Genomic DNA, 144,179 nt, shown 5'->3' with positions numbered 1-144,179 from the left:
GGTACCGGGGCATAGCGGGGTAACACTCCTGCTGCTCAAATCAAACGCCGTGAAAAAAGTCGAATAGCGTGTTTTGATTGGTTGTTAGTTGACAGTTAACCACGTGTGTTTTATAAAACAAAATGTGAAAACCTATATGTTTTATAAAACAAAATGTGAAATTCTGTGTTTTCGTTAAAAAAATCGCGAAGTTAGGGAGCAAGTTTTTTTCAAATCTAGTCATACAAATGTAGTGGCTAAATATGATGAACCTGCTCATTTATGTGCAATATGCATTGATGCCTAAGTAATTTTAAAATGTTACTTTTTCCAAGTAGGTACACAGTTACTCAAAAATTTGATTTCCCCATAGGGTACCCCACTTTACCCCTATGTGCGGGGCAAAGCGGGGCAAATCCCATTTTTTAAAATAATGCTCACATGTCGTAAGTTTTTTATGGTAATCAAAAAAAGTACAACAAAAATCATCCGCAATACATTAGTCTATGATATTTAGTAAAAAAAAATTGTTAATTTCTATTATTTTAACGTGCGTGGCAAATTGAATGTTAAGTACCCCACTATGCCCCCCTCTCCCCTATCTAAAAAAGAACTCAAAGTAGGAAATTTTCTTTTTTAAGAATTGGTAGAACTAATTAGTCTGACTGTCACCTGTTTCCTGGCAAGTTCTTGGTCAATTGTACCTAAATATAATAGATGTGAATACTGGCTGTGGCTGAAACTCAATAAATGTCAAATTTTAAATTGAATTTGAAAATCAAGTGGCAAGTCGTGGTTACAAAACCATTACCAATCGTGTAAAAAGAAAAGTCTTAGAATTGGAAAATTTAAATTTTTTATTAAAAAAAGGTTGCCAGAAAAAATAGCATAAAGGACTTGTTTTATAATGGCATTGGTTTTGTACACCGGGAACTCGTGCACCAAATTGGCCATTATAAAACACGTTCTTTAATATACTATTTTAGACGTTAAGACGCAAAACGCAAAATAAATTTTTGCCACAAATTCTAAAGATTAGTCAATTGTGTACATACATACAGCGTGTTTTTGAAATACACTATCAAACAAAATACGGTAATTGGGAAAGACAAGTAGAATCAATTGCCAAAAAATGTTTTTATGTAAAAATCTTTTCGTTTTCGAGATAAAAATAATCGACTATTTGGTCAAAATTTCATCAGTGGTGTTCCAAGTAAGTGGTAAAAGGTGCTTTATTTTATCGTTAGAAAAAAATTAAAAACTAGTCAATCCAATCGCTAAAACTGCCAAAAATCGTGTTTAATTTTTGGTAGAGTATTTTAAAAACACTCTGTATAAGCGTATAAAACTTGCAAATTTTTATCTTTAAAGTCATAGACGATTTAAAGTGTGTTAAAAATTACAACTTACTAGCTACTAATAATAGTTATTTAACATACAAGTTTAAAAAGTCATTCTTGATTACATGAGTGGCTGGTTTAAAATACGAGTTAATGAGTGCTTTTTTTTAAGGCCACAAATGCCATGAAGAGACTTGTTCTACATCTGTAATTTATAACAAAAGTTAAATAGAAATCATCTGTTATCAAATGTCAAAATAAATTAATTTTGACTGCTGATTTGTCGTATTTATGCAAAAAGCGTGCAACATTCATAATTCACTTAATGGCTACTTTTTGAATTCAAATTAGTTCAAAAATACCTATTTTTGCACGATCTAAAATAAAATAAAGTTTTTTTTTTAAATAATCTAGCGAATTATCATCAAGAACTCATGTATTAGGGAAATAAAATTTGGGCTCTAAAGATCTGAAACTATACAGGGTGATGAATAAAAGGCGTCCATGACTGGAATTAGGTGTACCATGTCTTTTTTGTTAAATCATATCAAAAATAAATCAAAGCAAAATGAATTTAAACCTATTTTTGTTTACAAAACGGATTTTTTTCAAAGGAAAAAATTGGCAATGCTGCTTAATACTTTCTAATAAAATTTTACATTTGGCGGTTTTCGTAAATAAGCAACTAATGGGTAGGTATCTACAAACTAATTGTAATTTACAATGTTGCAAGATTAAAAAATTTTTAACAAAACCAGGAAATGTAACTTTTAAAAGTTTTAAAAAGTTGGTCTAAAGCTTTTTTTTTCCTTTTTTGATCATTGACTGTAAAAAATCTAATCTCTAACAATGAAATTTTTATAAAAATTTTAGCCAAGTAGAGTTTGATCATTTAAAAATAACCTTCTACATTTTTAGTTAAAAATGCACATATTTCGTTTTGGTTTCAAATTTTGGGCCCAAATAAAAATTAGCTGATGGGTAGTATGGGCGCTTTTTTTAAACACCCTGTATACATAGTTCAAGGTGTTTATAAATGTTTCTAGCTTCAAGGGGGGCTTTGGAATTCCTGTCATGCGCTATTTTGCCGCTTTGTTTTCATAGTGAATATAACTATGTTCACAATTATTTAAATGTCACTTACGTCTACGACTTCAATTACGGTTTTGTGTTAAAATTTTAAATTTTCAGGCTTCAACACAACTTGAACAGTTTGTTTTCAAAACTAACTTTGTTCAATGATTGAGGTTAACCACAAATGTCAGTTGAAAAATCTAAACCCACATTTGTAACGAGCGGCAAATTTGTTTGACATTTGATAGCCACCCTTGGTGCTAGAAACATTTATAAACACCTTGTAAGCTTTAGGAGTCTACAATTGTGAAAAACCGGCCTCTGAAGTATGAAGACCGTAAAATTTTTCACTTTCTACGTCTTTTTATGGAAAGAAAAATTTGCGTGGAATTGCAAAACTGCAGTTTATAAAAACATAAAGATTTACGCTTAATTTATTTTTAAAGTCAACAAATTTGACTATTTGACAGTTTAAAGCACAGAAACCAGATTTTGTTGTTATCAAAGAGATAAGAAGATTTTTTTGTTTTATTTATTTTCGCTCATTTTTATCTTTCATTATTTTTATCTGGTATTTTTGAAACCTGTGGCCAAACTTTTTTTGGTGAAAAAAGAGACAATATTCTACAGCACATTGAAATTGTCAATTAAAAATGATAAACTGCTGTTAGTTTGTGAATATAACAATATAACAACAATAAATGGTGACAGAAAACAGATTGTCAGGATAATTACATGGTTTTACCAAAGATTAAGTAACTATTTAGTTAGTTCCATGCTCTTTGATTTTACTGTTACTAAAAGCGACTCATCTCCTCAATAAAAAGATCTGTTTGCTAAAAGTGATTTTAATTGCGGCAAGGTGTATTTGATGGTTTTGGGTAATAAGGTGTCTCATAATTATTATAATTCTCGGGTTTGTGATGCCATTAAATACGGCACCTATAGAAGAAACATTTCAATCTAAAAGCTTCTAAAGGCGTCCACTTATGCCTAAACATATGCTTATTATAGGTACTCGTATCTTTATTATAACCACTTCGACGGTCTCATTAGTCATTAACAAGCTCAGTTAGTCATTTTGCGATTTACTGGTGTCGTATTTTCGGAATGATGACCAATAATTGCTTTGCTGCCTTCAGTTATGTTATGACAACCCCAATAAAAATATAAGCAGAATAATTATAATGGAACCCATAAATATCAATAAAATTTTACCACTCTTCGCCAACCTCCGAAAAGAAAATAAATGCCAGGTACAGTTATGTCTTTTATTGCAGACTCATGTTTGCAAAAGAACTGTAACCAAAGAAAGTAAACTTCAAGGGTGTTTTTTTTGTAGAGTTTGTTACCTAGCTCGGTTAAAAAGCAAACGCTGGAAGGACATTGCACCTTGAAAATCGTTGAAGCAAATCTCGGTATTTTTGCAATTTGAAACTCGACAATGGTCAACGTCATTGAGAAGTCAATAACTATACAAATTTGCAATATTTACCAGACCGAAGAAAGGGTTTTATAGTGTCGTAAATTTACGTCAGAAGAAGACGTTATTTATTGCGAATACTTGCGTGCGAAACGGCCTTGCACATTTTGAGGGGAGCCGTGACTAAATGATTGCAAATCATAACAAGAGCAATTTATGTAATGGTTTTATGGCGGTCGATGGCCGGTTAAAATTTTGATTTTAAGCTCAACGAAATGAAACGGAGTCGTTTTTGTTGGTTTTGAAATTAACGATTAAATCAGTGGAAAAAACTTCACTGTTTAAGTTTCTCATCAAATTACAGTTATGACGATATTTTTAAATTACAAACATTAACATACCTATCTTAGCTCTCAGGTTACCTACGTTTTGACGCAATAATAGTGGGCCCTCATTTCCTGTTTTATACCTAACGGGATTTGAAGGACAAGGGTGATATTTATCAAATCACTGCACAAGGTGCATCCTAGAAACCAGATGGTTCTATAATCATTCACCCAAATGACCTACATTCGATACTAACGGCAACCAGATTACTAATGGGCCATGGGCTAACCCTTTCGGCAGCCTCTCATTAGTGGTAGATACCAGAAAACGACAGGTGGAGAACAGCAGGAATGAATCTTAACCTTATTAAAACTGATTTAATTTGAAAAGGTGCTTCTTTTGGCATGTGTTTTAAGACCATTAAGTTTATATTAACATGATTTAACAAAATGTTTTATGCGCCACATTTTCTCGCCTTTCATTTGCTTATCAAAAATTAATATTGAAAAGTTTTTCCCTCAATTAATGGGCGCTCACTCCATTCTAGATAAAAAAAATACTTCCAACGGCATGCCGAGGGTCTATCGCATTTTACTTCTAAACAATCAGAGCAATTAAAAAATAGCAAGAGATCAAAAACATTCTTCATGATATTCTGCGTACGGCAATCAGGCATTATCTGTCTAGTTATAATACAATTTGCATTATATTTAGTAATTCAAAGTTAAATTTTATTTTGAAATGAAGTAAAAATTAAACATCAGTTTTTTATTTTTCGATGTTTTATCTAAATTGCATGAATTTTTAACTTAATCTCATTCTGTCTATAAGTAAAAAGAATTTTTACTCCGTTTAAGCCCAAGAATGAATGAAAAAATTATGTACATACAGGTGTCCGGAAAGTCGCGCACCACCGTAAAACTGTATCATCGGACAATGCCATAAATTACCGAAAAAATGTTAAAAAACATCCATGTCTTCAATTTTTTGAGATATGAGGGATTGAAGAGTAAAAGTTTAATGCCAAAATTAACGATTTCTGAGCAATAATTTTAGGTTCAAAAGAATTTGTTACCTAAAGGACATTTTGCGCAAAGGCATGGTGCAAAAAAAATCGGAAAAATGCCTGAAAACTGTTATCAAGATTTTTGAATCAACAATCTCGATCAGTGTGGCATCGTTCACATGAAACCATAGTTGTTACATAGCAACGTTACTATGGCTTTGAATTACTAGAAATTTAAATTATTGGGAGAACAGTTCAGCAATTTTGCCATTTTCCTAATTTTCTTTTGGTCCTCCTGCGAAAACAGAGATACTGGATTTTTTTTTAACATTTTTGGTACTCTGGAGGATCACCCAATTACCCCCTTCAAGGTGGTGCGCCACTTTCCGGACACCTGTATGTACAAAGATTCCAATTGCTCAAGCCAAGTCAGTAAAGTTGTTTTAATCTTCGTCAATTCCGTTCTGCAAGCTACAAATAATAATTTTAAGCGTTATAATGATAAAATGAAGGCCTCAGGTGTTTTGAACGAATGCCAAAATGAAAAATAAAAATGACCATACATTGTGCACTTTATTTATTAAATCTTTCAATGTAAAATTCGAATGTAAAAATATAAACTAGCGTTATTGACATTTTTTTTGTTTATTTACATGACAGTATTACTTTCCCTGGTATGTTACTAAAATAAAACTCCTAAAACAAAATTCTTAATTCAGAATTGGAGACTGTTATGTAATTTCTTGAACCAAATAAAAAAAATTAGAGAATTTAAAAATTTAAAAATTTAAATCTCAACTATATTGTCAGTTTTTTTATACATGACCAAATCCAAATTTGTTAATAGTTATTTACAGTCGCGTGTGGAAACTTATATTTTACAGCGCGAAATCAGTTTGAAGCACGACGGCGTTTCTTGCAATTCAGCCGTTGAAACTTGATAAAAAGTGATGGTTTTGTAGATTTCGAGCCCTTCTTTGCGAATTCAAACCAGAAAACAGCGAAAATTAGCAAGAAATCGTCGTTTTGCATCGAAATAAGCAGATTTGTCTAAGAATTTTGATGATTTCGTGCAGATTTCAGCAGATTTTCATGATTCAGCGCTGTAAAATGGTTAACGCACAAGTGTTGTATTAAACTTTTTAGCCGAAAAACTTTTAATTGAAATAATCAGTTTTTTTCAAAATTCATGGAATCTGTCACATCTGACATTTATGAATTTCGTCATTTGTCAATTCTGTCAATTCTGTAGTTGGTGCACAAAAAGTACACAAAATGGCGCTGCACAAAAAAAATTTTTAATATGGCTTTAAAAATAGAAATATTGTCTTAATTAATAATTTAGATAATAATTTAGGTAGTTACCACTCTGGTGATCAATCTGCATTATGGTAAAGTGATTTTAATTGATAAAAATCTATTTTAAAATAAAGTGCAGCGCATTGCTATCAGTCCACTCTCCTGTGTAAATTTTCAAAAATTTTTGGGTGTAAATCAGGCTTTCAATTCTTTAGGGAGAAAATTGGAGGAAAATTGAATGTAGCGATTTTGAGGTTAACACGTTGTTACAGTTGTGTATTAATCAATAAATTCATAAAAAAATTGTAGCAAAAAAAGATTTCAATGGAGATTTAACAAGTTTTGGCAATCTTACATAAGGTGATTAGCTTCTACGCATGCCACAGTTGTGTCAAGGTCAAACGCTTTTAAGTATATGAACCTCTTAACAACTTCATAGAAGAAGTAGAAACAAACTCATAATCTCATACCAGCACATCACACTATCCGTGGAAATTATTTAAGATTGATTAAATTACGAGTCGGACAAGGACAAGGTCGGCTGACAAAGGCGTCTGACAAAGCCATCATAAGATGCAGTTGAAAAGTATAAAGTTTCATCATAAATTGAGACGTTTTTGAAATAATCTTTTCGTTTTTGTTGGGTTTTGAAGATATCGTAGGAAAATTTTTAACCTATTTTTATCTATTTTGGTAGTTTCAAAATGTTGTAATGAAATTTGGAAAGGTTACCACTATTGACCTTTTTATTTGAAATTTAGTGAAATGACTACTTTGGTTCTTCTCATTAATTGAACGAAATCACAAAGTTATAAGACAGAAACTACAAAATTTAGATATTTTCGTTTTTACAATGAGCAAAATCGCAGCATAAAGACTATAGACTTTAGTTTTGGTAGTTTTCACGATATAACAACAATAACAAACAACAAAGATACAACAATGAGGAAGCTACTGTTTGGGTCATTTTTCCACTATTCTTGAACGACAAAATTATTGAGTTGGAAAGGTTAATTTTGTAGTTTCCAATTTTAAGACGATTAAAAAATTCTGACGTTTTCTGTCATTCGGTACCTCAGAAGCATAAGAGTCTATTTTCAATTTTTGTGAAAAATGAGTTAAATAATGTTTTTTATTACTTTTTAAGTAATCTTCTTTAAGTCAGAGATAATAATCCCCATTAGATGAAAAACAAACGATTTTAGGTTTCTCAAAGGAACTAAGTACCACATCATGTTAGAAGCATAAAGAATCAACTCTTTACAGGTCTACAGTTTCTTTATTTTTTTATGCGATTTTAACGACATTTGTGGAGATTATCACTCTTGACTGCCTTATTAAGAGTGTCGATTTAAAAAAATTTAGACCAAAAAAAATTTCGAGAAGCAAATAACAATTTTTAAATATTTTTAACGACCTGTAAGTTCTTTATTTTTAATGCCACTATAACCAAATTTGCGGAGTTTATAAGTCTTGACTCTCTTATTAAGAGTACGGATTTAGAAAACTTTAGACCAAAAAGGAGAATATTTAGAAATTTTTTTTTGGACAACTGTGAAAATGTCTTTTTCAGCACTGTAATTTTGTTATTTTTAGTGCGACAGAAACAAAATTTAAGCATGTTTTTTTTGTTTGTTTTAGTAATACCACTAATTTGCAAAAATTTAGATTAAAAAGTCGAATTTTTAGAAATTTTCGTTTTAAGACCGAAAAAATGCTACCAATTTTTTTTTAAGATCTTGTAATTTCTTTATTTTTATGTGATTTTAACGAAATTTGTGGAAATTATCACTCTAGACTATCTTATTTGCATTGTCGATTTACAAAAATTTAGAGCGAAAAGGAGAATTTGTAGAAATTTTTATTTCGAGTAGCTAAAAAAAATTAAAAAAAAATTGAACGCACTTTAATTTCGACATTTTTGGTGTCACAAGAACGAAATTTGTGGGAGTTTTTTTAAAGTAAATAGTCCATACAAGTTGCTGAATTTGGGTTAATTTAAATATATCTTTGTTAGCCATTATTTCTAATGACCTTTTTTTCGTAAAAACATTATTAATTTTTTTTTAAATTTTTTATTTACAAAGTGGGACTTCAGCCCAGATAATCTAATTTTTCTTAGGCTGGGTTTTTTCCATTTTTAGTTAACCTACAGTTTTCATTAACTAATAGTAGACTACCATATAAGTGTTTTTCCATTGTCCTAAACTAATAGTTCTGAGTTAACTCACAATTTAATTTGACTAGTACATGAATTTCGAGTTAACTTGTAGTTATACAGAATTAAGAATTTACAAATTTTACTACAAGTGTCACAATATATAATTTATATTATATAAATGTATACAGGAATGGTGAGGATTATTTGCCAATGAGAAGACGTCCTCTTTTAGAACAACGAGTAAAATTTTCCCAATGCTTTCGCTTGTCGGCTACATAGAGGGTCCGGCCCTAAAATTGTCTTTAATTTTAAGGATCAAATTTTAAAAATCTGCATACGCTTATAGTTGACAAAGCTCTAGAAACTGACCCAAAAATTTGTTTTTTATCTCCGATAGTTGTGGCGTCGCGACGCCTAAAAAGTACTCCCCTATAACTTTTTACGATTTTTAAGTTTTTGCAAAAATACTTGCGAATTCAAATGGGCATAACAATTTTTTTGTTTAACTATCAGTTTACTAACTCTCAGCTGAAATATTGTGGAAAAACACTTAAATTTTTACTTAGAAGTAAACTTCTAGCTATTTTTAACTGTTAGTTGCGTAACTATAAGTTAACTAAAAGTTGGAAAAACCCACCCTAAGAAGCATAAGGAACCAAGTGTAAAAATATGCCCAAAAAATATTTTTGCATCAAAGGTTACCACTACGCACGATTTAAAATAAATAGTTATAATATAATAATAACTCGCAATTCGCTCTTAAATTGCATATTTGAAAAGAGATTAATGACACCACTGTGATTTTTTAGAATACCTGTTTTGTTAATTTTCTCAAAACTATAATTTATGAAAATAAACCCTTATGCTTCTGAGGTACCAAATTCCAGTAGCATAAATTATAGAAACACAGGTGTCCCAGAACTCGCGCCCAAGTAAGAAAGGGCGCGGGCGTATGTATGTAGGCAAAAATTATAAACCAAAATTTCGAAACTAAAATTTTTTTACTCAAAAAATAATCGAGATAAGACGAAAAAACGGTAGCCAATCCTGAAGTTGAACAGAATTTGAAAATCGGTAACTGTATAAAGAAACTAAGAGGACCTTTTTCTGGAAATATATTTAAGTTTTGATAGTTGCCATATTTTTTACTTTCAATAAATTATTGGTCCATTGTTTCAAAATTCATTAATAGGCGCCAAGAAACTGCATGACGCACAAGAGACTCAATTAAAGATGCAACTGAATAACAACAAAAAAGATCGATTTTATTGACGCAAAGTCCGCGGAAATCGTCCTTTCACTGCTCGCGGGCTATAAAAATTCATCACAAAACAATATAATTCACAATGAGACATAAGCCAAAATAACATTGGAATCCTAAAATTTGCTCGAGTCTGGTTTTAACCACAGGTCATTTTACTCAAATCATGGTGATTAGCAGGGAGTCAATTTATCAGTTCTTCGAATTGGTCCCCAGTGCCTGTGCGTTGACCAAAAACAATAATTAACTAGTTCTCTTTTTATCATTTTTTACCTTTAGTTCATAGTAGAAAAGTACTTTTTTCATTCACCTCCTTAATTACTTTTAACTTCCAGGCCAAAGACCTCTTCATTCCCCATCCATCTTATCAATTATCCATGGTTTCGCTGAATGACGAATGGTCTCGGCTCGTCCCAGATTGCCAAAGGGCCTGGATAATTTCCTGTCTGGCGGATTTGGTCGGGTCACTTCAGCTAGTGCATCTCGTTTTCAAGAACATAGAAGAGTTCGTCGACCTATGTTGTCTAATGTAGGTAACATGAGAGTGACGTCAGGCGCGTCACCTCCATGTTCCAGTGGTCTAGTTACACTCCGACAGTCTAGTTGGTCGAGCTTCCATCTTCTATGTGTGCAAGTCGACGGGTCGACGAACTCTTATGCATGTCCTCGATGGACATGGTTACGAACAGAAGAAATGAGTTCATCTTCATCGCGTTGTGTCGACGGCGAATTTGAGTTTCTATTGGGTTAGTGCGGTCGACAATGGAAAACTTAATAGGTTGAGAGGCAACCAAGAAGAATGACGGAAATTTGTTCAAACCAACTCAATTTAGATGCCTCTTGCTTTATAGTTTCTCAAAGGTTTTTCCATTTTTTGATGAAAAAGCCTCTAAATCATAATTGAATTTTTGGACATACTTTGCTACTTTCGCTCCTGTTGAAAAAAAGTACTCTGCTAAAGAGGTTTTGGAAAAGCAAACGTTAAACCTTCTTTTACAGTTTTGAGCGTCGTAATTTTTTTGTAATCAATAATTCTATTAAATTAAGGGCCTTGTCATTTTTAATAATAAAAATAAGTGATATGTAATGTAAATAATAAAGATGTGTAATATCTAAGTGTTACATTCCTTTTACAGTATATTATTCAATGAGAATTTAAATCAATTAAAATTAAGTCTTTAGAGACCTTGGTTGGACTTGAGAGAGGTCAGAAGAGATACCTTTCAGTTATTAGCCATGCTATTATTAGTACTAAGTAGTATCTATGTACTACGCGCTAATCCCTGAAGGCAAAGCGGGTTTTTGTCGTTGAAACTCTTTTTTGTTTATAAATATTCAATTCACGAAGATAAAAAATATTTAAATTCTTAAGACAGCAAAACATTGTTACTAAATAATTCGGTTCAGGTTGCATATGTCCACCCAAAGACGCTAATTTTAAAATTGTTGACGTTAAATTGGAGCTTGGGGTACAAAAGACGATCATATAGTTCTGTCAATGTGATATGTCAAAATTCAATTTTGTTGAAACCGTTTTTAGGCAGCAGTGGCAGCAGAGAGAAATTTCTCTACACATGTCTATCTAATAGTTGAGGAGTTATTTTTCAAAACTCAATAAATCCATTTCATAAATTTTGACAAAGATTAGAAAAAACGATAATTTGTTTAATTTTCTTCAAATTTACTTGAACTATTTTGGCATAAGAGGGTAACACAATGTTTGTTTTTTTACAGAATAAAAAATACACATTGTTAAATTTACTCATAATAATTCCAATTTCACATCAAATCCAATGTCAGTCAAAATTGGATTTATTGAGTTTTGAAAAATAACTCACTCAATTTATGCAACTACCATATTACCATCTAGAGATATAAAGTAATATCAACTCACATTTTCCATGACAACACAGCAAGATGGCCTTCTTAATGCTGGTAAATTTGTCATTGCTATGAGTTCTATCAATTCACTTAATATTTTAATTGACACTAGATAAAATCTTGTTTTATAATCGAGTATAATGGCATTTTGTACAAAAAAATCTAATTTTTTGCGTGGATATAATGTATCATTATTCATTATATTCTTATTACCTATAGTAGGTATAATAAAAAGTTCTTTTAAGATTCAAGTTTCAAAAACAATAATTTTTGTTACTAGTGGCTAGTTGATTTTAGAAATCATGAACGGCTAAAGTCAAAAATAAATACAAATTTGACAGCTGATTTGACGTATTTGTGTGCAATATGCAGTTTTTTGCCTAAGACTTGACTTGCATTGAAAGACTTTAAAATATTAATTACATCCAGTAAAACCACGAAAGCTCAGCGTCATCTTTCGTTTAAGAAACTTAGTCTAACTTCATCGCGTACAACTACAAAAGCTCTGCATTTGGTAAAGCTTTCTCTTAAAAGACTAAGTCGAACTACAGCTAGAACAACTACGAAAGCTCAGCCTTAGCTTTCGTTCAAAATACTCAGTCGAATTCATATAGTGTAACTAAGAAAGCTCAGCCTCAGCTTTCGTTTAACTACATCTAATTATTTCAACTAAGAAAAATCAATTTTTGGCTGCGCTTTTGTTTAAAAAACTTAGACTAGTTAGATCCAGTACAATTACGAAAGCTTAGCGCCTACTTTCGTTTAAACTCTCAGTCTAACTACATCTAGTTCAACTAGCTCAATTTTTGACTGAGTTTTCGTTTAAAAACGCTATATAACTACACCCAAAAGCTTAGTTTCTGCTTTCGTTTAAAAGGCTAAGTTGAACTACACCTAAACAACTACGAAAACTCAGCCTCAGTTTTCGTTTGCAAAGCCCAGTCTTACTACATCTAGTACAACCAAGAAAGCTCAGCCTTTGACTGAGTTTTCGTTAAAAGAATCAATGTAACTACACCCAATACAACTACGAAAGCTCAACCTTAGCTTTCGTTCAAAATACTCAGTCGAATTCATATAGTGCAACTACAAAAGCTCTGCGTCAGTTTTCGCTTAACTACATCTACTTAGTTCAACTAAGAAAACTCAGTCTTTGGCTTGCTTTTGTTTAAAAACCGTAGGCTAGCTACATTAAGTACAATTACGAAAGCTCAGCGTTTGCTTTCGTTTAAACACTCAGTCTAACTACATCTAGTTCAACTAGCACAATTTTTGACTGAGTTTTCGTTTAAAAAACGCAATCTAATTACTCCCAAAAGCTCAATTTCTGCTTTCGTTTAAAAGACTAAGTCGAACTACACCTAAACAACTATGAAAGCTCAGCCTCAGTTTTCGTTTGCAAAGCCCAGTTTTACTACATCTAGTACAACCAAGAAAGCTCAGCCTTTGACTGAGTTTTCGTTAAAAGAATCAATGTAACTACACCCAATACAACTACGAAAGCTCAGCCTAGCTTTCGTTCAAAATACTCAGTCGAATTCATATAGTGAAACTACGAAAGCTCTGCGTCAGCTTTTGTTTAACTACATCTACTTAGTTCAACTAAGAAAACTCAGTCTTTGGCTTGCTTTTGTTTAAAAACCGTAGGCTAGCTACATTAAGTACAATTACGAAAGCTCAGCGTTTGCTTTCGTTTAAACACTCAGTCTAACTACATCTAGTTCAACTAGCACAATTTTTGACTGAGTTTTCGTTTAAAAAACGCAATCTAATTACTCCCAAAAGCTCAATTTCTGCTTTCGTTTAAAAGACTGAGTCGAACTACACCTAAACAACTACGAAAGCTCAGCCTCAGTTTTCGTTTGCAAAGCACAGTCTTACTACATCTAGTACAACCAAGAAAGCTCAGCCTTTGACTAAGTTTTCGTTAAAAGAATCAATGTAACTACACCCAATACAACTACAAAAGCTCAACCTTAGCTTTCGTTCAAAATATTCAGTCGAATTCATATAGTGTAACTACAAAAGCTCTGCGTCAGTTTTCGCTTAACTACATCTACTTAGTTCAACTAAGAAAACTCAGTCTTTGGCTTGCTTTTGTTTAAAAACCGTAGGCTAGCTACATTAAGTACAATTACGAAAGCTCAGCGTTTGCTTTCGTTTAAACACTCAGTCTAACTACATCTAGTTCAACTAGCACAATTTTTGACTGAGTTTTCGTTTAAAAAACGCAATCTAATTACTCCCAAAAGCTCAATTTCTGCTTTCGTTTAAAAGACTGAGTCGAACTACACCTAAACAACTACGAAAGCTCAGCCTCAGTTTTCGTTTGCAAAGCACAGTCTTACTACATCTAGTACAACCAAGAAAGCTCAGCCTTTGACTAAGTTTTCGTTAAAAGAATCAATGTAACTACACCCAATACAACTACAAAAGCTCAACCTTAGCTTTCGTTCAAAATATTCAGTCGAATTCATATAGTGTAACTACAAAAGCTCTGCGTCAGTTTTCGCTTAACTACATCTACTTAGTTCAACTAAGAAAACTCAGTCTTTGGCTTGCTTTTGTTTAAAAACCGTAGGCTAGCTACATTAAGTACAATTACGAAAGCTCAGCGTTTGCTTTCGTTTAAACACTCAGTCTAACTACATCTAGTTTAACTAGCACAATTTTTGACTGAGTTTTCGTTTAAAAAACGCAACCTAATTACTCCCAAAAGCTCAATTTCTGCTTTCGTTTAAAAGACTGAGTCGAACTACACCTAAACAACTACGAAAGCTCAGCCTCAGTTTTCGTTTGCAAAGCCCAGTCTTACTACATCTAGTACAACCAAGAAAGCTCAGCCTTTGACTGAGTTTTCGTTAAAAGAATCAATGTAACTACACCCAATACAACTACAAAAGCTCAGCCTAGCTTTCGTTCAAAATACTCAGTCGAATTCATATAGTGTAACTACAAAAGCTCTGCGTCAGTTTTCGCTTAACTACATTTACTTAGTTCAACTAAGAAAACTCAGTCTTTGGCTTGCTTTTGTTTAAAAACCGTAGGCTAGCTACATTAAGTACAATTACGAAAGCTCAGCGTTTGCTTTCGTTTAAACACTCAGTCTAACTACATCTAGTTCAACTAGCACAATTTTTGACTGAGTTTTCGTTTAAAAAACGCAATCTAATTACTCCCAAAAGCTCAATTTCTGCTTTCGTTTAAAAGACTAAGTCGAACTACACCTAAACAACTATGAAAGCTCAGCCTCAGTTTTCGTTTGCAAAGCCCAGTCTTACTACATCTAGTACAACCAAGAAAGCTCAGCCTTTGACTAAGTTTTCGTTAAAAGAATCAATGTAACTACACCCAATACAACTACGAAAGCTCAACCTTAGCTTTCGTTCAAAATACTCAGTCGAATTCATATAGTGTAACTACAAAAGCTCTGCGTCAGTTTTCGCTTAACTACATCTACTTAGTTCAACTAAGAAAACTCAGTCTTTGGCTTGCTTTTGTTTAAAAACCGTAGGCTAGCTACATTAAGTACAATTACGAAAACGCAGCGTTTGCTTTCGTTTAAACACTCAGTCTAACTACATCTAGTTCAACTAGCACAATTTTTGACTGAGTTTTCGTTTAAAAAACGCAATCTAATTACTCCCAAAAGCTCAATTTCTGCTTTCGTTTAAAAGACTAAGTCGAACTACACCTAAACAACTATGAAAGCTCAACCTCAGTTTTCGTTTGCAAAGCCCAGTCTTACTACATCTAGTACAACCAAGAAAGCTCAGCCTTTGACTGAGTTTTCGTTAAAAGAATCAATGTAACTACACCCAATACAACTACGAAAGCTCAACCTTAGCTTTCGTTCAAAATACTCAGTCGAATTCATATAGTGTAACTACAAAAGCTCTGCGTCAGTTTTCGCTTAACTACATCTACTTAGTTCAACTAAGAAAACTCAGTCTTTGGCTTGCTTTTGTTTAAAAACCGTAGGCTAGCTACATTAAGTACAATTACGAAAGCTCAGCGTTTGCTTTCGTTTAAACACTCAGTCTAACTACATCTAGTTCAACTAGCACAATTTTTGACTGAGTTTTCGTTTAAAAAACGCAATCTAATTACTCCCAAAAGCTCAATTTCTGCTTTCGTTTAAAAGACTGAGTCGAACTACACCTAAACAACTACGAAAGCTCAGCCTCAGTTTTCGTTTGCAAAGCACAGTCTTACTACATCTAGTACAACCAAGAAAGCTCAGCCTTTGACTAAGTTTTCGTTAAAAGAATCAATGTAACTACACCCAATACAACTACAAAAGCTCAACCTTAGCTTTCGTTCAAAATATTCAGTCGAATTCATATAGTGTAACTACAAAAGCTCTGCGTCAGTTTTCGCTTAACTACATCTACTTAGTTCAACTAAGAAAACTCAGTCTTTGGCTTGCTTTTGTTTAAAAACCGTAGGCTAGCTACATTAAGTACAATTACGAAAGCTCAGCGTTTGCTTTCGTTTAAACACTCAGTCTAACTACATCTAGTTTAACTAGCACAATTTTTGACTGAGTTTTCGTTTAAAAAACGCAACCTAATTACTCCCAAAAGCTCAATTTCTGCTTTCGTTTAAAAGACTGAGTCGAACTACACCTAAACAACTACGAAAGCTCAGCCTCAGTTTTCGTTTGCAAAGCCCAGTCTTACTACATCTAGTACAACCAAGAAAGCTCAGCCTTTGACTGAGTTTTCGTTAAAAGAATCAATGTAACTACACCCAATACAACTACAAAAGCTCAGCCTAGCTTTCGTTCAAAATACTCAGTCGAATTCATATAGTGTAACTACAAAAGCTCTGCGTCAGTTTTCGCTTAACTACATTTACTTAGTTCAACTAAGAAAACTCAGTCTTTGGCTTGCTTTTGTTTAAAAACCGTAGGCTAGCTACATTAAGTACAATTACTAAAACTCAGCGTTTGCTTTCGTTTAAACACTCAGTCTAACTACATCTAGTTTAACTAGCACAATTTTTGACTGAGTTTTCGTTTAAAAAACGCAATCTAATTACTCCCAAAAGCTCAATTTCTGCTTTCGTTTAAAAGACTAAGTCGAACTACACCTAAACAACTATGAAAGCTCAGCCTCAGTTTTCGTTTGCAAAGCCCAGTCTTACTACATCTAGTACAACCAAGAAAGCTCAGCCTTTGACTGAGTTTTCGTTTAAAAGAATCAATGTAACTACACCCAATACAACTACGAAAGCTCAGCCTAGCTTTCGTTCAAAATACTCAGTCGAATTCATATAGTGAAACTACGAAAGCTCTGCGTCAGCTTTTGTTTAACTACATCTACTTAGTTCAACTAAGAAAACTCAGTCTTTGGCTGGGCTTTTGTTTAAAAACCGTAGGCTAGCTACATTAAGCACAATTACGAAAGCTCAGCGTTTGCTTTCGTTTAAACACTCAGTCAAACTACATCAAGTTCAACTAGCTCAATTTTTGACTGAGTTTTCGTTTAAAAAACGCAATCTAACAACACTCAAAAGCTCAGTTTCTGCTTTCGTTTAAAAGAGTCAGTCGAACTACATTTAGTACAACTAAAGAAGCTCATCTTTTGGCTTCGCTTTTTGTATGAGCTTTCACTTTGAGCCACATTTCAGTTACAGCAACTTTGAGTCCCAAATGGACAAAATGACAATAATGCCAATCTTGGCATCATTAAAGTTAAATTAATCAGGTATCAACCCTCAAATTAATAAGGCCGCTACCGATTACCGTCCGCTAAAGTATCTTTTTGCGGACCAGTACCAAAAAAATTTGACTTCATCTGAAGTTTGGCTGAAACCAACAAGGACAAGTGAATGGAAAAGCTTTCGTATTTATTGATAAATAAGTTATAATTACTCATCTTTTATTTTAGTACTTTTTGTAATCCTGAAGTCAACACTGAAAATTAATTGCTAATTATGTTTAGAAGGCCAAAAATAATACGGAAGATGGTCTTCATGGTCGACTAACAAAAAGCACCCAAGAGATGGTTGTCTGGAGAATCATCATCGCTGCTTAAAATTTCGATTATGTTGATTCTTTTCACTGATGACTGGTAGCCTTGCCATCACTAACAAGCTGTCGTACAGTAAAAAATTTCGATTTTCTTCAGTGTCTTCGTCTTCATGATCGCTCAATCAAAACTTTTGAAGATTTTCTCAACTATATTGTTGGTGCACCTACTATAAACGGTTACTAACCTTTGGTAATAATCACTATAGTTCTGAGTGAAGGCCAAGCTGGAGGAAGTAACTGAATAACAATGACACGGACGCGTAGCCATGAATGGGGACATTTTCAGCACTTCATTACTAAAAGTAAATTCTTTGCTATCCACCGGAAAAGGAAGCATTTTACAACAACATAGTAACAGTGATCCAGATTTTCACACTCACGTGGGCGACATATGACTAGCAAAAAAAAATAAACAAAAATCTATTCCACTGCCTTATTTCCTCATCGGCGTCAAAATTGGCCAAGACAACCCACAAGATCTCTTGTGCGAAAACACGGTCATCAACCTCTCTTCGTAATGTGTTACGCTATCCTCCGCAATATGAGAGAAATCACGGACGTCCGTGTATCCTTTCAAAAAGCACAACGAAGAAGAATCAGCGGGAATGTCGTTGCTTGGACGCGCCAGTAGGTGTAAAAATGCCGTGAATTGAGGGCGAAAGGTAAACCGTAAGGTGTGTTGAAGTAAAATCGGAACGAAACGGAATTGAATTTACTCATGGAAAAGCCGAGAAGAAATGAAAACGTTTGTGCGAAAAACACTTTTCTCCTTGATTTTCAGGCATTTTTCACTTTGATCTGCGTCGTAGGAAATAAATAGAATGTTGGGTCATAAATAGTTTGTTGCACCAGAAGCTTTTCAGCAAGAGCTCGTTTTGACTTTGGAAGGTAAAATCGAAATTCCAACACCATGATGGAGTCATTAAAAACACAAGTTTGGAGTTTAATTTCTAACCACAATAAGCAATCATCCATTGTATAGACATCATTAGATTCTTTTATCAATGAAGTTAGCCAAAGAATATCTGAAGAAAAGAAAAATTATCGTCTATCATTACACCATACGGTGTTCAAGTGCGATCGCCTCCTTTACCGCGACTTTGGCACTTATCCGAAGAATGACTTAGCTCTCTTTTCGCCTAAAACAAAGCCAGGTATCAAGTTCATTGACTTGTGACGTCAGCGGACCTAACCTAACGTAAGTGAAGACTGCGTTCCAACAGCAACTTTCAAATCTTTGTAGGTGTTGCATTCCACCCTACATTGTGCGACAGAAAGAAATGGATTACATCATTTAAGGACCTTCCGAAAAATTCATCCATTTGGGTCAACCACAAAGTTCAGTAGCGACTTTGCTTCACATCGCTGAATTTTAGTCCTCTTTCTGTGCAAAAGACTTGTGAGGTGCTAAACAGAATGTGTTACGACCCAAGTTTATTGAACTCTTTACGATGTAGAACAGAGCAAACTCAATTAAATTTTCGTTTCGTTCATTACAACAACAATCTGATTCTATGAAAACGATATCTTTCTCAAAAAAACGAATCTTGAGCATGAAGAAAAGGGTTAACGGAACATCCAATTTTTTTCAGGAGAAAGAGCAATTAGGCAAATTTTCGGAACCGTACTTTCTACCCCCCGTAGGTGTTGTAAATCGTAAGCCATAAATCCTGAAGTATTGTTGTGGTTTATGGCAAACCACCCTCTGACTTCGCGTTATTTACAAGTCCCGGAATGTTGAAAAGAACTGTCACAAATTTAAAATACAATACAAATTACCGGTTGACCCACAGAAATGTAAGGGACAAGCAAATTTAATTGTTCCGGTGGCGTGTTTAAGTCATAAAATTTGTCTCGGGGTGATTCGGATTGAAATAGAAAATTTATAATCCCACCGAGATAAGTACTTAAGTCAAATCCTGTTTGTATAGGTAGCAAAATGGTCATATTTTGTGGGGAAAGTAAGACGGTAGTGAAATTAGTCACCAGCGGGGTGTTATCTTCGAGAATTCAGTGGAAACTTCAATAGTGGGTTAGACGCGAAACCCAACTGGGAATTCTCGGATCGCATTAACACGTCTAAAAGTTGAATCATTTTGTGCCCAGAAAAACACAATTGTAAAGAGAAAGGCTTTTCACTGAATACCTAAATTTGAGCCGAACTTGCGTGAAATAAGGTTATATCATTTACTATAAACAAAATGACGCGGATGAGTCAAAGACCTTCTTAAAAGTAGAACTTTTACTCTGAGAAACCCGCGTTAATCACTCAAATTTGAGTTGGATGCTGGAGAACGGTGGTCCATGAACCCTTAAACAACGACAAAAAAACTTCCTTAAACGTGAGCTGCAGCATTGAAGTTCTTGAAGCCACTCAGAATTTGGAGGTTGTTGACCGAAGTTCCCGTTAGCTTGAGCTTCCAACTATCACCACTTGGCGCTGCGTGAAAACCATCACGGTCAAGTTTAACGCGGATCGGTGTTTAGTTTCTAAAAGACTGCGAAGGTTGAAGAACGTAGTGGTGTGTTTGACATTGCCCTAGACATGCGGCTTTGACAAGCGTTGACACTCTTCAGCCTCACCTGGATTAAGTGAGCGGAAGAAGACCGTTCGTCAAAATTTTTCGTTGGACATGCTTTTGCAAAATTCGGTTCGGGAGGATTTTGAGTGTTCTTAAAGACTGATTCAAAGATCTCATCTGAACTGATAGTGTTGTGTGTTTGCATTCAGTGACTTTTTCTGGATATACGTTCAGTGACATCGCCAAAATTTTCTGGATACCGTGGATTTTATATATTCCTCCAAAAGATTGCCACGAAGGTAAGAAGATCTCAGCAGTGAGGAAGGAGTTTTTTGACGCGCTTGATCAATCATTCTGGGAACATACAAAAAAAAGTTATTAAGCACCTGTACGAGGCCTAAACATTCTTAGCTCATAAACATACACGAATAATTTATTGATGATTAATACAATTATGTAATAATGGGGGAAGGCGTAAAAATTTTGGCAGTCATGGTACCATGGCGATGTTATTGACCTTAAGACAAGACATTCACATTGATATTATACGTTTCGTAATTCCGTTCTTACTCGATGTTTATTTAACAACTAAGTTTTTCCAACACGCGCAAATTTCCTGTGGGTGTTCATTTTGAAGGTGGTGACACCAACAAACAAACACGTCGGTGGATAGTAGGAGGATCTTCTTCATCTCCAAACTTCCTAGTTGAACTAAAGAAAAATCAAAATGTACTTTTGTCAAGTTCATCGAACTTGAAAATTTTGATAACCTCGACCTTCTATAAGGCTGAAAACTGCATAATAAGGAACCAGTTCCTTTAATGTTGATAACTCGTTCTTTATTTTGCAATCTGTTTTCGTACAAATTTAGAATGCATTTTATGTAATTTCACTGATTATGAGGGGCCCAAAAAACTCAACCCACACCGTCCAGGTATATTAATTAGACGCCAAGTCTGTAGAATTTATAATTGCGCGCTAGTTAGAACAATATGATTGAATTAATTAAATTGTCCTAGCACTTTTTGGGAACTCAGTTTTGAAAATTTTACTCATCCGGTCATCCGGAAATAAAACTTTACACTTTGTACCGCCATATTGTTTCGAAAAAACAGTAATAAGGTTGTCGTGACTACTTAGGCCCTTCTGTCAAAATACGGTTGTTGGTATTATTAATTGATGGTTGGGGCCGACATGTAAAGATCTTTCTCGATTTTTCTAGGCTCATCTTACTTTCGGATTAGTAGGACACTAGGGCAGTTCAACGAACTCCTTCCTTTACATGCTTATCATGGCGACAGCAACTTATTATTAAATTAATAAAGCAAAGGTTTTGTTTTAAATACTACCAAATTACAAATGGTTTTATTAAAACTTGGACTCATTTATTATTTTGAATCTAAATAAAATTTTTACTCAAGACATTGAAAGCTACAACAAACTATTGATTTAAGTATATTTTTTTATATTAACTTCTTGACATTGACTAACCCAAGTGGCCGCCAAGGCCAAGGTTAAATGGGTTTGAGTCATTATTTTAAAGATACTTAAAATAATAATTACTTATTCAGAGAGCTTTCATGGTCATGGCGACATTTGTTTATTGTTGTGCCGGTTCGAAAAAGAAGGGAATTTGATAGGAAATCCGAACTTTTAGAAGACTATTTTTTAGACTATTTTTATCTTCGCTTTTGGAGGACAAAGTTAGGCTTCTTCAGTTTTTAGCATCCTGTTGTCGCCCATGCATAAGTGGGTAAATAATCTCAATTTGAATGTCTCTTGAGTCCTAGAAACTAAAGCATTCAAAGCCGGTGCCGCCTTTATTTTTTCACCACCACCTGCATGTTTTTTGCTCCTGCCTCTGATAGTATAATGCGTAAGTTCTTTATTAAAATGGGCGAGATAACCGAAGCTTTTAAAAAGGAGGTTAACTAGCGGTGCTTACAATCCTGAAATTGATGAAGGTCTAGCGCTCTGACACTCCTCAGACCCTTATAGCCTTGAGAAATCAAGTCCCGTTGAAATGGTATCACCTGCCCACACATAACAAGTTGTTAAATGCACCTCTAGATAAACACCGTTTTACCGTTATGATGATGCATGCGTTTGGAACGTCGTTACCTAAAACAAAATTAAAAGTTATCGACTTGGACAGTTGTAAGAAAAACTAATTATGGGAAAAAGTATTCTTTGTGGTTCGAGAACCGATTCTAAGCCTTTTGTCAATAATGGTTTTCTTGAGAATTGGTAATCTTTACCTAACGGATTTATTTTTCTTTGACCGGCGGTCCCTGATGTCCATTTTGTGTATTGAAAATTTGCACAGACGACAGCTGTCTGGCAGAGGAAAAATTACTTTTTGCGACCGCAAAAGTGACCGCCTTTCTAAGTGCGGCTGTTGTTTGTTGCCAGAACCGACTTTTGCTTTGACAAATTCAATGTTAAATAAATTGGTTGCTAGTGCCACAGCGGCGGAATTTTCAATATAATTTATTATGTGGTACGAGCATGAAATTATTCGGTTTGAATAGTTCACGTTTGACCTGAATGCTACCAATGCAGAAGAAAGACCGTTCTGAAGTTTGGATCGGAAATAAACCGCTCAGATGATTCATTATAAATTAGCAATCATTATAATATGAACTCAAAAAGGCAGAATTTAGGTTTAAAAATTGGTTTTGCTATATCAGTTTTTTTTCTTTCTTCTAATTAATTTTCTCAATTTTTCATAGTTACTAGACCTCAAAGTTTAATCAAAATTCTGAGAAAACCATAATTCAGGCTCATTTTTAATTGTGAGTTCATCAATGGCTTGTCAAAACTATAAACGATTCAGGTTGCAGATGTCCCATTCGAGGTCAAATTTAAGTATTTTCTCGGTGGGTGTGTTATGTAAATTCGGATTTAGGGTACAAAAAACGTTTGTGTATGTTTGGTAAAACTTACAACTGAAGAGAAGGAACAATTAACTTTTCATAAACATGGTAAATGGCAAATTTGGGGAGGCAATGATGCCAATATTGTCATCTTAAAATACCAAAGTTTGCGTTTGACTGGTTCAGCTGAAACTACATTTTCTACAACAACAAAGCTCAATCATAGGTTGAGTTTTTGTTTAAAAGCGTCAGCAAACTAACCTCAGCCTTGATAGAAAGTTTATGTTAAATTCCAGAAGACAATAATATCATTTTATTAAATTTCAACCTTTAACCCTTTAACTGTTATTTACGTTTTGACATTTTTCTCATAAACTACGAAAGATGAAAAATTGAAATTTTCGGAACAAAAATAAGCGAATAAAACAAATCGAATGAGAATATTCACATATTTGTAACATTTCCGGTTATGCCGGAAGTAGTAGTCAACTTGCTTATTTAAAATGGAACACCCCATATATTCTTGCACTTTCAGATTCTACATCCAAATTAAGGGTGACTTTATGTAAAACGTGCTATAAATGTGCTATACTTAAATTAAACCATTTCAGAAATATTTTGATTTTTGTAGAAAAAATTGCACAACAGAAGTGAAATTTTCTTTCCAAAATAAGAACCCTATAATCAATTTCAAAGTCGCCACGTTAATTGAAAAATAAGCACAATACAAACGTACAATAAAATTTTGCATTAACTTTATGTATTGAACAGCTACTTCCTACTAAAAATACGCAAAAAAAAAGTATTTTTACTCTTTTATATCCAATTTTTTTTAAAAATGCTTTGGAATGGAAAATTTTATGTGGATCTTTTATAAGCAAATTTGGTGGTCTAATAAAAATAAAAAAAATTCAAAAATGTTTGTGGAATTATTTATTTTTTGTAATGCAAATTTAATTTATTTTTTTTTTAAAATGGAGATATTTCAGAAATGATATAATTTAGGTATAGCCCGCTATACAGAAAGTGATTTTTACTTTGCATATACAGGGTGATTTTTTAAAATCGGCAGGCGTTGATTTCAAAAATTAAAAAAACAAATTAAATGGTTTTTAATTTACTATAAACTGATGATTTTAGAATTTTTTTAAATGTCTTAGTATCTTTTGGGCGATATTCAACTTTTTTATTTTAAATTGGCACCCATTTTTTTATAATTTGGAAGATATTAATTTTCTTGATTCAGAAATGTGTAGTATTATTCTATGTTACTTTCACAAAAAATGTTTTAAAAAAAATTATCAAAAATGAAAACATTTAGGCAATAAAAGTTAATAAAATCTAGGTGCGTGCTGTCAAATAACACAATACCGTTATTGTAATGTCAAAAAGCAGCAGATAACAGGAAGGATTGGCAATCTTTTTTATTATTATTGATAACAAAAGACAATAATAAATACAAATCAGAAAAAACATCTACCTAATTTAATTGAAATACTGTTGAAACGCCATTCCGTTTTTTCATTGCACAATATTTTTTTCAATTTTAAAAATTTTTTAAAAATTTTTTTTAAAATATTTATTTGTAAAATTAGAACATATTACACATTTCTGAATCAAGAAAATTAATATCTTCCAAATTATGCAAAAAAATATGAGTGTCAATTTAAAATAAGATAGTTGAATATCGCCCAAAAAATACTAAGCCATTTAAAAAAATTCTAAAATTAGCAGTTTATAGTAATTTAATTTGTTTTTTTTTAATTTAATTAATTTTTGAAATCGGATCATAAATAAAAATTCTACAACGCCTGCGGTTTTTTAAAAATCACCCTGTAGAGTTCAAAAATGCAATAAAATATAGGGTGTTCTATTTAAAATAAGCAAGTTGATTGTCACTTTTAGCAAAACCGGAAGTGTCACGTAAATACTTTTGTCCCCAAAATTTCAAATTCTTATCATTTGCATTTTCTGAGAAAAATGGCAAAACGTACATAAACATTTACAACAGTTAAAGGATTATTTAACTGTCAAAGTGAACATATCCAACCTGAATCGACTGTATGCAGATTTAATAGCGACTAGACGTCATTTATTTATTGATACTTGACACTTGACTGACGTTCTACCAACTTTACCGCTCTAGCAAAATATCTCTAAACGTGTTTTCAAAAAACAGCCTCTTATAAAACTTAGTTTTTTAATACACAGAATACTTCATAGGCAAAATATAAAATAAAAATTAAGAAAACGAGACAATTTTGATCGAATGAAAATCCAGCAGGTCTTGGATTTTTTCACTCCTTGGTAAATAAACTTAAAACTGCCAAACAGACAGAGCTACCAACCGCACCCCGGAAAATTCCAAAAAATGTAAAATCTGAAATTAATTTGACATAACGCAGCGTTCCATCAAGTTGTTTACCAACCTCCGGATTCACTGCTTAAAATTCCTAATGCAACCGCCTGAAAGTCTCTAGAAATGGCAAGAGACCTGCTGATTCAGTCTGATTCAGTTTGGAGCTTCCGATCAGGATCTCGCCTTTTTAAAATTCGCTCTAAATCTAGGTTAATTGCCGAGCAATCACATCTTGTGTTAGAGCCCCACAAGTTAAACAGCCATAAAAAGCTCTGCTTACTTTCAAGTGTCGCTCTTCCCGACCCACCCCAAGTGATCTCCTGGAAAGCCTCCAGTTAGAGGAAGTTGGCGCTCACCACACTGTCTTTTTCAGAATTTTCTCTCTTATTAAGCGTTTTGTGTATGAGCTCGCAGTGGTCTTTTTGCGTGGAAGGAGAACGTGCTAGTGGAACCAGACAGGTGGGAGAAGTAGGGGAAGTCGGAGTGTGTCGGCCGTTGAACTCGTGGTCTCAATGTTGACATCCCGGTTAAGGCTGCGCTTCCTTGTCGACTTCCACCCTTGGAGCGCCCGCTGAAATTCACAAAGTCTCTAAGTTTCCTACACTGACGACAAAAAACTGATTTAATTCGACCTAATTGTACCACTATGTGAAACTTGACCTAATTATCGGTTGGTTAGTTCTTCTAATTTGTGGTTTTAGTAAGAATTCGCATGTGGAGAAGTACTGGAGGCTGCGGCGGTCGTTGGACTCGCAGAGCGGCGCGGGGTTTGTTAGTAAACAAAGGGGATTCCCGGGGGTTGATTGAACTCTGATTCGGGAGATTGTAAATGCGGAAGGTCCGGGTTTGACCCCTCATGACCTGGGCCAACACTTTCCATGGTAACCGACACGCAAGTCGGGGATTTCGATCGATTCCAGGCGATGTCCCTCCCTCTCAGACAACACGCTACTTTGACAGAAATTACGATATTTATTTGTCATCTTATCGACAAGAATGTTTTATCTCTAGACCCAAGAACAAAGGATTCTTTTAATTTCCACCAGCGGCTCTGGAGAGGAAACTTATTTATTGACTTTCAATCAAAAAAAGCCTGAAAATTGTACGGAAATCATTACTGTAATTAAGAACCATGATTTACCTCAACGGCGCAAATTCTCAGTTAGGCATTTCCGGGAGTTCCGGGATTCTCCGGGTGTAGAACGCAGCAGGAGGACGTTGAACTCTTATTGATTTTGTGCAATTTCACTTTTATTTTGTTTTGATAGAAGTACAGCAAAAGTTGATTCGTCCTGCAATTCAAATCAAGATCAAATTTCCATGAGACAAACGAGGCAAATTCATGACCCACAACCGCACAGAAAAATTCTTAAATAATAAATAAGCTATAATTTTGATTTTCTTACAAGGATCGATCGCCGTAATTATAAAAATATCTTTTTATCATATAGATTATTGATAAATCAATTATTCCGAGAATCATGATGTCACATCTTGGAAACTTCCGGTTCAATTAAAATAGAGATAATTTCATATAAAAAGTTCGTTAAAATCGGAGATATTCAGAGAAATTCATCATTTTGGGTATCTTCGCACCACAAATTAATTAGCCTTGGCACTTGACATAAACGCATAAAGCAAAGCCTACTTGGTTTACTGAGATTACAAAATATCAAACATCTAGAAGGCTGCAAAATCTTAAAATTAGTCATGAAATTGAAGTAATAATAGTATTTATAATTATTTTGTCACGACGCAGTTTGGTAATCTATAAATATATGTTGGTAAGTGTATTTAATGAACTAGTTTGACTATCATGCGACTGTTTTTTGCATGCGTAGAGAATATTTTTGGTTTATCCTCCAGACACCCATTAAAACCCGACTTCCAAAATATTAGTTAACCAATGTAAATTCTAATCGCTGCTGCTTATTTTTACCAAATTTTCATGTCCTGACCTGCGCAACTAAAAACAGCGTAGATTGCAGGACTATATTTGTTAATTTATGCAGTTTATCGTTATCTCGTTTTAACGATTTAGAGTGTTTACAAGAGATTGTTAAAAATAAAGACTGCACATGCGTTTTTCCTAAGGTCAAACTATTTCGCTGCGAAATTCCCAGAAAATGTTCAGTAAGTTACAAAAATACCCATAAAACCCAAGCAATGTTTATTCTTCACTATAGAAAAATTCGTAATCGAATTTGTTTATCAGCGTTGCCTTATCACGCCGATGTGCACATGGACAAGAGAGTTTGAACGAGATAGCTGCAACGCTGCAGAACCTCACGGCAGAGAGTGTTGAGCTAGGTCGGCGTCGCGACGCATAATAGCTCGCTGCATATCCGCGTCGCGAGTGCTCCGTCAAAACACACCAATAAGGTGCGTAGCGTACTTGGGTATGCGTAAGAATGCGTGAAGAGGCGATCCTGGATAACCAGAGTGACTGTCACCACAAACGGGGAATTTTTTTTGAATTTCCCGCGTGAAGGATCCGAAACGCGCTCTTTTTAAACCACAGCCGTCCAAGATTTCTGCAGGAACCCCACGGTAGGAATCACAAGCTAAATTCGACGTTTCGTTTGAAGACTCGTTCAATCACGAAAAAGTGTTTTTGTAATTAATTAATTATAAAAGATTTGATCAAAATTTTTAGTGTTGTAAAAAATAAGGGAAATCCAAAAAGGCGTAAACGAAAGATTAAAATAGAGACGTATTCACTTGCGGCGAGAGTGTATTAATCGGCCAAGTGCTTAAACTTGAATCAAAATGCACGAAATGCAAAGTGAAAAATTTTAAAAAGACCAAAGTGATAATGAAACTTCTATTGATTGGTCTATTTTTAGCCCGGAAAAATAATTTCACTATCAAACAAGGACTACTTTTAAACGCAGGTACTTACAGCACAACTTTTCGTCTAAATCGGTCAGCAGCTTGCACCTCAAGTGTCATTTTACCAAATCGCAAGAAAAATGCAACGAAATTAACATTTTCAACGTTCAATACAATCAAAAGTGAAAATTCAAAATGGCTGCCTCCTTGTTTCCTTTACTGAAACGTAGATATTTTCTGTCTTCAAAGAAGCTATTTTAAACTACTTTTCAATACTCAAGGTAACCTTAGTTGTTAACTTCTTTTCGAAAATTTGTAAACAATTCATCTCTCGCCACGATTTCCTCAAACAGAATTTTCGGCGACGCATCAACTTTGACCTTTAAAAATTTTTGATTTTAATTTCGTGTTTTTGGCAAAAATAAGAAGTCTTATCGGATTTTACAGCTCGCATTTGTTTTTGTGGAGGTTCTTTCGATGTTTCCGATAGTATTCGAGACATGACATTACCATTTTTAGGTTTCTTCTAGAAAAGTGAATTTCAAGTGCACGCCAAGGATATTTAATCCATCAGTAAATAACATAATTGTTAAATACAGTGCTATTATTAAAATTATCAATATAATAACGCAGTGCTCGTTGCATAGGTTATGTTAAGTTCTTTAACAATTAATGCGAGAATCATTAATGATTGATGAATTGTGACATTAATTCCCGAAGAATGAACAAAAAGGAGCAAGCCATGGTGAAAAGTATCCCAGAAATCTTTATTTTATATGATTTAAGACGCAGTGGAATTTTCCATCAGTATATTGCAGGTAGTGCATGCTTTATCAAAAAATAAATTAATATCAGACATTATGTAAGCTTAAAACCAGACAAAGTAGTTGGATTCTTTCAACTGAAAATGTTGAGGCGCTGCCCTCTCATCTTTGGTAATTTTTAGTTTGACTTTTATAATTGCAATAACATTGAATGTTTAAAGATCAGTCATGGCCTCGTGTTGTGCCAAATGCTCACAAGGTTTCTTTAAAAAGAGAAAGATAGAGGAAATGCATTCGTTGAATAGAGATCAGAACTAAAATTGACGTCAGGAACATGCAACTCAACCTTGCACTAATATTAGTGCAGAATTAAATAACTTAAAATTGGTGGGGAAGAATTCGGGATAAAATTACTACAGCAGGTAATCCTTTTCTTTACTACTAGCACATCCCCACTTTGATCATTCGTTTTTTCGAGTTTCTAGATTTACAAAGTCATGATAGAATTGCACTTCAAGGAGGTTATGTCGTATGTTATGTAAAACTCGTGTTTACATAACAGCTACGTAAAAAAATGACTTAATGACTCTATGACATTGAGTTTGCAATGCAATGATAGCAGAATTGACTGCGTATGTTATATACTTACATGAGAAAACAATGTTACCAGCGATAAAGATCTTCTTATTTTGATGTTTGAAAATAGACTAATGATTGTTTTTTGTGTTTCAGGACTTAAATGCCTTGAAGAACAGCTGCAGTCCTCAAAAAAGGCCAAAATGAGAGAGGTAATAATCAGATTAAAGCCGATTTTACGATGGTATTTAACGTTCAACCTTTGCTAGTTTAATTTTGTATCAAACGATAAGCTAATCCTATGCGATTTTAAATATTTGGGAATTGGTGGAAGAGCTTGCAGCATTCTTCATTCTAAACGTTTCTTGTTCTTTTTTGATTTCTATTTCCAGTCTGTTTTTTGGGCATTTCAACGACATTTTCCGCCAAGATTAATAGTGTTTCTGATCAAAGAGTTTCAATAGTTCTAATTCGATATTTTGATATAAACATATAAATTGACAGTAGCTCATTTAATATTTTACTTGATCGTATATTACTAACCACTAGCAATGAATACATGAAAATATTCATAGAGATGTAATGTACATAGATGGATTTGTAACTTCGTATTTAATCTTTTGGTGGTGACTTTAACGCGATTGGATGATGCAGTTTTTGGTGGTGGCTTCAACTTGAGATTTGATTACGCTAAAAGTCCTTGGTTACGGTTTTAGCTGAGTAAAATGTTTATTTTTAAGTTATTTTCTTGCTTGCTTTTAAACAAAGAAGTAAGACAGCCATTAAGCCGAAGGCTGCGCTTTCGAAAGAAGTTATACTAGTCATTTTAACTACTTTCCGAAAGTTGGTCTTAAAAATAATTTGAATAAATTTAATTATTTGGGGTTGGATCACCATATCATAGCTTTTTGCTCCGAAAGTATGATGAGTATGAATTTATTCAACTTTCAGAGTAATATTTTATTATACAGAGTGTCCCAGAACTCACGCCAAGGAACTAAACCCAAATCCTAGAAGCTCAACTGCACGTGGCTTGATGTACATTTTACGTTGCTAGGCTTCAAAAATTAGTTCTAAAGACCATGAATTATTTGTTCAACTACTGATATTTGAATAGTGTTATGCAACAAAGATTCAACCCTCAAAACTTTTCACCAACTGTTAAGCTTCTTCGGACCTAAAATTCATCAACCTAGTTGTCTAACTAAGGTGCTAGATTAGTGTGACTGCAATAAAATTATAGTTTGAATGGCATTTCCGTTTGTAGACGACATGCTTGGATCTTTGTTGCATAACACTATTCATTGTGCAAATGTGACAAATGAAAACCACATAATGACTGTTCTAAAAAGAACCCTTGAAAACTATTTTTGCTAAATTTGACTCTTTGCGATGATGATGAGCGCGAGTTCTGGAACACCTGTATTTTACAAAAAAATTACAAAAAATCTAGTTTTACAGGTATTGTGATTCAATTGTCAATGTAAATCAATCAAATTATTTGCATATTTAAACTCTTTTTCAAAATTACTGGTTTGATTAATAAAATTAATTTTACTTTATAAATAATTTAACACAATAATTACCATTACAGTACTTTTTTGTCCATTTTAAATAAATATAAATAGAAGCAAAAATAACGATAACGAACCTGTTGGAATAATTTTCCAGCTAGGTACGTTCTATCTATGCAATTTACACGAACAAACTAAATGCATTTTTAAAGTTATTTACACACAAAAGATTTAAAAAATCTGGTTTCATAAAATTGCAGTTATGTTTTTCTTGGGCGTATGTATTCTACTTCTTTTTTTAATATTTATTTGTGCAGGTTTCTAAAATTTATTATCAGATTTAGAGAAGATAATGCGTGTAGAACTAAATCAAAAGATTTAAAAGGCTTTTTTTTTAACTTTTATAAACAGTTGTTAGCTTTTTATAAATTTATTATTAGCAAAGGGAAGAATGTTTGGATTTTACATGTTTATTAGGCTGCTAGTGTATTTGAATCCAAATTTAAAGAGTATACTTGATAATAAAAATATGCGAATTTTAGCTATTTAAAACCGGCCATATGTCGAAATAGCTATTTATGGAACTAGAGGTAGAAATTATTCAGTTAATTACTAGACGTTCGAATGTGATAAAAAACACTTCTGGATGGTGTTTCATACCACATTTTTCCTAACCAATAAAAATACATTTAAAAAGATTTGACAATTTCCTTTTTGTCATTGGCATTTTTTGATTATTTAATTTTTAAAACATTTTAAAATGACAATAATTCATATTCAGCTACGAAAGAAAAATAATGGACATCAAATCTTGTTTAGACAACCCCTTAACGTCACATTTTAAAAATTTTGTTTGCTTAAATATAAAAAAAAGTGTTTCACATTAGCGCATAAGAGTAATATGACTTTGACGTGCATTATTGTACTCACGTGGCTGTAGGTATATTTTTTTGGTAGAATTTTGGACAATGTCAACCCATTAAATGTGAAATAACCCATGAAAACTCAACTTTAAAGTTTTCAAACTTCAGTCAGAATGACATTAACATTAACGTAAAAGTGTTGTTCAAAATTCTATGACTAAAAACGGGGCTCGAAATGACGATAAAAATCTGATGGACTTAAGAAATATTGACGCTGTAAACTGATTTGAAATAAGTTTTAAATTTTTGAACGGCAATTAAATTAGAAAAAAAGTTGAATCTATGTAGGTTTCAAAATGTTTCTTTGACAGTTTAAAGTCAACCATTAATTGACTCCATTCTCCTCATTTTTATCAAATGTATCACAGTTCTTAAGCGTGATTTTTTTTTAGTTTAATTTTACTCATTTTTAGCTGCAAGTCTCCTTCATTTTAAATCATTTTATTTTTATTTAAAACTTGTCAAAATGGCAGTAATTTATAGAAGCACATTTAAATTTTCAAAATGTCAAAATTCAATAATTTATCGCCAAAATCTTTAATTTGGTTGCGGTTACAAAAATGTCAACGTCTTACACTATGGAAAATTATTTCTACTAATATCAACGAAAACTCTTTTGATTTAAATAACAATTTTAAATTCAAATATGTTTATATGGATAGGAAAGTTAGAAAAGTTTCAGTTTGAAAAAAAGCAATCACGGTTAGACACACTAAATTCTGAGTAAAATTGGCATTTTGTTTCTAATTTCTAAACTAGACCTTACAAACCAAACATTTGATTTTTAACATATTTATCATTTTGCCCAGAATTTCGTGTTTTCAATCATACTTCCCCAGTTTGTATTTTTTCCCTATTAATGCTTTTGAAACTGCAATGACTATAAACTGATTGTTTGAAATTTTAAGCCACTTTTTTGTAGTATTTTCTTGATAAAAGTACACGAATCACGAATCACGAATACACGATAAAAATCGAGCATTTCTGAATTTATTTATAATGCTATAATAAAATTCACAAAGGATTGCATGCTAAATTTTTTAACCATCAAATCATCATCTTCGTCTTTAGTCTTTCATCGAATTACATGGTTTCTAGGACACTTGCGGTCATGAAGTTTTGGGCAATGTCAACTACCAAATACTTATGTTAAATGATTTTTATATTTCTCTTGAAAAACCAAATTTAAAGTTTGAAACATCAAATGACTGTAGAGTATGATATACCGTACCCCAAATTCCATGATCCCAAATGTATATTTTTTTTACAAAAGGAACCACAAATAGAACTCGAGTATTGCGTATTTCGATCTGCAATCCAAACTTCACAAATTTTTCAACTAATTTTTTATAATCAAATTTGTCAAAATGAGACGTGGTTTATATATAAATATGTGTTTTATTTTGGAGATTAAAAGCAAAATTTTAGAAAAGTTGCTACTGGTTCTAAACATAAACTGATTTATTCAATGTGATATTGTTAAAACTCAATAAAAAATATTTCGAATTTGTGAGTGAATTTTGAGTTGGAGACAAAGAGACGTTAAATCAGATACTATAATATTAATCAAATTAATTGGAAATTAGAAAATTTATTAGACCGAAACCTATTTTTATTAGAAAATGCAAATTTTTATCGTATGTATAGCCTTCCTGAAATATGCATGGTAATGTAAATTGATTAGCTGATTACTAATATGAGGAAATTTGATAAGCTTTTGTTAAACATTTTTGGTCACCTGCATGCGATAATATATACACAGGTGAACATTTTCTACAAAACTAGTAGACTTTGATTTTAACCACCACCATCGCAATTTTATGCCTTTTCATGATTGTCAGATTGCTACAAAAGAGCATTATTTAACGTCTAGGAATCTAGTTGCCACGTTAACTAGCAATACAGCCAAACTATGTCTTCAAAGTTTAAAGTTTGAAAAAAAAACCTGATTAAATCAGTAATTTAACTGGACATGAACTTAACATTGCGTGACAAAGATATGAAAAATTACTTTGCAATATGTTTTTGTGCAAAATATATTTCAACGTTTTAATAGTTATTAGATCTTTTATTGTTCTTTTACGAAAATGATCACCTCTAGAGCATTTTATTCGCATGTTTAGCAGAAGGTCAAGGGGTTGAACTGTTGACATTTTCCGAGGTTCCTCAGTGCATGTTCGGCTTGAATTTATCCAACCCTACGAGTGCATTCTGACTCATAGATCCATTTCCTAATTTTCCTAGATGATAATCTGTTAGAAATATGGCAGACGAAATCAAATAAAGTGGGTTTGCGTGTTGCTTCACACTTCAATAAACACATCGAAAATGTATGCAGTCGAGTAATGAGTGCAATAATTATCGCTCAGGAATTAATATAAATATTTAAATGTAACCTTGACTTAGAAACGGCATTGAAGATGGCTAATGAAAATAATTACAAAACAGTTTGTTCAAACAAACATGAGATTTTAACTAGAAATTTCTGGAAGTGTAATTTTAGATATAAAAAATTGTAGGACGCTCCAGCCATTTTGAAGCGACTCGCAATGACGTCATTAAAGTGATGACGTCAAGTCGGACGCGATGCATCCCGACGCTGCAGAGAGCGCCGATCGATACACGTACACACTGACCCATATATCCTTTCACTTAATGTTTGCATTTGCACATCCCTCCAGATATTATCAACTGAATGCAAATGACCACCGTTGCAACACGCACACGATGCGTAAAAAATTATAGCAACGCGTATTTTATATAATTAATGAATAAATTCAGTTGTTAATTGTTCAGTATGTTGACGAAGACGGATGCAAGTTGACATGGAAAAAAATCCAACTTAATTGCCATCATTATAATATTGACATTCGCGTGGTGAATTGAATGGTCACAATTCAGGAAAATGCAAGCCTTTGATGTCTTTGTAACGTGTTAATTGGCTGCGAAGTGCATTTTCTCCCCTAGTCATTGATTACACCCCATATGAGCGCAGAGGTCACTACTGTTGCTTTCATTAAATCGACCTTGTCTGCGGCCTGCATTTTCATATCACTTTTCAATCGAAATTATTTCATTTTAATGAAGTAATTTAACTGCTCCACCACTAAAAAATTAATTGGCAGGAAGTGTCTTGAAATTTTACTTACAAATGAGGCCGCCCTGTGCACGGACAAAATTCAAGATCTTTGACCTAACTAAATGCTTCAGTTACGTCAATCATGCTCACCTTCACGCTTTAACTTTTTAGACATGTAATTTGTTATAAGTGGATGATTTCTTGGAGAGTATTGCACTTGGAGTTATTAATTACTATTCTTCATTCCAGGACATGATGGATGAAGTAGCAGTAACATCCGCCAGCGAGTTTGATCTGGCCAACATCCGTGAAGAAGACTTCGAACTACATACGACTTATATAGTTCCGGATCTTCCGGTTGAACCAGGAACACCCAACAGAGCGGAAGCTACTCTCCCTAGGAACCTCGTCCTCAAGTCATCGCAATCGTTATCAGATGTGAGTTATTTTCACCAACCGGAAAATTTGATTAAAAGTCTTTTTTTCCAGGCACAAGGTGTTTGGAGTACTGGATATATCCCACGAGGGACTCGATTTGGGCCTCTCGTGGGGGAAATTTATGCCAAAGATGCTGTACCAAGTTCGGCGAATCGGAAATACTTTTGGAGGGTAAGTGGTCACACTCTACTCTCTTTTTTTCTTTTATGGCTGTGGTCGTGGTTCTAACGCTTATTTCCTGGTTCAGGTTCAAATGAGGGAAGGCTTTTATAGAAACAGTTCTAACGACAACAAGGTACTTGTTATCTTTAATTCGGTACGTCAGAAGCATAAGGGTCTATCTCCAAATTTTGGGAAAAATGAGTTTTTTTATTACTATTTGCATCTTTTTTGAGACAGAGAAAAATAATCCCCATTATATGAAAAACAAACGATTTTAGGTTTTTCTTAGGAACTAAATACCAATCATTGTTAGAAGCATAAAGAACAAACTCCTTACAGGTCTACATTTTCAGGTGAATTTGTTACTCAACTGATCCTAACTTACTCAAATTGATGACAAACGCAACTATATTATTTAGGGATACTAAAGAAAACAATCCGTGTTTTGGAACATTCCATTAAAATTTTCGTTGTAAGATTAAAAAAATGCCACCATTTTTTGACCAAAACAAATGTGACACAAAATTTTTATGTTTAATGCCACTATTACCAAATTTGTGGAGTTTATAAGTCTTGACTGTCTTATTAAGAGTACCGATTTAGAAAAATTTAGACCACAAAGGAGAATATTTGGAAATTTCTATTTAGACAACAGTGAAAATATCAATTTTTTTCGACACTGTAATTTCATAAATTTTAGTGTGACAGGAACGAAATTTATGCATGTTTTTTCTTTTGTTTGTTTTAGTAATATCACTTATTTGCAAAAATTTAGATCAAAAAGTCGAATTTTTAGAAATTTCCGTTTTAAGGCCAAAAAAATGCCACCAATTTTTTTTAAGATCCTGTAATTTCTTTATTTTTTTATGTGATTTTAACGAAATTTGTGGAGATTATCGCTCTTGACTGTCTTATTTACAGTGCCGATTTACCAAAATTCATAGCGAAAAGGAGAATTTGTAGAAATTTTTATTTCGAGTAGCTAAAAAAAATACAAAAAGAACTTGATCGCGCTTTAATTTCGACATTTTTGGTGTCACAAGAACGAAATGTATGCCACTTTGTTTCTTTTATTTGTTTTAGTAATATCACTAATTTGCAAAAATTTAGATCAAAAAGTCGAATTTTTAGACATTTTCGTTTTAAGACGAAAAAAATGCCACCAATTTTTAAGATTCTTTAACTTCCTTATTCTTTTACGTGATTTTATCGAAATTTGTAGAGATTATCACTCTTGACTGTCTTATTAAGAGTACCGATTTTGAAAAATTTTGACCAAAAAGGAGAATATTTAGAAATTTTTATTTGGACAACTGTGAAAATGTCGATTTTTTTTCAACACTGTAATTTCATTAATTTTAGTGCGATAGGAACGAAATTTATGCCATGTTGGTTCTTTTGTTTGTTTTAGTAATATCACTAATTTGCAAAAATTTAGATCAAAAGGTCGAATTTTTAGAAATTTTTGTTTTAAGGCTAAAAAAATGCCACCAATTTTTAAGATTCTTTAACTTCCTTATTTTTTTATGTGATTTTATCGAAATTTGTGGAGATTATCACTCTTGACTGTCTTATTAAGAGTACCGATTTTGAAAAATTTTGACCAAAAAGGAGAATATTTAGAAATTTTTATTTGGACAACTGTGAAAATGTCGATTTTTTTTCAACACTGTAATTTCATTAATTTTAGTGCGATAGGAACGAAATTTATGCCATGTTGGTTCTTTTGTTTGTTTTAGTAATATCACTAATTTGCAAAAATTTACATCAAAAAGTCGAATTTTTAGAAATTTTCGTTTTAAGACGAAAAAAATGCCACCAATTTTTAAGATTCTTTAACTTCTTTATTTTTTTATGTGATTTTATCGAAATTTGTAGAGATTATCACTCTTGACTGTCTTATTAAGAGTACCGATTTTGAAAAATTTTGACCAAAAAGGAGAATATTTAGAAATTTTTATTTGGACAACTGTGAAAATGTCGATTTTTTTTCAACACTGTAATTTCATTAATTTTAGTGCGATAGGAACGAAATTTATGCCATGTTGGTTCTTTTGTTTGTTTTAGTAATATCACTAATTTGCAAAAATTTACATCAAAAAGTCGAATTTTTAGAAATTTTCGTTTTAAGACGAAAAAAATGCCACCAATTTTTAAGATTCTTTAACTTCTTTATTTTTTTATGTGATTTTATCGAAATTTGTAGAGATTATCACTCTTGACTGTCTTATTAAGAGTACCGATTTTGAAAAATTTTGACCAAAAAGGAGAATATTTAGAAATTTTTATTTGGACAACTGTGAAAATGTCGATTTTTTTTCAACACTGTAATTTCATTAATTTTAGTGCGATAGGAACGAAATTTATGCCATGTTGGTTCTTTTGTTTGTTTTAGTAATATCACTAATTTGCAAAAATTTAGATCAAAAAGTCGAATTTTTAGAAATTTTCGTTTTAAGACGAAAAAAATGCCACCAATTTTTAAGATTCTTTAACTTCTTTATTTTTTTATGTGATTTTATCGAAATTTGTAGAGATTATCACTCTTGACTGTCTTATTAAGAGTACCGATTTTGAAAAATTTTGACCAAAAAGGAGAATATTTAGAAATTTTTATTTGGACAACTGTGAAAATGTCGATTTTTTTTCAACACTGTAATTTCATTAATTTTAGTGCGATAGGAACGAAATTTATGCCATGTTGGTTCTTTTGTTTGTTTTAGTAATATCACTAATTTGCAAAAATTTAGATCAAAAGGTCGAATTTTTAGAAATTTTTGTTTTAAGGCCAAAAAAATGCCACTAATTTTTTTTAAGATCCTGTAATTTCTTTATTTTTTTATGTGATTTTAACGAAATTTGTGGAGATTATGACTATTGACTGTCTTATTTACAGTGCCGATTTACCAAAATTTATAGCGAAAAGGAGAATTTGTAGAAATTTTTATTTCGAGTAGCTAAAAAAAATACAAAAAGAACTTGATCGCGCTTTAATTTAGACCTTTTTGGTGTCACAAGAACGCAATGTATGCCACGTTGTTTCTTTTGTTTGTTTTAGTAATATCACTAATTTGCAAAAATTTAGATCAAAAAGTCGAATTTTTAGAAATTTTCGTTTTAAGACGAAAAAAATGCCACCAATTTTTAAGATTCTTTAACTTCTTTATTTTTTTATGTGATTTTATCGAAATTTGTAGAGATTATCACTCTTGACTGTCTTATTAAGAGTACCGATTTTGAAAAATTTTGACCAAAAAGGAGAATATTTAGAAATTTTTATTTGGACAACTGTGAAAATGTCGATTTTTTTTCAACACTGTAATTTCATTAATTTTAGTGCGATAGGAACGAAATTTATGCCATGTTGGTTCTTTTGTTTGTTTTAGTAATATCACTAATTTGCAAAAATTTAGATCAAAAAGTCGAATTTTTAGAAATTTCCGTTTTAAGGCCAAAAAAATGCCACCAATTTTTTTTAAGATCCTGTAATTTCTTTATTTTTTTATGTGATTTTAACGAAATTTGTGGAGATTATCGCTCTTGACTGTCTTATTTACAGTGCCGATTTACCAAAATTTATAGCGAAAAGGAGAATTTGTAGAAATTTTTATTTCGAGTAGCAAAAAAAAAAATACAAAAAGAACTTGATCGCGCTTTAATTTCGACATTTTTGGTGTCACAAGAACGCAATGTATGCCATGTTGTTTCTTTTGTTTGTTTTAGTAATATCACTAATTTGCAAAAATTTAGATCAAAAAGTCGAATTTTTAGAAATTTTCATTTTAAGACCAAAAAATGCCACCAATTTTTTTAAGATTCTGTATTTCCTTTTTTTATGTGATTTTAACGAAATTTGTGGAGATTATCACTCTCGTCTGCCTTATTAAGAGTGTCTGTTTAGAAAAATTTAGACCGAAAAAGAGAATTTTTAGAAATTTTTATTTCGAGGAGCAAAGAAAAATTTTTGTTTTTTGACCAAAAAAAAAGTGACCTGTTCTTCTCTTTAAGACCTGTTCTTCTTCTTTTAATGCTACTTTAACCAAATTTGTGGAGTTTATAAAACTTGACTGTCTTATTAAGAGTACCGATTTATAAAAATTTTGACCAAAAAAGACAATATTTAGAAATTTTTATTTGGACAACTGTAAATATGTCAATTTTTTTCAACACTGTAATTTCATTAATTTTAGTGCGACAGGAACGAAATTTATGCCATGTTGGTTCTTTTGTTTGTTTAAGTAATATTACTAATTTGCAAATATTTAGATCAAAAAGTCGAATTTTTAGAAATTTTCATTTTAAGACCAAAAATTGCCACCATTTTTTTTAAGATACTGTATTTCCTTTTTTTATGTGATTTTAACAAAATTTGGGGAGATTATCACTCTTGACTGTCTTATTTACTTACAAAAATTTTGAGCGAAAAGGAGAATTTGTAGACATTTTTAGTTCCAGCAGCTAAAAACCAATACAAAAAATTTGAACGCGGTTTTAAGGTTAAATAGTCTGTAGAAGTTGCTGATTTTGGATTAATTTTAATATATCTTTGTTAGCAAACCCCTATGCTTCTGAGGTACCGAATTATGTTTACAAAAATAACTTGTAATAAGACATTTGTTGGGCGAAATCCTTGGCAAAACTTCAGATTTTACAATTTGCTCACACATTTACCTTCGTATTGAGGATTTTTTTCTTAAAATTGGCCACGCTTTTAGATTATGCTGCTGCTATTTTGGTGGTTGGTTGTAAAATACCGGACACATAAATTATTTTGAAACTGAAAGCTGTGCTTTATTTAGGTGGACAAGGAGAGCTTATCAAATGTCTTCCACTTTTTACGTGTAGATCTCGTTCTTCACCAACTTATTTCTTTCAGATATATAAAGATAACGAACTATACTATTATATAGACGGATTCGACACTTCTAAAGCAAACTGGATGAGATATGTCAACCCTGCTTATTCCAGTGAATCTCAAAATTTGATCGCCTGCCAATATAAGATGAATATCTATTTTTACACCATCAAACCTATTCTTCCCAATCAGGAACTTCTAGTTTGGTATTGCAAAGAATTTGCAGAGAGGCTCAACTATCCTTTAACAGGAGAACAAATGTTACAAAGAATAAGTAAATCTCTTCGAAAAATCACTTGAACAACGTCTAACACTTGTGTTTTAGGACAACAAGTCCAACAATCTTCTGAAGTAATAACAGTTAGTACCACAGAACCACCAGTGAAAGACGGACCTTATGAACACCAATTAACTCCAACCGATGGAAGTGTGCGGTCAGACGAAGGCTACCATAGCAATGGGTACCACGATGACGCTTTTACACCTCCGGAGGACTCGAGTGATTCAGACAGTGAAAATAATTACGTGCTTGACTTTAGGTAAGTTTGTGCGGGTTTCAACATGTCAACTAACGCGATTTTTGCAGCAAAAAACCACACTCGAAGGAGACGGCGGTCATCAAACCGGTGTCTCCGGAGACTCAGAAGAACGAGTATCGGAAAGTGAAGATAAAAATTTCAAAGGCTTACCACTACAAATCGAAGGGAGTGGAAAGTGACCACGAGATGGAAAAAGAAACTCCCGCTGATGCTGCAGTACCTGAAGTAACAACACTAACCCCGAGAATAATCACTCCACCGAGTACAGTGATCGTAATTGATTCTCCTCCTCCTGAAGTTCCTAACACTAAATCTTTTTACGAGCCCGAAGTGAAAGCACAGAATGTTATTTCTCGATACACGCCTCCGTCGTCGAGCATCTTAGAGAACATTCTGTTGAGAAATAGGATTGATACCAACAACAATGATAATAATCAGAGGCAGCCGAACGCTACGCCTCCACCAAGCTCGCCGACGGAGATGGCGTATTCGTACAAGAAGAGTCATAGATATGGCACTGTTCCCTGCAGTCCTGATTCAAGTTCAAACGTCCAAGTTCAAAACATGCTTCCTCCTAGTCCTGCAATGATTAAGAATCATCCGCCGAGTCCGGTGCAACCGGCGACCATCTATGTGCCCCATTCGAACGAAAATTACAACCACATCCAAGCGAATAACTATTACAACATCTATCCAGGGAATGGAATCGTCCACAGCACGATAACTTCAACTCCTTCGACAAACTACTCGCCTCCAATTACGACAGGATTCACCAACAACCACCACAATGGTTCGAGTTTGATGATCCCAGCATCCCATATAATCAACTCGAATTTAACCCACCACCTTCTGACACCATTGAACCCGATTCAAACCAACGGCCGCGCGTCCCCTTGCTCACGCAGTCCCGATGGTGGTAACCCTAACAGTAGCCCTTCGAGTCCCAATTCCGGCCAGTCGAGGGGCTACAGAAGCCTACCTTACCCTCTGAAAAAGAAAGACGGTAAAATGCACTACGAATGCAACGTGTGTTGCAAAACGTTCGGCCAGCTCTCAAACCTAAAAGTCCACTTGCGAACCCACAGTGGCGAACGCCCGTTCAAATGCAACGTCTGCACCAAGTCTTTCACCCAGTTGGCTCACTTACAGAAACACCATTTGGTACACACCGGCGAAAGACCTCACGAGTGCGGTATTTGCAAGAAGAGGTTCTCTTCCACGTCTAATCTCAAGACTCATCTAAGGCTGCACAGTGGACAGAAGCCATACGCATGCGACTTCTGTCCAGCTAAATTCACTCAATTCGTACATCTTAAGTTACACAAGAGGTTGCACACGAATGAGCGACCTTACATCTGCCAGGAATGCGGTAAGAACTATATTAGTGCTTCCGGTTTGCGGACGCACTGGAAGACGACGAGTTGTCGGCCAAACAACATCGACGAAGAACTCAACGGTGAAGCCTCACCGAACGGTTACTACGAATACGCGGGATCTGACGGTAGTTTAGGTAAGGCAAGCCAAAGAAATAAGCGTGTTTCTATGGTTGTTCCCGCAGGGTCCGTAGACATGAACAAGGAAATGCACGAGGACTCGAAAGACTTTCTAGACATCCACCCCCAGCAGTCGCAAGTGACACATTCGGTGTTGCACCCAGGCTTGTCAAGGCCGCTGCCTCCAGGACTGCAAAGACAGCCAGGGAAGGAAACGCGACCTAGTGTGATCGAGTCGTCGCAACCACACATAATTGAATGTACCTAAGATGTATTCCTGCTCATGTAGTGTAGTTTTGTTAAGTTTTTTAAGATTTATTTATTACTAGGATAGTACTGAGGTAAACGTGTGTTCACAATGGGACTGGACACTGTTTTGTAAGCGTTCGAATGAATAAATATTTAGTTTTTCTAAAGATACTCATTACATTTTGTTGAAATAATTTATTCTATTTATTGATAGTTGTTTAATGAAAAGTATTTTATGGAATTAACCGAATTTGACTTTAGACTGATCACGATAAAGCAATACTATTTATGACTTGCACGAAATTGTCTACACTGTGTGTTTATTTGTATTTGAATGTTTTAGAAGACATAGCGAGTTTTTACGTTGTAGATTTTATATTAAATGTGTTCTGCAGTTTATATACATTAATATAACTGACATGTATTGATGGTACTCGATTGGATACGTCTTTAACTCCATATTGAGAAACTACATAATATTTCGATCACTCATGCCTAAATTAAAGAGTATTTTGAATTTGTTGCAAGCGTAGTTGCTTGATATGCTGTTAAATCCATAATTTACTTATGTTAAAATATTCCCAAATAAGTATAAACCAAATGAGATCATCTTCTTCATGTATTGCTACTATTTATACATGTAAAGTTCAATGTATGTAATTGTATAAAACTAAATGGTGCTTGTGACTTGTTTAATTTAAGTATGTATGAAATTTCTGAAGCTTAGCGGTGGAAAATTTTTGTCTGCTTGCACTAAAACAAAATCAGTATTAATTTGAGTTCGAATCGTAAATACTGTACATCATCATCATTTTATTGGTATGTAAAAAACATTATTTTGTATATTTTGTCAATTGTAAATATTTTTCATTTTTAGGTACCTACTTGAAATTAATGTAAATTTATGTAAATTTAACCTGTGAATATTTTTAAATTAGCAATCACTTGCCGTGTACATAAAATTATTTATTTCACCTTTTTTGATTTTTTACAAACTTACTATATTTTTCGTATTTTGTTTTTAATTTAGTTATTCCAGATAACACACAATAGTATAATACGATTATTATTAAATGTAGTATGTACTGTGTACAATACGATTTGTTTTTATTGTTATTTAGTTGTACTTAATTTTTCTTTACAAACTGCAAAATTGATTGTTATTAAAATTTTCATCGAATTAGCGGTGTTTGCACGTTTTACATTTTAAATTAAAATTAGTTTAGGTGGGTACCTTTTTGTTGTCTATTACAAAGATATGATTTTATGACGTTTCATCATTTCGATCCCTTCTCATTTCTCCCATACCTAATTTAAGCCGTACCGTGTTAGTGTTAGAAATGTTCGATATTTGTTTGTCGTAGTTGTTATTTATTCATTTGGAACTGTTACATTCAAAATATTTTGGTATATCTCGTGCATGTAAAAATGTTAATAAGAATATTAAAATTTGAAAATTTAAGCGCTTTTTATTACCGTGCATTTTTGAGCAATTCAAATCAAATTTTATCGTATTTTTGGAAAACACAATCACTGGTCAATACTTTTACTTTCTTTATTTATTTGTTCGATTATAGTTTTAAAGTAAATTTTATTCAAATCCAAATGCAAGGCTAAAGTATTTTTTTTTCAAATAAATTGCAGAGATGGATGCCCGGCTGCTGAAATCTTATCCAAAATTATCTCACTAATTATTTTAGGGATACAAGAATAAAATTTAGAGGAATTACTACGTTTAGCATTGTTTATTACCTTTTTTTTCGAAAATTTTAATTTTATTATAAACTAAAAATTTTCAATTTTCTGTATTAAATTCCTTATTTTTGCCAATGTTACGAATATAAAATGATTTTTAAATATTAATACCTTTAACCCGCTTATAACTTTGCCAAATTCGAAAATTTAAGAACCAGAAACTCACTTTCTAAAAATTTTTAATTTTGGAATAATCCAAAAATTTAATGTTCTATATTAAATTAAGTTTTTTGGCTAATTTTAGGACTACAAGAATGAAAGTTGTAGGAACTACATTTGAAACGCTTATTAACTAACTCTGACACATTTCAAAATTTTAAAATCAAAAATAGATTTCTTAGAAATATTTTATTTTAGAACGAACTAATTTTTTTTATTATTTTATATGTATTTACTTCCATAATTTTGGAAATTTTGAGAATAAAGAATGAAATTTGGATGCAGTATTACTTTTGACACACTTATTAACCCTGCCAAATTCCAAAATATTGAAACTAGAAACAATAGTTTTACTCTCTTTGAAAATAATAAAAAATTTCCAACTTTTCATATTAAATCCAGTATTTTTGCTAATATTATAGATTCAAATAAGAATGAAAGTTGCATAAAGTGGTATTTTTGTCCACGCTTATTAAATCTGACACATTTCAAAATTTTAAAACCAAAAATAGATATCTTAGGAATATTTTATTTCAGAACGAACTAAAAATTTTTATTATTTTATATTTACATCCATATTTTTGGAAATTTTAAGAATACAAGAATGAAATTTGAATGCAGTATTACTTTTGACACGCTTATTAACCCTGCCAAATTCCAAAGTATTGAAACCAGGAACAATATTTTTACTCTATTTGAAAATAATAAAAAAATTAAAACTTTTTATTTTAAATTCAGTATTTTTGCAAATATTATAGATACATACAAGAATAAAAGATGCATGAAGTGGTATTTTTGACCACGCTTATTAAATCTGACACATTTCAAAATTTTAAAATCAAAAATAGATTTCTTAGAAATATTTTATTTTAGAACAAACTAAAAATTTTTATTATTTTATATGTATTTACTTCCATATTTTTAGAAATTTTAAGAATACAAGAAGGAAATTTGTATGCAGTATTACTTTTGACACGCTTATTAACCCTGCCAAATTCCAAAATATTGAAACCAGGAACAATATTTTTACTCTATTTGAAAATAATAAAAATTTCCAATTTTTGATATTAAATCCAGTATTTTTGCTAATATTATAGATACAAACAAGAATGAAAGTTGCATGACGTGGTATTTTTGACACGCTTATTAGCTCAAACAAATTCCAAAATTTTAGAACCAGAAATAAATTTTTGAAAATTTCCATTTTTGGATATTAACTTTAATATTTTCGGAAATTGTAGGAATTTTACAATACCATTTGAACAGAGTATTTTATATTAAATTCAATATTTTCGCTAATTTTAGAAAATAGATTAATTTGAAGGAACCACTACCTTTGAATATTAATTTTGCCACATATCAAAATATTTAGAAGCTAAAATGAGTTTTTAAGAAATTTTTAATTTTAGGACGAAACGAGGGGAATTTAAAAAGATACTATAGACAGTTTAGACAAAGACTAAAATTTCCATAAAGAATCGTAGAATCTGAAAAGAATCAAAAAGAAAACCAAACATATACAGTAAATTTAGAAAATGTGGAGAAAACCAAAGAATTTAGACAGAATTTAGACAGAATTTAATGCCCATTTTACTTTTATCCTATTAATCAACGATATAAGATATAATACAGGGTGTTTTTGAAATGCATGTACAAAACAGTTCTGCGCTATTCCGGGCGGAGTATAAAGTATGAAAAACCAATTTATAAATCAAAAACTGACAAACTAAAATCAACCACAATCCACATACTTTCTACACCACTGGCAAAAGGCGCACCTGGAATGATTTGTTTCCAAAGCAACCATCAACTCGATTTTTTGTTCACTTTTAAATCAGTGGCGTACAAGCAAATTCAATGAAATTTTTGTGTAATATTATCTCGAAAACAAAAACACTTTTTCTAAGACTTTTTCTCTTAATAGGCTCAACTTGTGACAAAGAATTACCCCGCTCTTTTGTACATGCATTTCAAAAACACCCTGTATATGCATAAAAGTTTTGATCATCGAGAGAAATAAAGACAAGCTTCCAAAATTAAAATCAAAAAAACCTATCTGTACATATCAGAAAGTAGAAAAAATTGAAAGAAAGATATAAAATGAATTTAACGACTCTAAAAATAAAATTTCAATAAATCATAAGAAGCTAGAGAAAATAGAAACAATTGTCTCATGCGTCCGGGGCCTCAACCGACTTTAATCCGCCTCTGTGTACAGCAGTGGCGTAACAAGTTTGTATTATTATTTTCATTCTAATAATAAAATTGTTTTTACAGTTTTCTACTGCAGTATTGCGGCGCCATCTAGCAGAAGTTATTTTGTTTAACCTCTTAAAACTAACAAGACCTACAGGACTAAACACAAAATCAATTTTTTTAATCCAAATTTTTCATGACTGTTACATGTTTAAAAATGTCAATTATTTATGAAAGTATAGTATAAAAAAAATATAAATTATAAATAAATAATTATTTTGCTGTACAGAGTTCAACGGAAAGTTCATTGTACGGCCAGCAGGTGTCGCCACAAATGTTTAAATGTATTGATGTTTTCCAAGAGGTGAAAGAACGTAGGTAATCATAATGGCGTCACATTCCTGAATTCCTGACCGAAACATCTTTTGCTTGCTTTTGCTTGAATTCACACTTACTTATGGACAAGCCGAAATTATTTTACTAATCATAGCAGTATCTTCTAACTCTGTTATGTTTCCTAAGAAGTTGTCGTATTTTAAGGACACATTTTCTTCTTATCATTTCATTATTTTGCAAGTTTTTATTAATTTTGCAAGTCTGTTTAATCGTAAAGTAGATAAATACCTATCACAGCTAAAAATATAGAATTTGGCCATTCTAGAAGGAATAAAATAGACCTAATAAAATTCATAAACACCAACTTTCATCGAATTTAATCAATTTTAATATGTCAAATTTATGTAAAAATATTTGACTGTACGTCAGTAATTAAGTCAAAAAATTTAAAAATATTCTAATAAAAAATGCAATTAACTCAAAAATGTTTCTTATATTTTGTTTTTGTAGAAGAGTCACTCTGTCAAAAGCTCCCCTTTTTTAAACCAATCAATTGAAAATAAATTCATGATGAAGGACCGTCATCGTCATCGTTTTTAATCGAACTGTCCGCACCCACCTAGAACAGTCAGAGAAAACGGGAGAAAAGTTTCCAGAGAATGGCATTGGTCAACTAAAACAGTTAAAAAACAGGGGGAAACTTTTCACCCTCTTTTTACGAACCAATAGCGATTTTCAAAAGAGGGGGAATTTTAACCAATAGAATCGACTTTCAAGTGATGACTCAGAAGAAATTATTATTTGATATTGATTGCTACAAAGTCTCATGATAGATAGCATTTCTTGCCACACAACATTACTTCTAGAATTCGGAAATAGTTAATAACAACTAATCAGTAGTTATTTATTCCTCACTTCTAATTTTATAACGAGCAGATGGTTAATTATTTTTTATACTAGTTAGAGGATCGCACGTTCCAGGAAGGACCATCAGCCGGCCCAGCTTTGATGGACACGGTCAATATTTGGTGCACATTGGCTCGTGCCCACTTTTTTGCCAGATTAAGGGAAAAAAAAGTATAAAAAATGTATCGGGGGCAACGGTCAAATCCATTCGTACACAATGCGTTTTTTGTTGCGTATAATAGGAGGGATCAAAATATTTTTTGTGGACATGCAAATCCTAATCTCGTGCCATTCAACTAATTTTATGGATGTTATCTGGTGCGATGAGGATTTGCGCACAATGAAAAAAAAGCAGAAAAAATAAATAATGAGCTTCGGTTTTGGGGTGCAAAATAAATTAGAATTTTTACAGTTGCTGAATTATCCCAATGTTGTATCAATAAATTTTAGGATAGAGATTAGAGGTATAAATATTTAAGATGGCAAATCTGTTTATATTCTATATTAATTTAAAAATTTATAAGAAGACCAAATCTGCCGTCTATAAGTTTTCTTCTAGAAGAAAACAAAAAATTCATTTCAGGAACAAACTCAAATTAAAAGTTTTTATTAAATTATCTAGGTCGTCCATTTTTAAAATTGAAGCTATAAAATTAAGTGAATTTTAGTCATGCAATCTTTGTTCTAAATTGCAAAATTTTAGAACAAAAATAGGAATTCTAGAATTTTTTACTAGGAAGATAAACTGAAAAATTCCTTCTATTAAGTTAAATACATATACAATTTTAAAGTTAAAGCCATGAGATTTGATGGATTTTTTGCTTTCCCCAATATATGTTCTACATTACACAAAAAATAAGAATTCTAAAATTTTTCATTTGCAACACGAACTGAAAATGCGAAATTTTCTATTTAATTATGTAACTCGTACACTTTTATAGTTAAAGTAAAAATTTGATAAATTTTGTCTTTTAATATACAGTATGATCCCAGATTGAGTTCACAAGAGAAAAAAAAACGTTATTTTTCATTTTACAAAAAAATTACAAAGGATTAATTTTTTTTGCTTAATTTAAAATAAATAAAACTTTAATTAAAACTTTAATATTATCAAGCTGTGTTCTTAAAATCGAAAAAAACAAAAAATAACGAAAAACTATTTAATTTTTAATTTTGCAAAAAATGTCAAAAAAATGAAATTTGTTCCTCAACCAATTTCCACTATTTGATTGTCCCATTACCTGTTTTAGCACATAGTTCAATTCTAACTCGTAATTCTTTAAAATTGTTTCGAATTTTTTCAATTATTGTTAAGGAAGCAATTGCATTTCTTTTCCAATTTTTGAATACTTACACATTATTTGGTAAATTTTCCTTTATTCTTTAACGCGCTATTTGATATTGTGAATCCACAGCCTGCTATTATTCAAATACGATTACAAAATTTAAAAAATAAAAATAATGAAAAAGTACAAACTAATAATTTTGAAATTTTAATTGCAGATTTATCTCTTTTGGACTAAACAAAAAATGTTATTTCTTTGTCATTTCTTTGTAAAATGGAAAATAAACTTTTTTTTTGTGAACTCAATCCGGGGACATACTGTATGTTCTAAATTTAAGAAAATTAGAACAAAAAATGAGAATTCTAAAAATTTTCGTTTGGAAAACGAACTGAAAACGCGAACTTTTAAATTTAAATTCTGTAACTCCTACAGTTTTAAAGTTAAAACAATAATATTTAGTCGTAAATTTTACACAACATTTTTAGTAGAAATTTTATCTTTTAAAGTCGAAATGTTTTTGTTCTATTGTATTAAATTCCACAACTTTAACAATTTTGACGATTACAGAAAAATTTGGAGACGATTTTTATATTGAAACATTTAGTAACTGCTTTAAACTGTAAAATTTAAAGCTGCCTGTCTAGACTCACGAGAGAAAAATCTTAGTAAAATTAGCAAGTTTCATTGTGGAATCTATGTTTGTTCCTTTTCCTTTGATTTTTGCCTCGTGAGACGAAAATTTCATAAAAATATCTTAATTTGGGTCAAGTTGAATCACGTTTAAAAAAATAAAATTTTGAGACTTTATAATAACATTACAGTGGTTGAGAAATAGTAAAATATTCGAAACTTATTATTGTTTTTTTTTAGTTTTAACGCTAAATCAAAGAATTTCGGAAACATTAAGTGCCAAATTGCAAAATTCTTACTGTCAAATTAATACAAAATTTTACAACAATAAAATGAGTTTTAGAAATGTTCATATTTTATTTAATAAAGATTCTGCGACCTCATAAATTAAAAGTTTCAATTAAATTATGTAGCTCGTAGATTTTTAAAATTAAAGCTATAAAATTAGGTGAATTTTAGTCATGCAATATTTGTTTTAAATTACAAAATTTTAGAACAAAAAATAAGAATTCTAGATTTTTTACTTGGAAGATAAACTGAAAATGCGAAATTTTCTATTAAATTGAATGTACAATTTTAAAATTACAGCAATGAAATTTGATGAATTTCTTTTCTTTCAATATGTGTTCTGAATTACCCAAAAATAAGAATTCTAAAATTTTTTATTTGCAACACTAACTGAAAAAGCGAAATTTTCTATTTAATTATGTAACTCGTACACTTTTAAAGTTAAAGCAATGTGAATTGATGAATTTGTTCCTTTCAATATCTGTTCTAAATTAAAAAATGTTAGAACAAAAAATGAGAATTCTAAAAATTTTCATTTGGAGACGAACTGAAAATGCGAACTTTTCTGTTAAATTCTGTAACTCCTACAGTTTTAAAGTTAAAACAATAATATTTGGTGGATTTGTTCTTTTGAAAATACACAATACGTGTTCTAAATGACAAATATTTAAAACAAAAGTGATAATTTTAGAAATATTCATCTGTTGGACAAACTCATAATTAAAATTTTGACAAATTAAATTCTGAATTATGGTGGATTTATTGGTATAAAGACATTTAGTCTATGTTCTTAATTATAAAATGTTAGAACAAAAAATAGAAATTTTAGAATTCTGCGCCAACATTTTTTTAAAAGATTTGTATCCTACAAAAAAATACAATGTTGGTGTCAATAAATTTTAGGATAGAGATTAAAAAAATAAATATTTAGATGTCAAATCTGTTTATATTCTATATTAATCTAAAAAGCAGCTCAAAATTTATAAGAAGACCAAATCTGCCTTCTATAAGTGTTTTCTAGAAGAAAACAAAAAATTCATTTCAGGAACAAACTCATAAATTAAAAGTTTCTCTTAAATTATGTAGCTCGTACATTCTTAAAATTGAAGCTATAAAGTTAGGTGAATTTTAGTCATGCAATTTGTTCTAAATTACAAAATTTTAGAACAAAAAATAAGAATTTTAGGTTTTTTTACTTGGAAGATAAACTGAAAATGTAAAATTTTCTATTAAATTGAATGTACAGTTACAGCAATGTTATTTGATAAATGTGATTTAAAAAAAATTAGAACAAAAAATGAGAATTCTAAAAATTTTCATTTGGAGACGAACTGAAAATGCGAACTTTTCTGTTAAATTCTGTAACTCCTACAGTTTTAAACAATAATATTTGGTGGATTTGCTCTTTTGGAAATACACAATACGTGTTCTAAATGACAAATATTTAGAACAAAAAGTGATAATTTTAGAAATATTCATCTGTTGGCCAAATTCAAAATTAAAATTTCGACATATTAAATTCTGAATTATGGTGGATTTATTGGTATTAAGACATTTAGTGTATCTATGTTCTACGTTATAGAATTTTAGAACAAAAAATAGGAATTTTAGAATTCTGCGCCAAAATTTTTTCAAAAAATTTGTATCCTACAAAAAAGTACAATAAATTTTACAATTGAGACTTATAGATCAAAGTCAAGAATTTTCTCAGCACAAAAACGTTGTCGAATTTTTATCAATCTAAAGCGCAGTTTAGAATCTGCAAGTCGAAAATGACGTTTTCATAAAACTTTTTTTGAACTGTTGAACCAATGCCAATGCGTTGCAAATAATCAAGTTGCCTTTTTTTTATATAAGAAGACTTATTTAGTAATCCACGCATGTCGGTTATTAATTCATTCGGCACCCAAAAAGTGAGGTTGGATTGTTGATTATTTCCGAATGCGTCATTGTTTACAAAAAAGCAACGCCAACTTGATGAACCCGTTATCTCGTGTCGAAGGACAGAATAAACCCATCAAACTTATTTTTGACAGCTCGACGATTCAGACTATTGTAAAGTGATCACTCATATTCCTCCAAAAGCCCACTCTCCATATTGCGGTTATGCCGAAAACATGAAAAGCCCATCGCTCTTTTGTGGAATTTGTTTAGTAATAAACGTAACTAGTTCATTGTGACTGACTTGCACAATTTTGGTGTCCGTTTCGTCGAATATTTCTGTCCGTCCAGGTAAAAGCTCCTCGCCAATTACCGAGCTTTTGACAATTGAAAACGTTGCATCCAGCTGAATTTTCGGACGTGTTTGCATCCCAATCCCATCTAGTCACCTGGTCAGCTTCATGGCCATCTGCTGTCATTGTGGTGTTGAAATGACCCACCGCCGCATTAGCAGGGACATGAACACAATACTTGCAAAATGGGGGACCGAAAGTCGGGGAGACAAGAGGAAGCATTTCTTCGAGCGAAATTATCGAATTCAGCACAGAGTAAAGACGCTTCGTGTTAAAGTTTCGTTGCCAATCAGATTGATGACCTCAAGTATAAAAACCGAATCACAAGCTGGTCACTGTGGAATGTGGACTGTTCTTCCTCAGTGCATACAAATGCATCATTTAAGTAAACTTTAAGAGAAACATTTCCGGAAACCATTACTTTCGGTGCAGTCAACTATCTCGCTTTGTCCAGAACTCGGAATAAATTTTCAGAAAAGCGTAGTTTGGCTATTGTTGGCGAACTGACCACCCCTGATCAGTGATTGACAGGTCGCTTTGTTCGGGAGTTTGTTCACTGAAACTAGAATCTAAGTGCTTTTGACGTATGCCAAACAATTAGACGGATTTTGCATATTGTTTAAGATGTCAATCAACATGGTTTTGTAACAGTTTATTGGAGGAGGGTGATTTCGCAAATAAAAAGTGGAGAGGCGATTGTGATTTATGTTCGATAGCGGGGTATTTTGTTTCAGATTTATTTCGGGGGTCCAAAAGTCCCAATTTCTAGAAAGTTTTTTGCAAAAATAGGCAAATTACACAATACCTAATTTAAATTTAGTTTTAATCTCAGAATTAATTTGAAGATTTAACTGACAGAAAAACGAGCACATGTTACTTTGACATGATGTTAAGTATCGAGAGATCAAATAAAAACTCAGTTGGCTTTGAAATTTCAAGTCATGTCTTTGTTTCTGTCAAGTAGTTTGACGTTGTCAAATTGGAAATTTTGTGAAAATTTTAAAGAACGATTTTGAGAACACTATTATGTTTGATTCATACTGCAAAAAGTTCTCTTATGAAAAACTAACCACAATATGTTAATTAAATTAAAGATTTAACTTAGCTTCTGTCAACCGGCCAAATTCCCCAATACATAAAAAAATGTGTTTCCTCCTGCTGTTAAAGCAATAAAATTTAGGAACATTAAATTACTACTTAATCAATTTTCAATTTTTTTACAAATTTGTATTGTCAGTTAACAAATCAATAATTTTTTACAAAATGTCCACAGACTTGTTAATAACAAATTGAAACTTGAAACTTATTAACTATAAAATTGATCACATTTTGCTTTCATTCAAAAAGCTAACCTTTTTCTATTAAATTCCATAACTCTGGTTTATTAACAATATATGTACAGGTGTCCCACAACGCTTGCACTTCCTTTTAATGAGGAATTCTTCATCAAAATCTGAGTTGATTGTCGTATCGCATAATTGTTCTTACAGTTTTTGAGTTACAAGCACTTAAAGTTGGCCAATCATAGCCCATAAATCGCTAGATAGCATTCTGTTGCTACGATACCTGCAAATTTTTTTTCTTAAATTGCACGAAGATGCGGTGTGAATAGTCAACTTTAAATGCTTGTAAATTGAATACTATAAATGCCTGAACATTGATGGAAAAGCTACTAAAATTTATTTTAACCCTTAAACAACAAATGTTTGATAAAAGTTAGTATCTGCCTGAAATTACTAAATTCTAAGGTAGCAAAGCAAATTTTTACTTAGGTATTAGATAATTCGTTTTTGTTTTAGTTTCTTTTTTCGACACATTTAGTAACTGCGTCAAAAAGTACAATATAGTTGCGAGTAAAAAAATTAGTCAATGTCACTGTTTTGACATGTTACCTTAAAATATTTGTCATTTGATTGGTCGTTTAGACCCAATATGACTATAAAAGTGAATTTGAAGACTAACATTTTTGTTTGTCGACTCTAATAAAGAAAACGATTTTTAGAAATTTTCATTTTTCATTTTAAATTCGTAGCTTTGTTAATTACAGATTAAAATTTGAGTGAGTTAGGTACTAATTTTAAACTTACTGTTGAATTACAAAATTTTAGAACAGAAAAGATGAAATATGAAATGTCCTTTTGAGTTTCCATAACTTTGGTTAGTTTGATCGTTGTAAAAATAATGTCAAATTTCAAAATTTTAGTTTAAAGAATTTTTTGTTGAAAGTAGTTTTATAGCCAAGCTGTTTAAATGTTTCTTTTAGGAAGAATTAAAAACTGTCGCAAATTTCACAGATTTTTAGTAGAAATGTTTTTGTTCTGTTGTATTAAATTCCACAACTTTAACAATTTTGACGATTACAGAAAAATTTGGAGACGATTTTTATATTGAAACATTTAGTAACTGCAAGATTTAAAGCTGCCTGTCTAGACTATCTACAATCAAATAACTCATTGGAATTTTTGTCCCACGAGGGAAAAATCTTAGTAAAATTAGCAAGTTTCATTGCATGTTTGTTCCTTTTCCTTAGATTTTTGCCTCGCGAGACGAAAATTTCATAAAAATATCTTATTTGGGTCAAGTTGAATCACGTTTAAAAAAATCATTTTGTTGATTTATCTATAATAATGTTATACAAAATGCTGTAACTTCCATTTGGTGCGGAATGTCCAGTTTTTTTTTTTTATTTTAGAACAAAAAAGAAATGTTTTGAAATGTCTAAACAAAATGTTTATATGTATCTATTAAGTTACATAACTTTAGTTAGTTTTAATCCTACAACAATAAAATTTTGAGACTTTATAATAACATTACAGTGATTGTAGGAATAGTAAAATATTCGAAACTTATTATTATTATTTTTAGTTCGAACGCTAAATCAAAGAATTTCGGGAACATTATGTGTCAAATTGCAAAATTCTTACTGTCAAATTAATACATAATTTTGCAACAATAAAATGAGATTTAGAAATGTTCATATTTTATTTAATAAATATTCTGCGTCTTCATACATTAAAAGTTTCTATTAAATTATGTAGGTCGTACATTTTTAACATTAAAGCTATAAAATTTGATGAATTTGAGTCATGCAATATTTGTTCTAAATAACAAAATTTTAGAACAAAAAATAAGATTCTAGATTTTTTTACTTGGAAGATAAACTGAAAATGCGAAATTTTCTATTAAATTAAATGTACAATTTTAAAGTTACAGCAATGAAATTTGATGAATTTTTTTCTTTCAATATGTGTTCTAAATTAAAAAAATTTAGAACAGATAATGAAAATTCTAAAAATTTTCATTTGGAAGACGAACTGAAAATGCGAACTTTTCTGTTAAATTCTATAACTCGTAATAACAGTTTTATAGTTAAAACATAATATTTGGTGGATTTGTTCTTTTGGAAATACACAATACGTGTTCTAAATGACAAATATTTAGAAAAAAAAATTTAAAATTAAAATTTCGACATATTAAATTCTGAATTATGGTGGATTTGTTGGTATAAAGACATTTAGTCCATGTTCTTAATTATAAAATATAAGAACAAAAAATAGAAATTTTAGAATTCTGCGCCAACATTTTTTTAAAAGATTATAGGATAGAGATTAGAAGTATAAATATTTAAGATGTCCAATCCGTTTATATTCTATATTAATCTAAAAAGCAGCCCAAAATTTATAACAAGACCAAATATGCCTTCTATAAGTTTTCTTCTAGTAGAAAACAAAAAATTCAATTCAGGAACAAACTCATAAATTAAAAATGTTTTGAAATGTCAAAACCAAAATGTTTATACAGGGTGCCGACAGCAATACAGATAGTAAATTTCAAAACAAAAATTGCTAAAGTTTATAAAAATAGTATTTGAGAAAGAATAAAAAATTAATAATCAATCCCGGAAGCTTATTCTAGAGATGAAGTAAAATTTCCTAGGCAACGAGAGTGTAATGTTCACCTGACCAATGGACGATAGGATGTGTCATAGTTACCGATTTTCAAATTCTGTTCAGCTTCCAGATTGGCTATCGTTTTTTCGTTTTAATTCGATTATTTTTTGAGCTGGAAGATTTTTGTTTCGAAATTTTCGTTCAGAATTGTTGCCTTCATAAGCCTTTTTTCTCTGAGTCACGAGTTCTGGGACACCCTGTATGTATCTATTAAATTACATGACTTTAGTTAGTTTTAATGCTACAACAATAAAATTTTGAGACTTTATAATAACATTACAGTGTTTGTAGGAATAGTAAAATATTCGAAACTTATCATTAATTTTTAAGTTTTAACGCTAAATCAAAGAATTTCGGGAACATTATATGCCAAGTTGCAAAATTTAATACATTTAGAACAATAAAATGAGTTTCAGAAATGTTCATATTTTATTTAATAAAGATTCTGCGACCTTTGCCTCAGTTTTTAAATCTAACGAATTAGCCATTTATTACAAGCGTAGTTATAATAGAGAAACATATTGGAGCATTTTTTGTAAAAATAATACGTTGTTCACCCAATTTTACCTGTCGACTACGATGACAAGAACTCCAAGCTATTGTGCACTTTTATCTCAACAGTTTAATGTTATTCCAGAGCAGTTCTAAACACGTTAATCAATACAAAGATAAATATGAGGGGTAGCGGAAATGGAGGGCGGAGTTTCTTCCCGTCATCACCAAATTCATATTCTCACAAATATATCGGAGATAAGTATAAGTAAATAAAACTTATTTATCTTGAATTCCACGAAATCCAGAACACGTTAAAATATTTCCAATAGTCAAGTAATCTATTAGCACTTGGTTCCACATCCTTTCGTAATAAAAGAAAATTTTTCGATTTCCACCAAAGCGCCAGTTTTGCCGAAAAATCTTCCTGGAAAATTCCACAGAGTGAGTGACTTTGCAAACATTAAATTGTTTACATCACGACGGCGACGATCTCTCCAATTCGTTGAAATCTCTCCCACCAAGCTCGGTTTATTATTCGCGACCTCTGCTGCTCACCATTGCAAATTATACGGAGCGATTCGCGAATGAGTAAAAAATAGGGGGACGCCATTTTGTCGGCATTCTGAATTATTTCTGAGGATATAAACCTTTGAAATTAGAATTAGGTATTGCTTTTCAATTCTTTTTATTTCGTTGGCTTTTCTTTGTTGACCGATAAAAATACACGATCGAAACGTATAATTTCGGGAGGTTGGTACCGCGAAAAAGATCCTTTCATTGCGTAATTACGACGTTTAATCGGGAGTTATTTCACTTCCGAACAGCTTTGTGGCGGTCAATAAAAGCCACAACTTGTGGAGAATATTTTAGGATTTTTCTGATTTGTTTGCTCGACTATACAAATAATTTTTCGGTTAAATTAAAGTATAATTCTGAAATTAGTATCATACAAGGTGTTTATAAATGTTTCTAGCATCAAGGGTGGCTCTGGAATTCCTGTCATGCGCTATTTTGCCGCTTTGTTTTCATAGTGAATATAACTGACGTTTCAGTTACAGTTTTGTGTCTAAGTTTTTGATTTTCAGGTTTTAAACCACAACTAGAACAGTTTATTTCTGAAAACTTACTTTGCTCCATGTTTGTGGTTAACTGCAAATGTCAGTTGAAAAATCGAAACCCACATTTGTAATAAGCGGGAAATTTCTTTGACATTTCATAGCCACCCTTGATGCTAGAAACATTTATAAACACCTTGTATTAATAGTTTTAATTTAATTTTTTAATTTCTTATACAAGGCTGGCGCATTTTAATGATTGCAAATTAAACATTCATTTAAGGCGCACGTGTAATACAAACTTTTATTTAATTTTGACCACCCTAAGCCCCAAAAATAGTGATTCAAAGTTCACATTCGAGAAACGTCAGAACTGACAGCTACCAAATAATAATAGTTATTTATGTACCAAGGCCAAAAAGTGTGTCTTTTTTGGCCGAGTCTGTTTTTAATGACCGGGGCGACAGCCGAGGCCAGAAAGAAGGCGAGGGCAAAATGGCACTTTTTGGCCGTGTTACACACAAGATTTTTTAGACGATATCATTAAATTTACAAGTTAATTAATTTTTATTTATGATTTATTGATTTAATCATTTATAACAACTAAATAATTGTAATTATTTATGAATTCTTCAGAAAAGTTCATATTTCCTTTATTTACATTTACAGTTTCGGCATGTGTGGCTTCACAATTTGTATGAATTAGGTTTGAGGTGTTTTTTGATGTTGTTGCAGCAGCACTGCTAGACATGTTCATTTTCAATTCAACACGTCTTTGTTACACTTCACATCAGTTTGGCGATTTGATTTTACTCAAATAATTATAAAAGTGGGCGTAATGTCGGTATCATGATATAATATGCAAACTATGGATAGATGGCGCCACCATTAATCGGTCAAAAATGTTTGCGGCCAGAAAAGACTTACTTTTAGGCCGCTTTTGAGACCCAAAAATTCCATTTTCAGTTGAAGTCGGCTAAAAAAACTTTTATGAGCGTAAAAATTCGTCTACAATATCAGGTGTGCATGTGCAGCGACTCTGGCGACGGTGTTTGTTTGTTGCAAACAAGCTAAAAATTGTCAAAAATTCAAAAATCTTGCAAGATTCCGAAGAAATAATGAAAAACTTGCTTCCATTGAAGAGTCGAGATGCTTATAAAAAAGCAGCAAGGCGTTAGCATAACCGTGGTTTCAAAACAGCAAAATTTTCATTTAGCTTGTGGATTAAAATTTTTTACCGCTAGCGGATAAACCAAAGCTGTTTGAATGTCAAAATTGAATAAATAAATATATTGCAGCATAATTTAGGATGGATAGTTAGCTATACTCCAGAAATATTTCAATTTTTTTTTTAATTACAAGGAAGCTGACAGTAATAAAATTGACACTTAAATCCCCAAATCTGATACCCGTTTTGCTCAGGCAGGCTTTACGGTTTTTGCACGCTCAAATTGGCTTGCACAAACTAAGTGGTGCTGCGCTATTAAATCGTTACGAAAACGCTAGCAATTTGTGCATAAGCGTGTAATCGCTTCTAAACACATTTCATTTGTGCAAACTGATTTGAGCAAACGCGTTAGTGCAAATGGCTTCAGTGTGTAAACGCGACTTTATAAGCGATTTACAAAAGGTTTAATTGAATTAAATTAGAATTAAATTCGATGTTAAAATGACACGTGATTAATTTTCCACCAACCAAATGTCAGTAATGATCAATGTAAACACGTTACTAATCGTAACCAAATCAATGAGTAAACTGACGTTTAGAGATTTTTAATTTTAATTTAGAGATTTGCTGTTCTAATGAGCTGTATATCTGTAAACGTATGTCTTGGTATGTGTCATTCCCGGACATCTGTCAATTATTGGACGTTTTCGTGTGAACTTCACACATACGCCACCCGACTCGATAAAAAATTCATTTGATCACTCTGTATATGAAGCAGCAATGTAGTTTTAGAACATTTCAAGACAAAATTTCAATCTTTTCTAATGACGCTTTCTCGTTACATTGAAAATTTGACATTTTACTTCATATACAGGTGGTCCACAATGAGCTTTTTTGATATTTTTCTCAAAATCCTCATCCTTGGTTGAAACAACGTGTCCTGAATTGCAGCAAATTGACCGCTGTCAATTTTTAGAAGATGATTAGATGAAAACTGTCTTGAAATGCAAAAAATGGAACGCAAAACTAGGTGTTCTCAGTTTGACAAGGTCAAATTACTTGACAGAAACAAAACTGTTCTTTGAAATTTCAAAGCCAACTGATGATGAGTTTTCGAAAGTATGCTTATTTTAAATGCTTATTATAAATATATTATAATTTTTGAATTCTACATCCAAACTGCGAGTCACTTTGTGTAAAATGTGGTACATATACCTAATTTGTACCATTTTAAAGACAACTTGATTCTTCTAAAATAAAACAAAATTCACACAACAAATAAAATTATGTATAATTAGTGTAAACATGCGAGCAAAAAAGTTTAATTTCACTTTCAAGATAAATAAACTATGATCTATTCAATACAGCGACGTAAATTAGAAAATAACATATTATGTGTAGTTTGTAGACAGTTAATTTTCGGTTACTTTAAAGTAAAATAATAATTTTGTATTTCAAATAGAACACCCCAAATGTCTCAAAAACAAAGTTTTTAATTAATTTCCTATGCAGTTTTGTACAAGGTGTTTATAAATGTTTCTAGCATCAAGGGTGGCTATGAAATGTCAAAGAAATTTGCCGCTTATTACAAATGTAGGTTTACATATTTCAACTGACATTTGCAGTTAACCTCAATCATAAAGCAAAGTGAATTTGGAAAAAAAAACTGTTCTATTTATGGTTTGAAACCTGAAAATCAAAGACTTGGACACAAAATTGTAACTGAAATGTCATTGACGTGAGTGACATTTTAAGTGTAATTAAACATAGTTATATTTACTATAAAACAAAGCGGCAAAATAGTGCATAGCAGGAATTCCAAGGACACCCTTGATGCTAGAAACATTTATAAACACCTTGTATCTCGCTCAAAAATTGTTATACAGGGTGTTTGGTAAGTAAAAACCGACTCTTACCTAGAGAATCAGAAACAGATCTAAGTGAAAATTTGCTTTCTTTGCATTTCTTGTCAAAGTTATAAGATTGTAAAGTTGACCAATCAGGACTCAAAAAATAATTAAGGGTGTGATTAAAAACATAGTGGTTTGGTTTTGACAAAAACGAGAGTGCCAAACAACTGTCGCAATTGACATATTAGTCAGTGGCGGCACAATTGTACTTGAAACTGAAGATTTAAGTAATCATAGGATCATTGTGAAACTGTTTAGCACACCTTGACAGATATCTGACAGCGTACGCCTGTCAGGTGTGACATGTGTGACATTTTGTTCCACGAAATAAATCTGGAAACATCGAATAAAAAAATCGATGTTAACTCAATTTCAACAAGAGCACAATTATATTGATTTCTAATACATCGGAGAAAACATTGATTTTGAAAAATAGTAAATAAAAAACTCAATTTAGGATAGTTTATGAAAAACAAAAATAAAGAAAATTCTTAATAAAGCAACAAAATAATAAGCAAATACGAGAAAAACAAAAATAATTGAAAACCTTAAGTAATAAACAAATTATGTAATAAGTAAACAAATTATAAAAAAACAAATTCGAGATTAATAAGAATAAACAAAATTTTAAAATATTATTCCCTTAAATTAAATTCCAATCTTATTTATAAATATCACCAAAATCAAGAGTGTAAAATAAAATCTATTCATCGAAAAAATATAAGTGTTTATTAAAAATCGATGTTTTTTTCGGCAAAACCAATATTAATAAGAAAAAATCGATGTAAAAGTCCCAGATTTACCACGAAATTACTTGATTTAATAAATTTTTGAAATATCCAAACTGACACGTGATTGGTTATTTTCACGTCCTTCCACTGTTTACAAGAAGTACTGTACAAAAAAATTCTTCGAGATTTCAATTACTACCACCTTCACAACATTGCTGTTGCAGTTTGGTGCTTTACTTACCAAACACCTGTATATTTTAATTTTGAATTTGCAATACTACCAAACTACAATCTTGCTTTTTTGATAGTTAGTTGGCAAGCTTATTTAATTATCTTTTTAATCATTTTTAATCTACTTTAGAAAATTTGTTGACTACGGTAATAATGATTGTCTGCAAAATGTCTGAGTTGTTTTTAAATTCCTCTGAAACTTCAATTGAGCAAACTGAACTTTGAATTCAAAATTTGAATCTGAATTTATTGAGCACCTTTTTAGAATTAAATGTAAATATGAATCTAATAAAATGTAAAAGACAAAGTTTGAGTGAGAATGAGTAAAAAACACCAATAATGAATGACCTCTATGGAACAGTGAACAGTAAAAAAAAACTTAGAATAACTTGGAAAGTTTTAACAAAACTTCTTTTATTTTATAATAACGCCGCCTCATTTTGTAGTGCCGAAAGGCCGCAGTATTGTCACATTGATTATTGAACACGATATTTGAAACAAAGTGGAAGAATGAAAGTTCAATTTTATTTGTTCCTTTCATTTTTCTTTAGAACCTGTAGTTGAGGCTTTGAGAGCCTGCGAAATGTTTTCATCATTATTTTTTTCAGTAAATAAAGGCCAACAATAAAAGACACACATCACCGCAGGAGTACATTCCACCCCGCCAGTAAAAAATCCCAATTAGTTTTAATATCCCCCGTATATTATTAACGTGCACAAGACGCCACTCTCCTTTCCTAGAATCCGCCCAAGTCATAGCACGCTGAAGGCTGGATTTCAAGGGGCTGCTTTCGAGATAAATCACCAAGTATTTTGAGATTGGGGGTCCGCAGCGTGCGTATGTTTGGGGTGGGGGTGTTTCTCAGATTAGTGCGTGGTCCTCGTGCCGGCCGGGTAGCTGCTCTAGGGTGATAGGCGTTAGATTGTCATGCCCCTGTAGAAAAATATCTAGTGTTTGTTTTTTTTTACCTGTGTTTAGCCCGTGTCGTTCCTCTGTCTTCATTTTGAAACGGCGGATGGTGTGATTCTTTCATCGCTACATTTTTTAGGTTGACACGAAATTATACTCGAAGGTGAGATCTAAGACAAAGTGTTATCATTATAAATCACCTGTTAAACAGATTGTTTCTAAGGGTAAAGCGCATGTATGGATTTCTGTATTTATAAAACAAAAGGTTACGTCTCCAAGAAAAATTAAACCTCCGCATTTTTTTCTTTCTCATTTATAGGTTCCTTATGACGGTTGTAACAGCAGATGAAGACAGTGGAGTGGAAATGTCACATCCTAGAGCTGATAATGGTAAGTTTCATGTTTTTTTCACAGTTTCATGTACTTAATTAGATAATAATAATAACAATAACTGAGTTGTTTACTAGCTAAATCATTTTTGTGCAGCTTAGCGAACAACAATCTCACAAAGAAAATGTTACATTACTTCAAAAAAGAATAACACTGCGCGTTGAAATTTTTAACACATCATTGCTGTTTGGAAAGATTCTTCCTTTCTCGAAATTGTCAGCGCATTTTGTACTTTTACATGTAAAAATAATTGAATTTTTCCTTCAATCAAAGAATATTTATAGAGGTTACTACCTAAAATTTGCTTGTTAAATCTGTTAAGTTACAAAATCGTAACCGATTTTGAAAATGTTTCTCATTTCTCAAACTCTTGTAAATCAGTTATTATTCAAACTAAATCCTTTAGATTTGTGAAGATTTACTGTCTAAAAATTGTTTGTTAGATCTGTTTCATTCCAAATTATTCATAAATAGAAACAGATTTCAAGTTTTTTTTTATAATTTTGGAGTAAGCAAATTTTTCAGATTTTTGTAATAACTCATGTAAATCAGTTAATAATCGAACTAAACTCTTGAAATTTGATACTACCTAAAACTTGCTTATTAAATCTGCCAAGTTACAACATTATTGAAGTATAAAACAGATTTTGGAAATGATTATCATTTTAATTTTGAGTTTTCTTTAAAACTCTTGTAAATCAATTATTACTCAAACTAAACCTTTGAAATTTGTAGAAATTAATATCTACAACTTGCCTGTTAAATCTGCTTAATTACAAAATTATTGATAGCTTCAAACACCTTTTTAAAACTTTTATCACCTTAGAGTAATCAAAATGTTAAGAATTTTTGTAATTTATGTAATGAATTTATGTAAATCTGTTGTTATTCAAACTAAATCTTTGAAAGTTGTCGATACTACTTCATAAAGCGTTTGTTAGGTCTGCCAAATTACAAAATTGTTGAAGAATCTAAACACATTTTGAAAAAGTGCGCAAAATTTTGAGATTTTTTTGAAACTCTTGTAAATCAGTTATTATTTAAACTAAATCCTTTAAATTTGTAAAGATTTACTAGCTAAAAATTGCTTGTTAGATCTGTTTCATTCCAAATTATTGATAAATGGAAACAGATTTTAAGTTTTTTTATAATTTTTGAGTAAGCAAATTTTTTAAATTTTTGTAATAACTTAAGTAAGTAAATCAAACTAAATTTTTGAAATTTGATACTACCTAAAACTTGCTTATTAGATCTGCCAAGTTACAACATTATTGAAGTACAAAACAGATTTTGGAAATGATTATCATTTAGAGTAGAAGATACGCAAAATTTTGAATTTTCTATAAAACCCTTGTAAATCAGTTATTACTCAAACTAAATTCTTGAAATTTGTAGAGATAAATACCTACAACTTGCCGGTTAGATCTGCCTAATTACAAAATTATTGATAGCTCCATACACCTTTTAGAAACTTTTATCACCTTAGAATAAGCATAATTTTAAGAATTTTTGTAATATCTCATGTAAATCAATTGTTAATCGAACTAAATCTTTGAAAGTTGTAGATACTACTTCATAAAGTTTGCTTGTTCGGTCTGCCAAATTACAAAATTGTTGAAGAATCTAAACACATTTTGGAAAAGTTTCTTATTTCGAGTAAAACAAAATTTTGAGATTTTTTTAAAACTCTTGTAAATCAGTTATTATTTAAACTAAATCCTTTAAATTTGTGAAGATTTACTCTCTAAAAATCGCTTGTTAGATCTGCTTCATTCCAAATTATTGATAATTAGAAACAGATTTGATTTTTTTATAATTTTAGAGTAAGCATTCTTTTCAGATTTTTGTAATAACTTATATGTATAAATGAGTTACCAATCGAACTAAACTCTTGAAATTTGATACTACCTAAAACTTGCTTATTAGATCTGCCAAGTTATAACATTATTGAAGTGTGAAACAGATTTTGGAAATAATTATCATTTAGAGTAGGAAATACGCAAAATTTAGAGTTTTTTTTTTAAACTTTTGTAAATTAGTTATTACTGAAACTAAACTCTTAAAATTTGTAGAGATTAATACCTACAACTTGCTGTTAGATCTGCCTAATTACAAAATTATTGACAGCTCCAAACACGTTTTAGAAACTTTTTATCACCTTAGAGTAATCAAAATTTTAAGAATTTTTGTAATACCTTATGTAAATCAGTTGTTAATCAAACTAAATCTTTGAAAGTTGTGGATACTACTTCATAAAGCTTGCTTGTTAGGTCTGCCAAATTACAAAATTGTTGAAGAATCAAAACACATTTTGGAAAATTTCTCATTTTGAATAAAGCAAAATTTTGAGATTTTTTTAAAACTCTTGTAAATCAGTTATTATTTAAACTAAATCCTTTAAGTTTGTGAAGATTTACTATCTAAAAATTGCTTGTTAGATCTGCTTCATTCCAAATTAGTGATAAATAGAAATAGATTTTAAGTTTTTAATAATTTTAGACTAAGCAAAATTTTCAGATTTTTGTAATAACTTATGTAAGTAAATCAGTTACCAATTGAACTAAATACTACTTGCTTATTAGATTTGAAAAGTTACAACATTATTAAAGTATGAAACAGATATTGGAAATGATTATCCTTTAGAGTAGAAGATACGCAAAATTTTGAGTTTTCTTTAAAACTCTTGTAAATCAGTTATTACTCAAATTAAACCCTTGAAATTTGTAGAGATTAATAGCTACAACTTGCCTGTTAGATCTGCCTAATTTCAAAATTGTTGATAGCTCTAAACACCTTTTAGAAACTTTTAACCCTTTAGAGTGAGCATAATTTTAAGAATTTTTGTAATATCTTATGTAAATCAGTTTTTAATCGAACTAAATCTTTGAAAGTTGTGGATACTACTTCCTAAGACTTGCTTGTTAGGTCAGCCAAATTACAAAATTGTTGAAGAATCTAAATACATTTTGAAAAAGTGCGCAAAATTTTGAGATTTTTTTGAAACTTTGTAAATCAGTTATTATTTAAACTAAACCCTTTAAATTTGTGAAGATTTACTAACTAAAAATTGCTTGTTAGATCTGTGCTTCATTCCAAATTGTTGATAAATAGAAACAGATTTTAAGTTTTTTATAATTTTAGAGTAAGCAGATTTTTCAGATTTTTGTAATAACTTTTGTAAGTAAATCAGTTACTAATCGAACTAAACTCTTAAAATTTCATACTACTTGCTTATTAGATCTGCCAAGTTACAACATTATTGAAGTATTAAACAGATTTTAGAAATGATTATCTTTTAGAGTAGGATTAAAGCAAAATTTTGAGTTTTTTTAAACTCTAGTAGGTAAATCACTTATTAATTAAACTAAATCCTTTAAATTTGTAAAGATTTACTATCTAAAAATTGCTTGTTAGATCTGCTTCATTCCAAATTATTGATAAATAGAAACAGATTTTAGGTTTTTTTATAATTTTAGACTAAGCAAATTTTTTAGATTTTTGTAATAACTTATGTAAATCAGTTACTAATCGAAGTAAACTCTTGAAATTTGATACTACCTAAAACTTGCTTATTAGATCTGTCTAGTTACAAAAAAAAATTATTTAAAATAACATAACAAATTTTGAATTTTTTTAACCAACGTCAAAAAATCATAATTTTTCACATATCTGGGATTTGAAAATTTGGGGAATGAAAATAGAATGTTTCTTAATTCTGAAATAACAACACATAAAATGATCCAACGCTGCACCTTTCTATTATTCTTTTTATAAAATTAAAAATGCATTTTGTTCAAAAATGAACTTGGCAACTTAACAACTTAAGCCGACGTTTAATCTATAAAATTCAAAATAACATTAAGAAAAAAATCTCAAATTACATTCATACAATTTTCGGTTGCATCTGGGTTGGTTTTATAAAAAAATTATAAATAAATAATAAATAATTTACCGCTGGCTCTTGTCTAGAATGCGGCAGCCGGTTCATCCAGTACACTTCCAAGTAATAAACCAACTGTAATAAAATAAAAATTGTCTTAAATTTTAATGAAGCCAAACCGCTTCATCCACAATGCACTTCGCCATCGTGCATTTGTAGGCCACTTTCAAGCTGGTGCATTCTTCCTCAGGAATTCGGGCGATGGAAGGGAGAGAGACTTGCCTAATTAAAAAGCAAAGACCGTTTTTAACTTCTTACCGTAATAAAATTTCCAGAAAAGTCCGTCCGTCTGTACACACAAACCAATCCGAAATATTTTGTCAAATCCAAACGACCTTCACCGAAAGGGTCTGGGCTCATTTCTGGGAATCGCCCTTTCTAGTCGTGCGGCAATATTGCCCGAGCGGCAAATGGAAAATTTTCCTGTTTTTTCAATATTTTACGCATCGTTCGATACATCTCTGTGGCAGTAGGCGTTAATTCATCGTGAAATCTTATTTTGTTGGATCGCTACAACGTGGGTTTTATTCCAAGTGTTGTCATACTCATAATAGAGTTATTTCCGGTGCGTCGAACGCAAAAACAGGCGCAAAAAACGCGAGAGGAAAATAATAGGATCTGTTTGTAAATGTATGGCGTACTTAAGGGGAAATGAAAATTTTCTATCTTATTTTCGACGCCCATATTTGTGGGTTACTTTAGTTTTATCACCAACACGGTTTGGTTGTTGTTTTGATGGTGTAAACAGGTCATTTTACGCGAAGATCAACCTTATCGGAGAAACGTTTTCGTTTAGGTCGCCACCAGTGGCGGAGAGATTAGGCGCTGAAAGTTTATTTCATTCGGAGAAATAATCAGGTAAAAATTGAGGTTGATAACGATAATAAAATAATAATTAAAAAAATTAAGATATTTTATTTAAAATTTTCTATTTAAAGAATAAACAAATTTAAACAACTGAATGAAAGAAAGCACAAAGTGTTAAGATCTGAAGGATAGGCAAAGAAATCTCCAAAAATTAAAACATTTGTTGCAAATATTTAAAAAAAAACCCTAAAATTTCCAATGAATTTTGAAAAGCTATAAATAACAATTAAAAAAATTAAAATAAAATTCTAAATAAAAAATAAAAAAAAACAATAATGAGAAACTGAACAAATATAAAAACATCTAAAATTAAAAAAATAAACAATGTTTGCTTTAGAAATAAATTAGATGGTAAAATCTCTTGCAAACATAAAAGAGCTAATTTTTACTAAACGATGAAGATAGATTGGAACAAAAAAAACTATTAAAATGAAAAGATTGTATCGGTGAAATTAAAAGTATGAACAACTAAAGAAAAATATAAGAAATCTTCACAAAATAAAAATATTTATTGTAGAAGTAGATCAGAGTCTAGAATTTTTGAGAAATTTTGAAGCTCCACTTGTAAATAATCGAGAAATACTTATTGAACGGTTAAAAAAGTTGAGATAACATGAAAAATTATACTGTCAAGTACAGATAAAGAAGAAACAAAGAAAACCACAAAAAATTAGAATGACAACTATAGAAAAAACTCGATTTCCAAAATTTCTGACAAATTTTAGTGGTCTAGATTATCAGGAAATTAAATAATTAAAAATTAATAATCCACTAAATTTAGAACTCTAAAAAGAAAAAAATAAGTACCAATATATTAAAAACTGAGAAAAACATTAAAAAATCAATGTTTGCTTCAGAAGCGGATCTTGCAGAAGTTCTTGCAAATTTATATAAAGATTTTACTAAAAGTTTAAAGAGATTGGAGGACAGAACAGAAAGTGTGAATATCTGAATGAACAACAAATCTGCACAAAATCATCAAAATTCTTAGAAAAATTCGCTTATTTCGATGCAAAACGACAATTTCTCGCTGATTCTCGCCGTTTTCTGGCTTGAATTCGCAAAGAAGAGCTCGAAATCTACAAAACCACCAATTTTTATCAAGATTCAACGCCTCAATTGCAAGAAAACAGCAGAAATCTGCACGAAATCATCAAAATTCTTAGAGAAATCCGCTTATTTCGATGCAAAACGAGTTCCTCGCTGATTTTCGCTGTTTTCTGACTTGAATTCGCAAAGAAGGGCTCAAAATCTACAAAACCACCAATTTTTATTAAGATTCAACGGCTCAATTGGAAGAAAACAGCAGAAATCTGCACGAAATTATCAAAATTTTTAGAAAAATCCGCTTATTTCGATGCGATTTCTCGCTGATTTTCGCCGTTTTCTGGCTTAAATTCGCAAAAAAGAGCTCGAAATCTACAAAACCTCCAATTTTTATCAAGATTCAACGGCTCAATCGCAAGAAAACAGCAGAAATCTGCACGAAATCATCAAAATTTTTGGAAAAATCCGCTTATTTCGATGCGATTTCTCGCTGATTTTCGCCGTTTTCTGGCTTAGATTCGCAAAAAAGAGCTCGAAATCTACAAAACCACCAATTTTTATCAAGATTCAACGGTTCAATTGCAAGAAAACAGCAGAAATCTGCACGAAATCATCAAAATTTTTAGAAAAATCCGCTTATTTCGATGCGATTTCTCGCTGATTTTCGCCGTTTTCTGGTTTGAATTCGCAAAGAAGAGCTCGAAATCTACAAAACCACCAATTTTTATCAAGATTCAACGGCTCAATCGCAAGAAAACAGCAGAAATCTGCACGAAATCATCAAAATTTTTAGAAAAATCCGCTTATTTCGATGCGATTTCTCGCTGATTTTCGCCGTTTTCTGGCTTAAATTCGCAAAAAAGAGCTCGAAATCTACAAAACCTCCAATTTTTATCAAGATTCAACGGCTCAATCGCAAGAAAACAGCAGAAATCTGCACGAAATCATCAAAATTCTTAGAGAAATCCGCTTATTTTGATGCAAAACGACAATTTTTCGCTGATTTTCGCCGTTTTCTGGCTTGAATTCGCAAAGAAAAGCTCGAAATCTACAAAACCACCAATTTTTATCAAGATTCAACGGCTGAATTGCAAGAAAACAGAAAAGAACTAAAAGAGTATTTGCTATAGAACTGAGTCAGATTCTAGAAAATTTAGCGAATTTTGGATCTACATAGTCTCGAAATACTTATTAAAAAATTAGAAAAGTGAAGATAACAACAAAAGTCATACAAATTATCAGAAATTGATGAAGAAAACTACAAAAAATTAGAATGTCCGATTCAGATAAAGCTTAAAATCTAAAGTAGAATTCACTAAATGAATGAAAAAAAAACGGGAAAAAACACAAATATAAGAAACGTAAAAAAAGCAAAAAATTTACTAAAGGCTCAATGTTTGTTTCAGAAAAGGATCAAATTCAAAAATTTTTGTAAATTTTTAGAACCGAGAAAATTTTACTAAAGGTCCAAAGAGGAGAGAGAATTGAGGAAAGAGTACAAAGTATCAATAGAAAAAGAACAAATTTATAAAAAAATAAAATAATTGCTGTATAAGTGGATTAAATTCTATAATCTTTGGCAAATTTTAAGGAACTATTTAGCTTAAAAATAAGTATTGAAAAATTAAAAAAGTGAAAGTGAAGACAACAAGAAGAAACAAATTATGAGAAAGTGAGGAAGAAAGCTATAAAATCCACTAAATTTAGAACGAAAAAAGGCAACTATCAGAAACTGAAAAAAAAGTACAAATCCTTCAATATTTGCGTCAGAAATGAATTATATTATAAGCAAATTTTAAGGAACTAGAACATTTTTACTGAAAGTCAAATTAAGGAATAAGGAACTAAAATTCAAAAGTTGAGATTGAAATGGCTCGGAATCTCTGCAAATTTCGAAGATTTAGATATCTAAATATTGGAAGAAAACAGAGTATGAATAACTAAAGGAACATCAAAGAAATATACAGATAATTAGAATATGTGGAAAAATCTTTGGCTAATAAATTCTGAGGTTTCTTATTTGTTTAGATATCTACTTAAAAGACGGTAGAGTTAAAGACACTGAATTTCAACGTCCATTTAAAATTACATTTTCCACTGTTAAAGACTAGTTTACATTATTTTATTCTCTGTCAATAAAAATGCACTGGCCGCAACGGTAGCACAAGTTTTGTTTGTAAGATACAGCTAAATTAGTATTGTACAAAACAACTTTTTTCACTTTAATCACAAAATTCTTTTCTAATTTCGATTACCATCTCAATCTAAATCTTTATTGCTCACAAACAAAAAGAAAATTTACCTCAAAACCGATTGTTCCATGTAGAATAAGTCGGTCTAGTTTAATGCGTAGTAAACATACGTTGTTATCACCATCTGCACCAAAATCTGACGAAGTTTGAATATAAAGCGTACATGCATTTCCGCTTTATCAAAGCCGGTACCCAGTTAAAGATAAGTTATCTGTTATACATGATGCATTTCGTAACATATTTGGGGCATAATATGGCTCATTCATATCTATATTTTATCATGACGTGGTCCCCGAACTTGTTTGTTGTTTACAAAAAAATATCTAACGAATTTATTGTTGAAAACGACAGTAGTAAGTTTAAACTGTGGTTCATTGACGACGAATGTACTCAGTCGTAGTAAAAAAACAAGAAATTTCTGATTGTTCACACTTTCTTTGCCACAAAAACCTCGTCGAGTGTGAAAAAGCCAACAACGTTTGATATTTGGATGTTTGCAACGCACGGACAATCTCATCTTTTTCCTCTATTGAAATTTAATTGAAAATCGGACGATAAACCTTATCAAAGACGTCTTTATTAATGTAGAAAAACTGGTTTCTTTGAAACGAAACTCAAACACATTTTCCTTGCTGTCAGTCCGTTTTTACTTTTTCCAAACAGTTTAATATAATTTGGAGTTATAAATCGGGGTGCGCCATTACAAGTTATAGGGCGTCTCTAGGCAACCACCAATCATATTCGGCGTCGTTTATGACGTCACTAATGCGAATTTTCAGCGAGGGTGTGTAATCAATACCGTAAAATATTAATAAAGGGAGCTGAAGGGATCGCTTGGCCATTTTACAATGGCCGAAAGTTCTTTTGTTCGTTCGGACGTTGCAATTTAATTTATTATAAATTGCTATTGAGGAGGGAATTATTCTTAAAAATCAGTGCTTTATTTCTTATTAATCAAATGGAAGATAATAACAGAAAAGGCTGTAGAATATTTTCTTCAGTTGAAAATTCTCGTGTGTATTTAAGATAAAGATCAATCAGTTTTCGCTAATACTTATAAAATGCCAAATTTTCATTTTAATGCGTTTTTTTTGACTGAATTAGGAAAAAATTTTGTACGACACATGATGCAAAAGTTTTCTCACACGGCGTGTTGACACTTCTAGCTCTAATTTCATAAACACCTAGTTTTACCTATTTTCTATTTCGGTGTTTTAAGAGTTTTTCTGTGCCACTGTTTTGTGAGTTGGTATTCCTAAGTTCACTGCTTGTCAAAATTATAAAATTTGGTACAATAATAAATGTAATTTGTTGACATTTGATTGATGTTTCACCAGTCTAACCGTTCTAGTAAAATAAAAATTTAGATAAAAAAAATGGATAAAACTCATGGTTACACGTTTGACTCAGGCGGCATTTGCTAGAGAGTCATAAAATCGTAATAGTGCAAAATTTGTATAAAGCTTTTTAGGCTGATAAACCATCTAACTAAAATCTAACTAAAATTACATACATTGTGTTTTTGATCTTTAGCAGCCTTAAGGAATTGAATTGACAATTTTTATTTTTTTATAATGATGAAAAGAAAACACCTTTTACCACTTACTTGGAACACCACTGACAAAAATATCCACCTTAAACAACAAACCTTGGATTGTTGCTAAGCAATCAAGATTATATTCTTTAATTGAGTGGCGAACTAAAAATTTTGACCAAATATTCGATTAATTTTATCTCGAAAACGAAAAAACTTTTATTTACAATATTTTTTGTCAAATGATTCTACTTGTGTTCACCAATTACCGTGTGGATTTCAAAAACACCCTGTATAACAATGCTAAATAGATAGAGCCCCAAACAAAATAATTTTTATTTTAATTTTAAAGATGGAAAAACATCTTGAATGATAAAATAACTTGTGGAAATAATACTTTGATGTTTAATCATTATTATTTTAAAATTTACCTTTTTTTTTAAATACAACTAAATACCCTTGAAGGACTAATGTAATCTGATTACTTTACAGCACCGCTAGAGTTACTACGCACTGTCAGAGCAAAAATCAGAATAAAAGAATCTTTTATCATATGAAAACACCGAAATAATGGCTGCTATTTCAAATTTCAACAATGCTTTAGTATCTTAAATAGATTATAAGTCCCTTGTAGGTATAGGATTTATCGTATCTGACAGTTGATAAAGTTAATTTCATTCATTTTTATTTATTTCGACCATAAATCCATTTTACATCTATGGAATTCTAATATCATATCTATTATTCATTTCATTATACGAAAAGTGATGTTAGGTTCTTTATTTTACATCACAAACACGGGTACCAACCGATTTCAAAGTCCAAGTTGAATAGATTTAGAGAAAATGTGTCAATGTAGCTTCAACTAAATTGCAGTGTTGCAACTTGAAATAATTAGATCGTATGCAATATGCACGTCGTAAAACTACCAGCAACCAACTATACACTAGTGATGTCATCTAAGATACAGAGTGTCTATAAATGTTCGTCAAAGGTGACTTTGAATTCATGCCATTACAATTAGTTTAGGTTAAATCTAGAAACATCGAGTACAAAAAATCGATGTTAAACTAAATTTCAACAAGAGCACAATTACATCGATCTCCAATACATCGATTTTGAAAAAAAGTAAATAAAAAAACTTAATATAGCAAGGTTTATTGTGAAAGACAAAAATAAATAAATTTTTTAATAAAGCAACAAATTAATAAGCAAAAATAAGAAATACAAAAATAAATAAAAACGTTATAACAAACGTTATAATAAATTATAAAAAAAACTAATTCAAGATTAATAAAAAAAACAAAATTTTAAAATATAACTCAGTCTGCTTTATAAATATCACCAAAATCAAGAGTGTAAAATAACATACATACATCGAAACCGTAATTATCGACTTTTAATGATACATCGAAAATAAAAATATATGATTAAAACTCGATGTTTTTTTGGCAAAATCGATATTAATAAAAAATTGATGTAAAAGTCCCTGATTTAGTTTAGGTTGCAAGAAGTGTCCACTTTAACAGTTATTTCTTTATTTAAGTTTGTAATTTTGATGAATTAACTTTGTAAATTTTAAGACGACAAGGTTGGCATCACTTTTCTCAGAATTTGACATTTGCTAATTTTTACGTGAAAATTGCTGTGCATCAAGATGCTCTGACTTTCAATAAATTCGCGTACACTTTAAATATTAACTAACAGTATTTTGATGATTTTTTGGCTATGTGGCTGTGGGATTATCTAGTTATGTCAAACATCATTGTTGGAATTTTGATTAATTTATTGCGAATTTATTGAAATTTAGTTATTGAATGTTATTGAACTGTATCCAGTTTATTAAAAATAAAACTAAAAAAGCCTAATGACTCCAAAAAAAATATATCGAAAATTTAGATAATGTAAAAAGAATAAAAAAATCTAGAAAATACATGAAGAATCTATTAAATTCAGGTCTAACTGGGAGGTTAATTCTAAAGAATCTAAAGAAAATATAAAGAAAATTTTCAGAAAAATCTAAAGATTCTAGAGCAACTAAGAAAAATCGGAAGAAAAGAAAATCCAGAGGATTTACAGAAATTAAAACTCAAAATAATATGAGGTAAATTAAAACATAATTTCAGAAAAATTTGTAGACAAATCTAGAAAATCTGGAAAGAATGTACAAAAATTAAACAAAACCAAAGTATCTGGGAAAAATATAAAAACATTTAGAGACACCAAAGCAAGTTTGGAAAATGTAAGAAGAATCTAAAATGATTTTTTTAAGAACCTAAGATAACTTTGGAGAATTTAAAACGATTCAAGGATCTAAAATATGTAAATTCTAAAATCCCAAAGAACTAGAAACAATCAATTTTAATCAGAAAATTCACAGAGAATTTGAAATATAACTGCAAGAAGAATTAATAAAAAATTTTGGAACCATTTAAAAGGAATCAAAAGTAAAACTTAAGCGAGTTTGGAAAAGAAGAATCTAAAATTATTTTTTTAAGAACCTAAGACAACTTTGGAGAAATTAAAACGATTCAAGGATCTGAAGTATGTAAATTCTAAAATCCCAAAGAACTAGAAATAATCAATTATAATTAGAAAATTCAGAGTGAATTTGCAATATAACTACAAGAAGATTAATAAGAAATTTTGGAAGCATTTAAAAAGAATCAAAAGTAAAACTTATACATCAAATACAAATACCTACATCGTAAAAAACATACTTCAAAATGTTTACCAAAAAGTAACGCCAACTTGATGAATTTTTCATTTAAACACCCGGTATGTACAAGGGTGATTTTTTAAAAACGGCAGGCGTTGTAAAATTTTTATTTATGAACCGAATTCAAAAATTTAAAAAACAAATTAAATGGTTTTTAATTTTCTATAAACTGATGATTTCAAAATTTTTCTAAATGTCTTAGTATCTTTTGGGCGATACTCAACTTTCCTATTTTAAATTGGAACCCATTTTTTTTTATAATTTGGAATATATTAATTTTTTTGATTCAGAAATGTGTAAGATGTTCTACTTTTACAAACAATATTTTAAAAAAATATATCAAAAATGAAAAAATTTAGGCAATAAAAGTTAATAAAATCTAGGTGCATGGTGTCAAATAACACAATATCGTTATTGTAATGTCAAAAAGCAGCAAATAACAGAAAGAACAAGTTTTCTTTCAACAAGATGGGGCTACACCTTACAATGCACAATGCATTTCTCGTAGGTGTCAATTGTGCAATGAAAAAAACGGGATGGCGTTTCAACAGTATTTTAATTAAATTTGGTAGTTGCTTTTTCTGATTTGTTATTATTATTGTCTTTTGTTATTAATAATTTCAAAAAAAAATGCCAATCCTTTCTGTTATTTGCTGCTTTTTGACATTACAATAACGGCATTCTTTTATTTGACACCATGCAATAGATTTTATTAACTTTTATTGGTTATTTTTTTTCAATTTTGATAATTTTTTAAAAAATATTTTTTGTAAAAGTAGAACATTACACATTTCTGAATCAAGAAAATTAATATCTTCCAAATTGTGAAAAAAAAAATATAAGTTCCAATTTAAAATAGGAAAGTTGAGTATCGCCCAAAAGATACTAAGACATTTAGAAAAATTTTGAAATCATCAGTTTATAGAAAATTAAAAACCATTTAATTTGTTTTTTAAATTTTTGAATTCGGTTCATAAATAAAATTTTTTTAAATAATCACCCTGTATAAAGGTTGACTTTAAAAGTCTTTTTGTGATTGAGCTCTTGACCATCGTACACCAAGCACTAATATATGTCACAATACTCATTTGCAAAAAATTACATACATTCTTTTGGATGCAAGTAAGAAAATCAAAATTTAACAAAAGTCAAAATTTTTGAGAATTATAAATGAAATTTAGCAGTTTCCATAGTTTTATATTTTTTTAACAATGATCTGATTATACGGTGTTGCCATGTTCTACAGACAACCCTTTTTTCAAATTTTACATTTTCACTAGGTACATAATAGCACTAATGTTTTATTTATTAAAATTGCTTGTATTTGTTACAAATGATTTAAAACTTCATTATTATGGTTACAGCATTCTTTAAACCTATTAATTTCTTAATAAAAAGGTATTTATCTGCTTGTTTCACCTGGTTCTCTCTTAAGAAGTTAAAACGAAAACCACGATTTTGTATTTCTTTAAGATTTGTTTTATGAATTCGTCAAGTTTATCCGCGATTTACAACACACTTGTATAATCCAAAGAGAAACTAAAGAATTTAAAAAATTCAAACTAAACTGATAAAACAAGAAGAAATATAACAAATTATGTTATTAGGAATAATTACTGCTCAGCTTCTAACCATGAAGATCAATCGCAAAAGTGAAGTATGAAAAAACAAGTCATCTGTACACTTGAGTCATAGAATTTCGATCATTTAAAATTTTAATGAAACAACGTGAGAATCATTTTTTCTTAGAACAATATAAAAATCATCCATATTACCTATAGAAACATAATCTATTGTTTCGTTTTCTTGCCTGCACCCTCCTGGCACCTGTAGATAAAAACGGTGTTACGCCACTGGAATATTTCTACATTCGAAGCTCCTCGGGTTGCACCGGCCCTCGCCAATTTATAAGATGTTTGCTGTGCTTATATTTTTTCAATGGTTAATTTTTGAACGAACTTTTTATTGCAAGATGATTGAAAAAGGGGTCAAAACAGTACCTATCTGGCGAATATATAAAATTGAGTTAATGCGTTTCATTAAAAGCTCATAGAAAACCGTAAAATCCGCTCCTAAATTTGATTATAGAGAAAAAGACTGTCGACAGAAATTGAATTAAGTTTTGCATTCGGTTGATGGAGAGGTTAAATAAATTAACGCACCAGAATTCCTTCATGTAATCTGATTAAACTATACTAATAAACTAATAAGAGGAAATAATCGAATATATTGTCTAATAATATTGACACGGACAATTATGTACTCGCCGAAACGGAATAACAATAATTTAATGATTTAATAGAAATGTTAATTGAGAAAATCTTGAAGAATGCGTGAACCTCTTCAGTAATAAAATTTCCGGCAAATGGTAGCACATCAACAAACCGTATGTTTATTTTTGTTTGTTTTGGCCTAGCGTAATTATCAAAGATATGCGTCCGACTTTATCACTCCTAAGTCGAGGAATTTTATGAATGGTACATAGCTCAACCAGTAAACTATGTAAAAAGAACACGAAATGTAGGCCACGGCAATTTGTGCTCTATGAAAATCGTATAGAAGGGAGAATAGAAATAGTATGCATCAAGCGAACTTTTCATTGGCCCGGATGTTTTTTAAGGTTCCTTCATTCCTAGAGCGGTAGTGTGAATCTAGAAGTCCAAGAGTTCGGGCATTCCGAAATGTAGTCAGTCGTTATGATTTAGAATTTTTTTTTGGTTTTTATAATTTGTTGTTTTTGGTTGTTTATTATTTTTGCGTTAATGGAGAGTGAGCTGGAAAATGGAAAAGGTACGTCAATCACATAACCTTCGATACACATTATCTTAAATTATGCGCATTTCGTACTTTGTTTTGTTTATACTTTACACCAATAAACGCAGTTGTTTACCGAGTTGATTCTGCAACGCGCCACCCCCAATTTAACACTGACGGAAAGTTTCTTATTAATCAAATTTATTACCCCCGCAACTCAATTAATAAAAATGCGGAAAACACTTTCAATTTAGATTTGTGTCTTGATGAACATGTGGCACTTCCATAACAGCGCCGCAAGTACCACATGGTCGAACACCGAAACTTAACCGATTCGAAGATAAAACCGAATGGGAAACCATTTTTTACCCCCAATTAAAGAACCGAAGCTTTTTCTCCTCAACCACCATCTACAAATTATGCGATAAAAAGTGTGAAACCGCCGCTTATCTCCACGTGGGATTTCATAAAAACTTCCCCATTATTCATTTAGTAAAGCTTTTAATTAATCAAAACTTTAACGGCTAATTTTCCCGGGATCAAATCTTTAATTAAGGGCGTTCATGGAAAAACAAGGGTAAGGCGTTTGATTGGTAGATTCTACGCATTTCCGGCAGGTGATTCGTGTTAAGATATGATTAAAAAATTCGTAGAAAGTTGAAATTTATGCGTGAGTAATGCGACTACTACAAAATATTTTAAATGACAATGAATCATTTTAATTGTTATTCATTTAGGCTCGGACGGGCGAGATTGGTTGGATTTTCTTCGTGTTTCTTAAGCGACCTTGGAAAGCGGGCTTAAATAATCGGTAAACAATTTGTGAAATCTGCACTATCCGACGATTCCGGACCAGAAATTGAGGCCATTCCAGTACCTTCTTTTCATGTCTTACAATGGCGATGCACCGGGACTAGGCAGGTCATAGATTAGCCCAAAACGGCATGGGAACGTCCTGGGTCTGTGAAGGGTGGTTTTTAACCCAAACCGAACGCGTTCAATGCACTTTATAATCTATTTTAAGCCTCCAAAGGTAACACTAACGCCCTACGCTTCCTGCGGATGCATCATGAAAAATAAATGCCGCCTCGCCACAGAATGATTACGGGAACAATTAGCTGAAAAACAAAGAATTTTAGAGAGTGTGTAAAAATTTGGCGCACGCCACTGTCCTAGGTAACTAGATATTTGGGCAGGTATTGTTGGAAACTACCCCTGTCAAGCAACCCTTGTACTGGCCCGGCTGCATCCTCAAACGGGCCATTGTAGTAACCGCGGGAAAGTATAACCGCTTCGTCAACGTGTATTTAACTATTCACTAATTTTTTTCTAAGTAGACCTAACGAAAATATTCAAGACAAAAGTTAGAATATCCTGTCTAGGATATTTGTGGTAGGGAAAGAATTTCCAGAAACTTGTTTTTTTAATGAGCACTTCCCCTTTCGTCGAAATGGGTTGGACTTGAAAAAAGGGCGAGTTTCTGCAAATACCATAAAAGCGTGTTTTATGCAACGTTATGGCGGATTTTTTTCAAATTCTTCAAATACTTTACAACCTAATTAATAGCACTAACAGCTTCCTATTTGAGTCACTAAGTATTTTTATGACTAATGCTTTCGATTATAAATGAAGAAAACATTTTGGAATGTTGTTTAATACACGCAGAAGTTAGAAGTTGGCAAAGGTTTTTGAGTTTATTTCCACAGAAATAATGTTAAATTGAACAAAGCTTGCACCCGCTCACATTATCAAAATTCATAGTTCTAGAAGATTGAATTTCACCAAAAACAATTGGAAACAAATGCACACATCAGAATTACACAAATTTGACAGTTTTGTCTTGTAAAGTTGTGATTTTTTCTTAGTTTTCCTCATTTTAAATTCAGTTACATTATTCTAATTAAGATAAAACTAACATTCTAATATTGATTAAACCGATAAATATATGTTTGTTTTGTGTTAAAATAATAAACATTTGTTTTTAAATGATATTTATAAGAACTCTTCACGAATGTTATTAGATGTAGATTCAGTTACGTTTCAATGAATGATTTATGCAAAAAAATAAGCAAGTTATATATGGAATATGGAAAATGCTGAAGGATGACAACGTCCATATTTTGATACTATTGAAAATGTATTCTTATTCTCCTGATTTTATAGTTTCAAGAACGCTAATCAACAAACTGAAAGTGAAAAGTCATTTCTAAAGAAGAATTTAAAGTCCCTTTAGCTCTATCTGGTCAGCATTCAGAGTTATTCTTGAAAAATAAGGTTTTCTTAGTTCACCACGTTCACTTTTACCTTTTTGCAGTTTTACCACAAAGTCACAAAACTTTTTAGCGCATTACTAAAAAGGTAATTAAATAAACTTGCAAACTACAAAAGTCGTCACTATAGAGTAGATTTTAACCTTTACAAAACTATCAGAATCCTCAGCTGTTCGAGATAAACAGACTTTAGATTCGGAATCAGGAGACATTTTTTATTATTCACAAATGACTTTTCACTTCTCCAGCGTAATAAAACCTTATATAGTAATAATGTAGTGAAACGTTTCTTAGTCATATCAAAAAATCATTCATTTAAAAAGTTTTTAAATGATTTTCTATTTTTTTATTACCTGTAGGAACACAAAATATAAAAGTAACGAAGGTTGGCGAAAACAGTTATTCTAAACGTGACAGTTGGCAAGAGTGGTAACTAAATGGGGTGCCACACTTTAAAACTTCAATTTCAAAGTTTCAAATTCGACTTTTACTTTGTGCGATAAAAAAAAGAAAAAGTTGATAATTTTTACATTGCGAGATATCAATTAGATTACTTGGGTAACCTAATAAAAATAAATGGATTTGACATTAATAACAAACTTCAAAGTACAGTCCCAAAGAAAATTCGATATACAGTGTGTCCCAGAGAAAAAAGGCTTATGAAAAATTTCCTAGCTCAAAAAATAATCGAGTTAAGCCAAAAAACGGTAGCCAATCCGGAAGCTAATCTGAATTTGAACATCGGTAACTATGGACACAAAATATCGTCCATTGGTCAGACTCTCGTTGTCTAGGAAATTGGGAGAGCTTTTTACTCCACCTCTAAAATAAGCTTCCGGGATTGGTTGTTAATTTTTAATCCTTTTTCAAATACTATTAAACTTAATCAATTTTTGTTTTTAAATTTACCATCTGTATTGCTGTCGGCACCTCCCCTTGTTCCCTGGGTCATGAGTTCTGGGACACTCTGTATGTAGATCGCTAGTACACTCAAATTTACCAAAAATCTAACATATTTTGATTTTCAAATTTTGTGAATGGGGATATTATGTACTTAAGTTTGTTTTTACTATTGCGCGTTATATGTTGGTGCGCCATTTTTGATATATTTTGTACGTAGATACGAATAGATATGAACAGTAAATGATTACTTTGTAGTTTCACATCCAATATTCAACACAAGCGTCCTTTTATGCTCGAGTACATAAATTTATTTGCTCAAATCCTTTAATGAAATGTTTGTCAAATGCGAAAGTACACTTGTGGCCATAAAATTGTGGACAGGAAGAAAAATAATATGAACCATAATTTATTGTCGTTATGATTAATGTTTAAAAACGTCCAAATTGATTTCTCTACGGCACATAAACATCACTTCATTATCACTAAATAAGATCAAAATGAAATTGTCCAAAATTACATCACCGCAGGTTGTGTAAAATCATATTATAGTTTTGTCTTTTAAGACCAAAAATGCAAACATTTTAATTTTTTTTTTCCTTGTTAACTGGCTTCTTAAATCTATGTCATTATCTACTTCATTGACGTTCTGTTCTCTATTCCACAAAAATTGTTTTATTTTATTAACAAACCCAGAGTGTCTATCGTGGCGATGCTTAAAGTCAAATTCTTCTAGATGCAGAATTCGATCAGGACGTTGTATGTCACATACGGCTGTTCAAAAAATCCTTGAGAAAAAAAAAATTGGGAAACGTTTTTGATAAACCCGAACAGCAAGTCGATTCACACGCTCCTCGCGTTTTACGACAAATAACACGCATTTCTAGACGAAGAATGGCAGCTAAAAGTGGTGATATAAATTCTGCAAAACGCAAAAAAACTGTCCAAACGTACACAAAAAAGACCCTTTTTCCAAAAAAAAATGATAAAGCTGCAGTACAAATTTTCTGCCAGCTTATAAATTATTTTATTCAATTTTGACATTTAAACAGACGTTTATTTTGCTATTAGTAGGACACTAAAGCTTTGGTTTATCCGCTAGCGGTATAAAAATTTTAATCCACAAGCTAAATAAAAATTTTATTTTGCTGTTTTGAAACCATGGTTATCTCGACTCTTTAATGGAAGCAAGTTTTCCATTATTTCTTCGAAATCTTGCATGATTTTTGAACTTTTGGATAAACTTTTGACAATTTTTAGCTTGTTTGAAACAAACGAACACCGTTGTCACTATTTTTGGGTGGTCAAAGTTGAATAAAAGTTTGTATTACACGCGCGCCTAAAATAAACTTCTTCGGCTCTTGCGTTTTCAAGTGACTGCTTTTTAAACATTCATTTTAGACGCTTGTATATTTAATAAATAACTATAAATAAATTAGATTAAACTAATAAATAACAAACCAGTCGTCTTTGCTTGGTGGGTCCGAAAATTCAAGTTTATTTATGATTTAAAAGACAAAATCAAAAAAGTCATAAAAGTTTTTAACTCTGTCATTTAGTTACGTTTAAATTAATAATAATATAATAAATTATTATTATAAATAAAAACAACGTGAGTTATTGTTAGATGTGCTCGTGATAACTAACTTAAGAAAGTTTTTATCTGAATATTCGCGTTGGTTTAACATTTTTTTGAACATCTTGAATAATACAAACTTTTGACTTGTAGAAGTGACGAGTTTAAATTTAGAAAAAAACAAATTTATCGCAACTTTATATTTATTAACGGACATAAAGTTGAAGTTATGAAATTTGTAGCCACTGTTCAATATAAGTTTGCAAATTCTTCGATGGGCATTAATTTAAATAAGGGAAATTTTATAAAAGTTTGAATTTCCATTAAAAAAAATGTAAAGGAAAAATTGCCGCCTTTGCGTATCAATTAATATTCAGATCATCTAAAAATTATCTCAATTTGCAAATAAGGCAAAGACGCGCTTCTCGAAATCACACTAAAAGTTTAGTCCACTGAATATTTGAAGGGTTTGGGTGTAAAACAAGTGCCAAATTTAACAAAAATGTTTCAATAAATTATTATTAAAAATGAATATAATAACAGTTATTATGAAAATCTAATACATACAGCGTGTCCCAGAACTCATGACCCAGAGAGCAAGACATGCTACCGTATTTTCGTCTTAACTTGATTATCTTTTGCCTTAAACATTTTTTGTTTTTAAATTATGGTTTTGTATTTAATAGAGCAGATTATCTTTGAAGTTGTACTAGCAAAATTAGTGTGGTATCAAGTTTAGTGTATTCTCCATCATCAAACTAAAAAGTGAACCATTATTTTAGGGCGGTCTAAATATCATCTTGGCAACAACGCAAAAACAAATTGTCAAGTTGATTGATCTGAAAAAATTAATCTTTCACGCCAAATATTCAACAAGGATGAGTGTAGTATATAAGTCCCAATTCCCAATGTGATATTTTCATGAAATGTTTACTTTGCGAGGCAAAAGTGTTTTTTCTTCTCATGCGACAAAAATTTCATAACAATATTTCAATAAAATGATGAGCTTTTTGACTCGTAAGAATCGTAAGAATGTAGCGTAAACTAAAATAGTATACTAGTTAACGAATGAAAAAAATAAAAAACAGATTCATAATTACTCTGACAGTACAATATAAACAATTTGAACCAGAATGTTGCCAGTAAATTACTACAATAAAAATGTATTTTTAATTTATATAATCTAGTTGAAACCCCCGGTGTCAGCTTATTACAAAAAAACAAAAACAAAAATACAGTCGACGTGCCAAAACTTAGCAACTCAAAATCTAAAAAAAATGTGTAATTAAACACCAACAAGAGAAGATGACCCAATCTAACAGAATTTGTTAGTTTTTGAAGAAGAAGTATTTCAACAATCAGTAATAGTGTTGTTGCAGCAGAAGGACATCCCGATAAAAATAAAACAACCGCATTTTTTTAGTAGAATTTGCAAGCTCTTATTGTTGACTTGCGGCATTGCAAATCAGAGTTGCGCCTTAGCAACCCCAATCAAACTGATGCCACCTTAGAAACTGCGTCAACGCAATTTTGCGCCACTGACTTGAAATCGGGCCCTAAGGAGGTCAATTTCAAGTTATTTAGCGACGTCGCTAAAGGTGTTTGCGACGTAGCAACGTCAATCACATCACAGCTACCTTAGCAACGTCGCTAACTAGCGACGTCGCAAACGACTTGAAATTGATTATTAATATAATCAATATATCGCGACGTGAGAATTATAAAGTTCTAAGTGATTTTTGTGAAAATTTCAATTGTCTGTTTTGCGATTTTTTAAACAGTTTCTATCATGTATAAAAAAGAAGTGAGTTCATATTTTAACAAGCCAAAATAATTTTTTAATAGATTCTGCTATTTTTTAAATAAATGTTTAATAGATTAAGAAGATATCACTGATAACGTGAATACTGATCAATTTAATGGAAATGTTAGTTAGAACCTTATAGTTCTCAGGTCGCGATATATTGAATAAATAATATATTGAAAAGTTTAACTAAATGTTCTATCTTCCATTGTTTTGGAAGATTATCCTCATTTTAATATACTTCTGTATGGATATTATTGCTTATTTTGGTATCTTCTAAATTTGCTGGTATCGCAATCTAGAGCTAATTACCAAAAATGTAACATTTGTCATTTGATTTTCGTTATTTTTTCGATCGAGCTTACTGCAAACATTGTTTTTAAACATAAAAATGCAATTTTCTCAAATAGCTTTAAAAAGATTTACTGTTCATACAGGTGTCCCAGAACGCTCGCATTTCCTTTAAATAGAAAATTCTCCATCAAAATATGAGTTGATTACTACAATATTCAGGCATTTATAGTATTCCAGTTACAAGCAATTATGTATTTAAAATATATAATTTTTAGATTTCACGTTTTCATTTTGAATCTATTACCTCGCACCTGTTTAGTTCAAAAAGGACTACATATGTGTAAAACTTAAATGAATTATTGATTATTTAAAAAAAATTAGGTTAATATAGGGACTACAAAAGAACGAAAAATGTAACAATTACTTAAAAATAAAAAAAATCATGCAACCCATTTTGAAACTAATTTAATTTAATTAGTAAAATTCTAAATCTAAACTTAGAAAACCAGGAATTCAAAATACGGAAATTATATTAGGTAGAACTTTTTTTTAAAGCAATTTATTATGATTTTCAAAAACTTTTCTGTATAAGTTCTTTATCCTTTTGAGACAGTGGCCTTCAGAAAAATAAAAATGATGATTTTTTATAATATTCCGTTCGCAAAGTTATTTTAGATCTTTTCGATTGTACAGAATCTACATAAAACAGTCCATTTTTTGTATTAATCTAATGTTTGTAATTGAAAATTTTCTTCGGAAATAATTGTCACTATACTTCTATTTGAAATTGTACTGTTGTAATTGTAATTTTCTGACATTAAAAAAAAATAATTGTAGCCTATATCTTATTGTCATTATGATTGACACTTTAAAACTTTCAAAATTTCAAGCAATTATTAAAATGCCGGCAGTTGTAATCAACACAGCAAGGTTTAAACCGCAATTGCTTCAATCTGAAATGAGAAAAATTTGACACCTAGTTCGTCTTATTACTCATGTCACTTTGATAAATATGCTAAAAATTAAAAGTTTGGTTATGAGTTTATGAGTGAGTAAAGACTGTTTTAGAGTGTACGAATTTTGAATGACAGGTCGTTTGAAATTCTGTGTCCCAGACTGTATATAATTTTTTCTATACTCAATTTCTTACTGGTATCTGTATTTTCTATTTGGAACAATAGTGAACTAACAGAATGACAGTTTCAACAAAGCACTGACAGTTGTTTTAATTAGGCAACAAATCATTTTAAAGATAGCTCTTTATGGCATTGAATGAATGTGCTTAAATTGCAGATGCATTGCACTAAAAATTGTTATTATTACTATCTCGGAATGAAAATTTCGAACATCACTTTTTGACATGACAATGTGAGGCAAGCTTTATTCTCATTGAGACTGACATACAAAATAAATTTCTGACACTTGCTGGGCCGTTTATAAATTTTAAGGTTATAAAAACAAAGGACAGTTTACAATTTTTAAACATCAATCAATTTGATGTTCGAAATTTTGATTCCGCGATAGTAATAATAAATGGCGGTTCAAACTCAAAATTGAAATTTTTGTGGTTACAACCTTTTCTTACTAGGTATAGCGGAATCAAAATCAAATTGATTGATGACATTTCCATTTCCAAGCCAGAAACCGGTGAGAATCAGCGAGAAATCGTCGTTTTAGCATCGAAAGAAGCGGATTTCTCTAAGAATTTTGATGATTTCGTGCAGATTTCTGCTGTTTTCTTGTGATTCAGCCGTTGAATCTTGATAAAAATTGTTTTTTTGTAGATTTCGAGCTCTTCTTTGCAAATCCAAGCCAGAAAACGGCGAGAATCTCAGAAAGTGAGCCCGCGATAGTAACAAAACTGATCCTTTGTAAATTTGACAACAATTTATTTTTCACTAGTTTTTGAAAACTGTGAGACGTTTTTAACGTGACTTTTCACCGAAGTTCTTTTATCAACATTTTCACAAAATCCTCATTTTGACATTGTCAAATTGCCAGTGAGTACAGCTATTGTCAGTGAGTGAGGTTCTTGAAAAATATAGCGATTATAAAAGCATTATACAGGGTCCGGCAACACTTGTGTCCACCCCCAAAATCGTCTTTAAATTTAAAGATAAAATTTTGAAATTTTGCATACGCTCACAGTTGACAAAGCTCTAGAAGCTGATGGAAAAATTTGTTTTTTATCTCTGATAATTTTGGCGTCGCGACGCCATAAAAATGTAATTTTTAGTTAATTGTGAAGGTTTGTAATACCAACCCCTAATTTATTTTTTTTTTCAATATAAATGTGTTAAACATATCTCAGTTGTTATTTTAGATTCAATGCAAATTGTCTTCAAAATTTAAGAAAAAAATGCTGTTTTATCAAGTTAGTTTCCAACTTCATTACGTCAAAATTGGGAACTACGTTTACACCGTTCTGTCAACATCTTATGTCACAAATGACATCTATCCTTTGGATCGCTTTAGATTGTAACAAAAGTCTTACTTGGTGAAATTGTCGCTTTGTCGATGTTAATTAACGATTTCTGGTGTCCATAAAGTGCAACATGCCCGAGTTAATCAAAATTGACCTTCATAAGAGTGAATAAAGTGACTTGTGAAATTTTGGTGTAAACGTAGTTTGCCGTTGCGTTGTCATAATTTTGACAACTAACTTGATAAAACAGCGTTTTTTTCGCAAATTTTAAACACAATTTGCATTAGATTTAAAATAAAAACTTAGATATTTGTATCTCAGTTATGTTGAAAAAAAATTGAATTCGCGAATATTTCCGCAAAAACTCAAAAATCGCTAAAAATTATACTTCTTAGGCGTCGCGACGCCTACCAAACCGTGATAAAAAAATAAATTTTTGCGTCAGCTTCTAGAGCTTTATCAACTATGAGTGTATGCAAATTTTCAAAATTGTAACTTTATTTTTAAAGACGATTTTGGGGGTGGACACAAGTGTTGTCGGACCCTGTATTTAAAATAGATAGAATTTTAGGCACTCGCGGTCCAAGAAAACTTTTCCTACAACAAAAATGTCATTGCCGTTTTTAGCGAAAAATCTCCTATGATTTTTGATTATTTGTTTACCTACTAAATTTTAATAATAATATGGTAATAGTTACTTACTTGAAAGGGAGGAAAATGACACATTACTGACAAGAAGCTAGTTGAAATACCAATCAGTGTCGAGTATTTCAAAGCCCTGAGTCAAGGGACATTTTACTGCCGAGTTTTGTATTAATTTTCTTGAAAAATGTTAAATCCACACAGTCAGGACGGTAAAGTCAATTTTCCCGCGCGGGAAATTTTCGGAAAAACTAAGCCTATGTAGGTAGCGGTTCTGTTAGCATAAAGTAAAAACAAACAATTTATGAACATTATATCCGTTTTCGAGATTCTGTCTGTTTTTTAAATGACCATATAGGACATAATTGCCCGTCTATTATGTCGAAGATCATTTAAAACTGCCTCATTCTAACGAGCACGTTCTACTTCAAATTTCCGGTGTTTAATTAAGAAATAGCAGTTAACTTAATTAGATTATTCTAAGCATGGTAATTTTTGCAGGATCCGAAGGCGGAAGTGCAAGCCAAGGAGGTTCGGAAGCTAGTTTTGGTCTTAGAAGAGGGAAATGCAAATGGTTTAACGTAGCAAAAGGATGGGGTTTCATTACCCCAGATGATGGGGGCCAAGACGTTTTCGTACATCAGGTAATCAAATTAATCGGCTTTTATGGCCCAACTGTCCAACGACTTCATTTTTATAAGAAAAAAAAATGAGCTGTGACCCTTCGGTGTCCAATAGGCTCGTTATGGGTATTCACTATTAGAAACATATAGGTTTCGTTTAAGGGTGGAACAATAGGTAACACATGCGTCCTTTGAATTTTTTTAACATGCAAATTTCACACGAGTTTATAAAAAACCGGCATTTATATAACAATAAATCACAGTTAACAAGTTTCACCCCGCCCGGACAAGTTGTACAGATCACAATAAAAAGTAATAATAACAATCGGCAATATACTTGTTGGGTGGACCTGTTGGTAAAAAACGGGAAAGCGCATTGAGGGTAACACACAAAGCCCTCTCATGTCCCGTTAAGTACCTGACTATTATGTTGATTGGCTCAATACACACAGCTATTTTTTATAAATACCAGCTTTTCAAACTAGTTCCAGAGGAGGACGACGGACCCATAAGGGAATTTCATTCAGGATGTAATCATTTATTTTCAAAATAAATCTGATACTGTCTTGAATAATGAATAATAAAGAGTCCCTTTGGTCGCTTTTAATGCCTTCAAAATATTTCTCATGTGTCTCACAGTCACACTGAATTCATTTGTCTTAATCGATGCCCAATTAATTTTTTTAGTACTCACACGCTGTTGTGAATGAAAATCAAATAGATTTCAATCTGAAGACCTTTGCTTACATTAGGAAAGATAAGTGAATAGATTAAATAATTAAATAAATGTTAACAATTGGAAAAAAATGTCGCAGACTAGACAGAAAGCACAATCAAATTCGATAAATAAATTGATTCAAATAGCACACACGACTGATTTCTTAATAGAGAAATGTATCGTTTTGTTCCAAATTTTGAACACTTCTCACTATCTAAAATTAGTTTAAGTACGATTATTGACTGCAATACGTTAACTTTTGTTGATTTAGCAAAAAACTTAATGCAATTGCCAATAAATTAATTACTTGTCAAGGGAAATAATAATTAATTGAATTTAAGTACATACTTACATAAATTTAATTATTTTTGTTTACAATATACGGTTTATTTTCAAAGGTAAAACACTTTCTAACAAAAATTTACATTCGGCAGTTTCTAAGCAAATAGCACTGAAAGTTTAAAGCACTTTTTTTCCTTTTTTGAAACAGAATATCTTTAACTGTAATTTTGACAATGAAATTTTTATAAAATTTTTAACCAAATTGAGTTTGATCGTTTAAAAAGCAAAGCTTCAGTCTTAGTTAAAAAAGCGCATATCGAAGTCCATTTTGAATTTTTTCAACCGTGGTCGAGAAATCTTAATTTTTTACATATTTGTCGTCAAATCTGGTAGTTGAAATTTTGAGAAATGAAAATTGAATGTTTCTTAATTCTGAAATAATAACACATAAAAGGATTCAACGTTGTACCATTTTGTTATCTGTTTTATAAAATTGAAAACGCATTTGGACTTAGCAACTTTACAACTTAAGCCAACGATATTTCGTTCTGGTGGTTTTCAATTTTGGGCTCAAAAGAAAATTAGTTATGCAGAGAAATTTTTGAAAATAGATTTTTTGGTAATTCATATAGCCAGTTTGGGAAACGGTTTTGATAAACGCGAACAGCAAGTAGACTCACACGCTTCTCGCGTTTCACCAGAAATAACATGCATTATTTGGAAAAAGCGACACACGAAAATCCATCACAGATTCTTAATGCAAAATGCAAAAAAAGTGTCCAAACGTGCACAAACGTGTCCTTTTTTGCAAACGCTGCGGTACAAATTTTCTGCCAGTTTAGACATTGAAAAATTTGAGAATTTGCCTTTTAGATGCATCATCACGAATCGTTTTAGATTTTGCCGCACTGCCGCAGTTTTTTAGCACCGTAAGCGCGAAAGTACGGTAATGTTGTCGTGTGCAACGGAAAAGTGTGCTTTACAATTCAAGAGACTAAAAAAATTTTACATTTTCGCATTCGCCGTAAAAATCAGGTTACGGTTGGTTTGTGTACCTAGGATAAAAAATTGTGCTTTTTTATCTTGCATAAATGGCTCCTTTTGCCATCCAAATATTATGAATTACTAAAAATTAGCATTATGTATTTTAATACAAGGTGTTTATAAATGTTTCTAGCATCAAGGGTGGCTCTGAAATTTCTTTCGTGCACTATTTTGCCGCTTTGTTTTCATAGTGAATATAACTATGTTCACAATTATTTCAAATGTCACTTACGTCTACGACTTTTCAGTTACGGTTTTGTGTCCAAGTTTTAGATTTTCAGGTTTTAAACCACAACTAGAACAGTTTATTTCTCAAAATTTACTTTGCTCCATGTTTGAGGTTAAATCTAAATGTCAATGAAAAAATCGAAACCAACATTTGTAATAAGCGGCTAATTTTTTTGACATTTCATAAACACCTTGTATAATAACATCACTTAAGGAAGAAAGTAGCCAAAGATGATGGCAAAAAAAGCTCTAAATTTAATACAACATAACAACATTTTTCATTCTGCATTGCTAAAACACTACATGTCTTTTAAAGTTGCTCATTAATATCCAAGAGTGCGTTACTTAAATTTGACATAATATTCTATGCGGAATGACAGCTTCGTTTTATGTGAGGTTATTTTTTAAACACGGCATTTTAATATCGATAAATCTACAAATTAAACATTTTAAAGGCTTTTGTGCCGGTTGCGCGCCACCTAGTGCTGAACAGAAAAAATAATTTTCTGGGAACATCGAGTAAAAAAAATCGATGTTGAACTCAATTTCAACAAGAGCAAATTACATCGATCTCCAATACATCGGAGAAAACATCGATTTTGAAAAATAGTAAATAAAAAACTCAATATAGCATAGTTTATTGTGAAAAAGAAAAATAAATAAAATTCTTAATAAAGCAACAAAATAATAAACAAATACGAGAAAAACAAAAATAAATAAAAACCTTAAGTAATAAACAAACTAATAAATAAATAAATTATAAAAAAAATAACAATTTCGAGATAATTAAGAATAAACAAAATTCTAAAATATACGTTGACAATCAACCAAACAAAATATCACCAAAATCAAGAGGGTAAAATAAAATAAATACATCTAAACCGTAATCATTAATTTTGAATGATACATTGAAAATAAAAATATGCATTAAAAATCGATGTTTTTTTGGCGAAATCGATGTAAAAGTCCCTGATTTAGTCCCTGTTTAGCTGGTCGAAAATTGTAATTTCGATTGATGCAGGACGAAAATAATTGTTTTTCATTGTATCATGCAAATTGTTCTTGCTTATTAAAAATTTAAAAACAAAGGAAGTATTTACATGTTTGTTTTTCTTGATGGCTGGCCTAAAAAGTTGGAAATCGTTGAAAAAAATTGTTTTCAATTTTCTTGATAACAAAAATTATTAACAATAATTTATTACACCTAAATAACACTAGTCAACAAATTTTAGAAATATTTGCACTGGAGAAGAGAAAAGTTGTAATGTGCAATGGCTTTGAATTCAAAATCAAGAGGTAATTCTATAATTTTGGAGTGACTTTCTGCTGCTCCAATGGAAAATTTGTTGACCAATGTAATCGCCAATTCAAATGTCACTGAAAATTTATTTTTAGGCGACTTAAACTAAAAATAAAATTTTTAGGCCTTAAAAGCGGCCTAAAAGTGAGCCTTTTCTGGCCGCAAACATTTTCGGTCGATCTCTGGTGGCGCCAACTAACCATAGTTTTGCATATTACATCAATTTTGTAATTATTTGGGTAAAATCAAAGCGACAAACTGCTGTAAAGTGCAACAAAGACGTAAGAGAACCACTTTTTGGCCTTGGTACACAAATAGCTATTATGCGCTACGTTATCAAAATTGACATTTTACGTCTTTTTGTTAGTTCCCGTTGTTGAAAATTTGACTACACAAGTCACCTACGACCCGTACAAATAGAAAAAATAGCCCAGCAAACCGTAAAAACTGCTGGGTAGTAAAACAATAATGAGCAACGCTTGATGACAATTAAATCAAACATATCAGCGACAATTTAAATTTTTTTGTCAAAATTATTATTATTTCAATTAATTATTTTTTCAGGGTTATTTAATGAATTGCGTTGTGCATAAAACGTTTAAGTAGATGAAGTGGCTAACAAACCCTTTACGTAACCGTGGGAAACTCATTTTCTTTTTAAACTGCATGTCAGTGAAGTTGTTCCGTAAATTTTAAGTCAACTTATGGGTGAATTGTTATTAAATTCAGTAAACTCTGTTTCGAGGACTTGTGTTCCGTGAGTTTATTGGACCGGAAAATCTAATTGTGTTAAAGTTGCGCTTTTATGTTTAAAGGACAATTTTAAAAGCACTTTCAGGCACAAAAAAGTTACATATTAAATCATCTTATAGTGCTTAAACTTAACTAGCTTATAGTGTTTTTAAAAAAAGTATTGAAACGTGTTAGTGCAGATAGGTAATGCAGTTTCTAAGAAGTGTCTGATTAGATCATGTTAGTTTCCTCCTCATTTGTCGCAGAGGTTTGGCAAATTTTGTAGCCACTATGTGTATTTGAATCCAAAATGTGGCTGCGAAACATTTAGTTTTGATTATCAGAAATTTTAGTCTACTTTATTAAAAACTCTTTAAAAACACTCACTCAAAAAAGTGTTGGTTAATATAATATAATAATAATAATATAAACATTAAATTTTCAGCCATATTTACACAAAAAGCATCATCAATCAATTCTGTATTTAAAAAAAAACAATAATAAGATGTAAAAATAAAATTGAAAAAAAATATGAGTAATTAAGTAATAACAGAAAACTTACCTTTTTGAATTAAGAAGAGCCGAAAGTAAGATGCTAACAATCTCAAAAGAGTGAATATCTAATAATTTTTTACCTCCTCATGTCAGATTTAGCATTTGGCAACATATAATAGCAGTGTAAAAAGTACCCTCAGATGCCTTAGTTAAGAATATACTAGATCAAATGAGGGTTACAATGCACAAATACTTAAGTCAAATTTCACAAAGTTTGAGTAGTCATATTGTTTGTAGTCGGATTTTTAAATATCCATTTTATTTAAATTGCAATAAATGTACCTATATATTCAAATTTTACAAAAATGTTCATTCCAATTCAATCCATGGACATAACATAATAATTAAAATTGTCGATTATCGTTATTTCTGTTTTATTTCTTTTAATTCATGTGGTAACTCAGCCAGTTCAACAGAGGAAAATATTAATGACTAACTTTAATAAATGATAATCTCACAATTTTTCGAAAGCACCTAAACGTAACATCTCTAAAAACGTACATTTTACTTTTAGAACGATTATGAATTACAAATCGAATATATGCCTACAACTTAACATCGCATTTTTACTCAATACCTACCTGTTTTTTATATTAATGCATGGTGGCTGCTGCGGTGCGGTGTAACGAATTGTGCAGCTTTACCCTATTTACCCCATAATTTCTTATAAAATTTGGTTCATTAAATTCGGACCATCTGCTCTCAACTGCAAGTTTATTGAAGTTTGTGGTTAAATTAATAATACTAATTAATTTACAAATAGCATTATTCATATCTTTTTTTAATTAAAAAAAAACTTAAAATTATAAAATATTGTTTTCCACAGAGAATTTGACTACGCGCTCCATATTTCTAAATAATCGGACAAGTAATAAGTAAGGAAAATTTACCAGTGCTGAATTTTGTTCTAATGGTTAATAATATTTGCAAAAAAACATTTAAAATAAGAAAGCGAAGGGATAATTTTAAATGTCTGCGATATCTACACATATTTAGGGTTATTAAAAAAAGCATTCTAATTTCCAAAGTAGAAAGAAAGAGTTAAAATCAGCAAGAAAATGCCTAATGTTTGGCGCAAATTTGAAATCGAATAGCATAGTATTTTAAATTTGAAGAAAACTCATGTTGGCTCTATAAGTAAGTTCGAAATATTGCAATATAAGGATAAGACATCAAAATCCATACAAAACAATTACCTTTTAGAGGCAATTTTTAAATACTAGGACACGAGCAAAGCATTATAATAGTTATTTATTATACAAGCGTCTAAAATGAATGTTTAACAAGCAGTCACTTTAAAACGCAAGAGCCGAAGGCTCGCGCGTTTTAATGACTGCAAGTTAAACATTCAATTTAGGCGCGCGTGTAATACAAACTTTTATTCAATTTTGACCACCCTAACCCCAAAAATAGTGATTGAAAAAGTTCACATTCGAGAAACGTCAGAATTGACAGCTACCAAATAAAAATTTTATGAGCGTAAAAATTCGTTTTTGGCCTCATGAATTGTAAACGTCAAATTAACATTCAATTGACATCTTCGGAAACACTAGATTTACAAGCGACCTGGACGTTTACACACGCCGTGCGGTAAAAATTGCCCAAATCGTCTGCTCTTCATATGCGTTTATAAATTAAAATCACTTTACCATAATGAAGATTGATCACCAAAGTGGAATCTACCTAAATTATTATCTCAATTAAGACAATATTTCTATTTTTAAAATAATATTAAAACGTTTTTTTATACAGCGCCATCTTGTGTACTTTTTGTGCACCAACTACAAAATTGACAGAATTGACAGATGATAAAATTTATAAATGTCAGATGTGACAGTTCTCATGAATTTTGAAAAACCCAATTATTTAAATTAAAATTTTTCGGCCAAAATGTTTAATACAACTCTTGTGCGATATAGTTATTTATGTATTAAGGGCATAATGTGAATGTCTATGTTCGAGGGCAACTAGATTACAAGGTCGAGGGCCTTCGGCCCGAGACTTTGTAAGTTACCCGAAATACATAAACATCAAGTTATGCCCGTGGTACATACAACGTTTTATGTCTTACCAATAAATATTGATTTTTCAAAAATAAATAATTTTTCCACAAATAGAAATTTCTGTTCTTGAATCTACATAAAGACTTTTTAATTACTAATGGCTTTATATACAATTTTTGATTTCTACACTGTTTATTTGCGATAATTGAAACCACAAAATACTATTGCAGTTGATTTTTAATTTATTAATCATTAGTTAATTCGTTAATTACTAGGAACTATGTTATTGGCATTATTTTTATTATTGTTATTAAAATAGTGTCATGTCAATGAAATTAATCTTAGAACGCTTTGCAAAACAATTGAAAGCGTATCAATATGGCAGATAAAATTCCATCTAAAATTGTTGAAAACGCTGCAAAAGCCACTGAAAGTTTATTGCCAACAAAATCTAAAGATTTATACGATAAAGAATACGAAAAATTCACAACATGGATAACCTATTTGACATAACCTCAAAAAAACACGCGCGCACAGCGGAGCATAGGTATGCAACTCAGCGAACTGCAAAGCAGAATGTGTTTTCTCAAAACGGAGAATTAAGGACAAAAAAAACATTACGACCAGTTTATTTATTACGGTACCTTTTGAATTTGACTGTTTGATGATAATTAAGTTTAAATGCAATTTGAATATGGCGGGCAAAGAAAGCAAGTTGATTCGTAGCCAGTCGCTGTTTGTTGTGAGGTTGCTATGACACCTTAATGCCCAAGGGCGTAATTGTACCTCTAACGTACCGCAAATCCGAGCCATAAAGAGCCAATAATTAAACGGTAAGACATAAACCATTTTACAGCGCTCAATCGCTACGCCGTCGTGCTTCAAACTGATTTCGCGCTGTAAAATTAAGTTACCACACGCGATTGTAAATAACTATTACAATATCAGATGTGCATGTGCAGTTTCAAAGAAGCTAAAAATTGTCAAAAATTTCACCAAAAGTTCAAAAATCATGCAAGATTCCGAAGAAATAATCCAAAACTTGCTTTCATTAAAGAGTCGAGATGCTTATACAAAAGCGTATTAAAAGTTTCTTGGATGGAGAGAGTAGCAAGGCGCTATCATAACCATGGTTTCAAAACAGCAAAATAAAATGTGTATATTGCTTGTGGATTAAAATTTTTATACCGCTAGCGGATAAACCAAAGCTTTAGTGGCCTACTAACAGCAAAATAAGCGACTGTTTAAATGTCAAAATTGAATAAAAATATAAATAATATAAAAAATTCTTTTCACTATTGATTCCTTTAAAACAACATTATTTTAAAGTGAAACATTGATGAAAAGTATAATGAAATAAGCAATCATCTTTTTATTAACATGCATGTGGATGTCATGTTGATTTTTAATTTTTAAACAATGCTGTTAAAGCTCTAGTCGTTTAAGTGATTAGCGACTGGGACATTTACCTTACCTATCAAACGTATTTTTCGTTTTTATTTTATTAAATATTGCTCGAGAGGTTGGTTTAAAACAAGAATTTCCAAGTGTTTTGAAAGCCACGCGATAAAGAGGGTGCTTACACGTGTAATTTATATTAAAAATCCATCAACAGTTTAATGTCAAATAAATAAAATTTAACATCTGATTTTTTGAAGAAATGTCTGTTCAAAAATAGTTACATTTCTTATAAGTACCTAAAATACTGTTTTTGCGGACTAATCTTTGATGTTTTTGATATTGTTCGCAAAAACTTTTTAGGAATGTGTTACAAACAAATTTTTTTTATTTAACTCTCTCAAAAGATACATTCAAGCCTCTTCCTATGAATGATTAAATATTTTTTAGAAAACCGTGCGCTTTGGATTTTAGCGAAGATTTTGGTTACCGTAAACCATCATAGTAACCATCAGATTGTTTAAAATAAACACAAAAAATGACGATTTTGCCTAAAGTCCTGAAAGAATTACCGAAAACGCGAAGAAAATTGTATTAGATTTACTTACAAACCTAGTAATCTATTACATATTGATTAGATCAAATAACGTTGTTTAATAGTTGTATTAAACCACTAAGGCTTATTAGTTGTCATGGCAACTTTTTGGAATTGAGTCCGTAAAATAGCCTTTTTTGGGAGTGTATACTAAAAATGTCAATTTTTCAAAGGATCGTAGATATTATTATATCTATTATTATACAGGGTGATAAAAAAGGGGCCCATGAGTGGAAACACCATGTCCTCTTCAGATAAACCATCTCAGAAATCAAAGCAAAATTAATTAAAACCCATTCTTTTCACAATATGGATTTTTTTCAAAGGAAAAACTTGGCAATGCCGCTCAATCCTTTCTAATAAAATTTTACATTCGGCAGTCTTCGTAACTAAGCAACTAATACTAAGAGCTTTACAATGTTGCAACATTGAAAAAAATTCTACTAAGTTAAGAAATAGCACTTTTATTAGTTCAAGAAACTTAGTTTAAAGCATTTTTTGTCCGTTTTTTGACTCAGAATATCATTAACTGTAAAAAAATGTGATGTCTAAATATGTAATTCTTATAAAAAGTTTATCCAAACAGAGTTTTATGGTTTATAAAAGAAAGCTTCTATCTTAGTTAAAAGCACAAATTTCGTTTTGGTTTTCAATTTTGGGCTCTGGAAAGAATTAGCTGCAACATGATAGGTAGCACGGGCGCCTTTTTTTCATCACACTGTAAAAAAGAAGATGTTATTATCAATTAATTTATTTAATTTAGTTCTGTTCAAGTACTTCACTTCTGTATAAAATAGTAACTAGTAGACTAGTGACTTGATTTTTTTTACTTGGTTAAATAGTTTTAGGGCTAGTTTATACAATAATTTGATTACGATTAAGTTGATATCGCAACTATAGTAATTTTTGATAATTGCTGACATTTGATTGGCGGAAAAACAGTCACATGGTACTTTGGCAGAGTCTTAATTATTAATTCTGAATTAAACGCTTAATTTAGTTTCTGTAAACCGGACTTCAACTTTTAATAAAAAAGTAATAATTTACATACAGAGGACCGAAAAAGATAGATCACGCCTGCAGACAAAAGTTGACGCCCGACGAAGAAGTACCTTAATTGGTTTAAGGGCGTAATCGCTCTTTCGACTAGAGATGCGTATGACGTTTCGTGCACAATTTATTAAAACACCCGAACTTTTTTCCTGTTTTTGACACTTTTTGACACTTTTGACAGATTGGTGTAATTTGACAGACTAAGGCCCTGCACAGATAATCGAAAAACACGGATAATCAAGTTATTCAATAAACATACGTTTTAAGGCAACAGAACTATTTGGAACGTTTTTTTAATTCAAAATATAAAAAAAAAACCTGTTGTTTTCTGGCTTGAATTCGCAAAGAAGAGCTCGAAATCTACAAAACCATCAATTTTTATCAAGATTTAACGACTGAGTTGCAAGAAAACAGCAGAAATCTGCACGAAATCGTCAAAATTCTTAGAGAAATCCGCATATTTCGATGCAAAAGGACGATTTCTCGCTGATTTTCGATGTTTTCTGGCTTGAATTTGCAAATAAGAGCTCGAAATCTACAAAACCATCACTTTTTGTCAAGTTTCAACGGCTGAATTGCAAGAAAACAGCAGAAATCTGCACGAAATCGTCAAAATTCTTAGAGAAATCCGCATATTTCGATGCAAAAGGACGATTTCTCGCTGATTTTCGATGTTTTCTGGCTTCAATTTGCAAAGAAGAGCTCGAAATCTACAAAACCATCAATTTTTATCAAGATTTAACGACTGAATTGCAAGAAAACAGCAGAGATCTGCACGAAATCATCAAAATTCTTAGAGAAATCCGCATATTTCGATGCAAAACGACGATTTTTCGCTGATTTTCGATGTTTTCTGGCTTGAATTTGCAAAGAAGAGCTCGAAATCTACAAAACCGTCATTTTTTATCAAGATTTAACGACTGAGTTGCAAGAAAACAGCAGAAATCTGCACGAAATCGTCAAAATTCTTAGAGAAATCCGCATATTTCGATGCAAAAGGACGATTTCTCGCTGATTTTCGATGTTTTCTGGCTTCAATTTGCAAAGAAGAGCTCGAAATCTACAAAACCATCAATTTTTATCAAGATTTAACGACTGAATTGCAAGAAAACAGCAGAGATCTGCACGAAATCATCAAAATTCTTAGAGAAATCCGCATATTTCGATGCAAAAGGACGATTTCTCGCTGATTTTCGATGTTTTCTGGCTTGAATTTGCAAAGAAGAGCTCGAAATCTACAAAACCGTCATTTTTTATCAAGATTTAACGACTGAGTTGCAAGAAAACAGCAGAAATCTGCACGAAATCGTCAAAATTCTTAGAGAAATCCGCATATTTCGATGCAAAAGGACGATTTCTCGCTGATTTTCGATGTTTTCTGGCTTGAATTTGCAAAGAAGAGCTCGAAATCTACAAAACCGTCATTTTTTATCAAGATTTAACGACTGAGTTGCAAGAAAACAGCAGAAATCTGCACGAAATCGTCAAAATTCTTAGAGAAATCCGCATATTTCGATGCAAAAGGACGATTTCTCGCTGATTTTCGATGTTTTCTGGCTTGAATTTGCAAAGAAGAGCTCGAAATCTACAAAACCGTCATTTTTTATAAAGATTTAACGACTGAATTGCAAGAAAACAGCAGAAATCTGCACGAAATCATCAAAATTCTTAGAGAAATCCGCATATTTCGATGCAAAAGGACGATTTCTCGCTGATTTTCGATGTTTTCTGGCTTGAATTTTCAAAGAGCTCGAAATCTACAAAACCGTCATTGAACAAAATTGAAACAATCAACTCTTATCAGACATATTACGTACATAAAAGTAACTATTTTGAACCTAGTAAAAAAAATCTGGTACTTTTATTTATTTCTTTTTTGGTCCCAAAATTTTCTCTGCCACTTGAGTTTTCAGTTTCCTTAGTTATGAAGAAGGTTTTCATTGCAAAAGCAATTTTCTTAATGTTTGCGAACTTTACTATGCAAAGACAGAAATTTTAACTCATAATTTTGTTTTTTCTCTCTGCACTTGAATTTCATTAACTACACCAACTGTTACCCGTGAAATTCCAAATTTTAACTTTTCTGACATTGGAAGCGAAAATCCGAAGTATTTGGTCTTCGATTTGTGCGTTTTTGTAATGCACGGATAATCGAACAAACACCCTTGCACGGATAATCCGCACCCGGATAATCGAGGTTCTACTGTATTAGGGTTATATTAAGAAAATTAATCTACAACGTAAAATTAATGAATTAAGAATGTTTCCACCAAAAACCTTTTGATTGCTATTGCTACCAGTAGAACAGAGCAAATCAAGCACACAATCAGTGATGTCTTTACGCTCCCTGAGTAGGTCATTACTGTCATTCACAGTTATTCTTATAAGAAATTGTATTTTTTCACTCATAGATCAGGAACAACGATTTCGCGCATAGCAACCATCACCGGTAACTAAGGCTTTCGAGCACTAGTGCGGGAACATGCACGCAAAAATTTTGCCATAGAAGCCATATAGAAAATATCAGTTACTACAAATTTAAAGAAACACGCATTGGGATCCTCTTCCCCTAATATTTATTTAAATAAGTTAACAAATTACAAGAAAATTAATATTTTTTGAGAAAAAGTTCATCAGCGCCATCTATTAGCAACTTAATAATTGTTGCTCTTTTGTAAAAACATAACCTCAAAATAACATTAACAAGTTTTATGATTTTAACGATTAATAAAATTAAGCTTTTGTGAAACGTTTTATTTTACAAATACTCAAGTAATCGATGTTGGTCATCAAGTAAGTATACTCAGTACTTTTAATTTTTATTATTATAGATGTTTATGTTGAATGTGCAGTTGCTGCACGAAGCAAACGACACACCAGAAACTCCAGCAGTGTTTTCAGTTCTCACGGCGTTACTAATATTGTACGAATTGTTGGAATTGGATCTTACAGGTTCCGTGTCTGTCAAAGTGTCTGCTACTTCTATTTTATTTTTTAAAGAATCTTGGATATATCCCTCCGCTACTGCGGAAGATTTCCAACCACCATGTCTTTTAACGGCTAGAAAGTCAAGCCCCTTGTTTGCTAATAAAGTAGCACTGCTCCTACGAAAACAATGGCCAGTATATTGATGAGGGTTTGGAAGTTCAAGATATTTGGCGATCAATGATGGAATTTTCCCAATGGTGTTTATACCAATAGGTAAATTTATACATTTTCCTGCACGATAAGTTAGAAATAGTCTCCTGTTGTCAGTCACAACTTGTAGTCTTAATTTCACAAATTGCTTTATTATTTCGACCCATTCCCTTTTGGTTATGGCAAATTCCCGTTTAACCTTAGTTTTTGTTTCAGGAATAGAAACCAAAATTATGTCATCTTTAAAGATAACATCACCAATCATCATCTTACAAATTTCTTCTCGGCGGCAGGCTCCAGAAATTCCCATAATCAAAATCGTCTAAAATATAAATGTTAAATTTTTGAATGTAAATTTCTGAATAAAGACAAACCACTCACTTTCATCAAAAAATATTCTTTGTTAGGGGCCTCTGTCAAAAATTTTGTAATATGTTCTCCTTCAAGTATTTGTGACTTTTTTGGAATGTGATGTTCCGTTTTCCTTTTAAGAAGGGCAAGCAATTTTGGATATTTCGAGATATCTATATTCTTCTTAATATTCAAGCAAGATCGTATCATGCTATAAATTGGCCACAATGTTTTTTTAGTAGAACCTATTTCTTCAAAATAGGCCACCAAGACGTTTTCAGAGTAACTTTTGATCTTTTTATCTTCGCACCATTTGACAAACTGAGAAAACGTACTCTCATATCTGGGGCGTGATTTTGTCGGCAATAAATTGTTTATTGCAGCTGTTGCCGCACTTTTCACTTCGGGTGGTGTACACTCGAATTCAAACTCTTCTTCCGAAGACATGGTACAAATCAATACAAATCTTTATTTTTGAACTTTTTGCTTGACAGAATTGACAACTGTCAACTGGAAACTTCAGCGACTTGATTTTTTATACCAACAAATGCGAACTATATATGATGGCGAAAATTTGTTACAAACTTCGTGCAAAAAATGTTATACAAGAGACGTGCGGGAATAATTTTGCCTGATTCGTGCGACATTCCTTCACTCGTGCGCGGGGCGCACTCGTGTTGAAAGAGTCGCACTTATCTGCAAAAATTGTATTCCCGCACTAATCATGTAAAATACTATTGCATTCCTTCAATCGATTTGCGAACTGATTGACATTCTTAGTACAAAAAGACGTTTTTTCCAGAGCGTCATTCAGATGAGCGGATTCCGCTCTTTGGGAGACGACGAAGAAGTGGAATTCGAGTGTCAAATCTCTGACAAAGGCCTGGAAGCTACCAAAGTAAGCGGTCCCCAGAACACGGACTGCAGAGGGTCACATCGACGACCGGCATCCAAGAAAAGATTTAGAAAAATTAGGTATTTAGACAAAACGAAAAAAAAATCGGAGTTAATGAAAGTTATTTGCAGATGCTATAATTGTGGTGAATTCGCCAACCACATTGCAGCTAAATGCACGATGGGGCCCCAACCAAAAAGATGTCACAATTGCAAGAGCGAAGATCACCTCATAGCTGATTGCCCCACGAGAGTGGAGCGTCCGCAAAAATCCGGCGAACATAACGGAAACGGCGCATCAGAAGCTGCTGCCACCTCGGAAGACATCGCAAAACCTGAATAATCATCGAATTAGAGGAAACGCCCGACTTGTGTTCATTAGAGTAGTACGTTTCCATAGATGCCAGCACACAAGAACTCGCGTAAATGAACTGACCTTAATTTGTTTAGATTATGTTGATAAAGACGGAGAAAGTAAAAACAATAACAAATTCTTGTGTACTGTTATCTGTCATTGACTTCATCAGTAATTTCCTTCCTAACCGAGAAGACTGATTTCACAAGGACCTGGAAATTACCGTTGAACGTCTTTAACCTCTCGAGTGAGCATTCTTGGAAGAGGTTGCTCATTTGAGATATTCAAGCCCAAAGACGACGATATCAAATTCAGGAGATAGTCAACACAGTATCCAGTATCTGTACAGAATTTATGAAATGGTGCAAATATTTTACAAATATTTAAGCCAGTGCAATGCAATAATCAGGAGTTTATTAGTTACATTGAAAACTATCGAATTTACATATCGTGCTGTGAAAAGGATTTAAATTTAATTAGAAAGATCCGGAATGGCCCAGCGCCTCCACCAAAATTCCCATGGTCTTTTTGATGAAATTTCATTCCACGATCCTTTAAAAACGGGGCAACAATTCCAGTGGACAATTTTGATACCGAATGTTTCTAATTTATCAGAAGTTATATTTTAGTATATTAAAATATAATTTTTACGTTTGTAGGATCTTTAGCTTGAAGTACGTGTTCGATGAATAATTAAGAGAAAACTAGTTGGGAGCCCCTTAGATTCCCTTTCAAATTCGCATCTAAAAAATGTGTGAAATTGAACAGGTTTGGTTTAAAAATGCATGAAATTTTTATTAGTTGAGTACTTACAAAATGTTTTCAATGCCATAAAAAATTAAGTAACTTTTTAAATAAAGGATGTAGTACGACACCATTGTTTATATCACACGCAAATTCAAAATTTGTATTTATTATATTTAATATTGTTTTGCGTTGTTTTTATTTTGAGGATGTTTTTTTAAATTATTTTATGTAAATTATGACAAGATTGATTCTGTTTGGAAGTGTTTTATTGAAAGTTTTACTTTTTATTAATTTTATTCGGAGATATTTTTCGTAGACTGCAACTAACGATATTTCAGTTTATTTATATGGCGTCGAACTACAATACAGAGTACTTAAATGGCATCTACGTAAAATAAGAACTACACCACTTCTTTTCTACTTATCGTCGTAATGTTTTTGTGTAACATATGACCGTTGCTTATGTTTAATTTAGTGTTAGTTCTTAAGTTTCGCCTGTACTACCAGTTGCAGGAATCACAAAATTCTACCTCATTTGTAAAGGCTATTAGTTTTACTGCTATTTATTTATGGTTCCTAAGCTGTGCCACTGTACATTAAGAGTAAGTTAAGACTCCTTCCACTTCTCTGTACCTGAAATGTCAATTTACATTTCAAAATATACCGACAACTTGATTCAAGATTGAGTACAAAATAGTAACTGTAGTACAACCATGTAAACCATTTTTGTTATCTACATGTTATTTTACATTTATTCAATTATTTTGCAATAGACTGATTATGTTATAAGCTCAGGGATTTACAGAACAGTACATTTAAACCAAATAAGTAGGATTATCAAGAACTAAATACGTAATATAGGTAGTTTGTAACCAATGTTTTTTATTTACTATCCCTAAATTTCACTAGAACAGTGGAAAAGTCATTTCTGAAGTAGAATTGCTTCCTGAACTCTGGAGGTACAAAGTGTTTATAAATGTTTCTAGCATCAAGGGTGGCTACAAAATATCAAAGAAATTTGTCGCTCATTACAAATGTGGGTTTCGATTTTTCAACTGATATTTTCAGTTAACCTCAAACATGGAGCAAAGTAAATTTTGAGAAATAAACTGTTCTATACCAGAGCTCATTACTATCGGTCCACTCATTAAAATGTTAAGTTGGCAGCAGCTCCTAGGGATTTTTATCAGTAACAATTAATTGGCAGCAAAGCGTTTGACCTTGACGCAACTGTGGCATGCGTAGAAGCTAATCGCTTTGCACAACATTGCCAAAACTTGTTAAATCTCTATTAAAACCTTTCTTTTGCAACAAATATTTATTTCGTTATTAATTAATATACTCAACGTCCACGTGTTAACCTCAAAAATCGCTACATTCAATTTTCCTCTAATTTTCTCCCTAAAGAAACGAAAGCCTGATTTACACCCAAAAATTTTCGAAAATTTGCACAGGAGATTGGACCGATAGCAATGAGCTGCACTGTATTAGAGATCGATGTAATTGTGCTCTTGTTGAAATTGAGTTCAATATCGATTTTTTTTCTCGAATCTCGAATTTGTTATTCTTTAATAATTTATTTACTTATTATTTTGTTTATTACTTAAGGTTTTTATTTATTTTTGTTCATTATTTGGTTGCTTTATTAAGAATTTTATTTATTTTTGAAAAGAATGAGATTTGGCATCGAAAATTGACGGTTTCAAAGTGTGCTGCTTTTAGTGTTATCATAACGAACTGTGTTCATATTTGAAGCGCAAGTGAAAAAACTTAAAACTAAAATGGAAGAACGAACTGGAATAACGTAAACAACACATGCAGGAGGTGAAATTGCATTTTGATATTAATTTATTTATACTGACAAGCGGCCGTTTTACTTTATCGATACCGTAAAACATAGATTTTTATACAATCGGACATAAACACAATTTTGATCATTTTTTCCTGTTTATTTTGGTGGGTGTAAAGTAAGAACAATGTGTTTATAAATGTTTCTAGCATCAAGGGTGGCTAAGAAATGTCAAAGAAATTTGCCGCTCATTACAGATGTGGGTTTCGATTTTTCAACTGACATTTACAGTTAACCTTAAACATGGAGTAAACAAAAAAAAATTAAGAAATAAACTGTTCTAGTTGTGGTTTAAAACCTGAAAATCAAAAACTTGAACACAAAACTGTAAGTAACATAAATAATTTTCAAGATAGTTATTAGACATATTCAGCATGAAAACAAAGCGGCAAAATAGTGCACGGCAGAAATTCCAAAGTCATCCTTGATGCTAGAAACATTTATAAACACCTTGTATTTTTAAAAAAATGCACCTCACGTGCACTTTTGATTTATTTAGTTTTTCTCAACAACTTATTATGGGATTATGAAACTCTCTAATATATCATTGGAAAGATAATTACATAAACTTTCCCACAAACTATAGAAGTCGCCCGGAGAGCCAGTTTTTAGCAGGATATTTAAGAAAAATTAATAAAAATTTGGAAAAACAAACGGTTTTTAAAAACTATTTAACACTTTTCTGTATAGAATTCTTCTAAATAAGGTTGAGATTTCTGCTCTCTAACGCGGTGTTAAACAAGTTATTATCTTTAGAAGTTACATGACAAAGAATATGGAGCGATTTAAAAAAAAATCATGTTTTGTTAATTTTCGAAGATTTCGAAAAAAAATATGTAAATACCCACAATTTTTTTTCGATAAACCTCGCGTCTAAATGTTTTCACTAGTCGAAATGGAAGATCATAGATAAAAAGTATATAGCAACTGTTAAAAAGTAATTGGTCGCTTTTTTATAATTTAAATAAATCTCATTTGATTTAATCTAGATCAATTTTTCGCCTCAGATAAGATTTTCGTAAAATTGATGAAATCTTCATCGGTTACTGTCACCAAATTGTCCGGAAAAAATTTTAAATAAATAAATAAATTTTCACCTACCTGTTTTGTGCTAATTTTCCAATAGTTACTCATTGTGTTTTCTGAAAAAAATCTGGACAATTCCTTCCAAAGATTGCCGCCGTAATTTTTTTGGTACGCAAGCTCAAAACTCTTTAATCATCAAGAAATTTTCTAAATTGTATTATTCGGCTCTACGTTAGCATTAAAGTCATGTATGAATATGTGTCTAGAAATTACGATTTTTTTAAACAATAGTATTTTTATGAAATCGTCAAAAAATAAAAAATAGTATTAATTTTATTAATGTTTTTTTTGATTCAGTTCCACGACCGACAATGAGTGAACTATAAACATGGATGCTATGCATGTAGTTGTACTGATGACATTTACTGTGAAAAAATATTGGTTTCAAAGTTAAGATCGTGCCATATAAAATGTGAGTCTTAAACATTAACTGTCACAAAAAGTATTTTTCTGCCTAGGCAGAAAAAGTGTTTCCTTAACAAGCGCTTTTTATTACTTAATTGTCTAACAACGACTAAAAACAATGATTTTTTGTGACGTTTGGAGAATAGCTATTTGTGTACCAAGGCCAAAAAGTGGTTCTTTTTTGGCCGAGCCTTTTTTTAATGGCCGAGGCGCTAGCCGAGGCCAGAAAGAAGGCGAGGGCAAAATGACACTTTTTGGCCGTGTTACACACAAGATTTTTTAGGCGACATCATTAAATTTACAAGTTAATTAATGTATATTTATCACTTATTGATTTAATCAATTATAACAACTGAGTAATTGTAAATATTTGTAAATCCTTCAGAAAAGTTCATATTTTCTTTATTTACATTTGCAGTTTCAGCACGTGTAGCTTCACAATTTGTATGAATTAGGTTTGATGTGCTTTTTGATGTTATTGCAGCAGCACTGCTAGACATGTTCATTTTCAATAATTCAACACGTCTTTGTTGCACTTTACAGCAGTTTTTCGATTTGATTTTACCCAAATAATTATAAAATTGAGGGTAATATCGGGATCTTGATGTAATATGCAAGACTATGGATAGATGGCGCCACCATAGATCGGCCGAAAATGTTTGCGGCCAGAAAAGACTCACTTTTAGGCCGCGTTTAAAGCCTAAAAATTCCATTTTCAGTTTAAGTCGCCTAAAAAAAATATTTTTTGAATATCTCTGAATTCGTACCAGATGGAGCAAAACGGACTTCAAATTTAGAATTTTATTTAGACCATTCCACTTTAGAATTGACTTTGTACTTCTCCAGTACAATTTCCAAAAAAAGTTGTGATTGGACTATTTGAAAAAATAAATGTCTCTTATTGGTCGAATCTATGGTGAGTTGAATTCTCAAAAAAAAACTAAAAACAAGAAAAATTTAAATAAAATTTAAAAAGAAAACAAAAACACAAGGAGAATTTAAAGACAATCCAGATGTTATACAGAGAGAATCAATAAGGTCTCAGGAGAAAAAGAATATAAACCAAAATAAAAAAAATAATTTTTAAATAAAATTTGATGAAAATCTAGGACACCTAATGGGAATTATACTAAATCTTTAGAGAATTCCGAGAATCTAAAGAAATTTTAAGTTAACCTAAATAAAACTAGCAACTCTAAAATCTAAGAAATCTAAGAAAAATGGAACAATTTAAAAAAAATTCTCGCAATTTCCAGAATTTTACTTGAAGTGCGTCATCTGTCACAATTAGAAAAGTAAATATAACATTTTCGAAAATTTCCCAAAAATGTCCATTTTTAAAATTTGTTTTTTGTGCTCCAAAATTTTGTATTTGGGTACAGTATTATACATAAGAATAATAAATTTTCATAAATTTGACATAAAATTTACAAAATTGGAGCTAAAGATAGGTAATTGCAACTTGGCACAGATAATAATAAATAATTAGGCAAATAATAAGAAGTTGCATTTTTCTTGGACTGCAGATCTAAATATACAGGTGTCCAGAAAGTCGCGCACCACTGTGATACTGTATCATTGGACAACCCAATTTCCGGATGTACTGTATTTAGCACTCTATTTATAACTCGATTTCTCACCGAATTGATTTATAGCAAACAGTTTTACAAAATAGTAATTTTATCACGAAAAAAAAAAGAAACCCTTAAATTAAATTAAATTTCATTGGAACCAATCATGGTTTATGCAGGAATACAGTCAAATTTTTATTTATAAAACGTTTCTGATTAATCAACATTGAATAACTCTAATGCAAAATCTAATAAGTTTAGATTTTTTTGCAGATTCACTCTTAGAACGCAAGAAAGAATTTGTGAGTAAACAAGTCCTTTGCGAATTCTGGGACACCTGTATTGTGATATGAAATGCCGTCCAATAAATATGACGTCACAGAAAGCGCCAAGTTCAAATCATTCTTCATGTCCAACAGATTTTGTAGCTTTTGGAAATGTTGGCTTAGTTTTTGCATAATTTTTTTGGGAACTTAACGTGCTAGATGGTTGATTTCGAGTGAACGCATGTTATTGTTGCCGCTTTAAAGGATAACATTAATTTTAAATGATTTACATTTAAATTAAGACAAATAAAATTAAGCTTTAAAAAAAGGGTGTTGTCTGGCAATGCCAAATCAATTTTTCCCTCTTCAGTTATCTTGGTTTTAAATTTTATTAAAATCCGTTCATAAATAACACAGATATCGGGTTCGAAAATCTTAGATGAGCCATCCTGTATATGTACCTCTGTCTTCAATTATCTTAATTAAACAGAAAAACGTGAGAAAAATGATAAAAATTCCAATTAACCAAGTAACTAGAGCAACATAGAAATCGTCGCCTAAGCGGCAAACACCGCAATCTCAATTTTTACAAAGTCATAAGGGAGCGCAAAAAACTTTTTTTGACAGTGTAATTAATTGGTATCAAATCTTAGCTTAAGGTCAGATCTATTCAAAAATACAAAAAATAATTTCCACCAGTAAGTTTCCAGCGAAAAATTTATCTTAGAAAAAGTACAAGGTGTTTATAAATGTTTCTAGCGTCAAGGGTGGCTATGAAATGTCAAAGAAATTTGCCGCTCATTACAAATGTGGGTTTTGACTTTTTAACTGACATTTGCAGTTAACCTCAAACATGGAGCAAACTAAGTTTTGAGAAATAAACTGTTCTATTTGTGATTTAAAACCTGAAAATCAAAAAATTGGACACAAAACGATATAACTGAGTCGTCATTGACGTCAGTAACATTGTAAATAATTTTCAAGATAGTCATATTCACTATGAAAACAAAGCGGCAAAATGATGTACGACAGGAATTCCAGAGTCTCCCTTGATGCTAGAAACATTTATAAACACCTTGTTCTCCTTTGATGCTAGAAACATTCATAAACACCTTGTACAGGGTGTTTATAAAGTGCATCAAGGGTGGCTATGAAATGTCAAAGAAATTTGCCGCTCATTACAAATGCAAGTTTAGATTTTTCAACTGACATTTGTAGTTAACCTCAAATATGGAGCAAAGTAAGTTTTGAGAAATAAGCTGTTATAGTTGTGGTTTAAAACCTGGAAATCAAAAACTTGGACACAAAACTGTAACTGAGTCGTCATTGACTGAATTAAATAACATTATAAATAATTTTCAAGATAGTTATATTTACTATGAAAACAAAGCGGCAAAATAGTGTACGACAGGAATTCCAGAGCCACCCTTGATGCTAGAAACATTTATAAACACCTTGTAGTAACAAAATATTTTCATAATTGAGCGGATGTTGGCGCTTAGACGACGAAATAAGAATTGACCCGAAAGTTTCTTTAATTTCCAATAAAAATTCCACTTATTATTCGAATGTAACCGCTTTCGCACAAGAAATATGAAAAAACTGTGAAAATTTATTAAATTAATATGTAATTGAAATCATTCTCACATAGTGAAACCGAAACTTTCTCCCTTTAATAAAAGCAATCGTTTTTAAATATTATACCAAACAACAAGTAAACAACCTTAACATCAACATTTTTACAAAACAAAAAATCATTCTTCAGTGATTTTGTAATATGCCACCCCAAAATTGCAAATTTTCTTGTGGTGTTTAAAATTAATTTTTTGATGTATGAAACAAGTCTAGTAATGACCAAAAATTGTTAAATTCCTTCTCAAACATGCATAAAATGTAAATATTTAGATAATAAAAAAAAAGTAAACATGTTGCTCATGACGTATGACCAGTTTGATAAGAATAATTTACTGCAGTTCAATGTAATTGTTGTGGTAAAAAAATCGGCCTTTGTTATAATAGAACAGAAAAACACACTCAGACATAATTGGTTTATTTACACAAGTAAGTTTTCATTGCTAGTGTTTAAGTTAGGCAAAGATTTAAACACACAACTCTTATTTCGGATAATATCAGTCTTCGATGAGTGGTTAAGCGAAAACTCATTTGCACTTCTTGAAGAGCAGTGAATATCTAAAGCTAAGATTTCTCTAGTACTTGGATTCATACTTCCTGAAGGCATGGAACTGGCCAAAGGATTATTAAAATTATCACTAGAAACTGTCTCACATAGGTCTTCCACGCGGATATCATCTTTGGGAGATGACGAGCCACTGTTTCCTAAGAAGCTAGGTTTCTCAAGATTCCCTTTTTCGAAAACATAACACAGTTGGGAATCATTATTGGAATCAGAATTTGCGTGTGGTATGTTGAAATTCCCATGAGCTAAAACTTGAGGAGAATATTGCTGATGAGAACTTCTGGTGAAGATGTAACTTGGAGAAGGTGGGGCCATGAGGGGCTTTTCTGGAGCGTTCTGAACTAAGATAATCCTAAAATAAACAATTTTATTTGGTTTTTAGGTGGTAAGACTGTCTTACCTATTATGTGCTTTCCACCTTGCAAAAAGATGTAAGTACTGCCGACATTGTATGTACATAAACACAGCACCACCTGTAAAGCCAACTGCAACTACAACTAACTTTGTCCAAAAAGGCCAAGCTATAAAGAAATGTTATTATAAGCAAAAGTCGAGTTTAATTTCTACCAATAAGGCCCTTCTGTACTTCCTCTGCAGCCCTATCTATAAGCACAAACAGAGACCATATTACACACACAGCCGCGACAAAGTGAAATAGAATGGCACACAAGAGACGCCTTCGTTCTACGCTGCTCATCTCCAAAGTTCTCCACTACAAAGCAAAACCTAGATTCAGTTCATGACTAGTTTTCATACTCACTTCTGATAAGGGTTTGATTTTGGTTTGCAAAATAAAGCTAAACTTGCATAACTCGCAAGAACGGGTATCGGATGCAGCCAACCACTGCCTAAGACAAGACTGATGCACATACTTCAAACTACCAGAGCAATAACAGGGTGATAGCAAAGGGTTGTCAGTGTCCGCTTCACAATGACAAATTCGACAGATGTCCCCATTGGAATTTGAAATGTTGGAAGCTGAATCGTATTTAACATCTTGTTTCTTCAATTCCGAATTCATATTATTTCAGTGTTTATGACATGTCACTGCTTCGAACTATCAAAATGGTAATCTTCACCCTCAGTGCACAACCATCAAATTTGCTCACGTTGGATTATTTATAAATCCAGATTATTTTTATACCGAAATGTTTGAGGTTTAAGCGCCCAGAACTGGATATTTGTCAGAGGTGACAGTTTACGCGAATCGTAACCTATGCACTGACAGAAACGTCATTTACCATGACAGCTAAATCTGTTGCACTAAATTATACCAAATATTCCATCCGATTTAAGGCCAAACGTAGCCTTCACAATCATTTTAAATTTTTAGTTTACTGCTCTGTAATTTTTATTGTGGTTTCACGTAATTTTTATTTTTAATCAAAAAGTTGTGGCTAAAGCGCCCTCTTGAGATGTGTCACCTGTCACGGTAAATAAACCGAAAACGCCAACAAACAGTTCTCGATGTCGATAATACTTAACGAGAGTTGTTTACAATCGCAATGCGTGCTTCTAGAGTTATCAATTGATTTAAAAACGCTTTTATTTGATTAATTTTTTTCCGATGACGTCAAGTCGGTAAGTAGGTAGCGCAGTTACCTACATCGAGTTACCGATAAAGATTGCTGTCACTGTTTGACAGACGGCGCTCAAATGATAACCTATATTCAAGGTTTTGTATATATTGATTTTGATATTTAAATAAGAAGCCAAATTCTACAATACAATAACATTAGCACTTGTGTGAGTATTTGATCTAATTACTATCTACTATCATGTCGGAAGTGAGGAAACGCAAAGATTCGGATGTGAAGACTCCAGAATCAGCCGAAAGCGACCATGTAAGTACAGGAAAAAAAAATTATTTGCACATTTGCTGAATCACATTGCTTGTTTACATTTCTGTAAATCTCAAATTCCATTTTGCATGCGTTTTTACAGTTTTTTAATTGAATAATGAACTAGTAATTTAATTGACAGTTGTAATCAGATAAAATAATGTTTATATTATCATGAGAAAATTTACAGTTTATGTCATCTTTAATTTATTAATATTGTGCGTAAAATAGGTGGATAGCGAGGACGACAAGCTGGGAGCCTCCGTCAACTTGTCGAAGACAGTTCCAACAGGAACAGACAAAGCCCCTTCAGTGTTAGAATATTTACTTCAAGACTTGCCAGAGAAATGGCGCAACTGGTTCGTACGGGGCATTTTCAGCTTGCTAATGATCTCATTTTTCCTTATAGTCATTTATGGGGGCCCTCTTGCATTAATGATAACTGTATAAACAACAACATTGTAAAGATTTTGTCTAACGACCTTGTTGCAGACTTTAGTTGTACAAGTAAAGTGTTTCCAAGAAATTATTAACATAGGCTATGCGGTATACCGCATCCATGGTCTTCCTTGGTTCAGGTCTCTTTCCTGGTATTTCCTGATGACTTCAAATTATTTCTTCTATGGAGAGAACTTGGTTGATTATTTTGGAGTGGCAATCAACAGAACTGTAAGTCTTTGATTTGTCTCACAACAGGTTTTAATGTTCAAGTTTCAGGATTTTCTTAGAGGGTTAGTGACATATCACCGATTTATATCTTTCTGTTTATATTGCGGGGGATTCGTATGGTTTGTGTTGAGTCTAGTCAAGAAATACTACATGAAGCAATTCTCACTGTTTGCTTGGACCCACGTCGCTTTGCTCATTGTAGTCACACAGTCCTATTTAATCATTAAGAATATTTTCGAAGGACTTATTTGGTTTATAGTTCCCGTATCCATGATCATTTGTAATGATATTATGGCGTACGTTTTCGGATTTTTCTTTGGAAAAACTCCGCTGATCAAGTTGTCACCAAAGAAAACATGGGAAGGATTCATCGGGGGAGGAATTTCGACTGTATTTTTTGGAGTTATGGTAAGTTTTCTGTTGTTTCGTCACATTTTAATTTAATTCGGGCAGTAAAAGCTCGATGTCCTTAAAGCGATGTCGTAAATAACTAAAATTCATCAATTGGATTCATTTTTATTTATTTATTTCTATCTGGGGTTGCTCATAGTTTTGACCCAAAAATTCATGTATATTAAGTAATGAAATATGTATGGCCATTACAAAATGTAAATAAAAACAACGGAAATGGAAAAATGCTGAAATCATTTCGTGCAAGGTAAAGTTGTATTAAAACGAAAGTAACGATTGTGTCAAGGGGCTAAAATTATTATTTACATTATTAAATATTTAGTGGAGGATTTTCCGTTAAAATTAAACAGCGAACAATGTTTAAAACAACTTTGTTAAAACAGTTGTCAATAACAATGTTTATAACCAGATTCGTTCACTCCGAGTTATAAACGATACTTATCTAATCCTTTAATTTCCTTTGTGGCCATGCTTTCATATGGATTCTATTATTTATCGACAGCTTAGGCTTTAATTCGTTAGTGTACATTTGTTTATCTATTAAAACATTGTTAAGTATGTATTATCAGTACTAATGTGTATGTCAAGTTTATAACAATTTAGTGAGAAGCTTTTTAATTAGTGTTATGTCAATCGTACGTTTATAACCAATAAAACCAAGATCGGTTAAATTACCTCTAAGGTCATTACAACTCCCTGTGACTTTGAAATGTTAAAATGAATGACACACTTTTATATTCACGTAATTTGGTCGGAAATGGACAATAATTAATGAATAAAACATGTATTTTACTAAATCTATCTTTACTGTTGATATCAATGAAGTTCTGAAATGTAAAAATTAATGTTACAGTTAAAGTAAATATTCAAACTTACCGCATTTTCTGGAAATTCTCGAGCAAATGGCATAAGTCGGCTTTGAAGTTTGTAATCTGTTGGTAGTCCTGTCGGTAATGTCAAAATGTCTTTTTGACGGTTTGAGGTTAAAAACTAATTCATATACAAAAATATCTGAACTTTATTTCAAATTTCAAAGAGTTAAATTGATCGCCTCTTTGTCATCTTTGTAATTTTGTTATAACTTTTATTGAAGAAACAGACTTTTTTGTTTTACTTACATGACTAAAGTAGGATTTTTGCTAAGAATTTTTGTTAGGGCGGTTTGACGCGATCAAATTTTTTCTCAAATTTTTATTCATAAAAATTAGATGGAATTGTCACGGGAAATTTCACTCGTGGAATTTCCAAAAAAAGTTTGCTGTGATTGGTTGATTTGAAAAAATTTAAGTCTCTGATTGGTCAAATCTATAGTGAGTTGAATTCTCAATCAAATATTCTCGTGGCAAACAGAAAAATTAGAGAAAATATTTGCAAAAAAATTTTAAAACTTGTTCAAAAAATTCACAAATATTTTCACAATTCTGTGCAGTACAACAAGCGAAGAGAATAAACCACTGATTTTGGAGGTTAGCGAACAGGAAAAAATTTGCTGCATGAATTTTGTGACAAGTCTTTTGCAAGAAAAATTACGAATACAAATTTGAGAAAAAATGTGATCGTGTCAAACCGCCTTTAGATTGGTTTTGGTGCGAAATTTGAACGTTCATTTGGATCAATCAAAAACAAATATGCCACAGCACTCTGTCGAAGACCAAATTCTTATGTTACACATGTCAAGCAGATTGGCATTTTGTTCAATTACTATCGCGGAATCAAAATTTCGAACATCACTTTTTGACATGACAATGTGAAGCAAGCTTTATTGTCATTGTGACTGACATACAAAGTAAATTTTTGACACTTGCTGTGCCGTTTGTAAATTTTAAGGTTATAAAGACAAAGGACAGTTTACAAATTTTAAACATCAATCAATTTGATGTTCGAAATTTTGATTCCGCGATTGTAATTGTGATAAAAATGTTAGAAAGTGAATAGTTTCAACTATAATTCTATTGGCTTAAAAGTTAGGTGAACTTAAATCAGATCAACAAAAATCCGAAAATAGTTAGAAAAACTGTCAAAATATGAGAAATGGAAATGTGAAATCGTTAATTTAATGCCTTTTTATTGTTGGGCTAGAAAAATTCTTGTACGAAACTCGAGACAAAACTTTCTTTTATCTTAGTTTTCGACTTCGATCCACAATAGCATGTTGAGTGATAAAATGAATCACTTCTGCTTCTAGTTTCATAAATAGCCATTTAATTCGCAGTTGGATTAGTAATTAAAAGATATGGAAAATGCCAGTAATACTGAAAAAGTAGCCAAGGTCAAAATCAAAGCATACAGACATGCAACGTACAAATAACATAATGATTATGTGTACTTATATCGAGTGACAATTAGAATGAATGGCATAATAATAATATGAACTATACAAAATGGCCCACCTAAGACTTTCTAACCAAATATCTTTGTTATTTTGTGAACGGAGTTTAATAAAATTTGTAACGAAGATTATTGAATACCTGAGGCTTAATTTGACATTAATTAAACTGTTTTATGGGAATGGCAATGGCCAAATTTAGTACACAGCCACGCAAAATCGACTTACTCAAAAAATTTTGACACCAACTCAACGGGACTTGAAGTGATGTAGCAACATTCCGCAATTCTTTCAGAACTAACAATTGTAATAACTAAAAATTAAAAAATTGCTAAGTAAGAAGTCTCAAGTTTAATTGGCTGATCGAGGAGTTAAAGCACTCTGTCAAAGCCAATTCTAAAACTCGTCATAAAAATCACAGCGATCGTCAGTTTTGTTTTTTGAAATTTTTTGTAACAAGTGTTCAAGTTTCACTTTAAGAGAATTAATTAATTTTGCCATAAAAAATAGGCAGCTATTTTCTTGAAACAGTTTAGTAATGATATCTTTGAAATAACAAATGAAAGCGTTGATTCTGTGCATTTGTACAAATTTGAATTTCTTGCATTGCAATAATTTTCAAAAGATCGAAAGAACAAACCATAATAGACCCGAATTAGGCCTCTGTAGCTTGAAATTAATTATAATAATTATTACCTCTGTCAAAAATAGATGTCAGGGATGATTTTGTTGCTTTTGGAAATGTTAACTTATAGTGTTGGCCTTATTTCTTGAAAACTCGAGCTGCTAGACCAGTGTTTTTTAATCTTTTAAATGGGCCGCTACCCTTTGAATCTGAAAATAGATCTCCGCACCCCATTGAAAAACACCCCCAAAAATACTTTCCCGCACCCCCAAGGTTACTGTGCTAGACGGTTGATCTTCAGCAAACACCTGCTAATATTGACGCTTTATAATTTAACTTTAATTTATTATTAGTCTTTTTGAGAGTGTCATCTGTGATGACAAATCAATCGTTTCCTCTTCAGCTATGTTGGTGTTAAATTTCATTAAAATTCGTTCATAAATAACAAAGTCTTAGGTGGGCCTCTTTGTATAAATAAATTATTTACTAAAATTTTATCAACATTGATTGTTCACAAATGAATTGAAAGGCTTATTGTTGACTAATGACAAGCCACAAAAGCAAAAATAAAGTTCGACTTTTACTGTAAAATCTGTAAAATAGTTCACCATTTGAGATAAGTGGTAAATCATGGCTATGGATTCAAGTCTTCTGTTTCTCAGGACACACTGGATGGTATAGAAGCCCTGTAGATCTTCAACTTATTTTAAATATTTTGCACATTTCAGAGTAGTGCAAAAGCCTAAAAAAAGAAACAATAAACACAGAGTTTAAATAAAATCATTGCGTAGTCACTATAATTATCATAAATTTAAGTATCTACTCCGTTGCGGAATACAAATCAAGTTAAAAGTCCAAGTTCAAATTCAAATAATCAAGTTAAAACAATAATTGTATAAACAGGGTGTTATTTAACGTTACAGCTATTGACTAATCGGTAAACAAGAAAAGTAAAGTATCTCGGAATTTGTAATAATTTTTACCTACCATCGCAATCAAAAAAAATCTACGACACTGTGTTTCTCTAAACACTTCTAAAACTTAAATGTTCATGTAGACACGATTATTGCAGGTTGAACTTGTTTTTCCAACATGTCACTGTGACACATGTAGCAGATTTGAATTTAGTGCAAAAATTCTTCCTAGAGGCAAGAATACTGTTTTGTTAACATTTACTTCTTTAAAACGCAGCCCTAACCATGTCCATGTCAAAAATATTTTTTTAGGCGACTTTAACTGAAAATCTAATTTTTAGGCCTTAAAAGCGGCCTAAAAGTGAGTCTTTTCTGGCCGCAAACATTTTCGACCGATCTATGGTGGCGCCATCTATCCATAGTTTTGCATATTACGTCAAGATACCGATATTACCCTCAATTTTTATACTTAAAATAACATTAAAAAACACATTAAAACTAATTCATACAAATTGTGAAGCTACACGTGCTGAAACTACAAATGTAAATAAAGAAAATATGAACTTTTCTGAAGGATTCACAAATATTTACATTTATTTAGTTGCTATAATTGATTAAATCAATAAATCATAAATAAAAATTAATTAATTTGTAAATTTAATGATGTCGCCTAAAAAATCTTGTGTGTAACACGGCCAAAAAGGGCCGAGGTGACAGCGGAGGCCAGAAAGAAGGCGAGGGCAAAATGGCACTTTTTAGCCGTGATACACACAAGATTTTTTAGGCGACATCATTAAATTTGATTAAATTTATTTATATATAATTATATATTTATATATAATTTATATTATTTGATTTAACCCAAATAATCATAAAATTGGGGATAATGTCGGTATCTTGATGTAATATGCAAAACTATAGATAGATGGCGCCACCATAGATCGGCCAAAAATGTTTGCGGCCAGAAAAGACTTACTTTTAGGCCGCTTTTAAGGCTTAAAAATTCCATGTTCAGTTTAAGTCGCTTAAAAAAGACTTTTACTAAAACTTTTTTCTCTTAATTGGTTCAACTTGTGACAAAGAATTAGCACTCTTTTTGTTCATGCGTTTCAAAAAAACCTGTGTTTAATTGTCTTATTGTTATTTTGATTGAAAAATTTGAAAACAAAAAGAATTATTTTTTGCTTGTGGTAATTAATGTATTCTACATGTACCGCATGACTGTTAATGAATGTGTTTTCTACTAGATAAACAGTTTCAAAGTTCTGTGGGTATTTTTCTTATGTAAATTTGTTGCAGAAAAATTAAATGATAAAGTGAAGGTGTCATTATTTCATAGATATTTACATACAGGTTGTCCCAGAACTCATGACCCATAGAGCATGGGAGGGTGCCGACAGCAATACAGATGATAAATTTCAAAACAAATATTGATTAAGTGCAAAAAATTAACAACCAATCTAGAAAGCTTCTTCTAGAGGTGGAGTAAAAGATCATCCCATTTTCCTAGGCAACGAGAGTGTAATGTTTACCTGACCAATGGACGATAGTATGTGTCCATAGTTACCGATTTTCAAATTCTGTTTAGCTTCCGGATTGGCTAACGTTTTTTTGTCTCAACTCGATTATTTTTTGTTTGTTTCGAAATTTTGGTTCAAAATTGTTGCCTCCATAAGTCTTTTTTCTATGGGACACGAGTTTTGGGACAGCCTGTATAAAGAAAGATAGATTACGCCCGCAATCGAAAGGTGAGGCCCGACGAAGGAGGATTAGTCTAAACGCGTAACCGATCTTTCAGCCAGAGGTGCGGACAACGTTTAATGCACGATGCAATTCATTGAAAAATCCTAAGAAAATAACTGTCCCTCTTTGACAATTTTGACAGAAAAACTTAAATTGTCACAAATAAATTTGATTTAGTAATTGAAGACGTGGCATAACAAGCTAAGTGCCATTTCAAAAATTACACTCACGCCTGAGTTTATTAAACATGTTCTTTTATACTAGGCATTGTCCTATTAACCTGACGGCAAAAATTATATTATTAGGCTTTGAGTAATAGAATTGCAATAAAATTTGTATCGTCAGATTAATACGACAATGCCTAGTTTAAACGAAAATGTTTAATAATAATTAATAACCCGTTATTTGTGTAAAGTCAAAATGTCAATTTTTATAGCGTTGTGTATAATCGATATTGATCTAAACCTTATTCTCTTTTTTTTTATTCGAGGAACAACATTAATCATGGACAACTTAAGCTGAAAATAATTATTTACAGTCGCGTGTGGCAACTTATCTAAGGTGTTTATAAATGTTTCTAGCATCAAGGGTGACTCTGGAATTCCTGCCGTGCATTATTTTGCCGCTTTGTTTTCATAGTTAATATAACTATTTTGAGAATTATTTCTGTTACTTACGTCCATGACGTTTCAGTTACAGTTTTGTGTCCAAGTTTTTGATTTTCAGGTTTTAAACCACAACTAGAACAGTTTATTTCTTAAAATTTACTTTGCTCCATTATTGAAGTTAACTGAAAATGTCAGTTGAAAAATCGAAACCCACATCTGTAATGTGCAAATTTCTTTGACATTTTATAGCCACCCTTGATGCTAAAAACATTTATAAACACCTTGTATTTTACAGCGCGAAATCAGTTTGAATGATTGAGCGCTGTAAAATGGTTAACGCACAAGAGTTGTATTAAACTTTTTGTCCGAAAAACTTTTAATTTAAATGATTGGATTTTTCAAAATTCATGAGAACTGTCACATCTGACATTTATAAATTTTGTCATCTGTCAATTCTGTCAATTCTGTAGTTGGTGCACAAAAAGTACACAAGATGACACTGTACAAAAAATGTTTTAATATGACTTTGAAAAAAGAAATATTGTCTTAATTCAGATATTAATTTAGGTAGACACCACTTTGATGATCAATCAATCAAATATAATGTTTCCGAAGATATCATTTGAATGTTAATTTGAGGTTTACAATTCGTAAGGTCAAAAAATGCATTTATAAAATGACAAGTCAAAAAATGCGAAATCAATTCACCAAATTTGCTAATTGATTTATAGACATATGATTAAATTTGTAATTTTCGATTTTTCTTAATCACACTTTGTGTGGGAACACAAAGGTTATTTCATTGTTTTCTTTGAAAATTGATTGATTTGCCATGCGGTATTAATTATCAAGATATCTTGAACATATGACGAGAAAGATTAATTAGTTGCAGGGATAACATGACTTTGACAATTTAATTGAAAAGAATGTGTAAAACTCACCTGAATTTGATTTTCCTGCTTGTTTTTATATAAAATAACACCTGACGCACATTCAGTTTTCTCCAAGTGTTCATCAAATATCACGTACGTCTTGATATATACAATGATTATTCGATGTAGTCACCTTTGATATAAGAAACATTTGTTATAAGCAACCTTTGATATTGTCAACTAATTTAGTTTCTGTCATTCAATATAATCACATCAACTGTCAGTCGCTAAAATAGCAGTGTTAAAGATGCAAAAACAGAAGAGATAGTGTTTTTAGTTCTAAAGGATGTTTCTGTTAATTTCTTCTTAAATTTTCCATGTTTTTTCCTTTTCTTGTTTTATCTTACTGTTTGTTCTTGCTCTTGAGAATTGATATTTTTCGTAGTTTTCTATATTTGTATTTACAAAGTATTTCTTTAATTTTTGTTTCTTGTCTTTTATTGTTAATTTTTCGTTGTTTGTCTACTAACACTAATAATATTTTTTTACTATTTTTCCTCTCTTTGTTTGTATTTATTCTGATTGAGGTATCGTCAGAAATTCTCTTTAATTTCTATTCTTTTAGTTTACACCTCTTTCGTTATTGTTTAAGCTCTTTTCCTTGTCCCACATTTCTTAATTGTTTATTATTGATTTTTTGTTTCAAAATTTTTTTGTTTTACGGATGAAATAAAAATTTCCAATTTGTGAAAATAAAAATTTGTAACTCTAGGAGTTTTTACGCTGTGACAATGAAATTTCATCAACTCCCACAAATTAGAACGTTGTAGAGCAAAAGACACAGTTTTTAGAATTTTTTATTTCGCAAATGAACTAAAAACTTTCAATTTTTCAAAAATAAAAATTTGTAACTGTAAGTTTTTACGCCACGTCAATGAAATTTAAGGAGGTTACTAGTCTGGATCTGGTTAATAACTCCTCCAAATTAGAACTTTATAGAGCAAAAAACACAGTTATTAGAATTTTTTTATTTTGGAGATGAACTAAAGATTTCCAATTTTCGAAAATAAAAAATTTGTAACTCTGAGAGTTTTTACGCCACGACAATGAAATTCAGGGAAGTTACTAGTTTGAGTTTGAGTTTGGACCTACTTGTCAACTCTTCTAAAGTTGAACGTTGTAGAGCAAAAGACGGAGTTTGTAGAATTTTTTATTTTGAAGATGAACTTAAAATTTCCAATTTTTGAAATGAAAAACTTGTAACTTTGGAAGTTTTTACACCACGGCAATAAAATTTAGGGAGGTTGCTAGATTGGATCTACTTATCAATTCCCCCAAATTTGAACGTTGTAGAGCAAAAGACACAGATTTTAAAATTATTTATTTAAATGAACTAAAATTTTCCAATTTTTGAAAATAAAAATTTGTAACTCTGGACGTTTTTATGCCACGGAAATGAAATTTAGGGAAATTACTAGTTTGGGTCTACTTGTCAAATCCCCCAAAAATGAACGTTGTAGAGCAAAAGACGCAGCTTTTAGAATTTTTTTATGTCGCAGATGAACTTAAAATTTCCAATTTTTGAAATGAAAAATTTGTAACTCTGGAAGTTTTTACGCCACGACAATGAAATTTAGGGACGTTCTTAGTTCGAATTTACTTATCAACTCCCCCAAATTTGAACGTTGTAGAGCAAAAGACACAGTTTTTAGAATTTTTTATTTAAATGAACTAAAATTTTCCAATTTTTTAAAATAAAAATTTGTAACTCTGGAAGTTTTTACGCCACGGCAATGAAATTTAGGGAGGTTTTTAGTTCGGATTTACTTATCAACTCCCCCAAACTTGAACGTTGTAGAGCAAAAGACACAGTTTTTTGAATTTTTTATTTAAATGAACTAAAATTTTCCAATTTTTGAAAATAAAAATTTATAACTCTGGACGTTTTTATGCCGCGGAAATGAAATTTAGGTGGGTTACTAGTTTGGATCTACTTGTCGAATCCCCAAAAGTTGAATGTTGTAGAGCAAAAGACGCAGTTTTTAGAATTTTGTATTTCGCAGATGAACTTAAAATTTCCAATTTTTGAAATGAAAAGCTTGTAACTCTGGAAGTTTTTACGCCACGACAATGAAATTTAGGGAGGTTTTTAGTTCGGATTTACTTATCAACTCCCCCAAACTTGAACGTTGTAGAGCAAAAGACACAGTTTTTAGAATTATTTATTTAAATGAACTAGAAATTTTCCAATTTTTGAAAATAAAAATTTATTACTCTGGACGTTTTTATGCCACGGAAATGAAATTTAGGGTGGTTACTAGTTTGGATCTACTTGTCAACTGCTCTAAAATTGAACGTTGTAAAGCAAAAGACGCAGTTTTTACAATTTTTTATTTCGCAGATAAACTTAAAATTTCCAATTTTTGAAATGAAAAATTTGTAACTTTGGAAGTTTTTACGCCACGCCAATGAAATTCAGGGAAGTTACTAGATTGGACCTACTTGTCAACTCCTCTAAAATTGAACGTTGTAGAGCAAAAGACGCAGCTATTAGAATTTTGTATTTCGCAGATGAACTTAAAATTTCCAATTTTTGAAATGAAAAATTTGTAATTCTGGAAGTTTTTTCGCCACAGCAATGAAATTCAGGAAGGTTACTAGTTTAGATCTACTTATCAACTCTCACAAATTTGAACGTTGTAGAGCAAAAGACACAGTTTTTAGAATTTTTTATTTAAATGAACTAAAATTTTCCAATTTTTGAAAATAAAAATTTGTAACTCTAGACGTTTTTATGCCACGGAAATGAAATTTAGGGAGATTACTAGTTTGGATCTACTTGTCAAATTCCCCAAAATTGAACGTTGTAGCTCAAAAGACGGAGTTTTTTGAATTTTTTATTTCGCAGATGAACTTAAAATTTCCAATTTTTGAAATGAAACATTTGAAAACTCTGGAAGTTTTTACGCCACGGCAATGAAATTTAAGAAGGTTACTAGTTTAGATCTACTTATCAGTTCCCCCAAATTTGAACGTTGTAGAGCAAAAGACACAGATTTTAAAATTATTTATTTAAATGAACTAAAATTTTCCAATTTTTGAAAATAAAAATTTGTAACTCTGGACGTTTTTATGCTACGGAAATGAAATTTAGGGACGTTCTTAGTTCGAATTTACTTATTAACTCCCCCAAATTTGAACGTTGTAGAGCAAAAGACATAGTTTTTAGAATTATTTATTTAAATGAACTAAAATTTTCCAATTTTTGAAAATAAAAATTTATAACTCTGGACGTTTTTATGCCGCGGAAATGAAATTTAGGGAGGTTGCTAGATTGGATCTACTTATCAATTCCCCCAAATTTGAACGTTATAGAGCAAAAGACACAGATTTTAAAATTATTTATTTAAATGAACTAAAATTTTCCAATTTTTGAAAATAAAAATTTGTAACTCTGGACGTTTTTATGCTACGGAAATGAAATTTAGGGACGTTCTTAGTTCGAATTTACTTATTAACTCCCCCAAATTTGAACGTTGTAGAGCAAAAGACGCAGCTTTTAGATTTTTTATTTCGCAGATGAACTTAAAATTTCCAACTTTTGAAGTGAAAAATTTGTAATTTTGAAAGTCTTTACGCCACGGCAATGAAATTTAGGAAGGTGACTAGTTTAGATCTACTTATCAACTCCCCCAAATTTGAACGTTGTAAAGCAAAAGACACAGTTTTTAGAATTTTTTATTTAAATGAACTAAAATTTTCCAATTTTTGAAAATAAAAATTTGTAACTCTGGAAGTTTTTACGCCACGGCAATGAAATTTAGGGAGGTTACTAGTTTGGATTTACTTATCAACTCCCCCAAGATTTTTGATAAAAGCAATTTAAAAAAAATGATTCTAGACAGGGTGACTAAATCGAATGTTTACTGTACCTATTGACTAACACAAAATTTGTCAATTAATATTTTATATTTTTATGTCATGTTAAGACATGTATTCAATTTGCCAGCCAACTATGTCAATAACTGTACAAAAACTAGAAAACTGTTCACAAGATAGTTCGGATATTTTTATACATTATTTTATCAAAAAATCCTGTTGATTTTTAAAATAAATTGTACATTTCAGATTTCGTACGTTATGTGTCAACACCCGTACTTCGTTTGCCCCATTGAATACAGTGAAACTCTAGGTCGAATGACCATGGAATGCGAACCCAGCGCCCTCTTTCGTCCCACGGAGTATAATCTTTCCACTTGGCTTTCTGGACTGTTGAGTGTTGTAAGTTATTCCTCTACAGACGATCTCCAGTGATTAATCCTCATTTTTTTAGTTTGGAGTTTCAAACACAATTTACCTCTACCCTTTCGTACTGCACTCGCTTTCGCTTTCAGTATTTAGCAGCGTGATCGGACCTTTTGGAGGTTTCTTCGCGTCAGGTTTTAAACGAGCATTTAAAATTAAGGTAAGGAATTGAACTTTAGGAAAAAGTTAATATTTGACATGTCCAGGATTTCGGCGACATCATTCCTGGACACGGTGGAATCATGGATAGATTCGACTGTCAGTTCCTCATGGCCACTTTCGTCAATGTTTACATTAGCAGTTTCATCCAGACTGATAGTCCGCAGAAGTTGCTGTCACAGGTTTTGTATTTGAAACCAGAACAGCAGCTGCAGTTATTCCATATGCTGAAAGAATCACTCGAAAATCGTAATATTTTAGAACTTAACAATTAAATCGTATTTATTTTAATATAATATTTATTTGTGCCATTGTTGTTGTGTTTCATAAGTTTTATGGTAGTTGCCATCCGATTGGTCAAATGTTTAGAATTCCATATTCTAAAATTATAATTAATTGTTCTGAAATATATGTAGTGTTTCACCAAGACTTAATCTTAGAGACTAAACATGGGAAGGATGAACTACGTATTTATATAGAGTATTATTGTGTGTTGTTGTGTTTGTATAATTTTATTATAAAACTGTTCCGAATGGCGTGGACTTGGATTAAGTGCAATATGAATTCTTTCTTGTTTAGTTTTCACATTCCTTAATTTTTGTTTTAAGCTTTCTTCTATAAGAGTAGGAGTGCCCAAATCTAGATCAGAATTTATATACCTACTTTATGTAAATTGTTAAATGTATTTTTGTTGTCGATGTATAACACCGAATAAATTACAATAGAATACAACCAAGTTTACTTTTAATTTGAGCGAAATTGTGTGGTGGTGACTTTATTATTTCTTAAAATTTTCTCGAAAAACTTTTTAGATTCTTTTCAGTTACTTTCGATCCTCTCGCGCTTTTTCAGCTTTAGACTTTTAGATTCGATTTTTAAAGCCTTTTAAGCTTCTTTAGGTTTTTGTCAGATTCTTCAGTTTCATTATTGAAATTTATAGATTCTCGCTAAGAAGTTCTTCCGATTTTCTTTACATTATATTTTCACATTCTTTCTAAATACTCTACGAATTTTTTCTATATCATCTCCAGATTCCGTCTACATTTTCTGTAAAATCTTCTAATTTTACTCTTGTTTTATTAATTTTTACAACATTCTAATTTTTGAAATGAAAAATTTGTAACTCTGGAAGTTTTTACGCCACGGCAATGAAATTTAGGGAGGTTCTTAGTTTGGATTTACTTATCAACTCCCCCAAATTTGAACGTTGTAGAGCAAAAGACACAGTTTTTAGAATTTTTTATTTAAATGAACTAAAATTTTCCAATTTTTGTAAATAAAAATTTGTAACTCTGGACGTTTTTATGCCACGGAAATTGAATTTAGGGAGGTTACTAGTTTGGATCTACTTGTCAAATCCCCAAAAGTTGAATTTTGTAGAGCAAAAGACGCAGTTTTTAGAATTTTTTATTTCGCAGATAAACTTAAAATTTCCAATTTTTGAAATGAAAAACTTGTAACTCTGGAAGTTTTTACTCCACGACAATAAAATTTAGGGAGGTTCTTAGTTTGGATTTACTTATCAACTCCCCCAAATTTGAACGTTGTAGAGCAAAAGACGCAGTTTTTAGAATTTTTTTATATCGCAGATGAACTTAACATTTCTAATTTTTGAAATGAAAAATTTGTAACTCTGGAAGTTTTTACGCCACGGCAATGAAATTTAGGAAGGTTACTACAAGTCTGGATCTACTTATCAACTTTCTGAAATTTGAACGTTGTAGAGGAAAAGACACAGTTTTTAGAATTTTTTATTTAAATGAACTAAAATTTTAGAATTTTTGAAAATAAAAATTTGTAACTCTGGACGTTTTTATGCCACGGAAATGAAATTTAGGGAGGTTACTAGTTTGGATCTACTTGTCAAATCCCCAAAAGTTGAGTGTTGTAGAGCAAAAGACGCAGTTTTTAGATTTTTTTATTTAAATGAACTAAAATTTTCCAATTTTTGAAAATAAAAATTTGTAACTCTGGACGTTTTTATGTAACGGAAATGAAATTCAGGGAAGTTACTAGTTTGGACCTACTTGTCAACTCCTCTAAAATTGAAAGTTGTAGAGCAAAAGACGCAGTTTTTAGAATTTTGTATTTAAATGAACTAAAATTTCCAATTTTTGAAATGAAAAATTTGTAACTCTGGAAGTTTTTACGCCACGACAATGAAATTTAGGGAGGTTCTTAGTTTGGATTTACTTATCAACTCCCCCAAATTTGAGCGTTGTAGAGCAAAAGACATTGATTTTTTTTTATTACTCTATTACATATTTTTGAATTTTTGTGTTTTTCTCATACTCTCACTTCGTTTGATTTTGAAGATATCTTTTAAATTCTCAGATTCTCTAGACAATTTCTCGGTTGTATTCTATATTTTCACTTTTTCTTTAGATTCTCGAAATTCTTCATCAATTTTTCAAAGGTTTTAGATATTCTTATTTTTTTTAGATTCTGTTTAGTTTCTAGGTAAATTTCTTTGAACTTTTATAAATTCCCCTGGCATTCTGCAAGTTTATTCAATTAATAATAATTAATAAATAATAAACATTAAGTTTTTTAAATTTTCTTCAGATTTTCCTTTTAGATTCCGTAGAATTTCTCTTAAATTTTATACTTATTGCATTTTCCTTGGATTTTCTCTAAATTTAGTTTAGATTCTTTTCGGTTATATTTAGAAATTTATTTAGATTTCATTTAAAAACTCTATTTTTTTTCAAGATTATTATTAATATTTCCTTAGATTTTCAGTTATTTTATTTGAAGAGTAAGTAGTTCAGTAGTCTCTACATCTTGTTTAAAATTTCCATCGATTCTCTAAATTTCTGGATAAATTTTCTTGGGATTTTCATGATTTTGTACCATTCCTTCTCGTTCCTTTAGCTCCTCTGAATTCGCTTTTCTATTAAATGATTTTAGATGCTTTCAATTTTCTTCACATTTTTTTCCTTAGATTATGTTTATATTTTCTTTTATCGTAATTCGGTAAGAATTTCTTTTAGATCGTCTTAATTTTTTCTTTAGATTAATTTCTTAGATTTTCTATGTTACTTCGTTTAATTTTCCTGGAACTCTTTTTGGATTCTCTTTGAATTTTATAGATTTGTCTTCTTAGTTTCCTTATTTTTGTGCAGATTCTAAATTCTCTAGATTTTCTTTAAATTTCAGTAGATTACGTGTCTGTGAACCGATTTACAGAAGCTAAATTCATTAATTTCGATTAAATATTTAACACCAGTTAATTTTACATGCCAATTTAATGTTAGTAACCATAAAATAAGTTGCAAAATTAAATTAGTATGTTGTAGACTTTCTTTAATAAAATCTCAAAGGCTTCTTTTACTGTTTTAAACCAAAAATTTGTAGGAATTAAAAAATAAAATCGAGTTCCAGGGCCCCCACGTTGAGTCCACCTCCGCATCTTGTATTAATTTGAACGACCACGTACTTTTTGATAAGCATTGATAAGGCTAACCGTGATAAAATGATATCACCACTTTAAACTTCAAACTAAACATGAAATTGCATTAAATATTCCACAAAGTGTTTATTATTTATTTTGTAATCACATTTGGGTTGGCCATGGAACATTGCTAAACGTATGTCGAATTCTTAATTGGTACAGATATAACTATAGGATTCCAGATTTGTATTATAATTAAAAACATGAACTCCCAACTAGCAAAGGACTTATTTTAATTGTGTAGTTCCAAAACGTAAGAATTTCGTCAAAAAATACACTAATTTACGCATTTTTATTGGCACAACTGACAACTGTTGACGTTTAACAGGGAAATACTTTTGAGAATAAACGACAAATGTGTACTAAAACTATCATGTGAGCCATAAAATTTTTGTTTAGGGTAGGCCATGAAAGAGAGAGACAAACATAGAAGTCATGTCGGAGTGAAATTTTGTTTTTGATTTAACCTCAATTTTTTGATCAAAATATAATTTCGAGGTGCAAATAAGAGAAAATGTATCGTGTGTCTCTCCAGAAACAATAATGTATTGAAAACTAATTGAAATTTAATCAAATGACAAATGTCAAACTACTGTCAAATTTGTTCTCGACTTACGTAAATTTTGTCAAAGCCTTCCGTAAATAAAAATGTTGTTTTTAAAATTATCGATTTGAAAGTCTGTGATTGGTTGGCACCTTGTGAACGTATGTCTTAACTCGACATAAAAGCCGTAATTGACAGGTGTCGATACAGTCAACTAGATAAAGGTTTACATATCCAAAACACATGAACGTTATAGAATAGTTTAATCAGTAATGACTACAAATCTGAGGAAAATCTAAATAAAAATATTTCACAAACAATAACAGCACATACAGTATTAAAACAAACTCAGCTACCTTGAATTATAGCCTTAAACGCTATACAATAACATAATATACATAAACGCTTCAGAGGTGTTTACCAACTAAAGCGTCAAGCAATTTGAGCTTGGCTTTAACCTTCTTATAAGCTACATAAACGTGTTCAATTGGTAATTTATCTTCCTTCAGCACCATCCTACCAGATCTGTGCTGAATCTCTAACTCAAACATTTTAATAGTGCGTCTTAGCTCCTTTTTCTCTTCAGATACGACGCGGTGCTGTTCAATCAGCTCAAGCTTTGTCAAAGAATGTAAATTCTCACTAATGGAAGTATCAGTGTCGCTACTATCAGTACTAGTCATAACAGACGATTTCTCTGAGTCGATTTCGCTCAGCTGAGAAGTGAAAGAAGGAATAAAATTCATGGTTTCATCTTCGTGGATGGTAGCTAACTCGTTCCCACTCGGATTGGATTGCACTTTTGTTATCATTCGCTTGAGGATTCTGTATCTGTCGTAAATGGGACGAGCTAGGTTTCTGTCTTCTTTGTTGTCAGGGCGGCCGTGGATGGACTCTAAGTAGAGCAAAGCTTTTTGTACTGCAACTTTTTCTTCAATCAATTCTTCCGAGGAGAGTCGTTCAAGAATGTTGGATCTTTTGGAGAATTCGCGTTTTTGGGCCAATCTCTGGAAAAAAATATAGTAGGAAAAGCATTATAGTTGAGTTAACTCACCTTTTCAATGTCATTTAGTGTATCCTGTAAGTTTCTTGGGCTGTTTTGGCCGTCCTCTTCTTCACCTGGGGGGTTTGGACAGACGTCCATCAACTGCTTCTGTTCCTTCTTCAACTTGCTCAAATCCATGTACAATTTTCTGATGTTTTTGTCGTTGAGTTTATCCGCGTGCGACACCTTATATCCATGTTTGGTTTCGAATTCCTGTTCGTACTTCTTTATCTTCTTCTTGATGCTGTTGATCTGCTTGGTGACTTTCTGAAGTCGCGACTCCAAAGGATTCTGTGTCTTATTTTCAAGCCCAAAATTGGCTTGTTGAATGTCGGGGTCTAAATATATCCTGTGAGTAGCAATGATTGAGTTTCTTGGTGAAGATAGCAAGCGATTGGACGCCACTGCCAACCCTGGAAGAGTTTCAGTGTTTTCATTAATTTCATGATTGGCCGTGGACAACAAAGGCTCCGAACAATCCACTTGTTCGTGCAAAGTCGACAAATCCAAATCCGGTGAAAATTGCCGCACTGGACTCGGCGATCTTTCATTTTCCTCTCTACTATGCAACTGAAGAAAACTCTCCACCTTAACACCGACATCATCCTCTTTCGCTTCTTCTTGACTCTTTTCATTTTTCCCTTCATGATGAACCTCTGGCTTGAACTTCGGTTTGGGTAAACAGCGAATCTTCGGCCTCCTGCTTTTATGACCTTTCTTATTCTTCAAAGCCAGCGGTTTGGAAAATCGTTCGTGAGATCGCCGCTTTTCATGTTCACAGTCTTCATCGTATATCAAAACAACATCCGAACCTTGCCGATTTGGCGACACGTGTTTCTCAAAGAAACTACAATTCTTTGGATCGGATTTCTGAAAATCTTCGCTGCTCGAAACACGTCGAATCGATTTATTCTCAAAATACTTCTTCTGTGTTGGTCTCTCTTCGGAATTTGAGCGGATCACTTTGCGTTCCTGGCACAGCGAACTGATGCTTTCTTGTCGTTCTTTCCTCTTGCGTGCTTTGCATGATGCTTTTGCTTCGTCGAAGCTAATCGGGATTTGGGTTTTGCATTTGATTTTGCCAAAATCTTTACTGTAAGTGAGCAACGTTCCAGATTTTTGTTGCGATTCTTCTTTGCGGGAGGGTCCTTTCATTGTTTAATTGCGAGTTTTTGGGGCTAGAATTCTGGAAAAGAACACACGGTAAGACAGAAGTAAGTTAATAAACTGATCCTTTACAAATTACATGCTTTAGATCAAGGCAGGGGCGAGGGAGGGGGTGAAAAATGTTGATGAAGCCTTAGGGATGCACCGTATTTACGACTGACGCGATTTTTGGTTCTGAGTGGTGTGTTTAAATCGCGAACAAACTCAGTGGAATGTCAAATCCTGCGTTTAAAGCTTTTAGACTCGTTTTTAGATTTTAATATGTAGATATGATGGACAAAAATATAGTGCTCAGAACTACAATAAAACTAAATTAAAAGAAAGGACATCATTGCTTAACATAGGTTTGGTTTCCTGCAGAATTTAAACGAAATGTATTTGTTTAGAATTTTATAAGACTATTTTATGATTAAATCTAGGACTTTTACATCGATTTTGCCAAAAAACATCGATTTTTAATACATATATTTTTATTTTCGATGTATCATTAAAAATCGATGATTACGGTTTCGATGTATGTATTTTATTTTTCCTACGACCCCATATGAAAGTGGGATTTTCCACACGGTTATGACTCCGAAAGTTAATGTTTTCGTACATCCATTTCCGAAAGTAAAAGTCACTAGTGTGATATGAATATATCCGCACAGACTTGTCAAAATTGACAGTTATTTTGAAAAACAAATGTAATTCTTGAATCTTTGTTTTAAATATCTAGACGATTCACTGTAAAACAACATGCATAATGGTAAAAATGAATTGGTTATGTCGATTCTGACAAGACAATTTTGACAGGTCTGTGCGGATATATTCATATCACACTAGTGACTTTTACTTTCGGAAATGGAGGTACGAAAACATCAACCATCTAACTATGTGGAATACGTCACTTTTATTCATATAAAACCTCATGGTCGTAAAAAATGATATTTAGAATAGACAAGAAATGAACTATTGTCAAGACTTATGGTTTCTTCCTGATGATGAAAGGTCGTAGGAAAAATAGTGTACACAACTCGTCGGAAAGTGTCTTTCTTGCACTCGTGTAACATCTGCACTCGGCTGGCGCCTCGTGCATCTACATTTACACTCGTGCGGAATTGGTCACTTTCCGCACTTGTTATGTAAATATCTATAACACTCTTGACTTTGGTGATATTTTGTTTCGTTGATTGTCAACGTATATTTTAGAATTTTGTTTATTCTTATTAATCTCAAATTTGTTATTTTTTTATAATTTATTTACTTATTATTTTGTTTATTTCTAAAGGTTTTTATTCATTTTTGTTTTTCTCGTATTTGTTTATTATTTGGTTGCTTTATTAAGAATTTTATTTATTTTTGTTTTTCACAATAAACTATGCTATATTGAGTTTTTTATTTACTATTTTTCAAAATCGATGTATTGAAGATCGATGTAATTGTGCTCTTGTTGAAATTGAGTTCAATATCGATTTTTTTACTCGATTTTCCCAGATTTATTTATGATATCACCCACCAATTTATGAAAATTGCTATTTATGTAATCAGTACATAATTAGGTCTTTGTGGACGAACCCTATAGCTTAGAATAAATCGAAGCCTAATTATGTACGAATTCCATACAAGGCTTTATGTTCGATTGTTGATGAAATTTGGCATCGAAAATTGACGGTTTCAAAGTGTGCTGCTTTTGGTGTTATAATAACGAACTGTGTTCATATTTGAAGAACAAAAAAAAATTAAAACTTAAAATGGAAGAACTAACTGGAATAACGTAAACAACACATACAGGAGGTGAAATTGCATTTTGATATTATTTATTTATACTGACAAGCGGCCGTTTTACTTTATCATTACGGACGCCGGACATAAAGAGCCACTTTATGGACGCCAAACAATACCGTAAAACATAGATTATTATACAATCGGACAAAAACACAATTTTGATCATTTTTTCCTGTTTATTTTGGTGAATGTAAAGTAAGTATGTATGATACTGCATATAAAATGGAAGAACGAACTGGAATAAAGTAAACATCACATGCAGGAGGTGAAATTGCATTTTGATATTAACTTATTTATGCTGACAAGCGGCCGTTTTACTTATCATTACAGACGCCGGACATAAAGAGCCACTTTATGGACGCCAAACAATACCGTAAAACATAGATTATTATACAATCGGACATAAACACAATTTTGATCATTTTTTTCCTGTTTATTTTGGTGAATGTAATGTAAGCATGTATGATACTGCATATAAAATGCAAAAACTAACTGGAATAACGTAAACAACACACACAGGAGGTGAAATTGCATTTTGATATTGATTTATTTATACTGACAAGCGGCCGTTTTACTTTATTATTACGGACGCCGTACATAAAGAGTCACTTTATGGACGCCAAACGATACCGGAAAACATAGATTATTATACAATCGGACAAAAACACAATTTTGATCATTTTTTTCCTGTTTATTTTGGTGAGTGTAAAGTAAGTATTTATGATACTCTACATACACAGGGTGATTTTTTAAAAACGGCAGGCGTTGTAAAATTTTTATTTATGAACCGATTTTAAAAATTAAAAAACAAATTAAATAGTTTTTAATTTACTATAAACTGATAAATTTAGAATTTTTCTAAATGTCTTAGTATCTTTTAGGCGATACTCAACTTTCTTATTTTATGGCCGTTTTACTTTAACATTACGGACGCCGTACATAAAGAGCCACTTTATGGACGCCAAACGATACCGTAAAACAGATTATTATACAATCGGACATAAACACGATTTTGATCATTTTTTTCCTGTTTATTTTGGCGGGTGTAAAGTAAGTATGTATTATAATCTATAATACAGTTTTATATTTTAGAATAAAATGTAAAATTTGCTGGGAGCTGTATTGAACTAAAACGTATTCAGGTCAAAGTAGAAATCCTCAAGATCATATAAGTGCCAGATTCAAAGCATTGAAAGTTTTTGTTAGTTAACGAGAATTTTTTAAAATTAACATTCACGGTATTTTTTTACACAAAAATAAATGATGTGGCATAAAAACCACTGATATTGAATTCAGGTTTAGTTTTAGTATGCAAAAAACAAAATATAGGGGGGGTGATTTAAATTTAGCGGGTTCATGTTTTCAATTATTACGTACCATATTTTATCCAAAAAGCCATAAAACATCAATTTTAACTCGATGATTCACAAATTTTTGCATAATAGCCATTGATTATAATGTGTGGTCCAACTTTTTTTAATCACACGTTACAAGACGATAAAGGACTACTTCAACCATCGAGTGAGAATGGTTAATATATACAGGAGTGTGTTATTTTCACGAGATGGTTAAAGATCCTTTATCGTCGTGCATAAAACACAATTTCTTCTACTGAAAATTTTAAACTGAAGCAAGATATTGGTTTTTAAAGAACCGCCCATTCATTGTGATACCCAAAATTGGTTGTTATAGAATTTTTAAGTGTCAATTGTTTTAACGTCAATGCGTGAAATTTGAATTGCCTTCAGGCGTAAAAGAAAATAATTATTTATGGCAGAAGTGGGTTATTTTATATATTACCTACAGAGGTATAGTTAACCTACGAGACTTGTCGAGCAGGTAATATTAAATAACCCACGTATGACATACAACGGTTTATTTTCACCTAATAAAGTGATAACAAACGCGAAAAGTAATTTAACAATGTTGTTTTTTAAGTAATGAAAATAAGCGTTGGGCAATATTCTCATTATGCAACGAATGATATAATGTGGCTACATTACATCACTCATTTTTCATTACACAACTCATCTTGGTGATCATTTAATGCACCTGTTAAACCTGTCAAGTCATGTCATTTTACATGAGCGAAATGTCATTATTACATATAAGCTCCGCTCGCGCTGATCCAAAATAATCTCAGTCGCTTTATAATTTCACTCACTTATAATATAAATATCTATCGAGCGATCAAATAAAAACTCATCCTCAGTTGCCTTTGGAATTCCAGTGTGTCCTTAATGTATCGAATTGACAGAAACAAAAAACTGTTTCTTCAATCAAAGACATGACTTGTAATTTCAAAGGCAACTGAGGATGAGTTTTTTTTTGTCGTTCGATGTTTCTGTCTGGCACAAAATGAAATTTCTTTCCGCCTGAAATCCAGAAATTGGGTGATCAAGAAAATGTGGCATCAAAAAACCGCTGAAATGACGCAGTTCTAACCTAACAGACACAAATTAAAATGTCAAAATATGCACTTGCGAGTAGCTGATCACACTTAGTCTTTAGAAATGTAAAAAATAAAATAAAAACCATAGTGTGAATTAAGAACAGACGTGACTACTAACGCATACTTTGATAACAAATTTTCTTAGTAACAAAGATGGCATTATTTAAAAAAAATAGTATATTGAAGAACGTGTTTTATAATGGCCAATTTGGTGCACGAGCTCCTGGTGTACATGGGGCGAGTGCACCAATGCCATTATAAAACAAGTCCTTTATACTATTTTTTCGAATTTGCACCCTTTTTTTAATAAAAAATTTAAATTTTCCAATAGAGTTTTCGTGTTACAATTTTGGTAATGGTTTTGTAACCACAACTTGCCACTTGATTTTCAAATTTAATTTAAAATTTGAGATTTATTGAGTTTCACTGTCACTGAATTTTGACATAACATAACCTAACCTCACAGCCAGTATTCATATCTATTATATTTAGGTACAATTATTGTTGGCCGCAAAAGGACAATTCAATTATATTGATACATTTTTTATTCACGCAGCGATTTATTAAACACGAATCGTAAAATCCAAATTGACCAAGAACTTGACAGGAAACAGGTGACAGCCAGACCAATTAGTTCTGCCATTTCTTAAAAAACAAAATTTCCTACTTTGAGTTCTTTTATAAATACCTGTAAACGACTCCAAATAGGCTACCGGACTGTTTTTTTTTATTTCAAAAAATAAATCTGTCCAGTCTGAAAACATTAAAAATCAGTGTCCATTTTTTTTGCGCACTTTATTTATACCAAAAAAAAATATTTAAAAAATGGATAGTTTCAAACACGCGCCTTGGTGACGTAACAACTTCTTAGTCGACGCCTATTGGCTGTACAGGTAATGCCGAGGTCATTGGTGAAAACGATGAAGTTGAGTTTGAATTGAGGTTATGAATGCATAAAATGTGTGTGCAGAACGCGAATTGCTGTAGTTTTTGTATCTTTCTTACTTTAGTGCTGCAATAATCGAAAAGCGAAAATAGACAGATGACGTTCGGTGCAGATGATTCCTGAGCTGACTTATGAAAACAAAACTTCTGATTGGTTGACGCAAGTGTGCTATAAATCGGAAACCAGTTAGGAATTATAACGATTACTCTATCTCACTCTCACCAATGCAACATTCCGTTGACGTATGCGTTTTCTCAATTCATATGCATAGAAAGGAGTTATGACGTAGTCATTGAAGACTTATTTAAACTAACAGCGCGAAGCTGGATTTCAAACGAATATTTAGCTAATAATTCCGACCTTTGGAGAACAAAAAATCTGTTTGGTAATTGATTCATGCGTATACGTAACTCATAAACATAATAAAATGCATGGATTTTTCTGGTGTCCGGTAGCCTATTGAGTACTCTAATGGACCTATTAAACCGGCAAATTCGAAAAATGTGTTAAAAATATTTCAGTTGTCATTTTAGATTCAATGCAAATTGTCTTTAAAATTTGAGAAAAAAATGCTGTTTTATCAAGTTAGTTTCCAATTTCATTACGTCAAAACTGAGAACTACGTTTACACCCATCTGTCAATATCCTGTGTCACAAATGACATCTATCCTTTGGCTCGCTTTAGATTGTAACAAAAGTCTTACTTGGTGAAATTGTCGCTTTGCCGATGTTAATTTAACGATTTCTAGTGCAACATGCCCGTGTTAATCAAAATTAACCTTTATAAGAGTGAATGAAGTGACTTGTGAAATTTTGGTGTAAACGTAGTTTGACACTGTGCTGTCATAATTTTGAAAACTACCTTGATAAAACAGCGTTTTTTTTCGCAAATTTGCATTAGATTTAAAATAAAAACTCAGATATTTGTATCATAGTTATGTGGGAAAAAAAAATAACCTAAAAGGTTACAAAATAATAGTTATTTTACATAAGAGTCGAGAAAATGTTATACAGGGTGATTTTTAAAAAACGGCAGGCGTTGTAGAATTTTTATTTATGATCCGATTTTAAAAATTTAAAATAGTACATTTTATAATGGCCAATTTCAAACAAGTCCTTTATACTATTTTTTCGCATTTTTCACCCTTTTTTGAATAAAAAATTTTAATTTTCCAATTCTAAGAGTTTTCGTATTACACTATTGGTAATGGTTTTGTAACTACGACTTGCCACTTGATTTTCAAATTCAATTTAAAATTTGACATTTATTGAGTTTCTGAATTTTAAACTAACCTCACAACCTGTATTCACATCTATTACAATTATATTGATACATTTTTATTCAAGACACGAATCGTAAAATCCGTTCTGCCAATTCTTAAAAAACAAAATTTCCTACTTTGAGTTCTCTTATAGATAAAGTCCGTTTTTTTATTAAAAAACCACCAACACCGCACTCTCCCACCACTTTACAACCGGTAACGTCGTCGATGGTGACTTTTTGGTGATAAAATCAAATAGGTTAGCTGCCTAATTGACAATTTGATTACACAAAACGGCCTTTCAGGCTGTGCCGAGTCTTTTCACTATTAAATCCTTTGATTTGCAATCCAACAGGTTGTAAAAGAAACGTTTTTAACGGAAACACTGGCTAATTTTCAGAAATGTCAAAAATTTGACAATTATTTTCTCACCAAAAATCTCCCTAGGCTTTAAATAAGTTGCTGGTTGTAATACAGCGGAAGATTGCGGTGTTGGTGGTTTTTAAAAAAAAAACGGACTTTACCTATAAACGACTCCAAATTGAGTACTCTAATCGACCTGGCAAATTCGAAAAATGTCTTAATTCATCAATAAAAATTGTGTAAAAATATGTAATAACAATTTTTAATATTAACAAATCACCTGTAAATATTCCACAGATAATGAAAACATGTAGAAGAGCACTCTAATTTGAAATTTTGAAAACCATAGTGTGAATTAAGAACAGACATGACTACACAATCCTAACGCATACTTTGATAACAAATTTTGTAGGCATTATTTAAAAAAATGTCTTAATTCATCAATAAAAATTGTGTAAAATGTGTTATAACAATTTTTAATATTAACAAATCACCTGTAAATATTCCAGATAATGAAAACATGTACAAGAGCACTCTAATTTGAAATTAACAATATTTTGTTGCATTTATCGCTTTAATACTAAACATGCTGGCAACTAATCTTGATAATTTATCACTCTTTATATTTATTGGGAATAAATTTAGGCAGGTACGCACATGGTGTGCATATTAATAGAACAGATATAATATATCGGAAAATCACTGATCACGAAAATTTGCAATAAACTTTCGCTATATGGGAGGTATTTTACATAACATTTGGAAGTTATTTGCATACATCTGAATATTTTGATCGACCATTCAAGAATAGATTTGGAAGCGATTATGTAATCTCGTTTTTACTGAATTCGAACAAAACAATACCTAAATTAATTTATCGTTTTAGTACGATGACTTGTCTTTTATGAACACCAAAACAGAACTGTTTTTTTTGTCTTTTACAATTGATCATATATCAAAACGCAATAAAAAAGTGACATCCATCCAGCTGCGTGGGGGCTGTCGCCCACTTAATTTAACTACATTTGTAATATTAAAAATGGGGTGGGTTACTTACTTACTTTTGATGAAAACACAAACTTTGCAGAACGGAAAAGTCAATCTTATAAAATATGAAGGTTTAGTTAAAACTAGTTGTGTACGGATTACGAAAAATACAGCATGCGCTTGTACGGCAATGATCTGTTGATTTAAGGGTTCATATCCCTATCTCGACACATCGCAAATCTATGGTTGTTTAAGGAAATGAGTGGAAACCAGCCGCAGTTTTAGCATGTGGCTGTTCGATACCACTCTTGGACCAACTGCTGGTACTTGGAAGTTTGTTGGGTTAAAACTCTGCAACAAGAAACAAATCGTCAACACTGGTAAAACACCACTAACGCCCAATAAAATCGCTTTTGATAGTGTTTACAGCACGTTTTCACTGCCAAATGCGTCATTCCAAAAATAACAAACCGACCAAAATAAACTGGTCGCACTAATGATAGACGGGAGACTCCGGATCAGTTCACTATTACTCATTTTTGGGGTAAACAAATGAAATTTTCTAGATTCGATATTGTCGGGCGTTGGGAAATGTGGGGTTTAATGGAAAGTGTTGTATTTACCGTGATCAAGGCCCATAGTTTCACTAAATCAAAAAATGCACTGAAAAAACGTTTATTTCGGAAGTAATGCGAATTTATCGATCGCTTATGTCCAACATACAATGAACTCGAGTCTAAACCGGCACTGGGGCGCAACTCACTGTGTCACTTCACGCAAGATGGGTGATACGAGAACGTACGTCTTTTCTTCGCTCTCTTTAACGACGCGTTCCAGAGGTGGACTATCTTTCACTTTACGACAAAATAAACAATGCAACCAACGAAACACCCAAACGTCAATATTTACTTTTTTAATTAGAATAATCGTATTGTATTAGTCACCACTTTTCTTTGAAATTCTAAATCAGATTATCGACTTTGTTCAACAAGATCAAGAAATCGCCTCTTTAATTTTATCTATTTAAATTCTGATTATCTTTTTGACATTGACAGATTGATATGGTCGCCATTTGTTGACTTCATTTTTTTTAAATTACTAGATTAAACCAAAACTAGAATAAATGATACTACTTTAAGCTAGCCTTGGATTTTAAAGTGGTGTAAATAAAACCAATATAAATTCAACCATAGAAGTAATAAAATGGAATAGAGCCAACATTAGCGACAAGCGGTTGAGAGAGAGAAAAACACGCGAACTGCTATGGTGTCGAGAGAGATGGTTAGCACCACGTTTGTGCAAAAAGGTCCACAATACCTGCGTAACGTACGTAGGTGATTAATTAAAATTTGCAATAAAAGATGTGCAGTTCACAAATTTATAGGTTAAATTCATAAATTCGAACTTTTCGTTTAGCTAAGACATTTAAATTATTTTGAACAGTGTAAACTATTGGGTTTTATAAAGGGTTTTCTTTTAAATAAGTTTTTCTTGGAAGATTCAGATTGCCCATTTTTAAAAATCGCAATAAAAAGTAAAAGCTTTGAAGAGTATTAAAATATCGTGTGATTCTTTAAATTTCCATTCTGGGTAGGCCGTGTATTTTGGACGTGCGTTGACTTCTTCTTCGATAACTAGCAAATCTCGCAAATATTAAGTCGAAACTACTATAATGGTGTTAGTTACGACATGAATTTTTTTCTCAAAGCCAACTGCGAATGGACATTTAATGAATCACTCAATGTTTAATAATATTTTTATACTCAATGGTCAAAGCATTAATTCATTTGTATTATTGGTTGCCTATATTACACAGTCGCCCTGTAGAGAGCGGTTGCATGAACATTTTACGATTATTTCAATTAAATTTCGCAGAAATAATGTTTAAACTTTTATTAACATATCAGAAAATTATACAGCGATTCTTTTCACTTTAGGGAAAAGCATTTTCTAACCATTTCTTAGCTATAATTTGGCAGAAATATTATTTTAACAGTAGACTATAAAATGTTACTTCTGGACCACGGCATTTGGCGTCTTAAAAATCACGGCAAAATCCTACAAATTTAACTGTTTGCCTAAAAGCAAACAACCAAAAAAGGGCTAAAACCCTTTAAAAAGCATTAATTTTTATGCACCCCAAAAGTATCCAAATATCTGTAGACCATCAAAAATTGGGCACACGAAAAAACGGGGTAGAATTCTACAAATTTAGTGTTTTTCCAAAAGTAGACAACCAAAAACGTTCCAAAAAACTTAGAAAATGCCTTGTTTTTAAACACCCCAAAATGGCTTTCTATTTCTGGACCAGGGCATTTGGTGTGTTAAAAAACAGGACAGAATCCTACAAATTTAGCTGTTTGCTCAAAAGTCAACAACCAAAAAAGGCAAAAAACCTCTCAAACAGCATTAATTTTTATCCACTCCAAAAGTACCCAAATATCTGTAGACCACCAAAAATTGGGCACATGAAAAAACCGTTAAAATCTCCCAAAATAATGCAAAATCATCTCAAGAGCACTCTGAAAAACTTTCCAAATCCGTTGTTTTTAGACATTCCAAATGGCTTTGTATTTCTGGACCAGACCAATTGGCGCATGCAACAAAAAGTAAAAACATTACCAAATCAAAGAGGTATATTTGGCGCCTTACAAAACAAGGCAGGATCCTAAAAATTTATGTTTTCCCAAAAGTTAACAACCGAAAAAGACATAAAATCCTTCAAAAATCATAGTTTTTAATGTGAGCAAAAAATACTCTAAAGTTTCTTTTCTTGTAAATCAATAGCCCATCAGAAATTGGACATATGAGAAAACTGTTGAAAATCATCCAAAATCAAACCTAATTATGTTAAAAGCACCCAAAAAAAACCTTACCAGAATTCCTCGTTTTGAGTCACCCCAAAATGTATTTACTTCTAGACCAATACATTGGCGCATGCGAAAAATTCACCGGTCGGAATGGCGACTGGTAAAAATATTAGACAAATAAGAGCTCTTGTTTTTAAATACCTCAAAATAGATTTTATTTTCTGAACCAAGTATTACGCTTCCCATCTACGATTATGCACATTGTTAATATTAGTTAATAAAAATCTGCCATCTAGCAGAGAAAAAGAGAATAAAGTCTTCCAGCCTGCGACTCACAGATCGTTAAACCTAGCTTAATTGTCTATGCTGTGACTAAACATAAGGCCCTTTAAATTTTTTTGGAATTTTTTGATTTATTTTGAAATTCAGGCGAAGCCCTCATGAGCGTCCACACAGTGGACTAATGCGTAGCATGCGGAGCGAATTTTATTTTACAACTAGAAATTTTTATTTTAGAATATATTCTATCGCTATGAAAAAGATTTTGCGCTTTATTAAGATTTGAACACGCAACAAATGAGCGCACATGTTTAAAGTGCGACGCTTAAACTTCTGGGCTAACACGGTTCTGTTTTATCAGCACGCCTATAATGGATTTTATACAAACGGTTTCGGATTGAATGTATTACGTTTATGCTAATTTTCTTATTAATTAAAAAAATTAAATTTGCTTCGCATGCTACGCACTAGTCCACTGTGTGGACGCTCATGAGGTCTTTGTCCGAATTTAATTATAGCGTACATAACAATTGAATCTAAATTTATTTATTACGCTCGATCGTCCAGCGTTTAAATTTAATAACGAATAACGCATTTTGACTTTTGAGCGTTTTCAT

The 144,179-nt window shown here is 31.6% G+C and overlaps 6 protein-coding genes and 4 long non-coding RNA genes across 28 annotated transcripts; 4 read left to right on the top strand and 6 right to left on the bottom strand.

The window, feature by feature from the left end:
• Window positions 1–20,286: 20,286 nt before the first annotated feature.
• Window positions 20,287–44,431, top strand: Blimp-1 (PR domain zinc finger protein 1). Of its 9 annotated transcripts, none has more exons than XM_088035867.1 (10): window positions 28,568–28,658; window positions 29,098–29,195; window positions 29,874–29,929; window positions 35,483–35,671; window positions 35,723–35,842; window positions 35,919–35,966; window positions 40,710–40,962; window positions 41,014–41,227; window positions 41,275–42,737; window positions 42,786–44,431. In XM_088035867.1, the coding sequence occupies exons 2-10, from the start codon at window positions 29,099–29,101 to the stop codon at window positions 42,986–42,988; spliced, it is 2,643 nt and encodes an 880-aa protein (XP_087891993.1). In that variant the 5' UTR covers window positions 28,568–28,658; window position 29,098; the 3' UTR covers window positions 42,989–44,431. The 9 variants fall into 9 exon arrangements, with proteins under 9 accessions (XP_087891996.1, XP_087891999.1, XP_087891994.1 ...); XM_088035872.1 differs by lacking the exons at window positions 28,568–28,658; window positions 29,098–29,195 and adding exons at window positions 29,233–29,312; window positions 29,363–29,563; XM_088035870.1 differs by lacking the exons at window positions 28,568–28,658; window positions 29,098–29,195 and adding an exon at window positions 20,287–20,609.
• Window positions 21,674–29,852, bottom strand: LOC148173803 (uncharacterized). Of its 7 annotated transcripts, none has more exons than XR_015770116.1 (6): window positions 28,448–28,558; window positions 26,687–26,837; window positions 26,206–26,638; window positions 25,826–26,116; window positions 22,397–22,431; window positions 21,674–22,343 (listed from the first exon to the last, which is right to left on the bottom strand). It is a non-coding gene; the product is annotated as an uncharacterized LOC148173803 (long non-coding RNA). The 7 variants fall into 7 exon arrangements; XR_015770114.1 differs by having other exon boundaries at window positions 21,674–22,096; window positions 22,146–22,343; window positions 25,826–26,638; window positions 28,448–28,538; XR_015770113.1 differs by having other exon boundaries at window positions 21,674–22,096; window positions 22,149–22,343; window positions 25,826–26,638; window positions 28,448–28,538.
• Window positions 44,432–62,060: 17,629 nt separating the features above from the next.
• On the bottom strand, window positions 62,061–71,843 carry LOC148173801 (uncharacterized). The gene is made up of 3 exons (XR_015770169.1): window positions 71,756–71,843; window positions 63,269–63,379; window positions 62,061–63,202 (listed from the first exon to the last, which is right to left on the bottom strand). It is a non-coding gene; the product is annotated as an uncharacterized LOC148173801 (long non-coding RNA).
• Window positions 63,309–104,472, top strand: LOC148173798 (protein lin-28 homolog). Of its 2 annotated transcripts, XM_088037033.1 has the most exons (5): window positions 63,309–63,372; window positions 63,529–63,599; window positions 89,125–89,267; window positions 103,446–103,618; window positions 103,670–104,472. In XM_088037033.1, exons 2-5 carry the CDS (start codon window positions 63,536–63,538, stop codon window positions 103,878–103,880), a joined length of 591 nt encoding a protein of 196 aa, XP_087893159.1. In that variant the 5' UTR covers window positions 63,309–63,372; window positions 63,529–63,535; the 3' UTR covers window positions 103,881–104,472. The 2 variants fall into 2 exon arrangements, with proteins under 2 accessions (XP_087893159.1, XP_087893160.1); XM_088037034.1 differs by lacking the exons at window positions 63,309–63,372; window positions 63,529–63,599 and adding an exon at window positions 78,622–78,748.
• On the top strand, window positions 101,855–102,686 carry LOC148173800 (uncharacterized). Of its 3 annotated transcripts, XR_015770167.1 has the most exons (4): window positions 101,855–101,947; window positions 102,007–102,106; window positions 102,155–102,355; window positions 102,509–102,686. It is a non-coding gene; the product is annotated as an uncharacterized LOC148173800 (long non-coding RNA). The 3 variants fall into 3 exon arrangements; XR_015770166.1 differs by having other exon boundaries at window positions 102,007–102,355; XR_015770168.1 differs by having other exon boundaries at window positions 101,856–101,947; window positions 101,986–102,355.
• Window positions 101,946–103,150, bottom strand: LOC148173799 (uncharacterized). Its single transcript, XM_088037032.1, has 2 exons — window positions 102,674–103,150; window positions 101,946–102,614 (listed from the first exon to the last, which is right to left on the bottom strand). Exons 1-2 carry the CDS (start codon window positions 103,088–103,090, stop codon window positions 101,967–101,969), a joined length of 1,065 nt encoding a protein of 354 aa, XP_087893158.1. The 5' UTR covers window positions 103,091–103,150; the 3' UTR covers window positions 101,946–101,966.
• A 7,378-nt stretch (window positions 104,473–111,850) lies between the features above and the next one.
• Window positions 111,851–113,439, bottom strand: LOC148173797 (E3 ubiquitin-protein ligase MARCHF8). Its single transcript, XM_088035622.1, has 4 exons — window positions 112,774–113,439; window positions 112,581–112,725; window positions 112,414–112,534; window positions 111,851–112,365 (listed from the first exon to the last, which is right to left on the bottom strand). Exons 1-4 carry the CDS (start codon window positions 113,032–113,034, stop codon window positions 111,870–111,872), a joined length of 1,023 nt encoding a protein of 340 aa, XP_087891748.1. The 5' UTR covers window positions 113,035–113,439; the 3' UTR covers window positions 111,851–111,869.
• Window positions 113,440–113,631: 192 nt separating this feature from the next.
• Window positions 113,632–127,218, top strand: Cds (CDP-diacylglycerol synthase). The gene is made up of 7 exons (XM_088035621.1): window positions 113,632–113,857; window positions 114,086–114,298; window positions 114,347–114,523; window positions 114,572–114,931; window positions 126,151–126,303; window positions 126,356–126,487; window positions 126,534–127,218. The coding sequence occupies exons 1-7, from the start codon at window positions 113,792–113,794 to the stop codon at window positions 126,759–126,761; spliced, it is 1,329 nt and encodes a 442-aa protein (XP_087891747.1). The 5' UTR covers window positions 113,632–113,791; the 3' UTR covers window positions 126,762–127,218.
• LOC148173796 (uncharacterized) lies at window positions 115,064–122,175 on the bottom strand. Its single transcript, XR_015770101.1, has 3 exons — window positions 122,092–122,175; window positions 115,811–118,627; window positions 115,064–115,761 (listed from the first exon to the last, which is right to left on the bottom strand). It is a non-coding gene; the product is annotated as an uncharacterized LOC148173796 (long non-coding RNA).
• Window positions 127,219–130,730: 3,512 nt separating the features above from the next.
• LOC148173794 (protein FAM13A) lies at window positions 130,731–141,456 on the bottom strand. Of its 2 annotated transcripts, none has more exons than XM_088037026.1 (4): window positions 141,097–141,456; window positions 140,544–140,824; window positions 131,539–132,715; window positions 130,731–131,491 (listed from the first exon to the last, which is right to left on the bottom strand). In XM_088037026.1, exons 3-4 carry the CDS (start codon window positions 132,682–132,684, stop codon window positions 130,892–130,894), a joined length of 1,746 nt encoding a protein of 581 aa, XP_087893152.1. In that variant the 5' UTR covers window positions 132,685–132,715; window positions 140,544–140,824; window positions 141,097–141,456; the 3' UTR covers window positions 130,731–130,891. The 2 variants fall into 2 exon arrangements, with proteins under 2 accessions (XP_087893152.1, XP_087893153.1); XM_088037027.1 differs by having other exon boundaries at window positions 140,548–140,824.
• Between the last annotated feature and the right edge of the window lie 2,723 nt (window positions 141,457–144,179).

Source organism: Gnatocerus cornutus, chromosome 5 (assembly GCF_029298725.1).
Source record: "Gnatocerus cornutus isolate USDA-ARS CGAHR chromosome 5, icGnaCorn1.1, whole genome shotgun sequence".
Lineage (NCBI taxonomy): Eukaryota > Metazoa > Arthropoda > Insecta > Coleoptera > Tenebrionidae > Gnatocerus > Gnatocerus cornutus.
The sequence above is the reverse complement of the archived record's forward strand: the minus strand, read 5'-3'. Positions and strand labels throughout refer to the sequence as shown.

Excerpts from the sequence above, each read along its gene's own strand:
- Cds (XM_088035621.1), top strand. The coding sequence starts at position 113,792 with ATGTCGGAAGTGAGGAAACGCAAAGATTCGGATGTGAAGACTCCAGAA. Across the intron at positions 126,304-126,355 it reads TTTCTGGACTGTTGAGTGTT|TTTGGAGTTTCAAACACAAT; the intron begins GTAAGTTATTCC and ends TCATTTTTTTAG. Across the intron at positions 126,488-126,533 it reads AACGAGCATTTAAAATTAAG|GATTTCGGCGACATCATTCC; the intron begins GTAAGGAATTGA and ends TGACATGTCCAG.
- LOC148173798 (XM_088037033.1), top strand. The coding sequence starts at position 63,536 with ATGACGGTTGTAACAGCAGATGAAGACAGTGGAGTGGAAATGTCACAT. Across the intron at positions 89,268-103,445 it reads AAGACGTTTTCGTACATCAG|AGCGTCATTCAGATGAGCGG; the intron begins GTAATCAAATTA and ends CGTTTTTTCCAG. Across the intron at positions 103,619-103,669 it reads AAAAGATTTAGAAAAATTAG|ATGCTATAATTGTGGTGAAT; the intron begins GTATTTAGACAA and ends AGTTATTTGCAG.
- LOC148173797 (XM_088035622.1), bottom strand. The coding sequence starts at position 113,034 with ATGAATTCGGAATTGAAGAAACAAGATGTTAAATACGATTCAGCTTCC. Across the intron at positions 112,726-112,773 it reads AAATCAAACCCTTATCAGAA|TGGAGAACTTTGGAGATGAG; the intron begins GTGAGTATGAAA and ends TTTGCTTTGTAG. Across the intron at positions 112,366-112,413 it reads AGGTGGAAAGCACATAATAG|GATTATCTTAGTTCAGAACG; the intron begins GTAAGACAGTCT and ends TGTTTATTTTAG.
- Blimp-1 (XM_088035864.1), top strand. The coding sequence starts at position 29,072 with ATGAATTGTGACATTAATTCCCGAAGAATGAACAAAAAGGAGCAAGCC. Across the intron at positions 29,930-35,482 it reads AAAAGGCCAAAATGAGAGAG|GACATGATGGATGAAGTAGC; the intron begins GTAATAATCAGA and ends TCTTCATTCCAG. Across the intron at positions 35,967-40,709 it reads ACAGTTCTAACGACAACAAG|ATATATAAAGATAACGAACT; the intron begins GTACTTGTTATC and ends TATTTCTTTCAG.
- LOC148173799 (XM_088037032.1), bottom strand. The coding sequence starts at position 103,090 with ATGTCTTCGGAAGAAGAGTTTGAATTCGAGTGTACACCACCCGAAGTG. Across the intron at positions 102,615-102,673 it reads AAGAATATTTTTTGATGAAA|ACGATTTTGATTATGGGAAT; the intron begins GTGAGTGGTTTG and ends TTTATATTTTAG.
- LOC148173794 (XM_088037026.1), bottom strand. The coding sequence starts at position 132,684 with ATGAAAGGACCCTCCCGCAAAGAAGAATCGCAACAAAAATCTGGAACG. Across the intron at positions 131,492-131,538 it reads CACTAAATGACATTGAAAAG|AGATTGGCCCAAAAACGCGA; the intron begins GTGAGTTAACTC and ends ATTTTTTTCCAG.